Source organism: Scophthalmus maximus, chromosome 11 (genome assembly GCF_022379125.1).
Source record: "Scophthalmus maximus strain ysfricsl-2021 chromosome 11, ASM2237912v1, whole genome shotgun sequence".
NCBI classification, from domain to species: domain Eukaryota; kingdom Metazoa; phylum Chordata; class Actinopteri; order Pleuronectiformes; family Scophthalmidae; genus Scophthalmus; species Scophthalmus maximus.
The window spans coordinates 17,212,901-17,356,753 of NC_061525.1; the positions used below are offsets into that span (position 1 = coordinate 17,212,901).

At 44.4% G+C, this 143,853-nt stretch overlaps 6 protein-coding genes across 14 annotated transcripts; 4 read left to right on the forward strand and 2 right to left on the reverse strand.

The window, feature by feature from the left end:
* The first annotated feature begins 3,817 nt into the window (after positions 1-3,817).
* Positions 3,818-16,490, forward strand: LOC118299031. The gene is made up of 3 exons (XM_035622391.2): positions 3,818-3,835; positions 8,578-8,684; positions 13,622-16,490. The coding sequence occupies exon 3, from the start codon at positions 13,630-13,632 to the stop codon at positions 15,679-15,681; it is 2,052 nt and encodes a 683-aa protein (XP_035478284.1). The 5' UTR covers positions 3,818-3,835; positions 8,578-8,684; positions 13,622-13,629; the 3' UTR covers positions 15,682-16,490.
* Positions 16,491-20,659: 4,169 nt separating this feature from the next.
* Positions 20,660-32,853, forward strand: ypel2b (yippee-like 2b). Of its 2 annotated transcripts, none has more exons than XM_035622394.2 (5): positions 20,660-20,877; positions 26,936-27,167; positions 27,700-27,743; positions 28,234-28,342; positions 30,206-32,853. In XM_035622394.2, the coding sequence occupies exons 2-5, from the start codon at positions 27,051-27,053 to the stop codon at positions 30,293-30,295; spliced, it is 360 nt and encodes a 119-aa protein (XP_035478287.1). In that variant the 5' UTR covers positions 20,660-20,877; positions 26,936-27,050; the 3' UTR covers positions 30,296-32,853. The 2 variants fall into 2 exon arrangements, with proteins under 2 accessions (XP_035478287.1, XP_035478286.1); XM_035622393.2 differs by lacking the exon at positions 20,660-20,877 and adding an exon at positions 26,088-26,453.
* Positions 32,854-40,458: 7,605 nt separating this feature from the next.
* On the reverse strand, positions 40,459-83,694 carry hip1 (huntingtin interacting protein 1). 6 transcript variants are annotated; one of them, XM_035622303.2, is made up of 34 exons: positions 83,567-83,694; positions 82,518-82,640; positions 63,770-63,833; positions 62,733-62,875; positions 62,392-62,448; positions 61,076-61,156; positions 60,112-60,188; positions 59,087-59,148; positions 57,745-57,885; positions 57,186-57,243; positions 56,914-56,989; positions 56,027-56,170; positions 55,315-55,412; positions 54,810-54,882; positions 54,441-54,624; positions 53,824-53,912; positions 53,605-53,721; positions 53,336-53,437; positions 52,057-52,059; positions 51,502-51,696; positions 51,188-51,335; positions 50,963-51,049; positions 49,621-49,683; positions 48,812-48,919; positions 47,702-47,838; positions 47,467-47,577; positions 47,230-47,288; positions 45,978-46,071; positions 44,980-45,080; positions 44,674-44,779; positions 44,321-44,444; positions 44,088-44,149; positions 43,261-43,378; positions 40,459-43,165 (listed from the first exon to the last, which is right to left on the reverse strand). In XM_035622303.2, exons 1-34 carry the CDS (start codon positions 83,582-83,584, stop codon positions 43,155-43,157), a joined length of 3,234 nt encoding a protein of 1,077 aa, XP_035478196.1. In that variant the 5' UTR covers positions 83,585-83,694; the 3' UTR covers positions 40,459-43,154. The 6 variants fall into 6 exon arrangements, with proteins under 6 accessions (XP_035478196.1, XP_035478197.1, XP_035478198.1 ...); XM_035622304.2 differs by lacking the exon at positions 52,057-52,059; XM_035622305.2 differs by lacking the exon at positions 49,621-49,683.
* Positions 83,695-86,525: 2,831 nt separating this feature from the next.
* bcl7bb (BAF chromatin remodeling complex subunit BCL7B b) lies at positions 86,526-88,831 on the forward strand. The gene is made up of 6 exons (XM_035623772.1): positions 86,526-86,694; positions 87,207-87,282; positions 87,404-87,488; positions 87,611-87,769; positions 87,974-88,077; positions 88,159-88,831. The coding sequence occupies exons 1-6, from the start codon at positions 86,582-86,584 to the stop codon at positions 88,228-88,230; spliced, it is 609 nt and encodes a 202-aa protein (XP_035479665.1). The 5' UTR covers positions 86,526-86,581; the 3' UTR covers positions 88,231-88,831.
* Positions 88,832-90,618: 1,787 nt separating this feature from the next.
* Positions 90,619-105,520, forward strand: baz1b (bromodomain adjacent to zinc finger domain, 1B). 3 transcript variants are annotated; one of them, XM_047335555.1, is made up of 22 exons: positions 90,619-91,411; positions 92,694-92,810; positions 93,696-93,840; positions 94,289-94,481; positions 94,606-94,727; positions 94,830-95,027; positions 95,105-95,290; positions 95,407-96,718; positions 96,935-97,090; positions 97,330-97,468; positions 97,586-97,749; positions 97,957-98,077; positions 98,199-98,297; positions 98,610-98,787; positions 98,975-99,160; positions 99,304-99,451; positions 99,693-99,830; positions 100,050-100,197; positions 100,406-100,521; positions 101,819-101,958; positions 102,071-102,177; positions 102,748-105,520. In XM_047335555.1, exons 1-22 carry the CDS (start codon positions 91,293-91,295, stop codon positions 103,418-103,420), a joined length of 4,905 nt encoding a protein of 1,634 aa, XP_047191511.1. In that variant the 5' UTR covers positions 90,619-91,292; the 3' UTR covers positions 103,421-105,520. The 3 variants fall into 3 exon arrangements, with proteins under 3 accessions (XP_047191511.1, XP_035478531.2, XP_035478532.2); XM_035622638.2 differs by having other exon boundaries at positions 97,963-98,077; XM_035622639.2 differs by lacking the exon at positions 99,693-99,830 and having other exon boundaries at positions 90,620-91,411.
* An 18,504-nt stretch (positions 105,521-124,024) lies between these two features.
* fzd9b (frizzled class receptor 9b) lies at positions 124,025-126,822 on the reverse strand. Its single transcript, XM_035623579.2, has one exon. It carries the CDS (start codon positions 126,322-126,324, stop codon positions 124,552-124,554), a length of 1,773 nt encoding a protein of 590 aa, XP_035479472.2. The 5' UTR covers positions 126,325-126,822; the 3' UTR covers positions 124,025-124,551.
* Positions 126,823-143,853: the final 17,031 nt, after the last annotated feature.

The following is a 143,853-nucleotide window of genomic DNA, read 5'->3' on the forward strand; positions in this document are numbered from 1 at the left end:
GCAGCTCCTTCCATTGGTTTTGGATAGATTTAGAATCATCAATGGTTGCTGATATTCCGCCTAAAGAACTGCTCGCTCTTCCTTCTGATCTACATTCTACCGCATTTTGAGTTGTATCCCATTGTTGTTGCATGCATTCTCTGGGGCAACCTACGGTCTGGGAAACAAATCTGTGTTTTCTGTGATAACGAGGCTACTGTTAATATCATTAAAAAGGGTTGCACCAATCCCATTTATTAATAACATTTGTTAGACGACTAACATGGTTATATGTCCTAGGCAATTTCACACTCCGCGCAGCGCACCTGCCTAGCTTGGACAATAAAACTGCTTACTCCCTGTCCCGATTTTAAATTCCAGGAATTCAGAATATGCTGCGCCTCAGGGCCTGTGTGCCCAGCCTTTCCACAAACTCTGCTAGACTAGAAGATTCACTTCAGTCTTACGTGATCTCTGCATCTCATTACATGAGACTTGGACTTGCAAAGATTACAATAAAAGTATGACTCTGCATGGTCCCATTTCACTTCATTCTGCGCTGCTTTCTTCGTTCCTGCAATGCCCGTTAACATCCCTATGATTTGTACTTCATTGTTTACCGTTTTATTTAGCTGCTGGCTAAATACAGGGAGCATAATTGAGAATGGAGCCATCAGCGCCATTTATATGGTTGTTGCCCTGTGGGTCGATGACGTCATGTTCAATTCCTGTTCGTCCATTCAGATCTCCAGTTAGAAGCACGTTTCCCTGGGGCTGGAAATTTCTGAATGGATAGTGTCAAATACGTCTTCTTCAAAATAAGGAGAATCTACTGGGGGTAAATAGATTGCACAGAGATATAGATCTCTCTCAGTTATGGCTAGGGTTTGATCTAACCTCAGCCAAATATGGGATTTACCCTGTTTTACTGGTGAGATCTGATGACAAAGATCTCCTTTATACCACACCAAGATCCCCCCCGATGTTCTGCCCTTACGTATGTTTTTTGATTTTATAGAGGGCACCATGACTTCATTATATCCTTGGGGACAGTGAGTGAGCAAATCATTTTGACAGCATGTTTCTGTCAATACAATAATATCAACGTCTTTGATAAATTTCAGGAATTCAGAGTTTCCAGTCTTCAGCTCAAAGGTTGAAGAGTGGAGACCCTGAATATTCCAACAGCTTATATAAAATGAACGCATTTGAAAAAAATCAAAATGGACCTGTATAGTGGGACAAATATATATATATTTTTTATACATTTATAATACAAAATAATAATTTGATACAAATCTCATGGAAGTTTGTATTATTTTCACTAATAGTACCATTGTACTGACTACTACAATTACTCGTATTATTTTTACCAACTAACAGCAAAGTCCGTGGGTCCATGGCTACGCTGCCGTGGGTGGGGAGGGGGGCCAGGGGCAGGTGCTGGTGCATAGCTATGCTGCCGTGGATGGGGAGGGGGACCAGGTGGAGGTCCTGCTGGATAGCTCCGCATAGCTCTGCATAGTTCTGCTGTAAATGGGGTTTGTGGGCCGGTACTAAGGGGGGGTAAAGTAGCCTCCTCTGGTTGTGATTTATAGTGGTGGGTGGGCGGGGAGTGGGAGGTCGAGGCTGAGCTGTTGTGTCTCCTCACAGCAGGATGATCCTGGGGTGGTGATGGGAGGAGCAGGTCTGGGATGGTCTCTGATGCTCCTAGTGGAGGATCCTATGGCTGTGTCTTTGAGGGCCTTTGCAAAGATCTTCACCTTCTCTTTGTGAAGATAAGGTCCATCATAGAGGTCCCAGGTAAGGTGGAACATCCTCTTCTGATCTCCATGTTGATGTCATGAGGAGGGCTGTCTGTCCTAGGCAGTAGGGTGGAGATCACAATGCGAGTATCAGGGAATTCCTTACTGGCCTGGTCTGCCATTTTCCTCACTGCCTCAGCAGTGTTCTTTCGGAGGCTGTGCAGGTCTCTCTTCTCTCTGTCTCTCTCTCCCTCTCGCGGTCTCTCCCTCTCTCTCTCTCTATCTCTGTCTGTCTCTCTCTCTGTCTGTCTCAACGCAACAAATTTTGAATTGTGAAGTGTTTAACTAATGAACAGCTGTAAAATTATAATATATATTATATTTTTAATTTCAATTTTAATTTTTTTTAGTAATGAGTTCCTTGACATGTCCAGCGAAAACACAAAGGTGGGGTGGGGACTGTGTATCTCTGCAGTATTACTCATCTGCTCCTGTTTTTGCCCTAGTTTCACGAGAAGAGGAATATCGACACAACACAAACTCATTTCTTATAAATACATTTGGTATTTACATGATATAAATCTATTTTAAATAGATTTATGAATCCAACAAAACCTGTGAGACCCGGTTAAACTAAAAGAAGGTGACAACAAGGTAAATATATTTTGTCTTTCAATGCTGTCGACAGACGAGCAGAATATTTGGTGTGTGTGTGTGTGTGTGTGTGTGTGTGTGTGTGTGTGTGTGTGTGTGTGTGTGTGTGTGTGTGTCTTTCATTCGTGTCCCTCAGGTTGTGGCATGTTAAAACTTATTGTGCAGCAACATTTTATTCTCTCATGAGTGTCTTGAGTTTCGAGACGTTCTCTCCCTCTCTCTCTGTCCCTCCCTCTCTTTCTCCCTCCTATTCTCCCCCTCTCTCTCTCTGTGGGGGTGGGTGTATCATTCACTGTCCCTCGGGTTGTGGCATGTTAAAACTTATTGTGCAGCAACATATAATTTTTTTTAATAATGACTGTGAGAAAAATGAAACCAACAAGCAAGGACAGTGATTCTCAGGCCAAAAAAGTGGCGGGGTGTGAGCAGCAGTAATGAGAAAACAATTCAGTGTCAAGATGAGGAGCACCAGAATAGCACTGTGCAACCCGAGCAAAACAAAATCTGCATCGACCCGCTACCCTTGACCGATGCACTCTCTTTCCGAGCGGCAACGCATTCGAAATGTTGCTTGCAAAACAAAGGCGCGATTGTGACGTAGGTGCGGTTTGTACACAAGCATAGAGCCACGACAGTTTGTGTCGGGAATGTAAAAGGCTCGTGGCTATGCTCAGGAGAAGTACTTGTTTCCGGGGCCACAGTAGTTTGATGACATTGTGATTCAGATATGACAGAAAAAATCCCTAATCACTGGGACTAATGGCACTAACCCAGCCCCATTTGCTTCCTAGCCAGGCAAGGGCACACCATCACACAACAGACACACATTAATGAGCAGGCGCTTATCACAACGTATACGCATACGTTATATGCACACATCTACATTATACACGTACAAATATACAGCTACCTGTGTGTGTGTGTGTGTGTGTGTGTGTGTGTGTGTGTGTGTGTGTGTGTGTGTGTGTGTGTGTGTGTGTGTGTGTGTGTGTGTGTGTGTGTGTGTGTGTGTGTGTGTTTCTCTTTGTCTTTCATTCACTGTCCCTCAGGTTGTGGCATGTTAAAACTTATTGCGCAGCAACATTTCATTCTCTCATGAGTGTCTTGAGTTTCGAGATGTTCTCTCCCTCTCTCTCTGTCCCTCCCTCTCTTTCTCCCTCCTGTTCTCCCCCTCTCTCTCTGTGGGTGGGGGTGGCAGGGCGGGCGTAGATCATTTACTGTCCCTCAGGTTGTGGCATGTTAAAACTTATTGCGCAGCAACATTTCATTCTCCCATGAGTGTCTTGAGTTTTGAGACGTTCTCTCTCTCTCTCCCTGAAGCCTTGGCAGTGGGGAGATGGGCTGGAGGTCTCCCTCTCTTCCAGGTTGGTTGACCTGGAAGAGAGGGGGGTTAAAGTACCTGGGGGATCAAAGAACCACAGCCATGAACTGCGAAGGAGTAGTTGGAAAAGTGGAGGGTAAGTTAAGTGAATGGAGGTGACTGATTCCCCACATGTCCTTCAGAGGCAGGGTGCTTATCATTAATAACTTGGTAGCATACAGCCTCTGGCACATACTAAAATGTATGAAGCCCCCTGCTGGTCTTTTAAAAGAACATACAATCAACCATCTTAAAGTTTTTTTGGGACGATTTACACTGGTCTCCTCAATGTGTTTTATACTTGCCAAAGGAGGAGGGAGGGCAGGGATTCGTGGACTTAGAGACCTGGACAGCTGCTTTTAGACTACAGTTCATACAGAGGTTTTTATTTTGGAATGATGATGTCGTCTGGGCACCATTTTAAGCAGGTCTGAGTCTCGATGCTTCATTGTTTTTAGTGGACTGTGGTTTTATCCCTTTGTGTAAAATGCCTCATTTTTATCAAGGACTTTTTAAAGCATGGAAACGTTTAAAATGGTCCAGACTGGAACCTGCAGCATCTGTGTTCTGGCTCCTGGAGGAGCCTCTGGTGTGGGGGGCCCGGCTGGGTCTCCACGATGGCAGCAGACCCGGACTCACCGAGAGACTAACGAGAGCTGGAGTGACAAAACTGAGGGGGGTCGTGGAGGCTGCTGGTCCTGGTCTCCAGAACACAGAGGCAGTGGCCTCCCTGCCGGGCCTGAGGTCGGCCCGCCACACCAGGACCATTCTGAACGAGTGGAACAACAGACTGGACAGTGAAGACAAAGGGATGCTGCGGGACTATTTCAATGGGACATTGTTTTTTTAATAAATCATACTGACTCACCGGCACAAAATAAACCACGCACTGCTGCGGATTTTCAAATGCGAACTGGAAAAGGTTTGTACAGAAACTGTGTTCTGGCCACACACAGGAAGAAGCTGAGTGAGAGGAAGGACATGGTGTGGAAGGAAAGACTGCCACAAGACAGCGAGCCGGTGTGGAGACTCTTGTACAGGCCTCCACTGAACAAGAGGTCTGGAGACCTGCAGTGGAGGATCCTCCACGGGGCTCTGGCAGTGAATCTCTTTCTGTCCAAGATAAATCCCACCGTGTCCTCCACATGTCCATTCTGTCCACACACGGAGACCATTGTTCACTGTTATCTGGACTGTCACAGAATGAAACCTCTTTTTGACATTTTAAAAACCGTGTTTTTGGACTGTGGGGAGGTTTTTACAGAGACTGCTTCTATTTTTGGTGCTGGCTACAGAAAACAAGATGCAAAGAAGTGGCAATTGTTGAATTTAGTTGTTGGTCAGGCCAAACTGTCGATCTATAAAAGCAGAAAAAACAAGATAGAAAATGTGTCCAGACAAGAGCTGAAAAAAATGTACGTGTCTCTGGTGGGAGTGAGAGTGGATTTCAGATTCCTCTCTCTGATGAAGGACATACAGGAGTGTTTAAACCAGTGGTGTTTCACCACGGCTGTGTGTTCAGCTCATCTTTCACTCAGTGTTTTTATGACTATTTATTTAATACATTCATTTATCCGTGTGTGTGTGTGTGTGTGTGTGTGTGTGTGTGTGTGTGTGTGTGTGTGTGTGTGTGTGTGTGTGTGTGTGTGTGTGTGTGTGTGTGTGTGTGTGTGTGTGTGTGTGTGTGTGTGTGTGTGTGTGTGTGCTTTTTTCATTGCCCCTTAGGTGTTGGCATGTTAAAACTTATTGCGAAGCAACATTTAATTTTCCCATGATTGTCTTGAGTTTCGAGACGTTCTGTCCCTCTCTCTCTGTCCCTCCCTCTCTTTCTCCCCCTCTATCTGGCTCTCTCTGTGTGTGTGTGTGTGTGTGTCTTTGATTTACTGTCCCTCAGGTTGTGGCATGTTAAAACTTATTGTGCAGCAACATTTCATTCTCTCACGAGAGTCTTGAGTTTCGAGACGTTCTCTCTCTCTCCCTGAAGCCTTGGCAGTGGGGAGATGGGCTGGAGGTCTCCCTCTCTTCCAGGTGGGTTAAAGTACCTGGGGGATCAAAGAACCACAGCCATGAACTGGGAAGGAAGAGTTTGAAAAGTGGAGGGTAAGTAAAGTAAATGGAGGTGACTGATTCCCCACATGTCCTTCAGAGGCAGGGTGCTTATCATTAATAACTTGGTAACATCCAGCCTCTGGCACAAACTAGAATGTATGGAGCCCCCTGCTGGTCTTTTAAAAAACATACAGTCAACCATCTTAAAGTTTTTTTGGGACGATTTACAAGGAAGGACATGGTGTGGAAGGAAAGACTGCCACAAGACAGCGAGCCGGTGTGGAGACTCTTGTACAGGCCTCCGCTGAACAAGAGGTCTGGAGACCTGCAGTGGAGGATCCTCCACGGGGCTCTGGCAGTGAATCTCTTTCTGTCCAAGATAAATCCCACCGTGTCCTCCACATGTCCATTCTGTCCACACACGGAGACCATTGTTCACTGTTATCTGGACTGTCACAGAATGAAACCTCTTTTTGACATTTTAAAAACCGTGTTTTTGGACTGTGGGGAGGTTTTTACAGAGACTGCTTCTATTTTTGGTGCTGGCTACAGAAAACAAGATGCAAAGAAGTGGCAATTGTTGAATTTTGTTGTTGGTCAGGCCAAACTGTCGATCTATAAAAGCAGAAAAAACAAGATAGAAAATGTGTCCGGACAAGAGCTGAAAAAAATGTACATGTCTCTGGTGGGAGTGAGAGTGGATTTCAGATTCCTCTCTCTGATGAAGGACATACAGGAGTGTTTAAACCAGTGGTGTTTCACCACGGCTGTGTGTTCAGCTCATCTTTCACTCAGTGTTTTTATGACTATTTATTTAATACATTCATTTATCCATTTTTATGTATTTATTTTTTGTGCGTGTGTGTTTTTCATTGCCCCTCAGGTTGTGGCATGTTAAAACTTATTGCGAAGCAACATTCAACTTTCCCATTAGTGTCTTGAGTTTCGAGACGTTCTGTCCCTCCCTCTCTGGCTCTCTCTGTGTGTGTGTGTGTGTGTGTGTGTGTGTGTGTGTGTGTGTGTGTGTGTGTGTGTGTGTGTGTGTGTGTGTGTGTGTGTGTGTGTGTGTGTGTGTGTGTGTGTGTGTGTGTGTGTGTGTGTGTGTGTGTGTGTGTGTGTGTGTGTGTGTGTGTTTCACTGTCTCTCAGGTTGTGGCATGTAAAACTTATTGTGCAGCAACATATAATTTTTTCTAACAGTCTTCTCATAATGACTGTGAGAAAAATAAAACAAACAAGCAAGGACAGTGATTCTCAGGCCAAAAAAAATTGGCGGGGTGTGAGCAGCTTTCTATACAAGATAAATCCCACCGTGTCCTCCACATGTCCATTCTGTCCACACACGGAGACCATTGTTCACTGTTATCTGGACTGTCACAGAATGAAACCTCTTTTTGACATTTTAAAAACCGTGTTTTTGGACTGTGGGGAGGTTTTTACAGAGACTGGTTTTATTTTTGGTGCTGGCTACAGAAAACAAGATGCAAAGAAGTGGCAATTGTTGAATTTTGTTGTTGGTCAGGCCAAACTGTCGATCTATAAAAGCAGAAAAAAACAGATAGAAAATGTGTCCGGACAAGAGCTGACAAAAATGTACGTGTCTCTGGTGGGAGTGAGAGTGGATTTCAGATTCCTCTCTCTGATGAAGGACATACAGGAGTGTTTAAACCAGTGGTGTTTCACCACGGCTGTGTGTTCAGCTCATCTTTCACTCAGTGTTTTTATGACTATTTATTTAATACATTCATTTATTTAATTAAATTTGTTTAAATGTTTGTGCATTTGTAAAAAAAAAACAAACGTGATGTTCTGATGAATTTTTAATAATCATTAAAATCATTTTCAAAATCAAATAAATCTCTGTCCCTCTCTGTCTGTCTGTGTGTCTGTCTCATTCTTTCACTGTCCCTCAGGTTGTCGCATGTTAAAACTTATTGCGCAGCAACATTTGCTCGGTCTCCTTCTCCCTTGAGTTTCTTGAGTTTTGAGACGTCGCTGAGCTCTTTGAAATCTGAAGTCACAGAGTTGAATTTTTTGAAATAAGTATTCCTTGTTTCACTGAATGTTTTACAGTGTAGGAGAAAGAAGACGTAGGGGACTCTTTTCTGGGCTCAGCTCTTGAGTGTGTAGGGCTTTGGAGTGGAGGGTGTCTCGGGGGCTTGTTAAAAAAGTTGAGCGTTCTCTTTTGAATGTTTATGTTCAGTGGGTATCTGCCTAATTCTTCTATACATGCGTTTGTTGCTGTGAACATGTAAAATGTATCTGCAGAATTCTGCATGTAAGCATTCTGTTGGATGATTGTCCCAACGGGTGAAACTCTGATGACTGAGTGGGCCCCACACACCACTACCGTACAGTGCAATGGGCTGGATGGATTATCTAAATTGCATTTAGGGCTTGTCCAGCTTTTTCTTTCAGTGCGTTCACTGCCATGTTGAAACTCCCTGATGCAGTGATGGTTATACCAAGGTAGGTATAACTCATAGTACGTTCAGATGATATGGTTGTTTATGGTGAATTGGTGTTTGTTCTCTTGGCATCTGGGGCGTTTTTGAAAGATCATTTAATTAGTTTTCTTCATATTTACAGCCAGGGCCCAGTTCTGACAGTACTTTTCTTCTATGTCCAGCTGTTGCTGTAGTCCTTATTCAGTACGACAGTCGAACAGCTGTAAAATGATAACCATTTCAAACAGGTGCACTCCAAATTTAGGGATGGCTGGTTTGACCAAAGAGATATAAATGATGTGTGTTTGTGTGTGTTTGTGTGTGTGTGTGTCACGTGCTTTCAGAGAGGGACCCGCCCCCCAATCAAAGTGCTATAAATCTTCAGTCTCCATCCGACTGAGTTCCACTTGTTCCTGATCCTCCGCATCCCGAACCAAGACGAACCACACGGGTAAGAACATTTAACGATTTTCATACTAAATACATTTGCAGATTGTTTTGCAATCGAATATATACCTGCTGCTGTAACACCGGGATCGATATACCTATCTATCTCTATATATCATGAATATGCAAACCTATCCATTCATTCTATTTCTACTACTGAGTCAAATCAGACCATCGGTTGTGTTGTTACATTCCCGACACGTTCTTTTTACTTTGCTATTCATGAGCTGCCCTATTCTCATCTGTCCTAATCCACCGTCAGCCACATGTTGTCGAGGTTCAGGGCAGAACACCCTTTCACTTCAAGTTTCCCTCTTTGCGAGAGAGAGAGAGAGAGGGAGAGGGAAAGAGAGAGATTTGATTTTTGAAAACAACTTTTATTAAAAAATTCACCAGAAACATCAGGGTTGTTTTACAAATGCCCCAAAAATAAAAACCCAAAATAAGTCAAAGAATGCATTAAATAAAATAAAGTCATAAAAACACAGAGTGAAAGATGAGCTCAATGTCCGGAGAAGGGTCTCCCAAAATCGGGGGTTTCGGTCCCATTGAAATAGTCCCGCAGCATCCCTTTGTTTTCACTGTCCAGTCTGTTGTTCCACTCGTTCAGAATGGTCCTGGTGTGGCGGGCCGACCTCAGGCCCGGCAGAGACAGACAGACAGAGAGACAGACAGAGAGACAGACACAGAGAGAGAGAGAGAGAGGGAGAAAGAGAAGGCAGAGGGAGGGAGAGAGAGCAGGAGGGACAGAGAGATTGATTTTTAAAGAAACCTTTTTTTAATTAATTTTTCAAACAAACTGAATTAAAACATTTCAAACAAACAAACAAACAAATAAACAAACAAACAACATTCATCAGATTGAAGTCAGTCAATAAATAGATAAATAAGATAAACATCATATGATCACAGTAGAGTTAAGGAAAAAGCAGCTTGTTGTTGACGTCAGATTTCAAAGAGCTCAACGACGTCTCAAAACTCAAGAAACTCATGGGAGAAGGAGACAGAGCAAATGTTGCTGCGCAATAAGTTTTAACATGCCACAACCTGAGGGACAGTGAATGAAACACACACACACACACACACACACACACACACACACACACACACACACACACACACACACACACACACACACACACACACACACACACACACACACACACACACACACACACACACACACACACACACACACACACACACACACACACACACACAGTTTATACTGTGTGTATATATAATGAATATAATCAATCTTACTGTTGTGTTCCTGTTTGTGTTACTGTTTGTGTTACTGTTTGTGTTACTGTTTGTTGTGTTCCGTCTGAATGTTTGTACAATTGTATGTTTATGCTTTGGCAACATCGTTGTTTGAAACTTTCATGCCAATAAAGCTTTTTGAATTGAATTGAGAGACAGAGAGAGAGGGAGGGTGAGAGACAGACAGACAGAGAAGAGGACGTCTCAAAACTCAAGAAACTCATGGAAGAATGAAATGTTGCTGCGCAATAAGTTTTAACATGCCACAACCTGATGGACAGTGAATGAACGACACACACACACACACACACACACACACACACACACACACGTTGGGACAATCATCCAACAGAATGCTTACATGCAGAATTCTGCAGATACATTTTACATGTTCACAGAAACACACCAACAAACGCATGTATAGCAGAAGTAGGCAGATACCCACTGAACATAAACATTCAAAAGAGAACGCTCAACTTTTTTAACCACCTGAAATCCAGCCCCCGAGACACCCTCCACTCCAAAGCCCTACACACTCAAGAGCTGAGCCCAGAAAAGAGTCCCCTATGTCAGTTGGTCCTGAGGCTAACAGCCCCCTCTCAGACCCAGTCTGACCTGCCTCACAACAACACTGCTCTCCAAACACCAGTCAGACTCAATCAAATCATAACACAATGTAAAGAAACCTATCTGGAACATTGGAAAGAAGAAACTAAAAGCCAGAGTACATTAGAATGTTGTCCGGCCCTAAAAAGAGATTATACATTAGCAGAATATCTCTCTACTGTCAGAGATAGAAAGCAGAGACAGATCCTGAGCAGGTTCAGGCTCAGTGACCACAAAGTGACCATCGAAACAGGAAGACACAAAAAAACATGGCAACCAAAAGAAAACAGGACATGTGGTCACTGTTCCACTGGTGAGGTTGTGACGGAGATGCACTTTCTCCTACACTGTAAAACATTCAGTGAAACAAGGAATACTTATTTCAAAAAATTCAACTCTGTGACGTCAGATTTCAAAGAGCTCAGCGACGACTCAAAACTCAAGAAACTCAAGGGAGAAGGAGACAGAGCAAATGTTGCTGCGCAATAAGTTTTAACATGCGACAACATGAGGGACAGTGAAAGAAACACACACACACACACACACACACACACACACACACACACACACACACACACACACACACACACACACACACACACACATTCACCAGAACATCACGTTTTTTTTTTACAAATGCACTAAAAATAAAAAAATAAAATAAATGAATGTATTGAATAAATTAAGTCATAAAAACACAGAGTGAACGATGAGCTCTTCCTCCTTCACTTAACACACAGCCAACATGTGGTCACTGTTCCACAGGTGAGGTTGAGACGGAGATGCACTTTCTCCTACACTGTAAAACATTCAGTGAAACAAGGAATACTTATTTCAAAAAATTCAACTCTGTGATGTCAGATTTCAAAGAGCTCAACGACGTCTCAAAACTCAAGAAACTCAAGGGAGAAGGAGACAGAGCAAATGTTGCTGCACAATAAGTTTTAACATGCGACAACATGAGGGACAGTGAAAGAATGACACACACACACACACACACACACACACTTTATACTGAATATATAATAAATATAATCAATCTTAATGTTGTTAATGTTTGTGTTACTGTTTGTTGTGTTCCGTCCGAATGTTCGTACAATTGTATGTTTATGCTTTGGCAACATCGTTGTTTATAACTTCCATGCCAATAAATATTTTTGAATTGAATTGAATTGAGAGACAGACAGAGATTTTTTAAAATTTGAAATCAACTTTTATTAGGCTTTTTTTTCTCAACTGTACACAGTGTACCAAGTCATTTCCTAGTAAATAATTTTCAAAAATAAATTTCAAAAAAATATATAATTCACATCAGGTAATTTGCATAAGTGAGTTTCCCAGCTGTGACAGAACACAAACTGTTATTAAAGCACCGCAGATCTTTAAAAGAGTCAAGGTCACCTGCTGTTCTGTAGAAACTAAAATCAACCAACAGTCTGGCTTTGATCAGGTTAACACAGACAGGGGCCGACTCAACATGGAGGTTTCCCTCCACCTTCCTCTTTCTGCGGACGTACACCTCCATCTTGACTTGCCCTAAAACGAAGTGGAGTATCCTCCACTGTAAGTCCCCATGCCTCTTAGTGAAGGTTTGTATAAAGACCTCCGCTGGGGTCTGGATCCCGGGTCCAGCCCTAGGTATCCCCTCCACGCAGTGTCAGTCCGTCCGTTCAGTTTTTGTCTGTTCAAAACTTTTACCAAAATTTTATAAAAGCTTTTCCCCGATCCTCCCTCCAGGGAGACCGGGTTGACTGGATTTAAAAGAGGACCAGAGTAATCCTTAAAATCCTCAGCCAGAAAACTGTTAGGAAAAGGGTCCTCTGTGTTTGGCGACGATCCATCAGTGAACGTTTTTAACGGCAGGAAGTTTTGATCGGTCAGTATTTCCTTCCAGTAATCCAGCAGTTTTTTTAATAATCCTGATGGATCTAACTCCCAGCCAACTCCACCACCTGGCCCAGCATGGAAACCCTCACAGTCTGCAGCAGTCTGGACAATGTGGCCCCTGCCCAGCTGGGATGGTTCAGTACAGTCCCGTACAGGGCGGGCACCTTATTGTCATCCAATAAAAACAGGCTCAAATCAAGTCCCAAGCTGTTAAAGTGCCTCAGGGAGAGAGAGGGAGAGAGAGAGGTAGAAAGAGAGGGAGGGACAGAGAGAGAGAGAGAGGGAGGGGGGGAGAAAGACAGAGAGAGGTAGAGGGAGAGAGAGAGAGAGAGTCACTACTTAAAAAAGCTTTGCTTAAAATTATATCCACAGTTCTATCTCGTGTCAGAGCTTGTTTGGCTAAAGAATCCATCGTTTCATTCCCCTCGATGCCCTTGTGAGCTGAGACCCACTTAATCCTGACTTCTTCTAACATTCTATTAATTTCATATGTAGTATATCTGGCCTGCAATGAGAACAATACCAATAATGAATCTGAGCAAACAATGGCCCTTTTAAGATTGTTCGGTTCTGTCCACTGCAGTGTGATAACAATGGCTAACATCTCAACTGTATAGACAGCCAAATTATTTTATTTTCCTTTAGGTTACTATTTTAATCTGGGACAACAAAAGCAAATCCAATTCTTCCATCCTCCAGCTTCTTTGAACCATCTGTATACATTTGAACAAACAGGTCTTAGTCTTTCATCAACTAAATTTCTTTTTTTCCATATCTTATTTTCTCTATAATATATAAATCAGGGGGAATTACCATGTGGGAGTTACTGGTCAAGTAACTGTGGCACTGTATCTTTTCTCACCTTGTGCCAATTTAATCACTGCCCTAGCATAAAATTGTCCCTTAACTTTTTCACTTTGGTGGCACAGTCCAAGGGCCTTCACACTTGGACTGCTAATCCTAGAGATGTGCTAATAGCCCCCATGAAATATCTAAGACCTCCTATTAAACATCTTTTAATAGAAGTCACAGCTGGTATAGTTTAGTTTAATGTTACAGCACCAGGTGTCAGTCACACAACAAAATAATAAGAAATACAAATGTAAAAATATATATATATATATATATATATATATATATATATATATATATGCGTGACATCTTATGTCTGTGCTTTTTTAACAGCATAAAACATGGACAATCAAATCGCAAAGACCACGCAGAGTCTTACCACTGCATCAGAGATGAGGGAAACCACCAAGATGCTGATGCAGCCCAATGCAAACTGGGAGGAGTATCTGACTCCTGCTCCGCTCTCTATCGCCATCTTGGGGGAGCTCGTCTTCATCTCCTCATGTGAAGACTTCTCCATCAACAAGAACCCCCCACCAAAGGGCTTCCAGTACATTAAGTATCCAGACTCCTTCAGGGCATGTCTTATGCAAATCTGTAACTCAGGCTGGCAAGCATTCAATGAGGCTCACAAGAATATGGATCAGATCCGTATTCACACAGACACCGTCCCTGCATACATGAAGGCAGCAGTCAACACTCTTTTCAATGGCACTGATGAGGTTATTCAAGCTCTCCTGCCAAACCAACTGGAGAGCATCCGCACCATTGCAGATGAATGTGTGACACTAGCAAACAGTGTTGAAAATAAGTATTCTGATGTCATCAAGTTAATTCAGGAGTTGTTGGAGGCCTGTGTCAATGCATCAAACTTTTACGGCGAAGAGCTAGAAAACATTAAGCAGAAAATGGAGGAAAACAAATTGAAGGAGCAGACTTCCAAAAAGCTAAATGAACAGTCCAAGAAAGCAATGGATGAAATGGCAAAGCAGATGGGAGAGGCACAAGAGAAATACAATCAATCCATGGATTCCCTTCCCTCCGGGTGGGATATCATTGGCATGGATTTCGTCGAAGGAATCACATCATCCCTGACAGCAGTAATGCATGGATGCGCTTCTGTTATAACTGGTGATGGAAAGGGAGCAGGTGGATCAGTCACTCAGCAATCAGGCGATAACATTGAAGATAAGAAAGGTGACAAGGTCACAAATATGAATGTCTACAGCAAGTCCGAAGAGATTTTGAAGCTTGCATCGCAACTCAATGGGTTTGTCGAAGGAAGTGAAATAGACTGGACGAACCTGTATGATCAGAAACACAAAAAAACAAGGAGTTCATGGCACAAGAGCCAATTCAGTAGGATCTCTGAGGATTTGAAGAAGAATCCAAAGGGCAACCTATGCACAAGTGTTCTGTCTCTCTGTAAAAAAAGCATCGGCATTTGTGATAAGCTGGCACAGTATACCCCAGGTCAAAAGTGGGATAAGAACCAAACTAAACAGCTGATAGAGGAAATTCAGGGGTTGACTGATGATGCACGCAAATTTGACTCTGAGAGCAAAAGCAAATTAGGCTCCCCAGCTCTTGGCCCTAAACCACCGATGATGTACAAAGCAGATAACGGCCCACAATCCAAATCTGCCGGTCAGACAGCATCTGACAATGCCCGTTTCGCTATCGAGCAGAGCAAAGAACAACTCAAACAAACACGGGAGTCATATGAGAAGTCATTGGAGAACATGGAGAAGAACCAGAAGGAGCTGACTGATATTCTGATTGAAATGCAGAACTGCAAAATCAAAGAGATTGACTTCAACACCACCATCAAAATGCTAGTCAAGGGTCTCGATGCCATGGGCAGAGTCAAAGAGCAGTGGGAGAAGATGGTGCGCTTCTTCCAGATGGTTTCCACCATCATCAGAACCAGCCTCAGCAAGACACTGCACAATTTTGTCACTACATCGAATGATACTAAGAAACTAAGTTACGATGGCAAGCTCTTCGCAAAAGATCTCCTGTACACACAGGCCTTCCAAGCCTCAAACATTGCCAGCCTGGTGCACATGATCGCGGGGACCTACACTCAAGTGTCCAGCAAGTACCTGATGGACAGAGTGAGCAGCCTGGGCAAACTCATGGCCATGGATAAGGAGAATCCAGAGTTCCTTGTAGAGCGTCAGAAGCTGCAGGACGACTGCCAGGCAGCCCAGCTAGGAATTCTGCAGCTGGTAGTGAAGAACAAGAAAGATTTTGAGATCAAGGTCGATGACAGGATGAAAAAAATAGAGGACGGCCTGAAAGCCGTTCTTCCAACTTGTCGACCTCAAGAGACTGAGCGAATCAAAGAAATCGTCAAATCTGGGTTTGCTGGACAAGAAGATTACTGCTGATTCAAGTTGGAATCAGTGGATGATACCATCTAGATAATCCTGCTATTGTTGGAAGTGTAACATGCATGTTATTCGCAAGTCACCTTTTTCAAACAGTGTGTAATCTGTGACACAGAGTTATAGATGTGCTATATATGTGTTCTTATGTTTAATCTTGCTTTTAGAAATGATGTGTCACACATGCTCAATTACACCTTATTATTTCTATCAATTATGACTATCAATTATGAGGTCTGTGTAACAGCTCCCGCTCCGACTTCTATCTCTTGCATTTTTCTTTGAGTTTCCTCCTCCCTGTTTGAGTGTGTTGTTTGTCAACACAGCTGTCAGGGGCAATTTAGGGTTATGTTTCTTGCCCGAAGGACAATTGTTTTGGACTGGAGGACCCGGGGTTTTAAATCATCAACCTTCTGGTTAGTGGATGACCCGCTATAACTCCTGGGCCACGGGAGGGCAATTAATTATCAGGCCAGATATTTTTTTTAATTCTTTATCCATTTGTATACAAGTAAATGTATAACTGGGAACATTCCACAATCACAAGAGAAGGACAGACTCCAAACCAAATTTTGTCCGACTAATCAAAAATTGACATTTTCTAAAAATGAATGATTTTGTCTTACATTGTGATGGTTCATCAATGTGCCCTGATGATAAAACTATTCTATCCGGTTATGCTATTGTTTTGTATTGAAAAAATAGAGGTTGTTGTATCATTAAAACAAACTGCTGAATCCATAGCCTTAAGCAGTGCTTGTGTTCTTGCTGAAAATAAAGGAATGACAATTAAAAAAAAGGCTCTTTTTCAACAGCGGATGATTTGTTAAATCGTGGGAGAACTGGGGATTTGTACCTGCTGCTGGTAAACCAATTCAACATGCCGACTTAGTTACTAAGTCATAGCAACAATAATGTTGCCATCTCATAAAGTCCTAGTAAAATGAGTAGGGTATTCAAGAGTAGAATCAGAAGAAGCAAGGGGAAACAATTGAGAAGATGAATATGCTAAAGATGCATCAATAAATGGTTCTTTACTACCTTGGATCAATATTGCTCTGACAAGATTTGGTACGACATTGTCTTACATGTGCGCAATATAATTAACATACACACCCTCCAAAGCATGACCTAAACAGGATGGTTCCGACAATTGCCAAAGGTCGGAGATTATTCTTATTATTCTTATCCTAAATTGTCTTGGGTCGTTTTTCAAAATTAATTCATAATTAATTCCTGCAAGGAAAGAAAATCCACAAACCATAGTAAAATGTTTTAATGGAACATGTGATTCCTAGATTTGAAATTCCAGCTGGTATTGACTCAGAAAATGGAAATCCATTGCCTTCTCGATTAATAAACAACTAGCTCTAGCTCTTGGAATTAAATGGACATTTCTAATTCCATATACCCTCCAAATTTCAGGTAGGACAAACAAACAGAACAATCAAGGACAAATTACTTAAGATACACACTAGTCAAATTCAATTCAATTTTATTTGCATAGAGCCAAATCACAACACACATTATCTCAAGGCACTTTACATAGTGAGGTCGAGACCTCACAATATTACAGAGAAACACAACAGTTCCCACAATGAGCAAACACTTTGGGACCATGGAGAAAAACAACAGGAAGACATTTCTGGCAGAGCCGGACTCAGTCGGACTCATCTGCCTCGACCAGTTGGGATGAGAGGAGAAAAATGTGGGGGAGGAGAGGTGGGCAGAAAGAGGGGGAGAAAGGAGGAGGGGAGATTACAATTGTATATGTACATGACTTATTCTTATAGTGACTGTAGTGACTCCGTTCATAGTGATGATGCAGAAACTACAGATGTAACACAATTACAGGGATTGAAACAGAAGTACGTACTTTCTGAGTATCATTGACAGGTTATACAGTCGTTGCTTTACCCTCACCAGGAAGGAATCGCCCACATGGTTTTCAACCAGGAGACTGTGCCCTGGGTCAAAGTCTGAAACCTAGCCTATATAGGACGAAAAAACACAGGGTGTGGTTGGTGACAAGGACCACTGTCAGGGTTAAAGGACAACCACAATGGAACCTCACGAGTCAGATCAAGGCGGTCCCAATGGCAATGCCCTCTTGAAAATGATATGACACACCTATTCTCTCAAATGACCTAACTATGAATATTATAGTATCAGTCTTTCTTGCTGCGTGTGTTATAATCACGCTTTTCCAATCGTTTGCTCTATTCAATCAGACTGTTATGACTTCTCAACCGATGACGACAGATTATCGGGTTACATAATTAGGTGTTATTAAATAATACTAACAGCTCAGACTGTGCATTTTAACCACCGCTTAGTTCCATTGCTTGTATTCACCTCTGCTGAAGTGGAACTGGAATCAAACCTTTTTATATTAACAACATCACTTTTCACACTAGTAGGAAATATATAGTGTTTGTTATAAGCTGTCAAAGAAACTTTCACTTGCCTTTGTATTACATGATATTAACGTACCTACTATAGAATTTTGTAATTCCCTATGGAGAAACATAACACCAATATAAACCTAAAATATGCAGCAACATTTATTGGTGCAAAACACGACTGTCCAAAATTTGTTCATATATTACAAGATATGCCAATCCCTGATTTAAATGATATCATTTGGCCTTGTGGAATACAGTATACTTGTACACTTATATTCCTTAAAAACGGAAATGGGAGTTGCGCACCATATTGGATAGCGAAAAACAAGTCCACTTTAAGCGCATTATCAAGTTTGCCTACTCAAAAGCCAGTTGACAAATCACGTTATGCCTTCTCATTACTTCCACAAACAACTGAGGAACTATTTTCTTGCATCACTACACACATAATCATCTATCTATGAAATGGGACAAAATGGGACACCAGGCATTGAAACACGCCGCTTGCAAGTCTCATGAGTCTTGAAAATGTATTTTGACTTGAGTGGGTAAGAACATCAGCAGATGCAGCTTGATGTTGAAATTTAATATTCATTTACTATTAATTGACCTACTGTGTTTTGCTCCACTGAGGTTTAGTATCAAATAAACAGTGAGAGAACTGACGTCAGAAGTGCCACTGCTCCACTTAATCGGTAAATGTGAGCACAGGCAAATTCAATTCTTAAAGTGTACTAGTGACACGGGTACATGTTGGCTGACTGCTGTATTTCAGTCATTTGAAATCAAAACATTCTAAAGACAGAGATTGACCAGCAATACCTCTCTGTGGGCGTCACATGTGGGTGACTGACATTCACTGCCCCCCCTCACCATACTCAACAGCACTGTCGGCTTTGGACTCCTTCAGGTTTCTAGGATCTACTATCTCCCTGAAGTGGGAGTCCAACATCAATACAGTCATCAAAAAGGCCCAGCAGAGGATGTACTTCCTGCGCCAGCTCAGGAAGTACAACCTGCCTCAGGAGCTGCTGATCCAGTTTTACACTGCAGTCGTCGAATCTGTTCTCTGCACTTCAATACCTGTCTGGTTTGGATCGGCCACCAAACAAGACAGGAACAGACTCCAACGGACAGTCAGGTCTGCGGAAAGGATAATCGGTGCCGACATGCCCACTATCCAGGACCTGTACTCCTCCAGAGTCAGGAAACGGGCAGGAAAAATCACTGCTGACCCCTCCCACCCTGGACATCACCTGTTCCAACTTCTCCCCTCTGGTAGACGATACAGAACACTGTTCACCAGAACCAGCAGACACGTGAACAGTTTCTTCCCTCAGGCTGTCACGATGATGAACAGTTGATATCATAGTGACATGAACAATCCTCTCATAACAATAAACCCATATTTATTACAGCACCCTCTTGCACAATGCACCATTGCACTACTCATGTTTACAATTTTTATTCTTATTCTTATTTGTTTAATATATACACTTTTTTTATCCTGTATATAATAAGTTAATGTTATATGTTTGTGTGTACCTGTAAATTGAGAGAGTGTAAAAAAGCCGGAGTCAAATTCCTTGTACGTGTCACTTGGCCAATAAAACCGATTCTGATCTTCTGATCTTTTGATTCTGTTTCAGACTTGAGACCATGCAGTGGGGGTCAGTGATGAATGTAGTATTGGTGCAATGTTCTGTATGTAATTTGGTATTTATACAGTCAAAACAGTATATCAATTACTCCCTCTTTGGACAAAAAATTAATATTGATTCATATTTTGCAACCACCTGCAGGCTGACAGGAGGTGGCAGAGCAGTGTCGACTTATTTAATGTTTTCCCAGCAGCAGAAGAGTTCATGAAGCTGAACCGGCGGGGTAAGTCATTCGCTGAGACTTTTTTTTCTGGTCACTTTTCCAGACCAGGTGAGGTCTGTTGTGCTCTTTACTTCACTGAAATGCTTTAATACGGCCACGCACACAAGCTCCTCTACTTTATATAGAGTTCATCAAAATTCATCTTATTATTGGTTGTTTGCTTCTACGTTTCGACCAATAGGCACAGTGTTGCTATGCCCTATCGATCTGCTGATTGGCTGTCGCGGCTGTCATTTATTCACCAAGCCAATTTATCTGTGAGTCGCATGTCAAGATAATTCACATCGTGCGGAATGTGGGCTTTGCTTCGACCTGTTATGATTTGTTCCCCCCTCAGCTATTTCCGCATGGGTGCGAGTGTCTCACAGAGAACAATATCGCAATAACTTCTGTGTGACCGTGCTACGAAAAAAGCAGCGTTGTGATGGTTACCGACCGTGTGAATTGTGTTTATTAAACGACGTCATAATGGTAAATCGTTTCACAGAGCCCTGCGTTATGTATATATTTTTTTTTTCATAACACATTTTAACAGACTGAGCGTCTACCAAAAAAAAACACAACCCAGACAACTCCACATACATCCAATGTCTTCTGCTCAGTGACACAGACTAACCTAACTTGTGCGACGGCGCTTTGTCTACGAACGCGGAAGTACGCAGCGGTGATTCATCTCGCTCCTGCTGGCTCGTTCGGCACGCTCTCGCGCTGCCTGTTCTGAACTCTGCGGGGCATCGCTGCGCGTCAAAACATTGCGTCTCTGCAGGACTTGCCTGGGCCGAAGAGTGGAGGGAATCTGCCGGGGAAGGAATGCACAGCGGGCTGTAGGATTGGCACCGCCGCGAGGGAACCGAGGAGGCGCGACGTCCCCTTGGCTACGTGGAGATCCTGCTGTTTCTTCCCTTCAAAGGTAAAAAGGATTTTCTCTGCGCTTTTTTTTCTCCCTCACCGCGCTGTATTTGTTGTTACGCACTGTTTTCATGTCGTTCAATGAAACGTTCTTGTGTATTCACATGCAGCCTCTATCCAATACTTGAAAAACTTTAACACAGACTCCAGTTACACATTTTGTATAATTACAACAAAAAGACAAATTCGTGCTTTTGTATCCTGTCAACACGCAGCAGCAGCAGCAACAACAACAACAACAACAACAACACTCCCATGTGTGGACATGTTCTCCCCGTGGATGGGATGCTGAGGTCCACTCTGTCTGGTGGTTGTTGTTATTAAGACGCGTGCTGCTGGTGACAGTCCTGCACGTATGCGCCATCATCCGCGTGCGCGCGCGCGCGCGCCTGGCCGTGATTGTGCGCATCAGCTGTGATCAATGCGGGTTATCGCGTAACAGTGTGATCATGAACTGTGACGGGGATCACCTGATTCTCATCGACCTGCGAACGCCATTGATGATGTTGAAGCTTTTCAAAGCGGCAGGTGTGTGTGTGTGTGTGTGTGTGAGATTTCAGCATTACTGAGCTGAGGCATCCCCGCCATCTGTGCTCCCTGTGGTGGCTGAAGTTCTGCCCCAGATAAAGACACACACACACACACACACTCTCACACACACACACACACACTGTAAAAACGTTGTTTTGTTTGTTGTTTTATTCCCCCCCAAAATCTCCAAAATAAAGTCATTGTAAGTGGAAGTAGCCAGTCGAAGAATGGACACGCATCTAGTCACAACCTTTCCTCTCTGTTTTCATTGCAGAGCGTCCACAAAGATAGTTATTGATCATGCGAGGCATCAATACAGTGATCGAAGATGGAGGTCAGACAGTTGCAGGCCTTGAAAGGTGATCCCTTATAGACAGGACTTGTATTCATAAACAAAATTTGCGTAGTAGTGTTGTGCCTATCGACTCTTTCATCGCATCACCCACTTTTTTATTTTGACACTGTTGTCACATGTCGACCTTTCAGGAGTGAAGTGAGTGAATGAGGTATGAATTATTTCCACAATGGACTGGCACTTTAATGAGCATCCTAAGTGTGTTTCTTTTGGGATTTTGGGGTGTGGAAATATATAGGCCCAATGTGTTTCAGAAGCACAATACCGCTGTCCTCTGTGTACAGGGCGAACAGAAGATTAGAAGATAAAACATAGCAACAGTAAACAGACACACACCTTGGATGCAGGAGCATCGCATCCTCAGTGAGATTTGATATGTGTGTGTGTGTGGGGGGGGGGGGGGGGGCTTCTCCCTCTAGTCAGTGATGTCATGCTGCTGCACGCTGTTGGTCTTGGTGCAACACTGAATGAAGAGCAGGATGAAAGTACATGTAGTACAAAAAAGAGCGTCCACGAGCTGTTGCCTGCGCAGGACACACTGAAGAGACGCACACTGCTTCTTCCCTCTGCCTTTTCACTGTAACACCCTGTCCCCGTCTGACTCTCATCCATCCACCCTCGTCTCTCGTCCTCCCCTCTGTCCTTCTCCTGCTCTCGATCATTGTCAGAAAACGGCATCAGCAGGGGCAGCATCAGTGCGTTACATAACAAAGGTTGTTTTGTTGGGATACAAGGGCCCTTTTGGCTGGTGAGACTCGCGGCACGTAACCTTTTGTGATGACACCCAGAAATGACTAGAATGGACAGCTCGGCGACCTCAAACGACCCCGTGGCAGGACTGATGAATAGCCAGATTGACAGCAGAAAAAAAATAAATACACAAACATGCTGAGGGATGAAGAGAGTACATGGGCAGGCAGACTAAAAGTTAAACTGGTAAAAGACGGACAAATACTATGGACTCGCACTGAGGTTATGCAGACGGTCTCTGTCCTGATGTGTCTCGTTCGATAACATTTTTCTGCTGCTGGACCTCATCTGGATCTCTGCGATTGGTTTCTCTAGTCATCTGATCATTTAAGCAATTTGTTAGTCTGTCTGAGGTTGTTGTTGTTGTTGTTGTTTTCTTTGTGCAAAGCAGCCTGGGTTGACTCTTTTGCGTCAGCAGCATCCTTGTTCCAACCAAACAAATGTTTCCTTGTAAAATGATTTTCAAGCGTGTCCACCCACCAAGATGAGTGTTGGAATCTGATGGAAAATTGTTATGAAATGTCAAACAGTGTCATAGTCCTGCCTTTGATCAGGTCCGGGACATTTTCGTCTATTTAATGTGGTGATAATATAAACTTATTGCTCACCTCATGTTTGGTGGATCCCTTGTCATTACAGCTGTGTATTTCATTTTGTTCTATGTTGTAATTCTGCCATTATGAAGTGAATGTGAGAGAAACCAAAATAATCTTTTTGATGATAGGCACTTAGGTTGCTGTTATAAGGTATTAAAAAGATATTATGGCGAAATCAGTAAAGCTTATGCCTGCTCAATCAAAATCATGACATCTCCAGGCCTGCAACTATTATTATTTTCCATCACTATTTTAACTGCCATTCTTATTCCTGGAATGTCAGAAAAGAATGTATTAATGGTTGTCACAAGTAACCAGTGTCTGGCTTGTTTGACCAATAGTCAAAACCTATATTACATTTAAAACGATAGAGACAGGGAGAAACATCAAATTCTCATTGCTAAATAACCAGAGGTTGATATTTATGCTTGATATTGGCCATTAATTGAGAATCTAAACTGAAATTTCTGTCGACAGACAAACAAACATTCCACTTGTACAAATATGTCACTTTGCAAAGCTTCGCTTATAAAAGCAACATAGAACTGAACCCTTAATGCAGACACAAATCCGACCGGCGACAAAGCTGAGTATGCTGAGTCTGTGACTTTAAACAAAGTCACAGGTTCAAATGGCAAAGGTACTGGTGGGATCCGAGGAGAGGGGAAATCCGGTGGGCAGAAGACGGAGGGTTCCAGGGCATATGAGCCAGAGGGGTCCGAGTGTGGGTGGAATCAGAGCGGAGGAAGCGGTGGCCGGCAGTGAGGCTGGAGGTGATCACATGAGGTTATGGAACGAACTGGCAAAGACTGAAGAGGAGGACCGTGTATTTAAACAGGGGCAGGTGGAAGAAGTGGAATTGGCGGGAACAGAAAGTAGGTCAGAGAAACACAGGGACACTTTCAAGACAAGTTCATTTGTGTAGCACATTTTAAGTATAGCGCTTTATAAAGTATAAAAAAAGGCATCATGACAAGTTGCAAAGGCAACGTGACACAACACAAAAATAAACTTTAGTTAAATAGAGAAGAATGATAATAAAAAAATGATAAAAACGATAAGAAATAAAAAAGTAAAAGTATCAGTGTAAGAAAATGGGTAATTATTTGATTCCATAAAAGCCTGTGGCAACCAAGCCTTTAGCCCTCCACTTCCCGCCCAGCGACAGCATTAAAATATCACATTAGTGAGAAGCGTGTGTCTTCATCCAAGGCCGTTGACATACGCCGGCTCTGTCGTCTGGGCTGTAATGAAGCGATACCTCAGAGAGCCACTGCAGACCCTTGAGAAGTTGTGTGACAGACAGACAGACTGAAACGCTGCACTGCTGTTGAATATCACTCTGTTAAAGGCCCGTTAGCACATTGTAAGATGCACTACGTTAACATGCTGACAGCTCACGGTAACCGCATCCCACCGAGTAAACTTCTTGTCGTGTCCATCTCCTCAGATGCATATCACATTCACATTTTAGTGCTAACGCAGCAGTGGAGGCTCAAAGAGAAGCTTACATTTAATGTAATTAAAGTTGGAGCTCAAGTCTGATGCTTGTGTTCCTACATTACTTACGGTACGGAAGACTAATTACTCAACTGTAATCACATTTCATCTTTCGTCAACTGATTAATCAAGTATCTGTTACCTATCAAATGCAAGAAAATAGTGAAAAATGTCCTTAAGCTCGAGCTGATGTCTTCAAATGTTCTGTTTAGTTCCACCGACAGTATAAAAACCCAAATATGTCCAGTCCACACTGATATAAAATGGAAAAAAAACAAAACAGCAAATCATCTTCAATGATGAGAAGCTGAAAGAAAAAATGTTAGGTTTTTAAATGTGTTTACTGAAAATATGACCTGAAAAAGCAACAGATTATGAAAATAATTTCATGTGTTTCAGCTGAGCAGTGGATCGAGTAATCGTTTCAGCTATAATTACGTTCTTGCAACAATACAGCCTTCAAATATAATTTTATGAAGTGGGTTTCCTCCATAGATAAACACCTTGTATTACAGTAATAGTATTGACGCCTTATGACAGGACTCAATAGTTTTGAACAGAATCTTTGAGGACCGGAAGCTTCATAAACTTCTCGCTCCTTCTCCTCACTCCTGAAATGTCCGAGAGGATTAAACATGCTTTGGGTTAAACATCAGTGTGTGTGTGTGTGTGTGTGTGTGTGTGTGTGTGTGTGTGTGTGTGTGTGTGTGTGTGTGTGTGTGTGTGTGTGTGTGTGTGTGTGTGTGTGTGTGTGTGTGTGTGTGTGTGTGTGTGTGTGTGTGTGTGTGTGTGTGTGTGTGTGTGTGTGTGTCAGGGGTCAGCTCTGACAACTGTGCTGAGCTTGTCTTTGTGCCTCGATCCCACGCCGCTGGCACCGCGTCAGAGGAGAGAAAACAAGGGCATGTCTCACTGCCTTATGTATTTATATCCTCCCGCTCCTTCCCTTTAGCACTGGAGCCTTTATCAGCCTCCATCCTGTAACACTAAAAACAATCGTGCTGAAGAGCAGTAACGTAATGAGGACACTCTCCCACTCTTCTCTCTGTGTTGTTCGTCACAGAGGCCTCCTGCTCCCATTCAGTATTTTACGAGTTCTTCCAGATGGCTCAGTAGAGACAGACAGGAGGGAGAGGAGACAGAACGGGACAACATATTGTGAAGGTGACGAAACGTCTCGTAAAAATTCACAACAGTCGTCTTGTGTAAGACTCAAATAAATACTTTGATTTGATTAGAAAGGTCATGTTTTCTGAATTGATTTGAATGATGAAGAATAGTGGTTGAGACAGGTAGACAATAAAACTGTCTCCTCCATGACTTCATGAGAAGTGCCACTGGGGGGGGCAAATTAGAACGAATCCTGCTTTTGATGTGTTCATCAATCATCAGTCGACAACACTTCAAAGACGATGACTGCGCCACAAGGTTGGGATCAAAGGCCTCCAACTGGTTTGTAGATTTCTCCTGTACAGTAGTGAGTCACAGCAGAGCGCCGTCCTCCCGTCCTCAGGCCTCTGGGATGAGTCCATGAGTCCACAGGCCACTTTGCTGATCTTCTAAGTCACCAGGGCATACCAGCACAAGTATTTTAAGGGCTCGGTCTATTTGGATATCATGGATGGAGCATAGCATGATCCTGACAGTTGTGCTAGGCTGAGCAGATTATCTCCGCGGCCTCAAAGACTTAAACACAGAACGTGAGCAGGCACAGCGGCCCGTGAGCGCCGAACAGGTCTGCATTCGACTGGAGCCAGTGCCGAGCGGAGACCACCGGCAGAAGAATCCGTATCTGCGACTAATGGTTTATTTGTGATATTCTGCCGATACTTACCGATTGGCTGCTTGGTGAGAGATGCTCCTCATATACAGTCCTGAAAACCAAACGTTGTGCTGTAGTGATGATACAAAAGTGGAGGGAAGCGGCAAACCCGCACAGCGGAGGACATTTGGTCTTTTAGCTTTAAACGAGATTAAGTCTACAGCCGTGCCTGCAGCTCTGTGACGCTGTTCTTAGAGTAATGCCAAGTGGACCATCTTCGTTTCGCTCTTAGAACCTGTGGGCCACTGTGTTTGAACGAATCATCTGGAGCAGACCTCCTTCTGTGTTTGCAGCCTAATGCACCATGTCTCATCTCATCATAGCTTTTTGAGTTTTTAAGAGTTTGACGGATGCAAGCACGCTGGAGAATTCTCTTAACCTGCAGAGCAGACTGTAATCCCATCAGCGATTATTCACCGGTGGCTCTGTGTGCAACATCATCGTACGGAGGCAGCTGAAACACAACCATGTGACCATTAGCTGCTGTTGTCATCCTCCCTGTGCTCAGGTGTTCGCCTCCCAACCCACCGCCCACCACGGCCCTCACCTGTGTGTTGCGGTGCTTCCCCTGTGAGCCGACCTGGGCTGGCAGTCCGTTCTTGCACCGCCCGCCAACCCCGCCCATGGTCCGAATGACGCGCTCCAAGACCTTCCAGGCGTACCTGCCCAGCTGCCACCGGACCTACAGCTGCATCCACTGCCGAGCTCACCTGGCCAACCACGACGAGCTCATCTCCAAGGTAACCGGCGGCAACAGCAGTACTCTGCTCCAGTGACTTGACTCATTTTAACAACAGTGGTTGCCCGTGGAAACAGTTAGGACAGTACACACCGAAAAAGAAAGGACCCCTTCACAGACACATGTACGTTACTTCGTGCTATGTTTTATCATGGGTAACCTTGTTTTACTTTAGAAACAATTTACTTTATAGTGTCTCTTTCAATTTATACCACAGATAATATTACAGAATATAATTTACAAGGATTAACAGCGATTAAATGGACAGACATTAAAGATTTAAAATGAACAGCAGGCTGAACACCTGTATGTTTGTGTCAACTGCTGCCACACTATTGCCTGTGCATGGATTATGTTATAAGCTGGTTAGTGATTTGGATTATGAATGCACTATCACTTTTTCCATGTGCAATGTGTATAGATCGCCCTGTCTCAAATCAACATGGAGGCTTTTTTTTTATAGAGAATACACTGTCTGGAAGAGTAGTTTCTTGTTGCAAACATTTCATCTTTGTCTCATCTTGTCTCTGCAGTCATTCCAGGGCAGCCAGGGCAGAGCCTACCTGTTCAACTCTGTGTGAGTATCTGTCCAAAAGGGCAAAATCCCTGTTGTTGCATTTGAACCCACCTGTTTAGAAATGAGTTTGCAGGTGACTTCATGTGTTAAGAACAACATTGCTGAACACAGGAGACAAGTGACCTAACAAGCTCAGGTGTAATAAAATTGCTTTGTAAAGCATGTTGTTCCACATAGTGGTTGTACTGTTTTCGAAGCTACAAAGCAAATGGAGCCAGTCTGTGTCTCGCAGCGCTGTCATTATCAAGCAGAATTGATTGGGAAAATTAGACTGTTTGAATCTATGCTCGGTGGCCCGGTGCCCTATCTGTATGCGCTGAGTGAGTGGGTGTGGGGTAGTGACTCACTCTGAACACATTATAAAGCGCAAGTAACTTGAGCAACTTTCCCAAGGCTCATTCATTTATTTTTTTTTTTACTTTTCTCACTGAATGCTTGTGTCTCCTTCCTCTCTACTTCCCTCCCCACACTCTGATTTTCCCTCTCCTAGGGTGAACGTTGGGTGTGGCCCAGCAGAGGAGAGAGTATTGCTCACAGGCCTGCATGCTGTAGCAGATATCTACTGCGAGAACTGCAAGACGACCCTGGGCTGGAAATACGTAAGTGTCCTCGGCAGATTTGATGCACAGCACAGCAAACTGCATCCAAGGTTAGAGGACGATAAACTGGGAGGTTGCTATTATGGCACAACCTAATTTTATTTGCACCCTTATTATTTTTGGAGCTCAATAACCCCCTCAGGGTCAGTGCAATGGTACGGCTGTGGGCTGAATTATGAATTAGATAGACTTTTCGGAGCAGTTGGAGACATGACGGAGAAGTCTCATGTGACTTGTTATGAAATAAAAACACTAATTGGTGCTTGAATCATCATATGTCTCTCAAACTCAGACGCGGATTTTATACTAGATATTGTTGTGGTGTTGTTAAAGTAGACGTCCATTTCATGTGGCTAATTTTCATCACGGCTTTGATGGTCATTGAGTGTTAATAATTGTTGAATTAGACTTCAGGAGGACTACTGCAATAACACTGACAGCTAGGCTTAAAATTAGAGCCATGTACACCGCAAAAGCATAGCATATCAAAATACACCTGCACTATGTATTTAGTACAGACGATATTTTAGGTCCCATGTTAGGGTGAACAAAATAGGATCTAGCTGTCTTCATGAATCAACAGAGCTGAGCATGTGCAGCTGTCATCCGTGAGCCCTGTCAGCATGGAGGTGAGGGTTTACATTATTGGGCACGTGACTGTATCCTAAAAGTGTTAACTCACATACACATGTACATACACCTTGTATCCTTGTTTTTTTTTTTTACTTCTGAGAAGGCTCCTTTGACAAACTCTCCTTGCCCGACCTCGGACCATTATGTTCACTGCTTCGTGTCTGACCTTAAACCTGATTCTTTAACCTCTAAAGCTTAAAAATAGCTATTTTCCTTATGGTGCGACCATGCACAAGCTTAGAAACACCGGATGGGAACTTATGGTGGACTTCCTTTAATATCAGCCAGAGCAGTGTTGATTTTTTTTGCACTTGTCAAAGTTCTATTGAGAGGCTTGACCCACTGCACTTCTGCAACGAGAAATCTGATAATGTGCGTCTGCAGCTCTGAACCAAAATAGACAAACAAAGCAAAGCACAGATGGTCCAAAGAGAAAGTACGTCTTATATCAGCCATGCTGCCGCCGTTTTCCAGCCAGGATTTTGAGAATGAGTGGGCTTTAAGAAAGAACACAAGGTGGTTAATGGACTTGGACAGTAAGCAGAGATGATCATTTTGGGCCATTTTTATGGCATTGATTTGAAACCATATACTGTACACTATTTGCTTATAGGGGTTTAAAGCATATTTTCATTTACATCGTTTCACTGCTCGCTGCCGTCATGGACAATTCAAATAAAACAAATAGGGTTAGGGTTAGTGGTGATATCCACAGAACTACATATTACGGTGTAAAATATTGTTAAGCTAGCAACGCTCATTTGGGAACAATTGTCTGTTCGTTGTTTGTTTTTTTACAATGAGATTATGTAATCAAATTTACAATATTCATTGACTTTAAAAAAAAAAAAATTAGCTACGAAGACATTCAATTTCTTGTGGAAAGAGTCTACAGCCATGATTCTCGCTCCACAAGCAATGGCCTACTGATTTTAGCATGCTAAAGTCTTAGGGTGTTAGCATGCTAAAGTCTTAGGGTGTTAGCATGCTAAAGTCTTAGGGTGTTAGCATGCTAAAGTCTTAGGGTGTTAGCATGCTAAAGTCTTAGGGTGTTAGCATGCCAAAATCTTAGTGTGTTAGCATGCTAAAGTTTTAGTGTGTTAGCATGGTGTTACCCTCAACTGTCCTTCACTCTGTCAGAGATATGAACCTGTTGATGTCCTCCATCCACCTGTCATTTGAATTAACTGCCGTCTCTCTTTCTCTCCTGCCCTCCGCCACGCCCTCCAGGAACATGCCTTTGAGAGCAGTCAGAAGTATAAAGAGGGCAAGTTCATCATTGAGCTGGCCCACATGATCAAGGACAACGGCTGGGACTGAGGGACGAAGCATCCGGGACACGATCGCAGCGGTGGAAAAGAGGGAGGGGGACCTGGGTGACTGGATGGATGGACAAATGAATAGAGGAGGGGGAGCGATGTGTGGTGGGTGAGTGTGTGACTTTGGTTTGGCTGATTTACCATAAACCTTTGTAACTCTCTGCCCGTCCCTCCCTACAATGCCCCTTGATGTATACATACACATACACACAAAAATGAGATTCCAGACATCCCAGCTTGACAGAGAGACAGACTAGGCAGGCTTGTATGCAGCTAGCAGGACTAGGTGACTGGCCAGCAATTATAGACATGCCATCTTATTTACTTGTTTTATTTTGGTACTGAAACACAAATTGATAGCTCTTAAAAAGGTGTTAACACCCCCCTTTACCTTTTAGGAAACATCATCATTGTGTGATGTATGTCTAAGAACAATGTTAAAACCAGTAGTGACCAGGTAATTCTGTGGAAATTAAGACAGAAGGACCCGGGCACGGCCTGATGGGGGTTCACTGGCCTTGGTGGAAATGCTGACGGACATTCACTCTGTCTGCAGCATGAATGAGATGATCTAAAATCCAGCTGATAGGGGCCATGCCAGCTGGGCTAGTCATGAGGCCTGGCACTGAGGCTTGGCACGGAGGCCTGAGCACATGGATGTGTTAGGTTGGGGATGGGGGGCTCACACAACTCAATATGGTGGGAAGGAGAAGATCCTGATCCAGTTATGTCATTGCTTTGATGGCTGCTGGCTGGGATCCACTCCATGTCTTGCTGGTGATGTAGTTGAGAATGAGCAGCAGCGTGAGCTGACCGTGAACAGACAAACAGCCACCAGCTTGTCCCAAAACCCCGCAGGAATTTGCCCTCGCAGCAGGAGAGCAGCTCCCCTGGGTTTTATTCATCTTTCGATTCGAAAGGTGTTTGGCGAACACATTGCTGTGTCCACCTTTGTTTCTTTGCCAGGTAGAAATTTGTTTCTTTGCCAGGTAGAAAAAGACAACATGAGCGTGTCTCAGGTGAGCGATTTTCAATGGGATTCCCTAAGGTTTGCAAGCAGCGTGAGCATCTCCCTGCTGTCGTGGGCCGATCAGCATAGATGACACGGCTCGGTAGGCTTTGGAGGGGGGCAGCTAGTGATCAGTCAGACAAATACGACCTCTGTTATCATGCAAGTAACAGGCCCTTCCACATAGTTTGATTTGAAGAAGCAAATGGCTAATGCATGGGGTAAGGGAAATTTAAGTTTTACTAAAGATACAAGTTACATGACCACTGAGGTGTGTACTGTAGATTCATGTGTATAAAAGGTAATACCTATCACCTCTAGGCTCTCTTTCAGTCTGGGATGAAGACTGATAAACTGCTGTTACACCTTCACCAACTGTCACGAAACTTTATGATGAACCTATTGGGCAACATTATGAAGCACTGGACTAGATAGACCTATTTTTATTATTCTTCATCATCTTTTCAGGTTTTGCATCAGTTTTAGAGCATTTTTCGTATTTTCTCTCACTAAAAATTTCTCATGCATCATGGGCCATTGAGTTATGATATATGAGGAAACATTTATGGGAAGCTTGTTCAGGTACCTTGATGCTAACTTTTCTTTGCAATGGCCTGGGTCCTACAATTGATCCCGTGGAAATGCAGCGTAAATGCATGCATGATGGAAAACTAAGGTTTTCTGAGTTTTGTGCTCAGTCCGCATCACATTTTTGTGGGGGTGGGGGGACTTTATGTAAAAGAGTTGTACTGACACCTTGTGCTGTAAAACAACGTCTTATCGGTTGCATCAGTACATTTGAGCTATGAGATCCCTTTGCAATGGCACAAAAGCATTAGAGATTAAATGTGATCCTGGTTAATTTAGAAAAACTCAAATTAGTCGACCTGTCACATATAGTTTCTTATGATGTGAAAATGACTCATGAAGTTGCTCTGTGAATGGTGAGCCCTGTTAACTCAAACCTAAAGACTAAACTCTCTTCAGTAATACTCAGCAGCTGACTTCTCAGTCGGAGGCGATGAAATGAAACCCAGCACAACCAAAGAAGCCACCCATCAACAATAATTTGACCCAACAAAAGATCTCATTTTGCTTGGGCAAAGTGTTGCAGAACAAAGGGGTGTGTGTATAGCTGAAAGCCAAGGTTGCGGATACCCTTTCTCTGTGATATATATATATATATATATATATATATATATATATATATATATATATATATTGCAACATGAGTTTGTAAACAAAAGATCTTAATATATATATTCTATTTACTGTATTCACCATGAGGATTACCATTAATGTCAACCTCCGTGTTACAGACTGTAAATAGTGTCAATGTATTGTGTTTTATCTATGATCCATATGATGAATGATTGAATGAATATGATTTCAGTCATGTCATGCTTTCTCTCTGGTACCCCACATTGGCTGTACAATACTACTTTTTTTTACTGAAAATGTTTAAATTTTAATGTATTTTGTAAAGGAGGATGCTGATGTTGACTATATATCATTGGATCTTCATCTAATAAATAGCACCTTGATCAGTATGGAATATAGTTTGTATCTTTATGTGCAAACTTAAATCATGATAAGTTTGAAAACATTAGAAACCCCAAGCTACTGGTTATATCAGACAACTGAAAGACAGGGTTGTTGGTTTATTTTTAAATTGAGCAAAGGTCTTTTATTGCTAATGGCTTCAACTTTGCAACTTAATTTAAAAAGGTCCCTTGATCAGCATTGTGTACAGTTCGAGAGCCCTTTTTATGACACTTATCTGAAACCTTCGTAATACTTAGGGCCCCAGTGGATAATTTTTGTACTTTTCTGGCAGCATCTGGAGGTGAAGGTGCAAACCGCAACCAACTGAGCAACCAACAGGGACACTTTATGGTGGCGCACCGCTGATTCCATTTCCGGCAGCACTGTAAATTCTACGCAAATGCAACGTATTCTGAACCGTTTTGTGCAACCGTATTCAACACGACGTAGCAAACATGCTGTCTTACACGGCGGTGGAGTCCACCTCATGTAACTATATTAACTCATGACAAAGTTGACGAAAAAGACATTGTTATACATATATGAACACGTAGTTATGGAAAATATATTAAATTTCTTGAATAAGTTCTTAATCATTACACACTGTAGCTTTAAGGTTATGTGCAAATACAGCTTCTACATATTAGTGACATTCTTGCTAAACTAAAAAAAACAAAAGATAAATAACGGCGATAGAAATGTGTCATTTGCTCATATTACGAGGTGGATGTGTTTTCGTTAATTGAACAGGAATCATCAGAGGACGTGGGCACAAATCCTGCTGCAACTGAGTAGGGATATCAGACGGTGACATTTTATTATCCCCATGGTAACAAGTTCATCATGTGTTTCTCTAGGGGCACAGTGGGGGAAAAAAATACGTCCATCAACAGCAGCGGCTCCCCCACAACTGTTCATCACGTCGCACTTAAACACAGAAAATATTGAGAGGGTGATTTAAAAAAAATAATGGATTTGAAAATGTGCGTGTTCATGTGAGCGAGCGGAGGACAGTTATGGGTGGGTGGTGCAGTCACACCTGTTAGTCATACATTAATCAGGCTCTTCATCATGCTTACATTCCTCCCTTTCCTTCCTGTTCTCACTTCTACCCCCCCCCCCCCCCCCCACGCTATTTTCTTCTTCTGTTATAATCCTTCCTCCCTCTGTCCTCTGTCCTCCCCTGTGTCTCCCTGAAGTGTTGTTTTCAATGATCCTCCTGAACTGATTTCTTTCTGTCTCTCCCTCTCTGTCCGACTTGGCAAACCCACTCCAAATCTCACTTCAGCAGATGGTGCTGTGTTTGCATTGGGCCAGGTCTCCTAGCAACCCTCTCTCTCCTTATCTAACTCTCTTTCCTAAGGCAGGGCAGCGGAGGAGTTGGTGTCATGCACTGTCTGGGTTTTGCCGTGCCCACCCTTCCTCTGTCTCTTTGTTGATGTCTGTGCCTCTGTCTCTTTCGTTCTCTCAGATGCAAGTAGGGCAGGGGGCTGACTGTCTGGATTACTATACATGTGTAATGATTACATTTCACGTGCAAAATGGGCAAAGCAGGACACAGCCACCGATGTGATGTGTAACCCCATGTGACCTAGATTTGTTCACGTATGTTGTGATGGAAGGGAGCGATCGCATCTGGGTCATGCTGGTTTTAAAGACAATTTTAACCCTAACCCACATTCACGCCACCACTGTCTGCTAAAACCCACAGATGTGTATTTGTGCAGGTATTTTCTCCAGCATTTGAAAAGCTTGTTACAATCCAAAGCTACTCTGATGAAAACACACCATCAGGTCTGCATGAAGTGACATGTAATGCTGAAGATGCGGTCAGACTGCTCTGCGCAGACACACTCACTCTCTTTCACACAAACCCCCCCCCCCCCCCCCCCCCCCCCCCCCCCCCCCCCCCACACACACACACACACACACACACACACCCACACACAAACACTGCACTCTGCACAGAGACAGGAGGGCAACTAAGGACTGACATGGCATTGGCTCTCACTTTCATCCTGCTATATGAAGATTATGCAAAGGAAACAAGATCTAAATATGGAAATAAATTAAGTGCTTCATAAACAAAACAATTTAAAAAACCAACAGGACCGAACTCTTAAAGTCTTAAACAAATACCTCTGTACATTTTCTAATGTATACTTCTCCTGCAAAACTAAAGACCTAGTTCTCTTTCTCGAATGAATTCTTGTGTTTTATCCCTCATTTGAAATTGAAGCATTAACAATAAGATGCTGCAGTGTGTCACCCTGTTTGTTTTATTGAACCTAACCTATTCGGTTTTTTTTTAAAGTTATTCACCATCTTCTTGTCCTTCTTCATCCACTGTTTTGCCTCAATCAAAACTAATCCTGAAGCCGGCCCAGCTTGAAAATTTGACCTGTATGGAAATGTTCTCATTCACTTTCCTGCCAAGAGTCAGATGTGGAGACTGACACCACCATGTTTTTATTGTTCTGGAAAGATTTGATCCTCACAAACAGAAGTTAAGAACAGCCACACAGACGCCTCGAAGAGTCCCTAATGGCTCAGAGTAATCATCCATCACGCACAGACAAACGCTTACAAAAACCCCACCACCTTTCACTTTAGTGCTGCTGAGGGAAAAACGCAATATCAATGGCAGCCACAAGCCATATGATAATGCTTCTGTCCGTGATTAATTGCTTTCATTTGCTTTCCCAGCTGCATCATACAGACAACACAAATGCTTCATCGTTCTCCTCGAAGTCTAACCCCCCCCCAACCTACTGCTTCATGAGGGCGCTAAATAACCTTTTTTTGTGCGTTTTCATGAAATAAAGGTGCTTTTTTTTCCTCAAAGGTTCTGTTATACACTGAAGTGGCACCAGATATTGACGATCAATAGGAAACCATGGAACTTCCCCAGGGGATAGTCTGCAGCAGCATCTGAAAGCTGCCTCTGTGGCCCCTTTATTTATTTTTTTTGCGGGGAATCATTGGCCCCTGTGGGAAGCAAAGTGCCGCCTGTTTGTTTGTTTACCCGGGTAGCAGTGCCCACAGGCACTGGGAGGGGAGGGCTCCCCCACCCCTCAGCCCGTGACCTCATATCTGTGTCAGGCACTCAAAGGCAGGCCGAGGCCAGCCGAGCGGGAGTGCAATGTGCAAGGCAGGCACAAAGCACTGCATTCAAAGGCCCTCAGTGAGGGCGGCCCGAGTGAGGACACCTTCCTGTTCAGAAGGCTCGTATTCAGATAAACCCTTCCATACACAGTGCAAGCATTCAGGTGGTGCTCCTTTCAGGTATCGTTCACTGTCGGTCATCTCGTGGTGGGGGTACTGCTCCAAAGGGGGGAGACGCACGGTATGCTCTTACAGCAGGGCCTGCCCCGCCAGCAGCCGCGTGCTCGTGGTGTGAATGCGCACGGCGAGCTCGGCATCGACTGAGTTCTCGCTGAATCCGGCCGGCCTCCCGAGGACGGTAAAAACTTTATGTATGACTTGATTTGGACGTAGCCGAGTGATTTGTGTGCGGAGAGAAAGCAGTTCTCAATATCATCTAATGAAAGTGGAGAGTTTCTGCGTGCTCACCTTGAATCTGAGTTTAACAAGACGGCGTGCTGGCAGGAGTTTGTGACATTGCAACAGTTTGTCCCTGTCCGCTGAATGGGACAAGGAATTCCGAGGCTCATATGCAAATTTGCTCTCCAGTGAAGTCGGTGGCATCTTGTGCTCAGTAGTAAGAGTTTGAGATGAACAATCTTTTTTGGATCAATCATGTATATTTTTAAACCTGTAATATAGAGGATATGGAGGCGAGGTCAACGGATGCACTGAGCTGGATTTGGGCCCACAGCATTCCCCACCGTGCCCTTTGGCTTTATTCAGTTAGGGAGATCGAGCCATTGTGCTCATCTAACATTAGGAAACACATCTGGGATACATTGGGCGTTTAAATATAGAATTATGTGAATCTTCACAAGGAAAAATGAAAGAGGAAAGACTTTGGAAAAAACAAATGTTGGTACAGGTTTTGGGATAAAAGCACGCGCAGCTGTACAGTCCACCTTAGTCCTAGACAGATACAGAAAACTGTCAATTTGCAACCAAACTACAAAGAACAGGTCAAATGTTGTTCTGCCACAGGTTCATAATCAAACCTTTATTCACTCCTTTGCAGCCTTACAGTAGGTGCATTACTTTCCACAAGTGTCTGACTAATGAGCCTGTCAGTGTACCTGCCGATCTGAAGCATGTGTGGTGCATATGTGAGGCTGGTTAGTCTCCGTCTGATCCTGCTTGTGTCGGAGAGCAGAGGGGAGACAAACAGAGACGCTGCTGATGCCAGGAGACCTGCTGTAAAGTAGCCCAGCTCAGGACTGCAGAGACTATAAATAGCTCAGCCTGCCTTTCTCAAGTGCACCACCCTCCACATTACCCATGTGACACAACAGCAGCACGGGACTAAACAACCCAGCACCACTGCATACTGAAGCACGTTGTAGATCAGATCGGGGGTAACCGCCCCGCTGCTGAACGAGGACATCGAGCGACACCGAGTCATCGAGGGAGAAGAGGACGAGTGGCGCTGACGGGGAGACTCTGGGTCTGAAGATCAGAGGCAGATTATGCAGAAATCTGAGTTAGATTACAACATTGCTAGACTAATAAGTCAGCGACCATACAGCCACAGCTGTGTTTCCATTGAAACAATTGATATATTTATCAAATTAAAACAATTAGCATAATATGATTCGTGAGTATGATTTGAAACATCCAATGACAGGACCCAATTTATTTAGAGACTCAATTTTCTCAGTAAAATGTCATGGCGACTTCAATAAAATTTGTCCAGGAAGTCAATTTCATGGAAATCTTCTGCCTGAGCCCAGTATGGAGCACCGAAATATAATATATAGTGAAATCAGACTGATAAAGATAGTATAATGACATAGTTAGTTAAACTTGACTAAAAAGTTCAAAAAGAATAAATAGAATAAAGCTTTATACTTTTCATTTTCCTCCAACCAGCTGATAAACCCCATTAAAGCTTTAATAAGACAGTTTTAATGCTTTAGCTCCCAGTTGTGTGATGAGTTTCCATTTTCCAGCTTGATGTTCAACTAGACTTTTGTGAATCTGGCGAAATCTGATGTCCAGTTGCAGTTTGACTAATCGTTATATGTTTAGGGCAGATGTCACTGACGCAGAATACTACTTCGTCCCATACCTACCAGCCTCTGCTCCAACAGTTCCTCAGCCTGTTGTTGTTGTTGTCGTTGTTGTTGTTGCTCAGGCTGGATTTTAACGAACCACACAACAGAGGTAGACCGGAGTCCTGCAGGTTTATGGGCTGAGGTCAAATTGTCAAATTGTCTTTGATCGGCAGCCATGATAAGAGCTGTTCTGATTCTCTAAATGCACAGGAAAGGAGCTTCAGTGCTTCCTTTCATATCTCCTTTGGCATAGGGTACACTGGAGCTTCCTTTGTGAGAGTAAGGAGATACACACGCCCCACAGTTCATTGCGTCAGCGATATTTAACGTGACGGGCCATGCACGGACGTCAACGATTCAATCTGAAGTAGAAGTAGAAGAAGTAGAAGTAGAAGAGTACGAGTATGACCCAGAAGAGACGCACGTCATCATGTCAGTTACTGTTACATATGGATCATTTACATCTGATGTCACACGGTGGTAGAACACTCTGAAACATGCTGATGGAGCCGCTGAGGTTATACATCCGCCGTTGCGTGATGACGTAGTATAGTGAGAGTGGAGTCGGATTCACTGAGCAGCGCTGTCGGCTTTTTTTCCCAAGTCCTATCAGTCCTCCTTTACACCTTTCCTTGACCTCACAACGTTTTCCACTGAGGTCAAGGAATAGTAGATAGGAAGGACAACTAGGAGGCACACCTGTCCAGGGCGGAGGTGATTCTGCCAGCAACCAACGGCGCCTTCACATTTCTTCTCTACTGTTTTTCTCTAGCTTTCAGTATGTGCAGGCCTCACGTAAAAAAAGAAAAATCCAGAGTCGGCTGAATTTGACAAGGAAATCCAAGGCCCCCGTGGACACCCCCCCCCCCCCCCCCCGTATGCAAATTTGCTTTCCATTGAAGTAGGAGGCATTTTGTGCTTAATATTGTTTTTGTTTTTTTAAACATCAGTCATATTCTTTTTATTCGATAGCAGTTATTTATTGTACTAGTAGAGGTCAAGGTGATGCACTGAGCCGGATTTGGGAGGCATCAGCATTCCACACCGTGCCCTTTGGCTTTATTCGGTTAGGAGATGGGGCCATTGGGCTCATCTAACATTAGGAAACACATCTGGGATACATTGGGCCTTTAAATAAAGACTTGTGTGGATCTTCACCGGGAAAATGAAAGAGGAAAGACTTTGGAAAACCAAGTGGCGGTACAGGTTTTGGGATATTACGTCCACGTAGAGGAGAATACTGACATGCACAGCTACAGTATACAGCCCAAAGGGAAACTACAGGCCTTAAAGTCTTAATCATCATGTCATAAGTTCATTTGACATTTTAATACGCTGACCCGTCATATGGTACGTATGTTGTTCCACCAGCAAAGAACAGGTCAAATGTTGTTCTGTCACAGCTGCATCATTTAAACCTTTATTCCCCTACTGTGCAGCCTACAGTAACGTCTCATCCAAATGGATGGAAATTCTATACGCAATTAAAAGTACGCACATCTTACATCCAGAGAATCTTCTTTTAAATGATGGCTTCACCCCAGTGAGTGATAAATAAAGCTGAACAGAGGGAATAAACAAGAAGCCGCTGACATTGGCCTGATGCGGTTCGTAGTAGCGTCTATCTCTCTGTGCCACTGTCTCAGTAGGCCTCTGGTGAATTGCAGCTGCGAGGAAATAAGACTCTTATCAGATGCGGGTGATCCTGGAGCACACTTTAGCCCAGATTATGGATTCCTGTAATCTCAGCACAGTGGTTTCAGATTACGTTGATTCATTTACTCGCAAGTCCTGCAGTGCCTAACCAAGCTTTGTGTTTGTGGGCGGGTGGGGGGGGGGTGGGGGGGGGTTGTGTGCAGCAATAGACTTATAACTTTTTTTTTGCATCCAATTTGACAGTGATTCATTTTCAGTTCAATGCCAACAAAGCACTTTAAATTGCACGAGGCACTGTTTTTACTGGAAATGAATCCATCCACCCACCCCCCCCCAAAAAAAAAATCAATTAGGTGCATTAGGATTTTAGCTTCTCTCTTGATGTAGATCTGAGGTAACTGCCCCTGTAAAAAAACAATTACTGTTTTTCCGGTCGCTCTCGCACAACAGTGCATGCATTGAAAACGCTGTCATTGCAACATTATTCTACAGATGATCTCCTCAAATAAAGGTGAAGTGATGCAATTATGTATTTAACTTCTTGAAAAGGATTTTTTTCCCCACTGCATGTTGCATCAGCAGGTAAGAGGATTAATTCTTCAAACTTTTCCACTGATACTACGCAGAGGAAGAAGAAAACATCGCTGAATTATCTGAAAAGAGGTTTTCGTCATCTCCCGCTTGACTCTTTTCACCATCGCTGAACGCTGAGCTGCTTTGTCTCGACATGAAATAAAAACCACAGTCCCACATTGGTCCGTATTAACGAGTTGAAATATTTATTTTAAAAACTGAAAAAATAAAAACAAACCCACCAACAAAGTTTTAGTATATCATACAAAGACATATTTCACTGTTGCTATGGGAGTATTTGTTTCTCTTTGACTACAGTGTGAGGCAGTTTGAAAGGCTGGCTGAGCTGGTAGCACTACAGACACAGACCCGAGAGAGAGAAGACACAAAGAGCGAGGGAGGTTAATAAAGAATATCTGGGGGGGAAGAAAAAAACACAGCTTAACATCACTCAAGGTGCTTTCATCATTCAAGACACTTGGGATAACATCAAAAGTGTATGAATCCTCCTTCTATGGTTTATTTTTGTTTTTATATTCCAATTTTTCCTAATGAAATCAGCGATTGTTTAGCTCATGTGTGGGAGAAGTAACAGAACTCTGCTAAATGAATTGTTAAGTACAAAGACTTGTAGCCAACAGTACCGCAACCAATACTTGCCCTTTGCTTTAACCTAGTTGGTGCAGCAGATGGGTGCTGTCGAATGGGAACAAATATTTGTGTTCCATAATCATTTTTTGGTGATTTAACCATCTGCTGTTCCAAGTGTGTTAAACCTTTTTCCTTTTTGGTTTTTAAGAATTATTGGCAAATACTATTTGACCAGTGTCTGTTAAATACCCAGTGTCACAACTTTCCAGAGCTACACGGCTGAGGCGGAGCGTCAAAACTAAGTATGTTAAGACAGGGAAAGACAAACTCCAAGAAAATCATCACCATCATCATCAAACAGAAAGGAGGAGATCAGGTGTTGGGTTCAAAATGGACGCCTTCTCATCTTGTGGTTTTTATACACAAAGGCATACAAGTCAGTCTTCTCATAGTCCACTGGAAACAACACGAAAGTCAGTTCATCAGTCTCAGCAGGAAATTCTGTTAGATAACAACCTCGTACAGAAGAAATAAAGACTTATATTAGTCATGTGTGGCAATGGTGGGCACCATTTTGTATCCCTAATTCAATTAAACTGAATCCTTAACTCGGAGCGATGCAAAAATTGATGCCATGACACGAAAAACAAAATGTTATTTCCAACAGTTAAAGGCTTTGAGTTCATACACACAGCTACTTGGTCTTGAGGAAGCTATTGGAAACACTGCAGTCTGTGCACTGCATACGTCGGGCTCCACTGTGGTGCTGGCAGTGCCCACCGTTAGTGAAGGATTTATAAAACTGCAGTCGACCATCAATCCTGCAGGGTATTTGAGGAGGCATGTAAATGTTTAACATTTCATGAACAAAGGTTTGTGCAGTGGGATGGCCTCGAACGCTTATAATCGAACATTCAACCTTGATTCGAAGATGTCAAACAATTTAAGGATTTGTAATTGCCCCCGGCAGTCGTGTCTCCTGCGGTACCCTAACTGGATTACCATCCTCACCAGGAGCACAGTCGTCCTGCTGGCAGGGTCATTACGTCTCCAGGAGGAACGGATACGTGCCATCTGTCAGAAGACGACAATGTTACCAGTTCACTGTGTGCCAGGGTCCCAGTTATGCCTCCGAAGCTGCTGCTGCTGCTTCCGTGAAAGGCTTGTCGCGGTGCTGCTCGACTGAAAATATGCACCAAGAAGGGGTTGCCAACTTATTTGATCAACTCTGGGGTTTGTTGGCAGATTTGAACTGTTGTTGCGAACAACCGGGAAAAGTCGCAGACCTCAAAGTGTTGTGACTTTTTTTCCCTGTATTTTAAAAGAGAGAGTTTCCTCCCACTACCCTCCTTTACTAACTTTAAAAGAGGAAACGACAAAAATGACCCCATGTCATTAGGGTTTTAGCAACACTGCCCTGTTCCTGTTTCCAGGCGAGCATCTGTTAAAATCATATGGTGAAAAAGAAAAAAGGAGGTTCGCTTCATGTTAACAGTCATGGTCGTCACAACGGTGAAGAGGTGAAAGGCAGAAAGTCCAGTGAACCATCTCGTGAAGCGGTACGGACTTGACGCGGTGATAACTCACAGTGAGAAACGAACGGGCAGAAACTAGGGAGGAGGAGAACGTCAAACTGCACCGACGGATGGAGAGGGCAGCGCAGGCTCCCACAGCGCCACGAGCTCGCAACGTAGACCAAGAACACCAGTTTCAGCAGCGGAGCATGCACGCCACCTGCGTCACACAGAGACATGACTTCGGAGGGCTGGGCTCGGCCCTCTTTCTGCTGAGAGCTCGCCCCTTTGTGCAGTGTATCCTTGTGCTCGTATCCTCTCTGCTGCGACTCCTCGTTTATCAGAAACCAAGGAGGAAGACGAAAGAGAAGCAGAAGAAGAAGACAATAAATACTCGGCCGAACGGATCAACTTCACCGCCGCTTTTCACCGACACAGTCCTGGGCGATAGGCAGGGGGAACATGAGGCTGTGAAGTCGGGCTGCACTGTACCCCCCCCCCCGCCCACCCACTCCTTACTACATCCGACAACCCCCCCTCTGTTGAGCCCCTGGTGCTGTCCTTCAAGGAAGCTTAATGGACATGGGTGGACAAGCAGGTTTAGAAAAGAAGCACCCTTTCATTTGGCTTAGATAACAAACAAATAAAAAAGAGAAAAGAGGAAGAAAACAAGGGACAACGCGACTGAAAAGTGTGTGTATAAATAAAAAGAGGCAGACAGAAGCCGGTCTTATGGTGGCGAAAGGGGGCGAGAGTGGGTAGAGGGGACCGGTCTCAACCTGTGCCTGTGGAAAGGACCGAAAAGACAGATGTTAGTCCTTTTCACTTCAGTATCTTCGAAGAGATATTCATTGTGCAGTGGCTCCCCCTTTATCCTCACCCTCCTCATTGTCGCCCCAGCCCTCTGCTACCCCGGCCAGCAAGTAATGCTTCTTCCTCAGTTCGCCGAGACGCTCGCGCTCCTTCTGCAGGCGAGTCTCCAGCTCCAGAACCAGGACCTGAGGAAACACGCACTCTTCATTTCCCTCGTAAACCACATAAATCCCACAATTATAAACACGGATTTAGTTACACAGAACATAATTGGATGGAGACTTTTACTATTAAAAAAAAAACTTGTTTGGAAAAAAATTGCAACCTTTGCATCGTTAGATTCTCTTTTTCACTAAGATATAACAGGCAAATTTTGATTTTCAATCAAGTATTCTTTTTTTATACACAGAAATGTAGTCCAGGCTAAATGTGGTTACACTGGGGAGCAGTAAAGAAATTCTTGCCTGTACATTTATTAAATTTCCCTTGCATTTGAGTGTGTGTGTGTGTGTGTGTGTGTGTGTGTGTGTGCATTAATTGTCATTACTTACACAGGCTTGAGTTAAGGCTTGTGAAATACACATTTTTTTAAATAGGAGTCGTTTGTCATTTACAATGGGCCGTCTGTATTTGTGAGCATTTAGAAGGTGAGTGGAGCAGAGCTTCAACACAGACATATATTCAGCTCCTCAATAGTTAAAATACAAAGTAACTTCAGATGTGGAAATTTGATTTCCAAACTCACATATCAACTTCCCGATCAATAAGAATAAGAGTTTTTCTCTCGTTTCCAATGAAAGTCACAAAAAAGAGTAGAGTTACTTTTCCTTCTCTGCGTACAGAATATTTTAAGACTTTTATTTTTTTGCATGTATGTTGTATCCTGTTGTTTACCTGTGCATCCATCTCTTGTCGTTTGATCTGTGTGAGAGTCATGCTGGAGAAGTCCATTGTGTCTGGAAACACAAAACCAAAGGAGAAAACTTGTTTTGACAGTCAACTTCAAGGGTCAAACAGAAACGTGCTATCTGACTTTTAGTGAGAAATTAAGTTTTTTGTGAAATCAAAATCTGGACATATCAATGACTGTCAAGCTAATTTAACTTTAGTGAAGGCGTTCATCTCACCTTTCTCTTCAATCTGGGACTTCCCAGACTTGGTGGAGGCCACGACAGCGGCGGTGGCCTGTGTGACGCCGCGGGACGCCTGCTGCAGACGGTGCAGGTTGCCGCTGTCTTTGTCTGCTTTGACCTGATGAGAGGGGAGAACAGAACACAGGGCAAGAGACATGACATCTACAACATGGGAATGCTGCTTACACCCGCGCTCCGCCAGCTGTATTAGTTCCGCAAATACCAATCAATTTAAATCATCCAGTCACAGTTATTCTTGCCAATACAGTTGTGAAATTAAAAAGGGCTATTGCCCCAGTTTTCTTCACAGGGAGAGTGGAGACTACAGTTTTGAGTAGTTTGCTCACCTTAGAGGCAGCTACTAGCTGTGCAGTGCTGGCAGCTATTTCATGTGAACACACCATCAACTCCTCAAACTTCCCTTTGCCCTGCACCACCAGATCAGCAGCATCCCTGGAACGACGCAGTGCAAAATAAACTCAAAGGTAACTTTGTCCTTCCTCATTTCTCTCATCCTTTATGGAAGTTTAAGATTCATAAGAGTGATCACAGCTTCTTGCAAAACACTTTTTTCCACATCCAACTCCACGACCCATGAGCACTTTCACACTTTGCTGTGAGTGAGAGATACTCAGCTGAGGACTGGTACTCACACCATGACCGTGGCGCCCCATCCCACTGCTTTGGAGGCAGAGATCAGCCCCTCGGTCCAGCGGGAGTTCTTGGCATAAAATTCCTTCATGGAGGCTGCCCCCTGGTGGACAAAAGAGGATACATTACACCAAACTGTGGCACACTTTAAAAAAACAACAACACAGAGGCTGTATCTCACAACTCCTTTGATCAAATATTAGTTTGTTTATCATTATTTGAATATGAAACAAGATAATAGGTATTCAATTTGTCCAAAACCAAAAGTTTAAGTTTACTCTAGTTTACTTTTAAATCAATGAAAGGGATTAATATACAACTGACATGCTCACTGACTACGCACCAGGCGCTTAGGTCTCTCTTTCACTTTCCTATATAATAACTATACATTATATTTATTGAATTAAAAAAAAAAGTTTGTTTTTCATTTATTTTTTTATCAGTAATTTTCTTATTTCATTTATTTTACTTTTTCACTTATTTATTTTTGCTTTGTGTTTTTATATCGGTAATATTCTCTTATTTTATATGCTCTCATCTCGTGTTAAACAAGTCATGTTTGTGTCGTGTATCTTTGCTTTTTTACCTCAAAGCACATCCAGTCTATGCTTGTCGTCATATTAAATGTGCTACATAAATAAAGTTGACTGGTTTGAGGAAAAACTGGAAAATTCTCACATCGGAGAAGCTGGAACAATCAAATAATCACCAAAGCTCCATAGTCAGTATTTCAATTTGAAATAAAGCAAACAGTACAATTCTCTTGGACCGTGCAACTTAATCTAAATAGAACAGACCAAAAATTAGGCTTTGTCGACCTGCGAATTAAAATTTGTGAATTTGAAATGCAGCAATTAAAAGATTAATTATAATATGACTGGTTTGCAGAGGTCACATCTTATATTCAAAGAAATGATGCTGCTAATTCAAACTGTCAACAGTCACACAAAGCTCTTCCTTGCTGTTTACTTCAGGAAGAAACAGCGGCAGCGTAACTCACCCTGCCGCTCTCCACGATGTCCCTCTGCAGGTGTTTGGAAGACAGAACCAGCTCCTTGATCGCCCGCATCAGCTCCGTGCACGAGGCCAAGATCCTGCGGGGGGCGACAGAGCAGAGGTGCCTCAGGTATCCTGGATGAAACTCGTTTGTTCCACTTTGCTCAGCGATTGAGGTTTGTAGTCCAAAAGAAATAACACCATCAAACCAGACATGCAGCAGCTTCGCATTGGCTGGTTGAGTCAAGATTTATGTGCACGCAACAAATTCCTGTGGAGTTTGGAGCAGAGAGCCAAGCGTCTGTCCGATAATGTAATCAGGAGATTCCTGAACGTCTGGAGCTGTTTGCAGCACATAAGCCCATCTTGTGCAAGACATCAATAACCTGATAACAGTTTAGAGAAAGAAAAAGTTAAAAACTACAGAAAAGATACTGGAGAAACAAATGTAAGGTTCGCCGGCTTCAGACAGATGCACTGAAATATCATATAACCGATGTAAAAAACATCTCCGCTTCTTTGCTACCGTTTACATCTGTGACACTGTGTGGTCATCTCTCAAACAAACAAAGAGCGAGAGGCTTGGCTTGCTGTAATGTTTGCTTTTTAATCAGATGAACCACTTCCTAAATCTTCAGATTTTTAAGCCACAAGTCATTTCTCTTTCACCACAGAGAGAGTCATTGCTCTCCTGGCTTTTAGCCGCTGAGAGAAACTTTTTTGTTTTTGGGTCAGCTGTATTTCTTTTTGGGCAAAGTGTGATATCTTTTACACCTCTGTAATTGAGGTGATCTTTTAGGGTGGATCCTCTTGCGATCTCTTCAAACTAATTTAAACTGTTTTCAGACACGAGCTGCGGATATTGTCCAGAAACTTGTTTGCCGTTCAAACATGAAGAAAACAGAAAACGCAGCAGGAGATTGTTCGAGTCAGATGCATTCACGGCAGCAGGAAAACCTCTGGAACATTCAGGCGAGGGATCGGGCGCCCACTCGCTTGCCATGAATCTTCCGCAGATTTTATCTGAGAGCAGCTTTAGATTCAAGACGCTTCAGGTATTCACTTCAAGGGGCAGTAGGCGATGTTCAACCAATACACTTTTTTGTAAAAAAAAATCTGTGAATACTTCCTCACGGTCCGCTAGCTGTCGGTACTGTGTGTCCGGCCTCTGTTGATTGAAAACCCCCCAAAAATTGGTGCGGGCCGCACGTTGTTACAGACAGCGCTCAATCCCAGCCCTAATCTGTGTGTTTTACCTCTCGTTGACCTCCATCTTGATTCCTGTATCAACTGCTCGAGACTTGTTGAGCATTTCCTGTTGGAAAACACACAGAGGCACAAAGGAGAGAAAAAGTTTAAACTGAATTAGGGGGCAATGTTTTTTTTCACACAGCAAGCAAAGAACAACATGCACACACACGCACATACACGTCTGCCATCAGATGGTCACATCTATTGTAAACACACACGCACACACACACACTCTTCAGCACCTCTATCCTGGCGGCAGCTGACTCCACCGCAGCAGAAGTGGCAGCCATTTCCTGCTCCACAAGATCTCCCAGCTCCCCCTGCTGTAGCTCCAAACCCCGAGGACGCAGCTTCTGAAAAAGTTAAAACCCACAAGAGAGACTCGAGTCAAACGTTACAGCGGGAAGGGCGGCACCCGTCACAAAAATCATCACACAGCAACTCTGGCAACAGTGTGACCCGTTCTGTGTCTCAAACCTCGGCAGTGGCCAGAATGGCCTCCAGCACTGCCTTCAGTTTGCCGTCGTCGGCCGCAGCCAGTCCGTCCTGCTGCTTCATCCGTCCCAGCAGAGCCAGAGCCTCGGCCCCACACGTCTTCACGCTCTCCGACAGGGCTGACGAGGACAGGGAGGATGCATGTGTTATCACCCAAACAACTGACATTTAAAATATAGAAACCCACACTGAAAAGAACACATTTCTGTTGTAATTTACACTCAGTTTGATATGAAAATACCATATCGTTTCCTCCAATCTCTGATGTGTTGGAGTGCCATTAGTGGCTGCAGCTGTAGTGTTCATTTTACTGACGTCCCCTCAGGCCGAGCGTCTAATAACAGCCACTCTGACATGAGGTCGGGAGAAACTAAAACTCCACAGCAGCTGTCGGCCCGCCATTTTTAGGTGCAGGGCGGCCAGCTGATGTGCTTTAAACTGTACACAGGATTTTAAAAGCTCAATTAAGCTCAATTAAATGTTTTTGCAATGTATGGACACACGGGCTCATTGCAAAGCACTCGCCATCGATTTCCAGAGCTGCAGCTACAGACGTAGCATCAGTCCGACCCAGTTTCAATTCTCCATGTTTGTTTTTTTGTAATAAGACCTGAGCTGACCAGAGCCTCATTATATTTGGGCATGTTTAGGCTGCTTACGTCTCCCAAGAGAACAAATTCAAGGGCAGACATTACTTCTGTCTGAAGTCAGCATATGTTCTGATTATGCAAGTTTTTGCTGAGCTTGAGGAGATGATTATTATAAAAGGGGCATTTCTTATCACAATGCAAATGCTGCTGCAGGACGTTCAGATACATGAGACACTTTAGGTGCTCACAGACCTGTCAGAACGTGTACATTTATGGGCAGACAGACTCGCCCAAAGATTAACATCAGGAGACCTGGAGACTACACTCTGTTCACACACACACACACACACACACACACACACACACACACACACACACACACACACACACACACACACACACACACACACACACACACACACACACACACACACACACACACACACACACACACACACACACACACACACACACACACACACACACACTCATAAACATTTACCGTCAGCTTGCTCCACAGGCACCATGTGGGAGGTGGCACTACCCTGAACGATGGTGTCTCCCACCAGGTGACCACACTGGGTCACCACTCGTAGCAGCTCAGACACACCTGCAAAAAGACAAAGACAAATTGGTATGAAAAATATACACACTCTCACACACACCGGATATCAGAATAATTGGAAAACTTAGTTCCGCACCCCAAATCGGAGGTGTCAGCTATTAAAAATGTTTTGCTCCTATTATGACAACAAGCGCCTAACACACAAGTGTATGCGTTTTCAATTTTTTACATGCCCATCACAGCTGGCGCTTTGTCTTGGCTCCTTGTTAATATGCCAATATTGGAAAGAGGTGTCACACTTTCATTGGCAGTGTCCAGGAGCACATGAATGACGAAATTCACGTTTTAAAGCCCCGGCCTGCACACAAAATCTTGCATCATTGTCATAAATGTTATTGCAGAGTTTCTTGACCTCCCATCTTCAACTTGAGCAGACAGGCCCAGGTACAGTACAGGGGTTTCAGTTTTTCGGATACCCCAACCCGAGGTAGAACATCCCCTTCATGAAATGGATGGTTGTAACAAAGTATTTTATTGAGCAAAATACAGCAAAAAGTGATGAAATGGATCAATATATAGAATCACACTATAGGCAAAAAAAGTGCAGAGTAAAACCACTCTGGAGATGGTACCATGCCTTCAGAACTACACATACACACTCGTCACTGATTGGACAAAAGCCGTAGCACAATGGTGACACATCACAGCCTCTCGTGTCCTATTGCTTCACTCTACAATTCACTCACCTCTCCTCTTTCTACATGCATCCCCTGCTCCCTGCCTATCGCCTGATGGGCCAGCTGTCCCTGCTGAGTTACAGACAATGGATTATTTCAAAATGAATGTGTTGAGTCAGTGGTGGAACGTTTGAAATAACATATAAAAATAACACGGCAATTCAACAGTGCCACTCATCTTATATACATCTGGGAGGGGGGGGTTCTCAGAACAAACTGGGCTCTCAGAATAACGTATTGCTAAAATGGTGTCACCTGAATGTATAAATAGTTGTATGACAATGGAAATTGAATTTCACAGATATTTATTCAAATCTTTTGCTTTTGAAATTTGATTTCAGGGGGGGGGGGGAATTGTCGCCAACAGATTAAAAAAAATCAAAATTCTTTCAGTCATGATCCTTTGTTGCCTAAAAAGTTAAATGTGCCATTCTTGAAAGCAGTTTCTGTCTGCAATGACACAGAGGCCCCTTCACCACCTGCTGGTCTGCCCACAGTGCACACTAAATATCACTTCCTGCCCATTTAGCTGAATGAGCCAAAATAAAATGTGTAAAAACAGAACAACAACTATATATCAATGGATTGCTCAACACCTTCCAATACTACCTTAATGCGCAAAGGATAATCTACACATTATCATCACACTTGATATTATCCGCTCATTATTTCGGTCGCTGCCCAAACAGAACAATCCGTATCAGTCCTTCCTCCTGTCCTCTGTTGTCAATCACTTCATTGACTTGCATATTAATTAGCCATGTGCTGGTTCCGCTGTTAGAGGGAGGAGGGGCTTGTCTTGTATCAGCCAGCGGCGACACATTTTAAGATACGTGGCAAGAAAACAGTTAGACTACAGTACACACAGCCAGCTATCGTTTCAGATCGTTTCTAGCGGTGGCTTTTTACTCGCAAAGGTTTTATTGCACTAATCAGCGTAGTTGGAGGAGCACAGCCCAGACACAACAGAGGAGGTTGTGCAGAGAAACGTCAGAGCTTATCAATACCGCCTTCAATAATTAGTCCTAAGTTTAGGCGATAGTATCGCTGGGGCAGCTGTCGCTGCTGAGGAGGGCTGCAGACCGTGGATTTATTTCCAATGCGTTGAGTCTTTGGTGGATTGACTGTGTTAAAAAATAACACAGCAATTCAACAATGCCAGCTTCTATGGGGAGCGACATTAACAAAGAGATATTGATATTCCAACATGATCTTACTTTGAGTATTCGTAACGTAACATTAGCTATCTTAATATAGACGGTGTCTGAGGACATCACTCACACTCTTTAAAAACAAACAAAAAATTAAATTACACCCTTGTGTGGCCCTCAAAAAGGTAAACTCCTCTCACCTGTGTTGTCAGCTATGAAGGCATCGCCGGCCGAATGGAGTCGGTCAATACAGTCTAAAGAGGCCTGACATCTGGATGCTAGGTAATCTGCCGAGATAGACAAAGAGACGAGACAAACATGAGCGTGTGCACACAAACCTTACACAGCACAGTGCTAATTGGTTTTCCCTCAGCGAGTCGGAGCTCATTTTTGTTCTGCGTTGTTGTAGAATTAAAGCTCCCGACCTGCGGAGCTGGTGCAGCTGATGTGTGCCGGGTCATCTATCCGAGCCAGCGAATCCTGGATGATCTTCTCTGCCTCCTCCACAGCTCCCTGCAGACTGGACCAGCGAGCCGCCACCAGCTGACTCTCCAACGCCTGCTCCCTGCTCTCCTGTGGACGCAAACACACAGGGACAAGGCTGAACTTGCCGCACCATTTAAAGAGAGAATGAAACTATTAAATGGTCACAGCAGATCTTGGCGTTTCTGTCACCTCATGCTGCTCGATTTCTTACAGCTTATTAAAATAGTTAATTAGGAAAATGACAAGTCTTCACCTTCTCGTTGAGCTGATTCTGCAGGGCCTCCGCCGTCTTCACCCCGCTCTCCCTCTCAGTCGCCAGTGAGCTTTGGACTCGCTCTAGCTCCTCTCCCTGGGCGGCCAGCTCCGCATCCACCTTCGACAAGGACTGCACCAGCTCTGCCTTCTCAGACTGCAGGGCGGCCAGCTGAGTGCTGAGCACCTCGCTCGACTGCACGGGGGAAATAAAAGACGGAGGGATGAAGGAATGCAGACGAGACGGACGAGGGACAATGAGCAGACGGGAGGACGTGGTTGGGATGATACGCAGCTGTCAGGACATGTCAGGATGTGGTATAATACAGGTGCTCCAACCTCACAATAAAAAAAACATCTGCAGCCAGTAATTATAACAATATTGTCTGGTTGCACAACTTGGCTGTAATGCAACAATCAATCACAAACAACAGAGTGAAGTTAGATCACATCCTGTGCACTCTAGGTTTGTGAAATCAAATATTCAGACATTCATCATTTTGGAAGTGGACTCAAATGACGAGGCGTGTGCATATAGAACGGGTGAAAGACTTACAGCCTGTGGTGCCAAGCAGGTCCGACACAGGAGGAGAAAATGTTGAGAGACGGACGAGAAAACAGAATCGTTAAGAATGTGATTTTTATGTCAGGAGCAAGCGAGAGCTGGACACTGGAGGCATGATACAGAAGCGATGGATTGTGGGGCTGCTGTGTGTGAAAAGGGCTATATGAGATTTAGAGAGATGGAGGAGGACAGAGTTGATGAAGTAGTAGCTTTTAGACAACAGGAGTGGGAGGCTGAGTGACAGATGAGAGCTACGAGGAGCAGTCACAATCCATCAGCGAGGGAGTGCAAGGGATTGTGAGGGTTAAAAGTGTCAATTAATGACCTTTTAAATTTCAATCATTCAATTTGTCGCCCCCCAAAAATGAGACAAGAACACAGTACGGAACTACAGTACAGGTCAAAACGTCACTGCGGCAATGAAATCCTTTAATGGGAGCTCTCTTTTTTATATCATTCAATCTTCCTTTTAGGAATATTTCAGATTTTTTTTTTCACTTTCTCACAGATACACAGAATACGAAATCCTCGGCCACTGACAGAATGTAAGGAACCAAACAACTCCCATTTACACAAGCAGCTGTTTGGATGACATTTCACTGTGCTTCTGTGTTTTTATGAAGGTTATAAACATCAGCTTGGCATTTGCCCGTTGCACTTGGCTCAGCTGTGCAGAGATGACAAACACAGGCCGTGAGAGGATCAAGAAGAAAAGGACGGGTGGTCGGAGACTCTGAAATGGTTTCTGCAAAAGAAGAGTCGGTGACTAAGGGGGGAAACTGAGATGGAGGCAGTGTGGATGACAGACGGGGCATTTGAAGAGGAAAAACAAGCACAAAAACAGCTTTGTGATTGTTCTTAAAGAGCGAGCGAGGCAGAAGATGGAAATGTTATTTGACTACGGTGGAACATTTCACTTTGGAGCATGCACTCACTGACAGATGTTCAGGTGTGGTCAACTTTAAAAACAAAAATCACAGGTCAAGAACCGGGGATCGGTTGTAACCATGAAAAGTCAGGACGGTTTCAAACAAATTGAAAAGTCTGATGCAGATATTATCATATTACCTGCATATAATATTAATTCATAAAATGGGTTAGATGGAAGACTCAAATTTATCCTGAAAATGGATCCCGGGTTCTGCTGATTCTGGTGACCAAAGAGTGAACAGCAAATAACCGATGACTCGGTTCATTGGGACTGTTGATGAATTTGTTTAGTAACTTTTCACAGGGGTCTGGATAGCAGACCGAGAGAAGAGCCTCTGACCTGTTGTGACGAGGCCACGCTGGTCTTCAGGGAGTCCAGCTCCGCCCGGCTGGACACCAGCTCTCTCTGGAGCTGCTGGAACTGCTCCATCTGTTCCCTCTCCTGAGCGAGAAAAGTCATAATCTCACTTCTCACACAGCTCGCGTCACCTCAGTCAACAAGAAATTTGCAGTGGTTCAAAAAAGTCCAAGTCCAATCTTTTCCTCACCATCAAACCTCTCTGTATGTAATGCACCCTGCGGTGATTGCAACATTAACGTCACCCTCACCTGTCTGTCCGCAGCCTCATGGGCTGCTTTCACCTTCTCTTGCATCTCTCGCCTCACGTCCTCCACTTCATCCTGGGCTGCCTGGGCCACCGTCACCTGACGGGTCACCTCTGCATTCTTGAGGCAAATAAAAAGAGAGAGAGAGAGAGAGAGAGCACTTCATCTAACCTGGAGGCTCCAGATTCGGGTGTAAGGACAGAAAGGAACACTCTTTCTTACCTTCCTCAACAGGTCTGCGTGACTCTGAACCAACTCTGTGTACTTCTCCTTCAGCTTGGTGTAGCGCTGCTCGTTGGCCTGAGCTTTTTCTGGTGGGACAAGCGGAGGCAGAGAGAAACGAACACAGTGATACGGTAAATTACCTCAGCGCGTTGACGACTCCTACAATAAACCCGGGGATCAATGAGTTACTGGTTTTGTTTTGCGTGACAACTATTTGTTTTCTCCTTCTCCTTTCACTCAGACTCAGGTTGAGAAATTAAAAGTGTATTTTAAACAGTTTTAAGCAAAGTGCTTCACAAAAAGGATAAAGGAAAATACTGGACTGGACAACCCTCTTTGCTTGGTCCTCAACACAGTGACCAGAATCAAATGTAACCCACAGATTTTTTGCAACTGCCTTAAGGGGCCAAACATAAAACACTGCATGTTAAATGTGCTGGTTTGTACTGGAATATTCAAATAATGCTGCTTCTCTTTAGAAGCTTCTATTGTGAAACACACTCCTCTGTCAGATGATATTTGTTTGAGCTTATTTAACAGTAAAATGGTTGGATTTTGACACAAAAGGCGACAAAGCGAAGGGAAGAACAATTCATAAGTTTAAAACTCTTTACTCTCGATCTCGGTCAGGCTCCGCTGCTCCTTTTCCGTGTCCTCCCTGACCCTCCTCAGGTCGTCCAGCTCCGCCTTGAGGAACTCACTCTCCCCCAGAGCCTGCAGCCTCAGGTGGCTCTGCTCGGCGAGCTCCGCCTCCAGCTCACTGACACGCCCCCTCAGCACCTGACACAACCGACCGCTCTGGTGACGGACGGAGAGACAGGAGGAAGGGTAAAAAGAAAAGAGGGGCAGAGATGAAGATGGAGAGAAGATGATTCAGACTTCACGTTGCGTGTTGGTTCTGATTGTTTGTCTTTTAAGTTCAATGTGTGATTTAAAAGATGCAGCAGCAAGTACAAAGGAAACATGGTTCTCCGATTCCTCACCTCTAGTCTGAACGACTCAAGCTCTTCTTTGAGGGCCTGGATCTCCCTCGTCAACTGTTCAATCAGACGGTCTCTGATGGATACAGAAACAATATATCTCATTGCTCACGTAAATCAATAGACAGCTGAATAAATAAACTGTATCATCAATGGTGACTGTCATCCTTCACGATCGTATGTCTGTTTTATTCAGGCCCAAATTCTTTCCTAACTTTGCATTTACAACTAATGTAATGAATTCAAATTCAAAGATCCGCACGTGTGCTTAAAATTTCAACTGGTAGTAGACAGATAATATTTTCTAAGTGCAGGAGGGAAATATGTTTTGAGAGCCGGCACATAACAAGCCGTCTCAGATTAACTGGATTGACTTGCATTTGTTTTTGTTATCAGGGCACAGAGTGAAGAATGAATCAGGTGTTTAAAAGTCTTGGTGCAAATGTAACACATTTATTTAAAACAGATCAAAATATATATCTCAGTATGATCTCGTGGTGAACTTTACTTGTCCTCTTTGCGCATGCCGTTCTGACTGTTGAAGTTGAACGGGTCTATCGCAGCCGAGGTGCCGAACAAGTCGTCAAACTTGGTCTCCACAGCAGCCTGGAGGGTTTGAAAATCAGAATATTACAGGAGAATATAGATAAATCAAATGAAATATGTAGATCAAGCTTACACTGGTACCATTTCATCCTTGGTTGGGCTTTAATTAGTAACTAACCAGGGTTACTATTTTTTGAGTTCATTGTTTTTCTGTAATTATTCAGTTTTTTAGGTAACATGGTCATTAACTTCTACCGTCCACCATAGTGCTATAAAGAGGGTCATGCACAGTCTATGATCCAGGTGTTAAAGTAATGGATAACCTCATTATATTTAATGTCACAAAAAGACAAATATATTTGTTTATCCCCCATGTTTACCTCACCAGGAAGCTATTTTATAGTAAATATAATAAACACAATGACATGTAGTTTCATATGGAAATCTACTAGTGAAGCAGGTTATTTCCTGTTTCATCTCATCCACGTTTCCCTCTTTGAATCTATTCCCTCCTGAACCCCCCCCCCAAAAAAAATATACAAATAAATTTACAATTTTGGATTTGCTGATCACAGAGACACACATTCTGAGACAAGGAAGCTGAGATCGTTACAAAACAGATGCGATTGCATTTAAGACGGTACCATTCAGGGACACTTGTATTGTGTAGTTACCGGCAGCGAGGGAATGTCTGTGTCCACCAGGTCATCGGTCTCCACCATGTGCTCTGACTCTGGAGATGACGACTCGGCGGGGATCACGACCACGGGGCTGATGTGCTCCGACAGAGCTGACGCACGCAGGAAGTTAGGAGGGTTCTGCAAGAATGAGGCACAAGCTTCATCAGTATATATATATATATATGTGTATATAGATTTATGTTTTTTAAATTTCTATTGAATTCGATGAGACTTTCGCAGCATACAGTAGAAGTAAAACATTTCCTTTTTTTTTAAATCATGTGATCAGTGCATGCAAACTTTCCTGACATTTTCCAGAAGGGCTGTATGTAAGTATGCATGGGTCTGCAAATGTTGCTTGGGACATTTTGATCGAGTGAAAATTTCGCATGTGAAAAAAGAGCAGGAAACTATCTGGAAAAATTCACAGAGAGCGAGTGGGCGTGAATTATCCTCATGGCCTGCCTCCTGCATGCTCTACCAAGACGCATGTTTTCCTGTTGGTGTGAAGGCGTCTGACTCTGGCAATCTCCTGCTGCGATGGTCATGTGTGAAAGGCAAACTTATTTCACATATTTCATGTCTGAAAAACAGCTAAGTTAACAACACGTTGGTAAAAAGCTAAGGAGTTGGAATAAAAAGAAAGACACACAATAAGATGTTGTCAGATGTGAATGGAGACGGAGAGTAAAGGACATCTGAGCTCATATGACGAACTGGTTTAGAGTCTATAAACAACTAGTATCAGGAGGCAGAACTTTTATAAGTGGGAATTGAATTAAATTGTGAAACAGAAACCTGACACAACCGTCATGGGTCGACTCGGACTTAGGGTGTGGTAACTGTGCAAAATGTGAGAATTAGTGATGGGCAGTCCTCACCTCGGGCAACTGTGGGATCTGAATCAGCCTCTTGAAATACTGCAAGTTACTGGAGCGATAGAACAGACTCTTTAACCTGGAACAGAGGGGGAGAGAGAGAGATGGAGGGAAAAGAGGAATGGTAAGAGAATTAGAGTGAGGGAAGACGGAGCAAGATACAATTTGACATTGGAAATTCATTCAACATGGTACTAAGAGCTCAGACCTCTGGGTCACAGAGAGTACAGTACTGTGACCCACTGTGTATGTGCGCCTGTCAGTGAAAGTCATACTTTTTGAACTGTTCCTGGAAGCGATCTCTGTGGCCCTGGAGAGTGTCTGCTGGAAGGCCTGCACACAAAACACAAACACGTCAGTGCTCGGCCAAGAAAACTGTTCAGATACATAATGTGATTTGTAAATAATGTGTCACAATGAAAGCATTCAGATCTCTGAAACTACTACTTTATATTGTCTGAGAAACGGTTCACACACACACACACACACACACACACACACACACACACACACACACACACACACACACACACACACACACACACACACACACACACACACACACACACACACACACACACACACACACCTGTGATTTATTAAAATACAAACGACTCTGAAATCAGGCTGTCAGAGTCTGTGTCATCTTTCAAGTGTCTTCTTCAAACTAATTTCTCCAAAAAATGAATTTGACCTGTGCTGTTTGTTTTATTTTAATTGTTTTAATTAGTTAGCTGTTCATTCTTCATAAATAAAGTTGTGGAATCCATCTTTCTTACTGAGCGAGCCTGTATTGAGCACTTTGACCAGCAGAGTCGAGTGTGTGTGACTCACAGGAGTGCAGCTTGAACAGCAGCTTTACGGTGTAGTCGTACAGGTGGCTGCTGTCCAGGATGACTTGGATGAGGGGAGCCAGACGACACTGACCCGCTGCCGTCACAGACACCGACCGAGACATGTCTAGGGAGCTGAATACTAGGAGAGAGAGACACACACACACGCGGCAGATCAATAGATCTATTCACAAAATCAATATCTACGCACACAGACTCATGCAAGCTCGTCTGGCGTCAGTAAAAACACAGCATGAGCCACCGTACACCTCACACGCACATATTCAGTGACTCCTTTTTAAAGTTTCAAGTTTGTTAAGCACTTCAGAGACTTTGAAAGGTGCTATACAATGTTAGTTTATGACTATTATTATGATCATATTGGTGATTATTAATGCAAATTATTGCGCGCACACGCACACACACACAGGCACTTCTAGTTTTACGAAAAGCAGGTTTAAGTTTTAAAGTGGAGCGGAAAAGGAGCGGCAACCCGAAAACACTAACAGGATTGTTAGTGACTCCGTCTCTGCCTCCATCGTTACACCCCTCTTTCATTTCCCTGCTGAGCGGCTCACAGCATCTCCAGAGCCAGAGCGCGAGAGCCTCTGTGCACTGCAGAGGCGTGGTTTCCTGCACAGCTTGAACGGACACACACACACACACACACACACACACACACACACACACCCCCCCCCCCCCCAGGCCTGGCCTCTTTACCCTGAGATGACGTGATGCTTTTAAAATACACCAGACCGGGGGAGGAAGCTGACAAGAGCCTTAAGATTTGGGTTGAATTTAACAGACTGAAGTGAAGCGGTTTTAAAAAAAATGTTTTTTATATAAAAGTACAAATTCAGTCCTAGAAAGCACCAAACTCGGAAAACTAATGCAGAGGTACGGTTTTGCCAGATATCTCCATTTTTCTTGAAAGAAAAAAGAGGAGGAAGAGACGTTATTGTCACGTAGGACGCATAAAGGGCGTGATATATAGAATCCAGAATGCAATTTCCTCCCCTTCATTCATGAATGGGGGCGTGCAGCTTTACAGCATTTCTTCTAAAATCCTGGTCACATCCCGGCCGTCTATTTTGAGCCCTGGTCGGGCACTTTAAAAACATTAACCCAGGATGACTCACCCAGACAACAACAGGGACAGAGTACAGTATGCAACCACGAACTTGCCTCGTAGCAGACAGATAACATTGGATCACGTCTGTATGTTTCTGCACAGTACATCTATCAGTCAGACGCCGTCTTCCTGTCGGTCTAAGTTTGAACTTGTGTGCGCGCGCGCGTGTATGTACATCGTCACTGATCCGCCGCAGACTGGAAAAACTTACCACCGAGGAAGAGGTTGAGCTCACACTCCAGGTAGTCAAACATTTCTACGGTCAACTGGAAGCTGGGGGGAGGAGAGAGACGGAGAGAGAGAGTTTAGAGTTAACCACTTCCAAATGAGTTTATTCCCTTTTTCCTGTTTGTGAAATCAAGGAAACTAAACTAAACTCTTCCAAAATCAACTTTTTGGGGAAAATCAAATCTTTCTAGTGAATTCTCTTCATGACAACAGAGAGTTGCCTTCCTGCTTTTCTAACCGTCTGAGTCGTGTTCAAATCTGTAAATTTGATTTCACACACGAACTCCAGAAAAAATATCCAGGTCAGATGCAAGAAAATTTCCGGAGCATTCAGGTGAGGAGTGGCACCTGGAGAGAGCGCCGTCACGCTCGCCGTGAAACACCCGGGGATTTTACTGAAGTATTCTCACAGGGGCTCTCTGTCCGGAAGTTATCCAAGGGGTCTGGCAGGAAAAGTTGCAGAAAAAGGCCGGGGCAACATTTGGGGACATTTGCGTTCTTACGTACTGCCATCAGGAAAAGTTAAGGGAAGATGTCCGGACATCAGTGCACGTGTGCTCAAGTCAATTATACCTAGTACAAATCGCACCGAATAAATCTGAGGATTCGGAAATTGATTAAAGTGGAAGGAAAAAAAGTCATATTTCTATTAAACCAAACTAAACCAAACCCTAACCCTTTTCTCATTTTTTGCCTTTATCTCGTAAAAATCTGAATATATGTTCTTCTTCGGGGCTCTGAAGATCTAAATAACTTTTTACCAGATCTTGTTGCTGAACAAAAACCTTTAGGGCTTATCCGAGAGATCCCAAAGAGCAGCTTCATTTGGCTTACGTGTATGAGCGGCAGCTCCGGTGCGTCGTGATTAAAGTATTCATGCCGTTTCATTTCATTTCACATTTCAGTTGAGAAATAACACTGAAGCTCATTAACATGGAGGACCAGCACAGCGGTCCTGCTCAACAATAACAACAACAGCAGCAGCGACAGCACGCCAGAAACACTCACAAGTTGTTCACGTCGTTCTCTCCCGCCTCGTCGAGCTGTCTGTTTGACATCTGCAGGTTGCCAGGGAAACGAGGGTTCTGACGGAGAGGAGAAACAGGAGGAGGCTTTAAACTCAAATCACACAGTTCGGCTGCCGAGCTAGTTTCCCGAGCAGGTGGCGCACAGGGGATTGCTACAAAACGGTGAAGCTGCGAACCCCACAGTCCAAAACGATGAGCTGTGCAGCTCCGCTAATCTGAGGGGGCCACAGAGTCGGGTGATAATTATCTGCGTTGTGATCCCTTGTTGACAATAAAAATATTGATTCGAGCGGCTCTAAAGAGAAGGACCTGAAAGCTTCTTCCATCGCTGGCAGCAGTTTTTGAGATGAAACTCTTTGAATCCCGCAGGTTAATGTTCCGACTGTTCTGGTCAGTTAGTATGAAACTTGCTCATTGTTGATTAACTGACCTTTATCAAGCGTGCGATGAGAACAAAGGGTTTGAATTGTTTCTGCCCCCCGGAGTTACTTTAGATAACGCACAGTGCTTTTAGATCAACCTCACGGTGATGTAAATGTATATATCACAACAAATTTAGCAAATAATGGCAAATGAAATGTGAAATTAAAGCAGATGAAAGGGTTTTTAAGCCAGAGCGGCACATTACACATTCGATTCTCCAGCTCCCTCTTGCAAAACTGCCCCTCACCCTTGGGTAAGAATTAACTTCCGGCCTTTCAACTAACCACATCTTCCTGTGATAGCATCAACGCCGCCTGTGGGTCCCTGCACTGCCCCACTCAGCTGTCTCATAAAAAAAGGCCACATTACAGATTCTTGAGAGGCCATTAGTGTAAAAGCCAGAATTTCCTATGAGCCCGCCCCCCCGCAGAGATACGCTGGCACTAAAAGGAGAGTCTGAGACAAAGGTAATGAGTGATCAGGGAGACTGGCGCTGGGTTTTATAGGCCAGGCCGACTCACTTTGATGTGAAACTCCATTTTGGTGATGAGCAGTTTGAGGTAGATGCTGCACAGCTTCCCATAGCCTTCACTCAGGTGACCCTGCGGGGGAGAGACATTAAGAGAAAGGAGGAGAGACATGATCAAAGGTAGAAACTTCCCTGTCCTCCTCTCGGAAGACTCACAGCTTTGCTGGTTAAAGAACAAAGGGGAGGGAAGTCATTTGCTATTTTGAGGAAAATTTGCTTCGGCACTTTGTCCGAACGCAACATACAAAAGAGTCTCTACTGAAAAACACTCGTTCAGGTGGCGGCAGGGACAGTTCGTTTTTGGTCGGCGTAAAAAAAAAAAAAAATGGTGAACAAAGTTGAATATCCCCAACTACTTCTCACTTCCTTTTTCCTCCAGCCTGGGAGCGCGAGCGGCGATGACACAACAGGAAAGAGAGGCCACAACCTCGATCACAGGGACCAAACTTCCTGTTTCCTCTGGACATCAGCAAAAAAATGAGTGATAACAAAACAAAAAATCTATGGGGGCCTCCGTTTGAGTCGCTGCTGCTTAAAACACAACCTTGGAGTGATTTGTTCAGATTTCAATAGAGTGCAGTCTGTACAAGTTTACACAATAAACCTGAGCATCATTACTGTGAAGAGACTTGTGCTGACTTAGATCAATGCACACATTAACACTAACACAACTTTTAACCTATAGGGACAGAATTTCTCTAATAATGTTAAATTCTCATTTGTGGCACCTTGAAAAACCTAAATAGGTGAGAGCATGAATTTACCCAAGCCGACACGAGTTTGCCCCAACATGAGGCATTCAGACATTCACTGAGGTCCAGACATTTTCCAACTTATGGCTCAGGCCTCCACAAAATACAGGCTTAAATTCTCCTTATTTCTATATATTGTATGAGCTAACTGATGTGAATGAGTGATCTCTCAATTTGGAGTAATTCTCCTCTATTCATAGAGGCATAACAATAAAAGTGGCTTAGTTTATTTAAAAAAATATATATCAGATGTTTAAAAAACTTAAATGCGTCTCTCATGGACTGGATTTAAATTACAGGAGAACAAACACTGAAGAACAGAAGGTGATTTTAGCTTTGATTATCACTGTGGAAGACAGTTGAAAAAAGGAAAGAAATTAAAAACACAGTTGCTTGGGATAGGATTAATATCACTGAACAGGACAAGGGGATATTAAAACACCACACTTGATTAAATGTTTCACCCGTAGAGACGTTATGAGGCCGTATTCCTTAGACTCCTACCACCGCATGTCGTGACGTCACCAGATTAATATAATAACCTCTGTGTCCTTACCCACATCCTGCTCATATCAGTTAAATCTGCCTTGTTCCTCATGGAGTCCTTTATCACCTGGAGGGACGACAGCAGAGACAGAGAGCAGCGGGACACCGAGCAGAGAATTAGACATTTCAAAAAAAGGTCTGATGAAGGATATGTGACTACATGTATATTGTTTGTGTGTGTGTGTGTGTGTTTGTGAGTGTGTGTGGCGGTGTCGTGTGGATGACAGTGTAGGACACATAACATTTCATCAACAGAGCTACAGTGGAACAGGTAAGAGATCAGATTGTGTTTTTTCCCCGATGTGTGAGAGGAGGACGTTTTTTTGTTGCAGTTGTGTCGTCGCCACGTACGTTTGGATGTCCGTCTCGCAGCAGCTTGTGGAAGACGTGGCAGAACTTCCAGCAGAGCACCGCATTGCTGGAGAGAGGAAGCCGGTTGACCGCCGCCCAGAAAGTGTGGGCGCCTTTCTCATGATGGGTCCCCAGGATGCAGGGTGAGGGGGGCGGTCAAGGATCACAGGGTTAAAGTGCATCGGGACGTTATTCTGCTGATTCACTATTTGTGGTTCATTTTTCAAGCTCTCTGTCTGGACTTCTACTCTTACGCCATTCTTTCTCCCCTTTTCACCGGGATGTGACTCTGATACACTAAAGAATAATCATAAAAATAACTAAATAAAACAATCTTCATCCTTCAATGTGAGTTTCATAAGCTTTGTTACAAGAGTTTCACGTCCCCACGTTGCCAAAAACTGTTCCTGTTGTGCAAAAGGTCAATGCTTTTGGTTATTGAAACTAAAGACTGTGCCGCAGATGTTAAGTTAAAATGTAATGTTTTTTTTAGTTTGCAAAATATCAATAAATGATCTTCCACTGTATTAACGTTTAGTGCTCTCTTAAGCTGCTTTCAGACGTGCACTCAAGTCCCGACATTTCGTGACATGTTTCTGAGGGGCTGGATGTGAAATCACTAATGTCGGCAAATGTTGCTCTGGACATTTGCTGGACCTTTTCCAGAAAAAGTCGGGACCCAATTTTCCAGACATTTCCAGGGTTCACGGGTCTGAAAGCAGCTTTAGTGATTTTGATGAAACAGAGACGGTCTGTTTCACTTCCACACGTGGATAAATCAGGGAAACGTGAAGATGATGTGGTTACACCAAGTTTGTTGTTCTGATCTTGCACTGACAACCCTGCAGCCACAGAGGAATATGCGCGCACACACACACACACACACACACACACACACACACACACACACACACACACACACACACACACACACACACACACACACACACACACACACACACACACACACACACACACACACACACACACACACACACACACACACACACACACACACACACACAATATGAGGATATTCCTGGCATGCTTCTCTTTGACAGCGACCTCCTGTGTGTTGATGGCCTTATTGATGCTGACAGCCTGCGAAGAGGAGGAAAGGAAGGGAAGGGGAGAACAAATGAACAAATGAGAAGAATGGAGAACACAAATCAGCCCCTAGGTTTTTTGTTCCCTTACCGAAAGAAAGAAAAAGAAAAAACCTTCAATTGTCAAGTGTTCCGTTTTAAAACTTGTCACCCGGCCACACACTTTTCCTTTTTAGAACCACCCAGGGAACGGGGAGCAGCAACGCTTTTAGTAAAAAAAGTTAATTGACCCATTTTTCTGCGGAGTTGATATTCAAGGCTGCAGCCAAGAGGCCTGAGCTGTTCCTTGCTTTTTAGGAGCTCGGCCGCCTCAGAGGCAAACATCTGTCTCAGCAAATGACACGTGTGCCATTACATCTCTCACCTCCACGTGTCCCACCTGCAGAACACACTGCCCATTTCAAATTAGAGCGAAGCAGAGGAGGAAATATGGGAGTATACAGGGGCGAGGACAACAATACATGACTGAAACAAACAGACCTGAGCCATTTCAAAGGCAGAAGCCTGCATTCACATTTACAAGAAAATCAATCATTGGTAAAAAAACAAAAAAACAAAAACAGACCGTAGTCATAAATAACCCATTTACACCTGCATTAAAATGTGTTTCCGATGATCAGATTGCAGTTGGGACAGAGCTTGACAACATTAAGGTACAGGTACGAATGCAACCAAGACGCACTATAGGAGAGATTATGATTCAATTGGCCAAACTAACTCAGGAGAGTACAACGTTGTCAGTCCTCAAAACAAAAACTATGTGGGCGGGAAAGTTATCGCATGCAACCGTACCAACCCAGCAAGGTAGCAGCAGCTACGCAGATGTTAGTCATTAAACACACCGTTCTCTCCTCAGTCCTAAAGTTATTCAAGACACCAGTGGAAGGAGTGAAGACAAGACCAAGTGAAAAGCAAGCAAACACAATAACACAGCTCCCTGGATCTATCTACCATCTTCCATTTTCTCCCTCCATCTTTTCTTGTTGTTTTCATGGACCTGGGCAAACGAGCATCTTTCAAACTTGACACGCAAATCAAACTATTTCAATCCACGCAAAAGCTGCCAAGACATTTTTACTAAAAATCAAAACTCTCAATGTCTGATTGGGAAAAGTCACCAGTCAGTAGGGTTTACCCTCTGGGAACCATGAATGCATGCACAAAATGTTCTGGCAAAATGTTGGGATCAAACCAAGATTATATTGATTCTCACATCCTCAACAAGAAAAACCTGGGCCTGAAATGGAAAAGATATATTAAAAAAAGACAAGACAAAACATGAATGTTGTCACTTGTGGGATCATGAACTGGGAGTGCGGTTGCTGGGGTCAACAGAGGACGGGAGGCCTGTTTCATAATCTCACTTCCCACAGATGTCCGGAGTCGGCTCCGCCTCTTCCAGTATGTGATCTGTCAGGACTGGAAGTTCACCATGAGGAATCATTGGTGGAGGAGGAGGAGGAGGAGGAGGAGTGTGGAGGCAAACCTAACGCAGGCTGCTACAATGATTGGTAAAAACAACATCTGCAGTGTCTTTAGAGCAAACAAACAAATATGTTACTGGGCGTCACAGACGACTTTGGATCTAAAATGTATGAAAACTCATTCCAGGGAATATTCCTTGTCTTCTCTGAACCACTGTGGAAAACAGACCTTCACACAGCCGCACTGTGTGATTCCCTTGACGTTTCGTCACCAGCTCAAACAAAAATCGTACAAAAATCTGAATTACGAGTGAAATTCAGATTCAGATGTTCACTCAAGGAAACGAGGAGGAGGAGGAATGTAGCGCTGGCTGCTGTTTCAACATCTCCCCAGTCTAAATTCCACATTGTCCACCCATCTGTGTTCAGATATGTAATCCTGCTGGAGACAAGGAGACCCCACTGCGGGTCGTTAAGACGCTGGCTTTTTTTCCACCTACAGCTCGGGGATGCGGTTTTAAAACTAGAAAAATAATATCTTTTTCCTCCCAGCACTGAAGTTGTATTTCCAAAAATCAAAATCAGTGAGCATTTCGTTGACAGTTTGGCCAAATCTGCCTTGCCTCAGCAAAGAGGGGAGTGACTTGTGTGTAATGGTTGTTAATGTGTCAAAACAACAAAGTGCAACATTATCTCGTGTTGTCATCGGTACAAAGGTCACTGCAGTAAAAAAACAACAACAACAACAACAACAGGCTTTAACTGAAATGTTTTCATTGGTGATATCAGCTGGTTTTGGGCGATAATGCCCCATTTAGAAGAAATATCAATTTCATCATCTTGCGTGAAATCAACTCTCTTTGATTCCCCCTTTTTTCTCTGAGTCACTCGCGCACCGACACACACGCACGCGCGGAGATTTGGTTGAGAAACTCCCGGTGCAACTGGTTCCCACATGAGGATGACCCAATTAGCCCACAGTGAGACTTTGTACTTTGTGTTGAATAAGAGTGCCAGCTGCCGAGGACTGGCATTAACCGGGGTGGCTTGCAGGCATCAATGGCAAATTAGCTTCTTGTGGTGTGGCCACCACGCACACCAGCTGACCCAAGTGAAATGAGAGAGAAAAATCAAATCACAGGTGACAATCGAGAGATTATAAAGATTGAAAATCAAAGATTAGAGCAGAGGAACTCTTCCTCGGGGTCAATGTGTTGACAGAAACCTGTGTCACCGTGTCCTGTGCACTTCCCTCCTTCGTGTTTTCCTTTCACTCTTCTTTAATGTTAAACATTATACTTTGCAATCATGAACACGGATTCAATCAATGCTCCTGTTTGCACGTTGGTATCTACAGAAACATCTATTCCCCGCCCCCCCACTGATTTGCTTTTCGCACACAAAGCGTTATTGATACAGCGTTGAAAGCATGTTAAGTTCGGCCTGGCAAGCCCCAATCGGCCGTCCTGTAGAAAGCAGGGCATTGATATGCTGATCGCAGCCCGGCTGTGTCCACTGAAGGGCCAGCGCCGAGCCCGGGGAGAGAGGAAGCATCTTCTGCCTGCTAAGTGAAACAGCCTTCGCTCATTGACTCACTTCTCCATCCTCTGCCTCGCTTCTCAAAGCTGCTTTTACCAGACTGAAGTCCGGACATTTTCCTGAAATGTTTTCGGAAGGGGCCGTATGACAGATTGCAAATGTCCGCAAATGTCGCTGGATGTTTTCCTGCCAGCCCTTCAGCAAAAGTCCCGGAGTTATTTTTTTCTCCGCGGTCGCCAAGTGTCGGCTCATTGTGGGAACTGTTGGGTTCTTCTCTGTAATATTGTGAGGTCTCGACCCCTACCTATGTAAAGTGCCTTGAGATAATGTTTGTTGGGATTTGGCGCGAATACACAAATTCGATTGAATTGAATACAGCCGGAAAAACATCCAGAAAACTCACAGAAAAGGCGAGTGTTGATGACTGTAAACAAAGACACTGCTTTCTACAGCAGAATTATCCTTGTCTCCTGCCCCCCGCATGCTCTGCCCAGACGCCACAGAATGCTCCTGTCCGACTCCGACAATCTCCCGCTGCGTTCCTCATATGTGATAGGGCAAACGTCAGAAAACACTCGGTTGCAATTTTTCTGCACTTTTATCAAGAGTTCACATCTGAAAACTACTTCAGTGACTCCTCTGACCGATTTTTAAAAAAATGACAAATGCACGCCTCCCTCGGCTATTTAAAATCGCATGCGGATCCAAAAGGAATGCACGTCATCGCGTCATGGACCCTTCAGAAAAGACAGCCCTCTTGGATGTTTTTGTCTCAAATGCGCAGCTAAGTATCATTCGAAAAAAAAAATGACTAGAGCCAAATGAAAGGTGGCGAGAGTGGATTCAGAAACACTTGTTCTCACTGGATTTGAATTCTCCTGGTTGAAGAGGAGGTATCCTTGTGTGACCCTGATGATTGAGTGTGGGAGTGAAGTGATTAATCTTAGTTTCTCAGTCATTTAGGCCTAGAAAGAGCGAGGCACATGACAGACTGAGCCGCCTCGCACATTTATCACATCATCTTTGTTTGTCTCAATCTTTTTCTCGAGAAAGAACAAAGACTGAAAGAAAGAAAGTATTTGGTCTCACATCTATTTGGAATATAGGGCTGAAACGATTAACACATCATACTATAGTTCTAGGAATCTCTGTGTATTTAGCCGTTTCTGATTGGCTGAAATGCAGTGACGTCACACACACACGCACACAGACACACACACAGACACACACACACAGACCTTTGCCAATGGTGTTTACCATCTTTACAATATAAGGCAAGATGCAGCGAAGACAGGGATCTTTCGCAGTCCTTGTGTGTGTGTGTGTGTGTGTGTGTGTGTGTGTGTGTGTGTGTGTGTGTGTAGAGAGAGAGATCACTTAAAAATGGCTGAATTTTCATCAAATAAGTGAGATTAATAAATAAGTAAAATTTATTGAGAAAATCAAGTGCTAATAATAGGCTGTTTCCAGACATTTCCGGAGTTTGCCGATCACAAAAGAAGAACACAGCAGGAGACTGTGACGGGTCAGACGTGTTCACAACCATTAACAGAACGTTGGACACATGAACTCTTTTCCCCAAGTGCAACAAACATCACAGCACACACAGAAATATGGCAAAAAGTTCCAGGTTCCAGTAACGGGATGTAGAGAGGCTGGCATGTGTCTCCAGTTCGCCAACTAATCATCATTTGATGTTTCTGTACTTCTGGCGCCTTAGGACTGTGGAATTAACTGTCAATTGTACTACACAGTCCAATCTGACTCCCATCTGTCGATAAATAATTCCAATATCAGAAAAACATTTTTCACAGTTTCCCCATCTAGATTTTTGGTTGCGTTTCAGATGCCAGATAACGGAGGCGCGTGGCAACACCGCCGCTGCTGAGACATGTCCAGCTCCAGAGCTTGTCAGAGGGGAAGGTAAACAGCCGGAGGATGGAGGGAGGAATGGAAACAGGAAACATGCCTGTTTGTGAATGCAGCAGCACTGTAAATGCTGAGGTGCAGCGGCGGAGGCTTGGTCATTGTGGCTGACGCACTGGGGGTGGAGGTAGTGTTGGTGTTACAGACGCTCAGTCAGGATTCCTCCCTTGGCACACCCTGCGCTGGTCATTTCCTGCCTGTTGCAAAATGTCAGTGTGAGCCCATGTGATAATACAGCCGGAAAACGGGCGCTTAGCCCCTCCGTCGCCTGAATGTTCCGGAAATGTTCCTGTTGGTGTGAACGGGTCTGACCCGAACAACCTGCTGGGTCTTTCATATGTGAACGTCAAACTCTGGAAAGTGTCCTGACCCAGTAGAACAGTCATTCAGGTCTGACAACCTACATTTACCTGAACTAGCAGGCTAAATCTAAATAAATAACACGTGGACGTGCCCAAATCCCTGTAGTGTGAACCGAGCTGTGCCCGGCAGTGAGTGCGTCGGCTGCTGCGTCAATGGTGCCGACGCACGACAGCCAATGACGGCTTGGTGAAAGTTGTGGTGAAACCCAGGTTATTAAACCTCTGCGAAGTGTGTTAGCAACTGGCCTAGTGGGCAAATTGTTGTGACACCACCATTCCTGAGAACTAAAAATACGTTTAATGAAAATAATACAACTCAAGCATACGAGTATGCACGGCCAAAAATAAACCTTTGAAACCAAAAGCTACACCGCAGTGCATTTCACACAAACACACGCCTTCCCTCACGTTACAACTGCATGAAATGGGACTTTCTGCAAATGCTTTGAGAAAAACAAAAATCAGACAATTAATGGAAAAGCATTTCTGAACCATTTAGCGTTTCCGAGTTTGTGTAACATTTTTACAAAAGTAACTCCACCCAAATCAAAAGGTCACCCCTCTGAACTGAGGCCTTTTTACGCGTTGCATCTGACACGAAACATCCGCTCTCACAGAACAGTCACTCCACACCTCCTGAGAACGAGCCGGGCCCGAGAGGAAGGTGGTGGAAAAGATGGTCTTTTATACAACGGCTATTTTTCCTGTGTAATTCAATGCGCAACACAAACGGGGAAAGGCCGAGCCGCGGGAAGGAAAATAACAAACTTGTAATGGGGATTCACTGGAGGGAACTGAGGCAGTCTCCGTATTGATCTGAACCATTGTCAACACAGCAGTGAACAGAATCTGCATTTGCAATAGAGAATTCTGCTCACAAGCGATGGTCAAACCGTCGCCTCGGCCCTAATCGTCATCAGAACAGCCTGAAAACTGATGGGCTGAGAATGATTCGTCAGTGTCATTCAAGCCTCTCAGTCGGTAACCGAGGAGCTTGTTTTCCACAGAAAGCACCGAGCATCTTCTATCCCGTCAATGACAAGAGCATTCGGCGATACGGATGAGCCCAGTGGGAGGACGCTGCTGTCTCTTAAGAGTCCATTAAAAGGCATAGGAGTGTGTGATTCCAAAGCACTGGGCTTCTGCTCCTGTAGGCAGAGGCAGAGGGCGACAGCTGGTCAAAGTCCCTCACACACAAACACACACAAACTTTTATACTAATGGCCGGGCTCCAGCATACTCACACGCTCAGGCCTACACCCCCATGGCAGGTCTATGAGCCTCTCCTGATAAGTTGGCTTTCTGCAGCCTCATATGCGAAGGAGCATCAGCTTGTAACCTCAGCTTCCCGTACGACCGGTGATGTCATGGAGACACGTCATGAAAACCTCGGCAACGCTCTTCAAGCCCACTTGCTCATTACTCCCAAACACTGAACATCACACAACTTGTCTGTCTGTGTGGCTGTGTGTGTGTGTGTGTGGGTGGGTGGGTGTGTTTTCCTGCAGGACATGATGATGATGGATTATGTAGTGATTTGACACCAATTAATCCAACCCACAACTGTTAAAACAGCTCCAAACGGACTGTTCACTACTAAACACCACAGAGGCAACCAGAGCAAAGGCAGAGCAAGCCGCTGCCTGTCTGCTGTTTCACCCAAAACTGACCTACAAATTCTGAAAATGTTGTGCAGCACTTGTGAAGTTAGGACTCAAAATGTCATGTTTTGCACAGTTCTGAGACCTATCTTTGATTAAATATTTCATGCAAATCTGTCCGTAACTTCTTGAGTAATCCATCTTAAAAAACAAACAGACAGACAAACCAAACCAAACCAATCACATAATCTCAATAAAAAATACTCAAGACATTAAGAGACACAAGCTGAGAAACAAACTTGGTTCTTCATTCGAACCATACCAAAAAATACAAGTAAGAGAGCAGAATATAAAAGTATATGATGACTTACTTTAGCCAAAGCAGCAACTAATGTTTATTTTCAGTTTCTTTTTCTATCTAAAACCAGCCCATGGTGACCTCTTAAAACCATTTGTTTTGTTCAACGTACAATCCAAAACTTAAAAAAATATATTCGATTCACTGTCATATAACAAAAACCAGCAAATATTAATTTAACAAACTGGAAACATTGTTTAGCATTTTTACTTAAAAAAAGTAATAATTAAAAACGGAGAAGTTAACCATTAGAAATGTTGCTGCTTAGTTTTGACAAACAGTTACAAACTCTCGCATCCAAAACTTTTCTGCTGATGAAACATTTCCCATTTTCTGATATTAACAAAAGCTGAATTTTTTTATTCAGGCCGTAAAGCCGTAGAGACTTGCACTTACACCTACAGTCTCACAGGTAAACTATTCCTTGGCCCCAATATAGTCTATTGGTAGAAATAGACACACAAGGCAAATGCAGTTAAAATATCAGTATCAGAAAAATGATTTTCTGCTAACAGTAAAAATACGAACATCATTAAAGCATATCAAATGCACAATGTCACAATGAAATTCCACACAATCAAGATCCTCTGTCATCTTGGGTTCATTGGTTTCCACTGTGCGTCACCAAACTTAATGCAGTGTGTGGGAACGTTGGGTCTCCTTGCTGGGAGTCTTGGATCTATGCGGACTTTGTTTTCATACCACCGTGCCTCACACTACGTGCCAAAGAGCCAAAACAGGGCTGGCAGAAAGAGGAGGCACTCGACCGCGGAGAACGGCCTTTGAGGAGTTGTGCGTCACGAGCTACAAAACTGAACAGTTCCCCCCCGTAACGCGACGAGAGGTAAGTCTGAAATAATATGTTGAAGGCAAATCCATCCATTTCCATCACTACTACACCTACGCCATGTCTTCACGTACATGCCCCGACTGACTTCACGTGGGCAGCTGGCATCCGTCTGACAGACAATAGAGTGATTTCTCTGTTTCACCATCTGCAGCGTGCATCTGGTGCATCTTTACACCAAACTTCTCAGACTATCCTTTGCCATAGGGATCTTTGGTGGGGGGGGGGCTATGGGTGTGTGCTTTCATGTCACCCACCCTCCCCCACACCTATACAAGGGCTAAAAGTACAGCCATCCATCCATGTTGGAAGTGAAAGGCCGGTCTTGTTGCTTTGGCTCGTGTGCACCTGCTCCACTACTCTGTCTGCCTGTTGATGCCTCTAAAGCACCATTCAACGCCCTCTGAGTCAAAAGGAGGATAAAACCTTTAGCCTTTAAATGCATAAAACACATTGTTCAGTGTTTTTTTTCCCCTTCAAAAATCATAAGAAACCACCTTTCTTGACTTTAAATTCACAACTGTGTCTCTTTCATACGTGTTACACAGCGTTGATCACACATCGAAAAAACACTGTGCGCCTTTTGGTTTGCCGCCGCACTGACATCAAACACAACGTGGAAATTGACATTCATGGCATATTTGAGCTGCTGAACTTTTCCTTTTCCCCGCCACCAGCCTGCAGCAGGAGACTGAGCCGCCGTGTGAAATATTGGAAAGCAGTGGCCGACAGAGGAGAACATCTCAGTCACGTTCATGTCCTGGACATCCAAAATAGACCCCAACTAAATCTGCAAAACCCCCATTTGTAAAAGCCCGTGCCTCCGATAGATAAAAGATGGGTCTCGGTTGCAGCTGGTTTGAAAGAGTTGTCTCCTTCAGTCAACGGAGAGAAACCTGCGGTCCCAGTCGTCCAAAGTGGACACAGCCAGTCAGTGCAGCTATATGGGATCCAGTGGGAAACCCCACCAAGGGCCCTGTGTGCAAAATCACCAGAATTTTTAAAAAAGCACAAAAGGCGGTTTTGCTCAGACCTTCATGTCTTCTTCTCTCGGACACAACAGAACACCAAAGTTCCCAGGAGGGACCACACTTCAGCTGCAACACCGGTGGACAACAAGTCGCTGCTTGCATTGAGCACAACTGGCAAGAGCAGACCCGGTGTGTGTGTGTGTGTGTGTGTGTGTGTGTGTGTGTGTGTGCCGGTGTATGTGTGTGTGTGTGTGTGTGTGTGTGTGTGTGCCGGTGTATGTGTGTGTATGTGTGTGTGTGCCTGTGCCTGTGTGTGTGTGTGTGTGTGTGTGTGTGTGTGTGCCTGTGTGTGTGTGTGTGTGTGTGTGTGCCTGTGTGTGTGTGCGTGCAACAGGACTTGTGGCACACCACCCCCCACCTCCATACAAAAACACGCAGACCCTCCATGTATGTGTTCCTGCTGGGTTTGTGTTTAATCTAAAAAAAAACAAAAAACTAAAACAATCGGTTGTTCGCCACTTACAATTTTACTGAGATCCATTGTCGGTTCGTGCGGATCCTCGGGGGCCGGAGGGAGCAGATCCGCGGGGCTGAATCCAAAACGCGGAGTGATCAGTAACGGGAGAGCGACCGAGGCGACGAACAGCGCATGTCGGGAGGAGAAGTGGCGGAGGAGCGGGGGAGAGGAGGTGGAGGAGCGGCGGAGAGGAGGTGGAGGAGAGGCGGAGAGGAGGTGGAGGAGCGGGGGAGAGGAGGTGGTGGAGAGGCGGAGAGGAGGTGGAGGAGAGGCGGAGAGGAGGTGGAGGAGCAGCGGGGGAGAGGAGGTGGAGGAGCGGGGCCGTTAGCGCAACATGTGCGTCCCGATTTGGTATGAAAGCGCTGCCCCTGTCCTCCCTTCCGCGTCCCGTCCCCTGTCTCTGCGAGCCCTGCGTGCGCGCGGATCGGCGAGGACTTCCAGCATCCGACCGCCGAGGAGCCGAGTCTGTCTGGGGGAGGAGGCGAGGAGCGGAGCGGAGAGGACTACCGCTGACAATCCACCTCGTCGCGTCAGAATCCCCCTGCCTGCTGCTCACATGTACATGTACCAGCCCACACAGGGGAGGCCGGGGCCGCGGCTGGAGGCTGCCTTTATTTTGCAAATAGCCCGCTCTCTCGGGGGACAATGGTCGCATGGAGCCCGCAGAGTGGGACGGTTCCAAAGCCGGGGTCCGGGGACCGCCAGGGGGTCCTGCCAGGGATGGGTGGGGATCCAGGAAATAAGAAAAACAGCTGAACTTCCACAGAAGCTCAATTCATTAGGAGTTAGCACACAAAGTGTGACCTAGTACTTTCATCATCGATTATTATTCTTTTTTTTTGCTAAATCAATCAATCGCTTAAAATGTCAACAATGGACAATGACTGATCTTACACGTCACATACAATGAATTTCCAACTGATAAAGCCTGGTGTTAATATGTCTATATTATTATGATCGTTAACTTAATTCATATATTTATTTATTTATTTCAAAAAATGCTTGCTCGTTTTGCTTCTTTTCTTTTTTCTGTCTATATATATATATTTTCCCTCTGGTCACCTTTTGATTCATCATATGCGTAAATATACTGACACAGTCAAGTTTTGACTGTACAATTGCATATTGTTATTTATTATTATGGTAGCTGTGGAGATATGGGGTGGGATAGAAGGGTGGGGGGTATGCACAATCTCAAAAAGCTCTGAGAAATGTCTTATACAGTACATGTTGTAACACAAAAATAAATAATAAAAATAATAAAAAAATAAAATGTCAACAATGGTGACATCTTCAAATGTATTGTTCAGTCCGGATGACAGTCTAAACCCCAGAGATATTTAGTTTACTTTGACTTTATTCAACGGTAGCTTTAAAAAATAGAAAACGGTGTCCACACAAGCATTTTAGCTACATATCAGTAATAATCCCTGTACACGTAGGCCTGTCACGATAATTATGTTATCGACATATCGTACAATGCATGAACATGAACTCAATCATTTCTATTGACCTCAATAACAGCCATTGTTTCTGCATGCGTGTCGACATGATGAATGAATGTCGACAACAGTCCAGCAAAGTCTCACTGGTTCTGTCCTCTCATCTGCTCTCATTGTATGATCAATAATCACTGGTTTGGTCTACAAAAGTCAGAAAATATGGATTTCTTAGTATTTTTCTTAAAAGGCACCAAGACTTCAAATTGCTTGTCTCGTCTGAGGCCTACACAAAAGTGTAAACTTTGTAAAACATTTCTCTCAGCAGCAACACAAATCGTGCAGGACCAATATACTGCAAGCTCACATGATTCAGTATCAAAAAATGGTCTTATAATGGCGATAATATCGTTTATCGCAATTATTTATGGGACAATATATCGTGCAACAAAAAGTAGTTATCGTGACAGGCCTAATTACTTACACACCAAAAAAAAGAATATCACGTGAGCCTTCACGTACTCTGGGAAGCAGATTGTCAACTCTGCAGTTGGTTGCTTGATTATAGAAAATACTGCGAACAAAGCAACAATAATGGCGAAAAGTAAGACGAGGGAATACTTTTATACAAGGTCCAACTGATACTGACAGTAAGTGTAAACAATGTTTTGCCTTCACCGCTGGCAGTCGAGTCACGACTAATAAGAACCAACCAGGAAGTCAAAACAGGTGACCGCGTCATCGTTTCCAAACGTCTCCGATTTTGGCCCGTCCATTCTCAAATGCTTCAAACTAAAATGGGATCAGCAGCGTTTCCAAACTTCTCAGTTTTAGGCTTTGGAAAACTCCACGTGCAGTTGAGTGGGCGACAGGGGTAAAAGTATCAGCAGCGATGTATTTGACACCAAAAACTAGTAGTTTGGGGGGAAAAAGCTGTGAATCCATCAACCTCCTCTGAATCCCACTCAGGTTGTTCCCCCCCAAATTACCAGAAACAACACAACAAAAACACCACATGCACACAAAATGTGGCTGCAGCATGGTTAAAGTGCCCAAGACAAATTTACCACCTTGGGACAATAAAGTTAATCTCATCAATCATTATGTGGCCTTAACCACAAGTGGCAGTTTTCAAAAACACCACACACACACACGCGTGCACGCACGCACGCACACACACACACACACACACACACACACACACACACACACACACACACACACACACACACACACACACACACACACACACACACACACACACACACACACACTCCTTTAAAAGAGCAAGTTTGAAAGGTGAAAATGGGGGAGAAAAGCTCAGTGTCCACTATGAGAGCAAAATCTAGGTATGTGATGCCCCCATCTGGTTTCTCTGAGACTGTCAACCAAAGTGTTCTGTCCATAAGTCTATACAGCTGTGTGTGTGCGTATAAAATAAATAAATGTTATGATATTGTCATGATGTTATTTATGAAGTTTTAGAGAAACTGTGACGTTCACTGTGAGCCATCATCAGTTATTAATTAGTGACATTGTGAATACATGAATAATTAAACCAACCACAGATGTTAAAAGATAAGAACTCAATTATTCTCTTGGTAACAAAAATCCCTCCTGTTTAGCATTAATAAGCAACAGAAGAACATTTAAAATAGTGACCACTTTGTTAGGTATTACTTACAGTATGGGATTGATCGTAAAACCAAAACAACAGCTAAGCCACAAATTCTACTCTCATAGAAAAAATTATCATCAGTTTTCACTGACATTATATGTATTAGTTTATCTGTATTTTTAATACTGAGGTTATAGTTTATAACCATCAGGGAGGGAAATACAAAAAAACATTCAAACAAGAAAAAAGTACAACAACGCCTCTATGTACAGCCTCAGTAAAAGAAATATTGTTTTTCATGAAGTTTTTAAATAAATAGTATAGGTGAACATGGAGCACGGGAGTTCCAGTCAGTTATAACTAAACAGATGTGTAGTTTATTGTATTTGTTGCAGCAACAAATTAGAAAATTCTGTGTAAAATGTCAGGAGATAGGTCAGTATTCAGTGAATTATCCAAATTAATATAATAAGATAATAAGATGACAGAAAAAAAATGTCATCCTTTTTATAATGTTTAAGTATTTTTCAGTAGATAATGAAGCTACTTTTGTCATGTGGAACTAATAACACAAAAAGATATATTTTGAAATCCAGACCACCGTTTTAAAAAAGGCCTTAATTTACACAATGGCAGGACATCAGCTGACCCAGTGAGGCCAGGCCAGCCGCCACGATCAATACGCTACTCATTACACCATCGGGGATGCACGTTATACCTCCGGGCTGCTCAGCATGAACAGTCTGTCTCCAGACAATGCCGGCTCTTTTCCAACAAGTCTCTTCACTTCCTGGTACGGCGTGGGCCCCCTTTGCCGAGAGCAGCCTCACAGAGCATTTCTCACATACAGACGTCCCACTCTGTCACTGCCTGGGGCTTTCATTATTAACCTCTCAAAAACTGTCCACCCTTTGTCTCAACTCATTGTACGAGAAAACAGACAGGTGAAAACGAATGCTGATAGGTGATTACTCTCGCCCTGTACCCGGTGCAATTACACGGTGTAAGCAGGTTGTTGGTTTTATGGTCTCATTGTCCATCTGTGTCATCTCCTCTAGACCATAATGAAGGGGAAAGATGAGGGGTGAAAAATGATGCAACAGGTTAGTGTGACTTGCGTGGATGAAATCAACTAACCTGCACATTTAGTGTCTGAGACAAAAGTGAATTGATTGTCGAAAGCTCCTTGTGATGGTGACCTCACATACTAGAAATGCCTTTTTCATGTTGCAACATTTTATGCTTTGATTAAAAGCAATTGAGAAATGTAAAGTTAAGGCCATCAATACCTAAAAAAAATTTTAAAAACAAAAAGAATAGCATACAGGCTACTATATTTTTCCTGCCACAGTTTGATAACGATACTAAAATGTTTACACAACACATTAAAGTTCTCTAAATGCTTTATTCTTGAGCTGTGTGCAGCACTCTTTGTCCCACGGTTGCTCTCTCTCTCTTTCTCGCTCTCACACAAACACACTGAACATCAGCAGCACCGTACGAAATCCCACCCGGTTCGGTGGCCCGCTGAAGTTTTTACCTTCCTCAGCGTGCAGACAGTCCTTGGCTTAACACCGACCCTGCTCAGTATGCTCTGTAACATGTTAACAACAAGGCATGAGAGATGGCACAGTCAGCACCAGGGCTGGCCAGTAACTCAACATTAGTGTTTATCATCCTTTAGAGGAAATTATATCCTGGCCGCAGTCAGTGCATAATTCATTTATCACATTGCTGAGGACCATAATGTATTTATCATTGTAGACGCCTATAATGGGATCGCTTATGTTGAATCAGGCTGATGTCAGTACCACATGCTTACACCGACGATGTTGGTTGCAGACTGACTTTTGACCTCTGCTGCATGAGAAAGAAAAAAACAACACTCCATCTCTGTCTCTCTCTCTCTCTCTCTCTTTCCGCTTTACTGTGCTGTAAAACATAGACGAGAACTCCAAAACAATCTGTAAATCAAAGCTATTGTTAATGCCGCCGGGAACTCATCGGCGCACTTTGTTCCACTTACTGACCTGTCACTCAGGTCCAGCTCTATTATTCTCTGGCCAGTCAGTGCAATGAGGCCACAAACTGCCGCCTGCTGTTTCTGCTGCCTCAGTGCTTTTAATGGTCTCGCTTTCATGCCTGCATGCTTGTCTGTCTGTGTGTCTGTGTGTGTGTGTGTGTTTGTGTGTGTGTTGCATGTATGCGGATATCCCTCCATTGCTTCCCTGCATTTTAAATTGCAGGATGTAAAGGAAGGTGAGGAAAAGTCAAGAGAATAAGTGTTGGAGGGGGCGAAGATAAAGACAAAGGAGAAAGAGAGGCAGGGGGACAGGGTGATTAAAAAAGGCTTGTCTACGTCGGCACTGCTGAGTCTCCTCCCCTGAATTCCACAGCTGCCAGGGCACCAAACTGCACTAAAACTGGGTGCAGGGGGGCGAGGGGCATCCATCAGAGCAGGTCCACGCATACTATACACCAGTCACTCATAACCAGGGGGTTAAATGGGCAAGGGGGAGGATTTGGAGCACACCTCAAATAATTTCTTGAACAGAAATTAAGATTGGATTTTATATGAGAGACTAAAATTGAGTGTGCAAAAACTAGTTAGTGGGCAACAGAGCAATTGAAACATAAATGTGAAAGAGACAGCAATGCCGTTATAGGGGAGTAAAGATTCTGAAAAACCGAGACCGACTGTGATAAATAAGTCTACAATCCAAAATGGATAAACTGTTGAAATAGTTAGCTGACAGTAATGCCTGCATTGTTTAATATAACTAAAAGTAATGCAGAAATGGTTGAAATTAAAAACCTGACAAAACCAGGGTGTAACTGGATGTGAGGGTATTTTTGAAACGGTTGAGAAACACTGCTATATATCGTAGGTTTGCCATTGTAGTCGGTGGCAAAACCCCCCAAGTCCTTGTGTATAAATCTCTTTTAGTTAGGGTCTGAATTTTTATCTTCCTGCGCCCTGGACCTACGGTCACTTAGGATGCAGATCCAAGAAAATATCCAGGGTTGTGTCAATAAGTTTGCTGACCCAAAAATAGTCAGCAAACCCCAACACCAAGTTTTTTTAAAAACCCGCAAAATTAGACTATGGCGGGCCGCGACAATATACACAATTAATGTAACTCCTGATTAATATATCAAGAAAATAATCACTCCGATATCTATCTTTTCATGTAAAATTTCCGGTGTAATCTGCAACACTGGTGTTGTCAACAGTTTGTTATCTGGTGGAAAAAAATCTCCCAGTCACAACAAGGGTCAGAAAAGGGCACACACACACACACACACACACACACACATCGTCACACACACACATCAATACAGATACAAACGTGAGAGACCTCCATGTACACGAAGAGAGAGGACAGAGGGAGGAGGAGAAGGAGTCTGGCTATAGGCAGTCTAATTTTAAGGCCTTAATTATGTAACATACAGTGTGGTGTCACTCAGTGACTTGGTTGCCCGAGCTGAGGAACTGGTGCCACAGAAGTTTTCTACAAGCACCAATTATGGTTCCTATTGGTCCAGAGATTACAGCTTTCAAATGAAGAACCTCTTCTGGCGGCTGACAGCTCAGAGACACTTTTGCAATCGAGGAGCGAGACTTTGGAGCCTAAGGTTAAAGATTATAACACATGCAGAGTTCAGCAATAACTTGTTATTTACTTGGTTGGTTTTCTCATTGAACACAATAGAACACCAACACAAGGAATGGCGATCCCCCCCTCCCCCTAAACTCTAAATTAAAGAGTCAGCTGCTATTATGAGGCTGAACCTGTCATTAAAAGAAGGCTCTGTGTGCTATGCGGCTGCCCTGGTTCATTCTTTTTTTAAACCAGTGTGGACACTTTGTCAGCGAGGGTTTTGAACACACCCTGGTTGTTTACCCGACTCGACAGAGAGATAGGCGAGCACTTCTCAGAAACAGTGTTTCACACAACTATGCCTCAAAAGCTAAAGTAGAATATAGGATACAACATCGTGTTGAGTGTATGAAGGGTGACACACACTTTGTCACCCTTCAATCCTCACACTAATTTCCCAAAATCCATTGCAAACAATAATAAAATAGTTCTCTAGCTGAAAAATTCAACGGTTTTGGCATCTGAACAGGTTTTCTTTACAGTTCCTTTCAGCAAGTGAATTTTAGAGACTTTTTTTCTTCCAGTTTTCTGTCAGATGAAAATGTGCTCATAAATATAAACACCAGAGGTTTCACCACGTGTGCCCTGAACTGACGGACAGGCAGACAGACAGATGGGACGAAAGGCGAGATATAGCTGGTTTTCTGTAGGGTAGGTGAAAGCCAGCAACCCAGCAGATTTAGGCAGCTTTACAGCACAACAGATCAGATGAGATTATCTCTCACTGATCCCTGTAAAGTAGACAGCAGATTCAGTGATTCCTGCACCGCCTGCCACAACTCTGGACCCATAGTCAAAAATCAACCACGGGAAGAAAAGAAATCTTCCTAATCAGTGATTTTTTTAAAACCCCCGGAGGAAACCTACCATTACAGCTTTACAGATTGGCACCATTAGAGTCAAGCACAAAACAGCTGAATGTGTCATGCTGCGGTCTGGAGTCCTGCTGAAACACTGATATCTAATAGCAAATCAAACTGGGCGCTTGTTCTGTCTTGCATAAATATGTTCCCCCCTCCTTAATGGCAGCGGTGATCTGATTGACTGCACAGCTGTTTGCTTTGTTGACATGATCTAAGATGATTGTGCTTTAATAAGGCAGATGCATGTAAAAAAAAAAAATATATATATATATATATATATGTCAGAGGGAGCTGGGCCAAATTCCCCACTGTTTTTAACCTCGGATTGCCGCGACACACGGTGTGAGGATTGCATGCAGAGACAAGTCATGGGAAGAGTCTGTGTTGGTGTAATATGTCGAGGTGCTGGGGACCTTTTCAACTTGACACACTTCCAGGTGAGTTCCCAGTATGACTGACAGTGACCTAGTGACCAGGCACAGCTCGGGACTCATGAAGCCACGCATGCGTCTCTCCCCGCCTCTAATCCATGCTGCTACTGTCCCGGATGGTAGAGGCATGCAGGGGTGGGGGCTGTATGAGACCATGTAGATGCAGAATTGCCAAATACCTGCTGTGCGCATTCAGGCTGCGTTGACTGCGCTGTCCGATTTAGAAGCCGCTGTAAATGGGAGAGGCATGTTGAAGCACTATCATGGCAGTTTGACTGCCTTGATTCATCTGACCTACTTTCCCTGCCTCCCCTGTGCCTAGTCTGCGGAGAGGGGAAGGGGAGGGGAGACCACCAGGCAGGAAGCAGCGGTCTCCACAGCCTAACTCCAGCCTACATACATATGTTCTCTGTGAGAGCCACTTGGTGCTCGTGAAGTCACACAGATTTCATTATTCAGCAGCAGCCGTCACATCACAACTAAACGTGGACAAACACAAACAGCACCCTGTCCTTCTCACCTCTGCCTTAAAAACAAGGCAGGACTCACTCCCCAGATCTCATAAAACCATCATCATCATCATCATCATCACCATCACTGACCCTGCTGAGACTTCAGAGCCTGCTGAAGACACAGACATCCTGTCACAGGGAGCTCCAGCGCGCTCCCATTGCCTGTGGTCTGGGTTATCCTGCAGATATACCGTAGTAGGCGAACAACACCGTTATCTGAACTCAAAGGGCCACTGACCTACATTTCAACAGCTCTTTTGTTGTGCAGTGGACTCGCTCGGTGTCTGCTGATCACAGACAGACATGGGGGGGAGAAGTAAAACACCCAAAATAACCTCATAATCTGGACCAAGCACAGTCAGGCACCGTGTGATTAGAGCATCAGCACTGGAAGAAGAAGAAGAAAGAAAAAAAAAGACAATCAAAAAAACTTTAAAATTTAGAGACTGTGCGTCATTGTGGATGTACAGAAATGTCCCGGTGCAGAGTTTGGTTCTGACATGACAACCAGCGGCTCTCAGCCGTGGACCTTCATCCCTCACTTCTTTCTCCCGAGCGCAGTGTTACTGTGAATGCGCCCCCGCCGCCTGCTGCTCCACACAAACATACCTGCCCTCTCTCGAAGTTCTCCTTCTCCAGCTCCAGGCTGTTGGCCCCTCCGGTCCGTCGGATCACTTTGGGGATAGCGTTGGGTACTTGCTGCATGGAGCTTTTCACCCGATCCATTGTCGCCTGTGCAGAAAAACACAGAAGCGAAGGAGGGGGGGGGGGGGGGGGGGGGTGTTGTGGTAGAAGAAGAAAAAACTTCCAGCCGATAACCAGGCTGTAAATTCTAATAGTAATAAAAAAGCTGGAGTGACTACGGCGAGCAGCGGTCCATGCTGAGCTGGACTCGTCGCTCTCTTCGCGGGATCATTTAGCCTTTTCCGTCCAACACCCAGTCAATGACAGGGGCAGCCTGAACGGCACCAGTGTCAAGTCAGCCAGGCTTACCGGAAACAAAGATTCCGCTTTCAAAATAAGATGCTTGCGCTGATACTTTGACACAAATTTCTCTAGTTTTTGAGTACGGAAGAGTATGAGGGGGAAGATTTTTCTTTTTTGTTAATGGGGGGGTATTTATTTAACGACAATAAAGTCGAAATGTCGACATTAAAGTCGAAATAGCCATAAACGACCGTGTTGTGGTACCAGTTCAGCTAGCTGTCACGCGCCTACGTTAACTAACGTTAAGCAAAGCTAAGCTAGCTTCGGTAACTGCGCGCCTCTCAAAATTATCAACGTTTTTTGCAATTTAACGTTATCGTGTCAGGACACACGTCGACGTTCGTGTGCAAAAACCCGTTGTCCCGCATCGTTTCCTCAACATTCAGCCTGTCAATAATAATATCGCACCTTGCAACTTGGTTAGTAGCTAGCGTTAGCGAGCAAACTGGCTAGCAAAACATCAACATCCGGTCGTTTGGTGCTGCTGAAAAGTGCTTCCGGGTCACAAATTTCGTATATATTTCAACTTTATTCTCCACATTTTAACTTTATTCTCAATATAGTATTTCGACTTTATTCTCGAAATGTAAAAAAAAAAATTTTTTTCTTATGACTGGCCCTAATACTCTTCCGACTTTTTAAATTTGATGGAAATTAAAATGTATGTATACCATTAGTAGTTTGAACATAGCAGAGGTCTGTACCACGAATTAGGATTTGTGGTTATCGAGGTAACTTCAGGTTTAACTCTTGGTGTAAAGCTGGTTCTCTTTTTAATGCGGTAAATCACCATGGTAACGTATGCTGAACGGCTAACCTGCTTCGGAGCAGGTTAATTTGACGTAAGAGATTAAAGCCAGTCACTATTGACCAATCAGATCACTGGAAAACTAGAGACATCATCATTCTACAGGATCCTGACTGGGACAAAAGAGTTTGGAGTAACGTGACAATTAATAAAGCGCACCAAATATTAAGCTCAACAGTGACCGCCCACTTGTAGAACGGCTCCCGTTCCGAAAGTGAATTCGAATTTCCCATTCAATCACTCCATTGAAGTTTCATGAAGTCCTTATACGTAGAAAGAGTTTTAAGCCTGGAACCAAATCAATAAGCCACAAAATGAATCATTACGATGAAAAATTTTATTCAGAACACAAGAAAATTGGAAAACACAAAAAAAGTACAAACAGGGCCAGATCATGGTCCCCTGATGCCCCCAGGGCACACGTCTTTTGGTCAAGTTAGACAACGAAAACGTACAGGCCCCCCAGGTCAGCTGCTAGATAAAAAATCTAAGATATTTCTTTACAGTCCCAACTTTTTATTTATGAGTTGTTCTTCCAAAAGACCCTTTAGCCCCCTTTTATCATGACATTGGCAATTTGTCTGCTTTTGTTACTGATGTCAGTTCTTGGTGTTTAAATTGATTAAACTGTTTAAATTATCTCCCTCAAGCAAAATGGATGTTGACACTCTTTCTTCTGGTGGTTTGTTTTACCACCTTTGGAGCTATGACTTTTTTTCCTGTTTTAAGCTGTTCAGTAGCTGTAGAAACTGTGTTTTTAAATTGTCAGTTCATAGTATCAGTATAGGAAGAAAAAAAACTATTTGATGTGTGAAGACAGAAATAGGGAAGTTAAAACTGAAATACTTTCCAATATAGGTATGTCTTAAGAAGGGAATTAAATGATATCCTTGATTCAGCTGACCGGATCTCCTCGGGCAGGTCATTCCAGAGCCTTGTGCCCTGACTGCAAAAGCCCCATCAACTTTGTTTTTTTAGCCGGGCCGTTTGAACGGACAAAAGATCTCTGCCCGAGGTTGTGCCGGTGCATACTGTACTAAAATGTCATCAAGACATCTCACATCTAGATATTGCTTGGACAGAGACCATGGAGAGCCTCAAAAGTAATCAGTGAAATCTTATAATCTAAAATAAAAAACAGAACAGGGATGATGTCATAGTTAAAAGCCTGGCAGCTGAGGTCTGCACAGTCTGTAATGGGTCAATAGAGTTTTGATTCAGGCAAGTAAAATATAACGCTGTTGCAGTAATCCAGGCGGGGTGAGATGAAGGTATGTAAAATGGTCTCTGTGTCTTTAGAGGTTAAGAAAGATTTAATTGTACAAGCTTTGCGGTGAGCTGCTAAAAATCATAAATTGCCATCAGACACCAAGATTCCTTGAAGCAGGCCTGACATGTTTCAACAGGGAGCCAGCAGATGGCAGAATTTGTTTCCCCATAGTCTTTTAACTGGTTGGCACTTGGTGACATTGGCACAGCGTAAATATACATTCCTGTTGTCCTATGTTGCGATGTGCTTTCACTAATCAATATTTCTCATATTAACAATGGATAAAAAGACGATGTGAATTGTGAAAGGAGTTCTGCAGTTCAGAACTGCACAGATAATTGTCTCCCAACTTTGCTGCTCCTCTCAGCTCTATGAAACATTTGTATCATCTTTCAGCTGATCGGTTTGGTTTTACAGCCTTTACGTTTGGGTTCAGTCTCAATCAGTCCTCAGTATTTTATCAACAACCACCAAACGCTCTAATAAACTGACTGTACAGTACCCACATTCCAATTTATCAACACAAAAGTAGTTTATGGCATGAACTCTGCAGACGAAGGATGGGCAGGCTCCCAGGCCCTTGCTCTCAGCCACGACTCTGCATATCTCAAGTCTACCCCCTGCTGTTCAAACGTGGGAACCAGAAATCATGAATGTGCATTCCAACAAAAATGTACACTAGATATATTAGCAGAGAAGGTACATAAACCAGTTGGATGTTAACATTCTGGTGCATATACAATAAAATAGAAAAATCTATGTTTTGCAGTTCATATCTTTATTAATCAATTTGGAATATTCCCTTATCATTGCCATCTTGTGAAATATTTGATAGTGACAACTCTTTGGTCTTCAACGTTATTTAATGGAAACCCTCTTAGAAGTTTAGAGGAGAAATCTTAATTTGGTGGATATTCAAATAACTCATTGACATTCAGGCCCCCCCTGCATGGGTCCAAAGGCCAAAAAGATGGTTTTATCTTTTATTATTATGAGATAGCTAAATATATAATGAAAAAATAAATAAATCATCATAAATCACACTTAATGTGTACACCGTTTTATTATTATTACAGTACATAAGGTACCACCTACGAAATATTAAGGCCAAATTGAAGATTTATGTATTTTAATTGTTTATAAAATTTACATCCATTTGGATGACATAGATTTAACATAAAAAAAACCAATCAATTAATTTGAGTTCAAACAAATCGCCAATTACGATTTTGAAATCAATTGGATTGAATGATTATAAATACAAATCTGATTATTGTGTCTTTAAAACACATTGGATTAAATTATAGCTGTTACAGAAATTTCAGTCTTATTTCATTTGTTTGATTGTCAAAGATTGGTGCATTACGTTCAGTTTATTTTTGAATCGGTGTAATCCAAACGGATGGAAATTGTGTATACAATTCAAATACATCAATCATAAATTGGAGCCATACGTATTTTTTTGAGTGTACGAGCCGTATAGGAATGAGCATAACGAGGACGATGAAAAAAAGAAAAGGGGGGGGGGGAGATTATGAAACCTCGCGAGATTACCACTGCAACGAGGGACTGGGGCTTGGTCTTGAAGTTTTTCAGATGCATCTGTAGATGAATCATAACAGCATCAAGATGTCGGGACGATCAGGCCGCGCCGAGACCCGGAGTCGGGCTAAAGATGACATTAAAAAGGTCCTGGCGGCCATCGAGAAAGTGCGCAAATGGTACGTGAGCGGTGCGGGGGGGCAACATGGAGGGAAATGTGTCAGTTCACCGCGGGCTGTTATCTGCTGCGTCGCTCAACAAACTTCAGTCGGAAAAGTTCGATGATTGACGGGACTGTTGGACCAATCGATGCCCGCGTTTGACGGAGGAGGCGGGGCCTAGCTGAGTTTTTTTTTTTTTTTCCCCCTCTTCGCCGAGAGCTGTCAATATGGCCACAGCCGCACATGCTGCGCGCTGTGATGCGGGCTGTGGTCGCTTCCCCAGTGAAAATGGGGAATGGAAGACAAACACCCCGGCGGCCTCCTCTCGTGATTTTGAACACGCTTCGTGTAACGTGAACGAGAGCTGTCGAGACTGTGAGACGCGATTAGCTGTCATCGGTGCTGTGTGCAGGCGCGCACGTGAGCCCTGTGTGTCATGTTAGAGATTAACGCTATTAAAGCAGATAATGTGATGTCAAGAGCTGAACTGGGCTCCTCTCTAAAATTAGACAAACTGATGTTAATTCCAGGGAGAAGAAATGGGTGACAGTTGGAGACACATCCTTACGCATATTCAAGTGGGTGCCAGTAACAGAAACAAAGCAGGTGGGGGTCTCAAATAAGAAATAAATAAACATCTTGCTGTTCATGAATTTAGACTTGCAATCAATATCCCTGTCTTATGAGTAAACAGTCTTATTTGGGGTATTTGACTGTCTGTTTTCAGATATATCGCACCAAATCCACAGGTGGAGAGGTTAGACTGAAAGACGTGGTGCTGGAAAACACAAACTCTTTACTGGATTTCACTGGTGAGTTGTGTGTCTGCTGTTCATAGAAATGCCGGAGCCACTGAATGTGTTTTGAAGGTTAATATGTTAAAAGGGCCAACAACGAAAAAAACAAACAACAACCCCTGTGCTCCTCGCTTCAGATGAAAACAGCAACCAGAGCTTTTTGTCGGACGTCTACCAGCCTAAAATGGACAACAGCAGTAGCACCTCTAGCTCGCAGCAGGTCAGCCCTCCACACACGTCCGGCCTCCGAGCTGAAGACTCCCAACCACCAATGCTGGGCCAGGAGAGTGTGGACGGTATGTGGGAAGCCTCTGTTCTTAAACTTGGGTGTTTACCCTTCATTTTTTTGTATTTCATTATCGGTAACAGCAATTAACATTAACGACGAATAACGTTAAAAACTCCTTGAAATCACGTCGTGTACAGTACTGTCTCTGTGTTCGTTCACTGTCAAAGCTGCATTAATGAGGATATCACTCCACCGTTCCTTGTGAATGCAGAGCCAGTTCATTCAGGACAAGAGGGGGCTGATGAGCCTCCGACTCTCATCAAGGAGGACCTTCTTTCATCAGGAACAGTCAGACGGAGCACCCTGGACACACAGGTTCACTTTCATAAACATTTTCCTTGATTAAATAGAAACTCAATTCATATCTCTGTAACATGCCTCATTTTTAATCGACAGGAGGAACTGGATGAATCAGGGGCACCCCCTTTAAAGAAGATCTGCACAGGAGAAAATGCTGTACTGAGATAGCTTATTTATAAATTGTTTTGTCAAAATGCACCCAAAGTCTTTGAGCATACCTGTCATCAGCTGTTGTCACATCAGCTAAGCTTTCAAAAATGATTTGAAGGTTCTCATGACATATTTACACAAATATTACTCATTACATTTCAGCAAATGAAAAGGTATCTACCGCAGAATCTTTGTTCACTTTTAAAGGTCTTTTAAAAGGCTCAGATTTCTGAAAGGTATGGAAATGATCAAGTCACTGGTATAGCAGGCGGATTGTATTTCCTTTCATATGCCATAAATGTCTGGCAACTGTTTCTCATTTACTCTTCATGCAGTTGAACTTCTGTTTGCATGTTTCCATATCCTATTGCTTTCTGTTTTTATTTTGGAGATTTACATGCCATTTTGGAAATATGTTAAATGTGTAGCTTTATGCAGGTTGATGTTTAGATGTGCCATTATTGTATAAAAATGATGCCCTTTCTAAAACAGATCCTCTTTTGGCTCATCACATGCAAGAATAAATCCCTTTATAAAATATTTATATCATAATTTGCCCATGTTTATAACAGATTGTGTTTTGTAAACCATAATAAATGCTACTCTTCATGTCAATTAATTGATGCTGCATGGTTCGATTTTATTCACCATAATATCTTGAGGATATCAATCTACATATATACTGAAGGCAACCCAATTTTTAATTACACCTGTTCAAAATGGAGCCCTGACAGCACGTTTAGAAATTAATTTGATGATTCAAAGATTAGTGCAACATCAGTTTTCAACATTATCCAAGACAAAACACGGAAATGTGTTTCATTATTAATTAATTTAAATGATCATATAGTGTGTGGTAAAGACTGAGGAGACTCTCAAGGGCAAAGTTGAAAATACAGGCCTGCTTTAACTGCACTGACTGGAGAGGTTTTTATTTAAAGGCTGCAACTACAGACCTGGATGAACACTGGGACACATTACACCAGTTTTTCAGAGGATGTGTGTATCCACTAAGACTATCTCCACCTCCGGCAACAACAGGCGCTGTTTTACAGCTAAACTCAGGCAGCATTAGACCAACGGAAATGCCTACAGAAGCAGGGGACAGGATCCTGTATTACAAAGCCAGAAATACATAGACCAAGGGGGTCAGAGTATAAGCAAAGAGGGGTAACAACCATTCATCAATGTAGGTGGGTCTCCAGGACATCACCAGATACAGGAAACCATCCCCCAGCACTGTGAGGAACCATCAGCTAGCCCACATCCTTAAAGTGTTTTAGTGCAGGTTAAATAAGCCCCCATTCACCACAACATCCAGGACATGTGCACTTCCAGAGTTAGGAAGTGGGCATGAAACATCACTGTAGACCCCTGGACATGACCTGTTCCAACTGACACAGATAATCAGTTAATCAGTCATGTAATGTCAGGAACAATACCTGTACAACCTTCTGTAACACTACAACTTGCACTGTACTTGCAAATTATATTAGTTAAAAACTCATAATGCAATAGCAATAGCATGAACATATTCATCAGTTGTCAAATAGAAATACAAGCAGTGTGTACATACTGTACATAGATATGTAATCACGTGTACATATTGTAGGTGTATGTACACATACACCTACTTTATGTACTGTATATAAAGAAACCTATGACGCTACCCGCATAACATTTACCTGTTTCTAACTGGTTTGACATTCTTCCCAACTGGCTTTTTATTTAAGTACCTCAGCTTTTTTGTTCTTCAGGTTCATTACCTGTTATATGCAAATAGATAGATAGATAGATAGATAGATAGATGAACATTATTGATCCCCAAAAAATATAAGAATCGCAAAATTTTGCATTATAAGGAATACAACTATAAAGAATGTACATTAATAGTACAGTATGTAATGTGCAACCAGGAACATGGTAACATGAATGTGAAACGTGCCGGGATTTGTGTTAAACAGAGTCCAGCGTCTCTCGTGTTGTACAGTCTTGTGGCAGGAGAGATTTCCTGTAACGGTCCTTGTGAAATAGAATCACTTGAAGTGTGCATAGAGGCATGGCCTTTCTTGTTTAGTTTTTTTTTACATCTACATGTCTAACCATTGTTGCTGGTGCTGTGTCTAAATACAATGAGAGACGGTGGAAAATTCAAATTCCTTGTGTGCACAAACATACTTGACCAATAGAGCTAACTGTGATGATCTACATTGTCATCAGCTGACCCCCAGGCTCTTCTATGTCGTGTGTGGGCGTGGTTTGTGTGAGATGGGGCTGTCCTAGATTGACAATAGACAGGCAACGTCAGCCAATCATAGATCGCATCACAACAACTCGATTACGGCGCTTCGCCGGGGGAACCAATGAACATCGAGCGAAGGCGGGGCTTGCGTGCGTCGCCGCTTGCTGCCGGGGAAACGGAGTACTGAGGGTGTAGGGGATTGTGCCGGTGCACTAGAAACTCCCGCCATTTCGAAAGGGAATTAACCTCTTGATTGATCCAGGTTATTTTTTTCGTAACGCTCGCTAACGCTGTTATCCAACGGGGAGACGCGCCGACAGTGCGAAAATGCCGGGTAGATCAAACGACAGCGGGCCTAGTTTGCACTGACTTTCGGGACTGTACAAAAACGCGCGCCAGACTCGCCTGCCGAGCTGCGACCGATGCCGCGAGTTTGATTTCGGTGCGGTTTCGCGTCCTTTCAAGTCAAACCGGAGCTAAAAGTTTCCGAACTTCTCTCCAGAGACACGTCCAGGAGCCCGTTTTACCCACCCGACTCAGCGTGAGACCACCATGACGCCGCTACCGGAGGAGAGAAGAGGGATGCAATGAGGCGGCTGACACGAAGCGCACTGTTATTGTTTTGCAACGAGATAGCGATCCAGCCTGCTAGCTAGCTAGCCAGCTAGCTGCTACACGTTGGGTGCCGGGCCTGCCGGCGGTAACGTGAGCCTCGCTAACACATTCCGGGGACATTTGGATACATGCTGAGGACATACTGTTGTATATTGTTGTGCTGAGTTGCTGATAGAAATATCCGAGTTCGACTTTGGCACCCGTGCCAATCTGTGCGTTTGAAATGGCACCGCTTTTGGGCCGGAAACCTTACCCACTGGCTAAGCCGCTAGCCGAGCCACCAGGCCCGAGAGACGAGGTCTACATCATCGAGCACACCAAGGAGGCCTTCAGGAACAAAGAGTATCCTTCAACACGGTGGTGATGCTCTGTCTCGTCTCGGCCAGGGGCAGTCGGCCCGCAACTGCAGCCGGCTTCCCCTGCCTGGGTACGCCGATGTCAACGCAGTTACACGTACACGACTCTAACCCAGGCTAACGGAGCTCTTTTTTTATTCCCAGATATCTGTAACGTTTCCCCGCGTGTGCTCACTTTACACTGGCTGACCAGCTCCGCTCGCTAACACACCTCTTTGCTAACCCTCCCGCGGCGGCTGTGTGCTCCACATTGCTGGGAAACTATGAGATGTTGAGCGGCAACTTTGGCGCAGTTGTCGCGCTCACGAGTTGCTATTAAGGGGCCCGTCCTTTCCCTTTCGGCTTTTACGGCCCCGCTGTCAGTGGCCGCTAATGCTAGCGGAGTTAGCTAGCATTAGCTGCTAACACCAGGCGTCCAATTATGTCACAATAGCGCGTCGTCCGCTCTCACGGACCGGAGCTAGCTGCTAACGTTAGCTCACCGATCCTCCGCAGCCGTGCTACATTTTGTGGGTTGTTGTTTTTTGGTTTTTTTTAAGTTTGCCAAGTGAGGACATCAGCTGACTTTACACGCAGTCACTCGTTTAAAACAGGTTTCTGACAGGGTTGTTCTTGTGTAACAGCGAGGAGACTTTGTTCTCTCGTGTGTATGAGATGCTTTTTTTTTTTTTAAAGGAAACTTCGCAACTGTCATGAGCCGCGATTGCTCAAAGTGTCACGCGTTGTCGTAGTGTTTTTTTTTTAAATAGATCTTTTAATGGCAACACAAACGTTAGCATCGCTTTGAAACATGCTTGGATTCATGCTTCGTTTAATTCCCCTAACTTCTGGTGTGTGGCTGTGACATCAGCACTTGGGGAACAGCTCTGGGAACCACAGGCCTCCTGTGATCTTTCCCTTCTTTATTGTTGTGAGATTTTTTTTGAGTTTTGTTTTTACAGTCAAACATTTTTCCTCCCGTCAACAACTCAAAGAAGTGTGTTTAATGTTGTTTCAGCCACATTTCATCTTCATTTTGAAGTAGTCTGGGACATTTTCCATCATCCACCTGCCCGTTTTCCTGGCCTTGCATTGTTTGTTGAGAGTGTAACCATGATACGTTTTGTGATGCACTCATATGCCAGGTGCCCCTCTGCAGCAGCCTTGTTTTAACTGTTGACATCCTTGTCACTACTATTGCCACTTGCTTCTCATTGAGTATGCACATAACAGTGCAATCAGCTGTCCACCTGTGAATGTTGTGGTTTACCTTGACAAAATGACTACAGGGAGTATGAGGCACGCTTGGAGAGGTATAGTGAGCGTATCTGGACTTGCAAGAGCACTGGAAGCAGCCAGCTGACGCACAACGAGGCCTGGGAAGAGGAACAAGAAGTCACTGAACTGTGAGTTTCACACACGGGGCATGCATGTTTTCAATTCCACCCAAATATCGAAAATAAGAGCCTTGTCAAGAGCCAGTCATTACTCTCAGCTGATTGTCGTCCACAGCCCATGCACACAACATACACATACACATTCAGAAGTTCAACAAAGCTCTTGGTTTTATCAAATATATAATCATCTACTTGTTCGGGTGCTTTTGCCAAAAATATAAATGATCCTCTTTACAAACACTTGTGTCATGAAAGCGACATTATCACCAAGTGAAGGTCACACGGCTTGCTGCTTTGCTATGATTGGATAAATCTGGTGCTCCTCCTCTCATTCTATTTAGAGGGTGTGTGCGATTGAGTCATCCTTGAATCTGCAATGGCCTGGTGAGACTTTCCTTATCCTGATCTGCAAAAGGGAAGGACATAGACAAGAAAATTAAACAAATCCAGTTGAGATCTTCAAACCACTTGTAACCAGCCAAATGTACATATACAGTGTGGTCTATGTGTCGTCGGGAAGAGGAAGGTGACATAAACTATATATGCGACTCAGGGAGATATCACAGCAACGGCAGAGCAGTGCTCAGCTGCCCAGAGCTCTAGTCGCTCAGGATCACAAGCTTCATTTAAGCTCCGTCTAATAATATCAGCTAAGAGAATTTACTCCCCCTACTGGCCACTCTCTGCTTTTTGTTGTCCTGTTATGTAATGTTGTGGACCTTGTGATGGTTGCGGGCCAGATATCCTGGACGTGTGAAAGAAATCTTGCCATGATTACAGCACATCCTCTCACTTTGTGTGAGCGATACAAAGTGATGGGAATGTAAAAGTTATATTAGATTTTGTTTGTCGTGCAATGTTTTGTACTAATTGCTGCTCACGCTCTGTTTGTAGGCTTCAGGAAGAGTATCCCCAGTGGTTTGAGAAGCCGGTGCTGGAGATGGTCCACCACAACACAGTGTCTTTGGACAAACTGGTTGAAATGGCCTGGGTGGAGATCCTTACCAAGTATGCCGTGGATGAAGAGTGTGACTTCCTGGTCAGTCTTGTCAATCTCAATTTTCTAAACTTGTGTGTTACGTGGCTGTTGCATAACTTTGTGTTTTGATTCTACAATGTTGCATTCCCTATACTACTTCAAGTATTATCTTGAGAAAAAAAAATGTAACCTTTTTTTTTACCATTCATCATTAACAACAAACAATGTATAATTAATTATTGCTGAACATGTACCACGGCATGTCATACATTTTTTTAATTAATATTCTGTCACCATCCTGGAAGCCATTTGTTTCAGTTGCTTTCAGCCAGGTATAAATACATGGCAGTCACTATCATTCCATTAATGGAATTGAGAAAGTATTTATAAAATGATAAAACTGTTTAAAGTCTAAATGTAAACAATCCTAGTAATAGGACAGAAGTAAGCACGTTTTTAATTGAAGACTTCCTGACGGTGTAATCTGAATCTTTTTGTTCTTCTTAAGGTGGGAAAGGACAAAAGTTTGCAAGTGAAAGTGGTAAAGATCCACCCCCTAGAAAACCCAGAGAGCGAGACAGGGGAGAAGAAGCTTGAAGGTGCCTGCGACTCGCCGTCCAGCGACAAGGAGAACGCAAGTCAAGAGAACCAGAGGAAGGAGCCTCCCCCCAGAGAGGAGGAGAACCGGAGGGAGAGTCTCAGTGAGTACAAATTAGTACAGTTGCAATCACAAAAGGAACACGTAGGGACTATGTGTATACTCATGTACTATTTGCTAAGTCTTTCTTAATATTTTTTCTTTGATAATGTTTTGCTCCCTGTCAGGTGACAGAGCGCGACGTTCCCCAAGGAAACTTGCTACTGCTACGAAGGAGGAGAAGAGGAAGTGGGTAATGCCCAAATTCCTTCCTCATAAGTACGACGTAAAGCTCATCAGCGAGGATAAGGTGTGTATCATGTAATCAGCACTCTACAAGTGTTTGGATGCATTTTCCTTTTATGTCCCAAATAAGAATCAGTCTTATCTTGTATCTTGACTTCTGCTGTAGGTCATCAGTGATGTCCCTGCAGACAGTCTTTTCAGAACGGAGCGCCCTCCGACAAAGGAGATCATTCGCTATTTCATCAGGCACTATGCCCTGAGGCTGGGCATGGGAGAGAGCGCTCCCTGGGTGGTCGAGGACGAACTGGTGAAGAAGTTTAACCTGCCCAGCAAATTCAGTGACTTTCTTCTTGATCCGCATAAGGTAAGTTACCTTATCTGCCTGTCATTTCTTAAAAAATGTTGCTCCTTCTTGGCTCACGATCTTTTCTTTTGCTAAAGTTTTTAGCAGAGAATCCTTCGGCGAAGCGTAGGAGCTTGACATCTCCAGAGGGTAAACCTAGCAAGAAGCTTAAGACCTCTGATACACCAGGAGAGGATTCGGGAAATGAGAAGGGGGAGAAGAAAAGGAAAAAGAAGGACGCTTTGGGCATGCCCCTCAGTCCCACCATCTGGGGCCACATGCAGGTTAGCTGGCATCTATGCACACAATGAAGTCTTGTATTGACATTACTTATTGATTATGGGGGATCCCTTAAAAGTCAAAGCTTTAATTAATGGCGCCATGTTGTTTTTTATTTCAGAAAATCAAAATGAATGGGTCTCCACTCAATGTTAAAAACTCAGGCACTCCTAAGAAAGGAGAAGGCAAAGGCTCCGCACCCTCCACTCCGAAATCGAGCAGAAAGTCTGGAGACAAAAAAGAAGGAAAGAAAACCGGAAAGAATGGTGATAAGAAGCTTAATGTGCTCAAAGCTAAAAAGGATGGCAAAGGTGGTGCTAAGACACCGAAGATGAAGCAGATGACTCTGTTGCATCTGGCTAAGAGCAGCCCTGCTGGGAGCCCTAAGAAGAGAGTCCGAAGTACTGGCATGGGTACACCTAAACTAGGGAAGCCACTGCACCCTATGGCTCTCCACCTCCTTCGTTACTATAAGGAGCACAAGGGAAAAGATGACAAAAAGAATTCCCTCTCCTCTCTCATCTCCAAGGCTGCAAAGACCTTATCCCCAGACGATCGCAGTCGTCTGCCGGAGGAGCTCAGGGAGCTGGTGCAGAAACGCTGGGAGCTTCTGGAGCAAAAGAAACGATGGGCAGCCATGAGCGAAGAGGAACGACAGGAAGAGATGAAGAAGCGGCGCGAGGAAGTCAAAGAGAAACTACGAGAAAAGGCCAAGGAGAGACGCGAGAAGGAGATGTTGGTCCGCCGCGAACAATCCCGTAGATACGAGGACCAGGAAATCGAAGATGGCAAGACCCTGCCGGCATTCAAGCTTGTAGACATGCCAGAGGGCTTGCCCAACACCCTGTTTGGTGATGTGGCCATGGTCGTGGACTTCCTTCACTGCTATGCCGGGCTGCTCATGCCGGATGACCAGTATCCCATCACAGCAGTTGCCCTGATGGAAGCATTGGCTGGGGAACGGTCCGGCTTCCACTACCTGAACCGAGTGCTGGTGGTGCTTCTCCAAACGATGCTGCAGGACGAGCTCGCAGAAGGCTACAGTGAGCTCGATATGCCCTTATCTGAGATCCCCCTCACCATGCACTCTGTGTCAGAGCTTGCGCGGTTGTGTCTTCGTCCGTGTGACGCTCACGGCGAGGAGAGTGGCCAGGGCTCAGTGGACTCTGGGCCCATGGGGGGTTTTGACGACGTGGTGACCAGCGAGTTCCTGGAGAAGCTCGAGACAATCGAGGTGTTTGAGCTTGGCCCCGAAGAGAAGGTCAACCTGCTGCTGGCTCTGTGCCACCGCATCCTCATGACCTACTCGGTGGAAGACCACGTCGATGCAATGCACCAGCGATCGGCTGAGCTGTGGAAGGAGCGCCTGGCAATGCTGAAAGAGGTCAACGACCGCAAGAAGGCTGAGAAGAAGAAGCGGAAGGAGATGGAAGGTGGGCGAGGATCATCAAATAGCTTCACTTGTAGTTGTAATACAGCAGTGGAAAAGCGTATTTGCCAGTAATTTCTCTGCTCTTTTCACTCAACTGGAAAGCTTGTAAATACATTTTGCATTTACTGTGAAAATACTGTGTTTGTTAATCTTGTCAGATGTCCGAGATGAGAAATACCGATACCTATATATTGATTTAATTTTTTTGGTCTCAAAGGTGAAAAGAAAAAGGACGGGGGTACTAAGAAGGAAGTCAAAAAGGAAGTTAAGGTGGAGCCGGAGCCGGAGGACATGATCAGCTCAGTGAAGAGCCGGCGGCTGATGTCCATGCAGGCCAAGAAGGAGAAAGAGGAGATGGACAGGCAGAACAAAGGTAAACGCCATAGCACAACATGTTCCTTTTTAAATGTGTGTTTTAAATTTTTTGTTCCATTGTGAGACTAATCAATTCTAATTTAGTTCCACTTGGCTCATAGCTTTTCCACCACTGAGATCTTTTGATAATTTCAATCATTGAGAGAAACTCCAAACGGATTATGATTAAATGGATTAGAATTTTTATGCAAGTATACCTCACTCTTTATTTGTAATTGTATCCCCCCCCCACCCCAGAGCGTATGGAGAAAGAGGCGGAAGAGGAACGGATGCGTAAACAGAGGGCCACTGCAGAAAGAGCCTTCCAGGATGGAATAACTAAATCCAGACTTGTCATGCGCAGGACCCCACTGGGTACAGACAGGAATCATAACAGGTGAGTGATGCGCATAAACAGTTATAGATTATATACACAGATAAAAACAAACAGCCTCTGTCTTAAAAAAATAACTTTCATCATTTCTAACCATGTTTGATTTGTGTCTTTCTTCAGATACTGGCTCTTCTCGGACGTGGTTCCTGGTCTGTACGTGGAGAAAGGCTGGGTGCATGAAAGCATTGACTACAGCTTCACCCCTCCACCCGAAGACAAACCAGCCGACCCCGAGGTGGAAGAGGAGGAGGACGGGGAGTCTTCCACTGCTAATGACTCTCAAGGTTCAGTTGTGAAAAGTTTTGTTATTCTCCTCAAAGTATTTAATTTTTTGTTAAAAATGGCTATTTGCTGATACCACCAACATTTTTGGGGGGTCTTAACATCAAGAAGCTAACTTTCTAAAACCAATTAACTTTTTGAAGTTTTGCTTTGTCTGCAGTTTAATGTATGTATATGATTAAATGTATGAATGTATTCTTTTTCCACAGTCACAGTAGCAGAGAAGGATGATGGAAGCATAGATGGTGCCATTAGTGAAGGAGCCCAGCAGGGGGCAGCACCTGACGTCTGTATAGAAACAACTGCTCCCAACCAGGGACAGAACCTCTGGTAAGAGCTCTGCTGCTTTCTTCTTTCTGTCTGTTTTCTCTTTCATTTGATTGATTAAACAATTTAAAAAAAATAAATCTTTTCTTCATTTTGTAATTTTTTTATGCCTTTTTACAACCAGGTTCATATGTGACAACCCAGCTGAGCTGGAGGAGTTGGTGGAAGGTCTTCATTCTCAGGGGGTCAGAGAGAGTGAACTGAAGGCAAAAATACAAAGCAGGTACATGCTCTTTCACTACAGGAGATAATTTGATTGTAGTCCCGCTGCACTTCTCATCTGCTCTTTCGGGGAGGATTTTTGACCAAAAAATAAGCTAATTATTTTTAACTGAACGTTTTGTTTGTAGGAACTATTATTGGCAGCAAAGTTGAAGATGGAGAAGTGTAGGGAGGAAATATATTGAATACACAGAATTGGTTCCCAGTGAAGCAAAAGAGTACGTGCAATATTGGGTTTTGAAAACAAAGCAACAGAGCACACAACTAACTAACCCCCCCCCCCCCCCCCCCCCCCCCCAAAAACCCTTATTAGGTATCAGGACATCCTCCACTCCATCCATTTGACCCGTAAGGGCAAATTGGGCCTCAGGACCTGTGATGGCTATGAAGAGCTGCTCAAATACCTGCGCAGTGACATACAGGAGGTAGCCTCACGGCTTCAGAAGGGCGGCCTGGGTTACCTGGATGACAACATAGACATCGAACAGCAGGTGACTGGTTTGTCTGATGTAGTGATGGATACAGTTAGGATTTCAGTGGTACTACAACTCAAAGTTTAACTAACTTAGTATTTTTTTTTTTTAAACTACAGAATTAACATTGTTTTACTTTTTCTCGTTGCAAACTTGCACCCGTAATTCCTAACTCTTCTTCTTCTTCTTCTTCTTCTGTACACAGTTGAAAGAAACAGAGAGCTTGAAAGACTTTGGCGAGTGCATCATCACCATTCAGGCTTGTGTAATCAAAAAGTTCCTGCAGGGATTCATGGCCCCCAAGCAGAAAAAGAAGAAGAGGCAAGGGGGCGAAGAAAGCAGCAAGGCTGAAGAGGTGGATGAGGAGAAGAGACTGGCAGAGGAGGCCAGGGTAAGCAAAAAGGGTTCAAGTGTTCGTATTTGGTTTTAATTTTGTCTCACGGGTGACGTGGTCACTTAAGGAATTTAGCCGTTAACCACTTGCATAAATTTTGTCTAGTAAATCCAGGGTTCTGTTGAACTTTTTCCTTTTAGGTAGCTACGGCGGTAGAGAAGTGGAAGACGGCTATCAGAGAGGCCCAGACCTTTTCCCGCATGCACGTGCTGCTGGGAATGTTGGACGCTTGCATAAAGTGGGACATGTCTGCTGAGAACGCTCGCTGCAAAGTCTGTCGCAGGAAAGGTGAGGACTCGTCTCTTGCAGTCAAGACACTTGCACCACAGGTTATTTGTAGCCAATGATAACAGGGTACCTTTTTATATACATAGGAATATATCTGTAGGATGAAGTGAAGCCCATAGCCAGGACAAAATATTCAGTCTTTTCTAACCTTCTGGATTCCTGTTTTCTACCCTGCACGTGGCCAATCTGTCCTGCTTGAGTGAAACAGTGCTTCCCAACCAGTCCTCTGCTTCTTGTCCAGTGCTCAGGCAGGGCCCATCTATTCTGAAGCTGATGGAGTCTAGGCCCAGATCCAGAAAGTGCAGCATGCTCAGAGCAGAACAGTCAAGTAGTGTCAGGCAGGTCTACATACAGAGCTGGCCGTCCCGCAGACCAACAGGTGAACCTGTAGTGATAAGATGACAATAGGTACTTGCCCAGCAACACAGACACACAAGAAAAATGGCCTTTTTCAGGGAGTGAAGACCAGGAGAAGTAAGACTGAAACAACAGAAAGTGGGAATGCCGAGTAAATTCTAGTTCAAAATAAGAAAATGGATTTTTTTTTTAAACTACTTTTGATTTATACTTATCTCTTTGGTCTATGTATCATCCCCAGGTGATGATGAGAAACTCATCCTCTGTGATGAGTGTAACAAGGCTTTCCACCTGTTCTGCCTGCGACCGGCCCTGTACCGCATCCCGGCCGGAGAGTGGCTGTGTCCTGCCTGCCAGCCCACCGTGGCCCGACGTGGCTCTAGGTCGAGGTAAATGTCTCATTTCAACTTTATTTGTTTTGTCCCGTATTCGCTCTACACAGAGAGTTAGTGTCTCCAAAAATCATTCTGATAATTCCACTTTCTTCTTTTAAATTAGATTTAAAAAACCAGAATGTAATAAATTAATGATGCTGGTTTCTGTTGAGCAAATTAAAAACATTTCTTCTGTGGTTTCTTCTTCGTCTCTCTGTTGCAGGAACTATAACCAAGACACAGAGGAAGAAGAGGATGAGGAGGAGTCTGAAGAGGAGGACTCTGATGAAGATGAAGAGGACGAGGAGGAAAATGACTACAAAGCCATGGGTCACAGCTGTGAGTGTCAAAGAGAGAAATTTAAGTCACTCAACTTTCAGACTATTTGAGACAAATTCATTGTGAAACCAGTTTCTAATCACACATTTCCCCGAACACGTCAATGAATCCCACTTTTCTATGAAACACCATGGCACAAAAGAAAAAAACAACAACAAATAAATGTAAGATATTTTAAACCTGCGAGGGTTTTGTAAAATGGTCGTCCTCGGGGGTTTAACGGTTGGGAATGAGAGGAATGCTGATGGGGAATTTTTCGCCCCTGTCTCTATAGTCTGTGTGTTGTCATGTAGCACCGCTCAGGTCTGGACCGTTGCTTTGAAGCCACGTCTCACTCTGACTTCACTCGGAGTATGTGGCAGGATGATCCCCTTTGTTTGGCTCAGGCCTGCGTGTCAAGGTCAATGATTAAAAAAAGTCTAGTGCATCGAGGATGATTAGTTACAGAGAAGGTGGCACTGCCGCCCGAGAACAGATTTATTTTTATACTTTATAGTGTAAATATTTTTCACACCTGAAAGTTCCATCCACGGCTGATGTCTTTGTGACATTGTTTACATTAAATCCAGTTAGTTTTTGTTCTACGTTACAATTTTGTGAGCACAAGTAAGATGTTGTCGTCATCTTTGTGGGCTACTGCAGGCAAAAACTGCAATTCAACATTTCGTCTCCTCCGGCCCGATGTGGCACTAAAGCTCTTTTTGCTTCTCTTCTGCTTCGTTTTCTTCTTCCAATTGGTCCAAAGGCCCAAACAATTCAAATAAGTGTTTTCACACTACAAACAAACCGAACAATGGTTCACTCTGATCCGGTTCCACCTCTAAGACTAAGGTCCAGAATGGCCTGGGATTTGATTTTGGTCCACTTTAAAATATCAATGACACAACTGAGGACTTAAACACTAATTTCAGATAGAGCTGCAACAGTTAATTGTTTAGTAATCTATGACTTAATCATTTGCCAACTATTTTGATAATCCATTAATCGGTTAAAGTAGTTTTTATTGGGTAAAAAAATCTCTGATTTCAGCTTCTTAAATATGAATATTTTCTGGTTTCTTTGCTCCTCTGTGACAGTGAACTGAATATCTTTGGTGTTTGGACAAAACAAAACATCATTTTTATAACATTTTATGGACCAAACAACTAATCGAGTAATCGAAAAATAATCAACAGATTAATCGTTAGTTGCAGCCCTAATTTTAGATTCCGTAAGCGGAGCTGCGGCCTATCCATGATGTCAATTCATAGTTGTTGATTTCCCGGTGTCATGACCACCCCTTGTTGGTTTTCAACAGTGAGGCCAAGGAAGAAGAATAAGCAGTCTTCATCCCGGCAGAAAACCTCAAAAAGTAAATCCAAGACGCAGTCCTCTTCAGGTAGTCAGAGCAGTAAACAGAGAACTGGCCCCAACAGCCCTGCAGACATTGACGAACTGGTAAGAAGCCACGAGGACACTCAACAGACTTTTCTTGTCAAAAATGTGCTCTGACGGGATATAATAATAGTTTTTCATACCATCCTATGTGCTATTTGTGTGGTTTCCACAGGTGCGACAGAGTTCACAGTCAGGAGTGCGCAGGCAGGCGTTGGTACTGGAGAGGTGCGAGGAAATCCTCAAGAAGCTGATGAAATTCCGCTACAGCTGGCCGTTCAGGTGAGCAACAAATCCAGTCTGTATGCTCTGTGTACAGTGAGACATTTGAGTGTAAGTTGTTTACCTCAGCTGCAAGCTAACTGTGACTTGTTCTAGCAACATGAGTGATAGTTTTTTTTTCTTACTTGGTATCTTCGAGCTTGCTGTGCACGGACCAGCAGGGACTCTAACAAGGAAATCCTTCAGTTTGTACACAGTTAATATTTGGGTGAGGGTCATGGTTGAGTTTATGAACTACCAATCTTAGTGGAGTTGGAGGAGTTCGTGCACAACCTGAGAAACTCACCCTGAAAGTCTGAATGGAGGCTTTACTTGCATATGTTAGCGAATTGTTTTCATTCAGAGGATTTATATTGTCAGAATTTTTCATTTTCCAATAAAACAATATCATGTCACCACTTCATTAAAATTGTGTTTATTAAGATACATTTTTAAACAAATTTGCTCAAACAAATGCCAATAATCCTTTTGTGTTTTGTAGGAAACACATGTGCTGTCAAGCTGAGATATGGAGTTATTATGATCCTCTGTGTTTAGTCTAACTCGCCTCTTCCTCTGCTCCTCTTCCAGGGAGCCAGTGTCCATAGAGGAGGCAGAGGACTACTTGGACATCATCTCCCAGCCCATGGATTTCCAGACGATCCTGGGAAAGTTCAGCCAGGGTGCGTATCGTCACGCCCAGGACTTCCTGGAAGACTTGAAGCTGGTCTTCTCCAACGCAGAGGAGTACAACCAGCAGGGCAGCACCGTGCTCTCCTGTATGGTCAAGACGGAGCAGACCTTCACCGAGCTGCTACAGAAGCTACTGCCTGGCCTCAGCTACCTCCGTCGGCGCTCACGCAAACGCATCAGCCAAGTACCTGCAACATCCGAGGAAGATGAGGAAGAGGAAAATGACGAGGAGGAAGAGGAGGAGGATGAAGAAGAGCAGGAAGAGGAGCCAAAGAAGAAGATGCAGAATGGCAAATCAAGCAGGAAGAAACTCAGAAGCGGTCGTGGACAGAGGGACGAGGAAAGCGAGAGTGAGGAGGAGGAAGAAGATGAGGATGATGACAGCAGGAGGAGAAGCAAGCGGACCTCGGCCACCTCCAGCAGGAAGGATTACAGGGAGCAGGATAGCGATGGCGAGCGTGACACACGGAGAACTCGTCAGCGGGGGGGGCGGGGCGACACTGGGGGGGCGAGCAGCGACGAGGACCGGTCCAGCCAGCAGCGACATTCCAAGAGACAGAAACGCTCATGAAGTCTCTCTGCTTTAACAGATTATGTCCTGCTCCTCTTGAAAACAAAATTTTAAAAAAATCAAGACCCCTCCCATCTCCTCCCACATCCAGCGAGGCTCAATCCTCAGAAGGACATTTTTTGTGTTTTTGAATTTTTGTTCATATTTTGAACAACCAACAAGAAAACTGATTTATATTTGTAATGTTGAATATTGGTGATGTTTTTGTTCAACCAAGAAAAGAGATGATGGAGAGGTCCTTATAGCTCTTAAGACTATTTGATTTGAAGTTCAGTTCCAAGGTGACAACCCCACACACTTTGTTATTTCTTTTTTTCACATTTTCTCTCCCAACACAGCGGCCCAGTGTAATCAGATGTCTGCCTTCATTCATAGTTCAGCCATCACTTTACTGGGGCGTTTCGGAGTAGTCCAGCTGTAAGATGTCAATCCCGCTCACTGTCAACAGCCCCGATGGCTGATTTATGAAATATTGTCCTCTGTAAACCGCCCTCACTACTAATCATCTTGCAACCAAGATTATCTTGGGTCAAATGCAGGTGTATTATAGATAAACACAATAGTATTTTACTAGTCCTAGTAGTTGTTTTCCAGCCCAGGCTGTGGGTCGTGACTACAGGATCACACATGTAGTCACATCACTTTTAATGCAAAGGGAAAAACCAAACTTTTCATCCCAGCTCCTAGTGCCAAGATGTTTTTTTTGTTGTTTTTTTTCTATTCAAAAAAAAGAGGGACCCTACTTGGGGTCTCTTTCTTGGTGTGCAGAGCTGACCAGCCTTTCCTCCTCGGTAGTGCCCTGTCACAAAAAAAAGAACCGGTACCTCAGTGCTCCGTCAGTTTGCACTCCTTCTGTGTCAAGTGCACCTTCTATGCCAGCAGCTGCAGGACCACACTTTGTTGAGATCGTGTGCATAAACATTTGTAAACAGTGTTTAAAAAAAATGACAAATGTGATGTTTGTTAGGAAAAAACGGGCATTTTTTAAATATTTGATATTTTTTGCACATTTTATTTGGTATTGTAATAATGACGACTTGTTGATCTTAATCACATCCAAGTAAATCGCAGGGTGTAACCAGGGCTCTCTCCGTCGACGCAGAGAACACGGTGGGAGTTGTTGTCCTTTGCGTTCTCGCAGCAGAAACTCACTTGCATGTACATTTTGTAACAAAACACCCAAATGACCACCGTCATTGCTTTTATGTGGAATTAGTGACACAAACACTCGTAGGTTTAAAATCAACTCCTCAGAGGTGAATGAAGGCTTTCCGCAATGTCATGGTTCGATCACCAGGTGGCGCTCTCCTCCTGCTCTTTTGTCCCCAGTGTCGTCCCGCTATGACACCTGACTGCCACTGTTATGCGCCCTCGCTGTGTATTACGAGCAGGGGAACTCCGTACTGCTGGTTTTGTAGTGACTGGTGGAGACCCGCTGCGGCAGATTGATTTTATTTTTGAATCCGTCACTAAACGGTCACTAAAAGGTTTCTCTCTGTGGCGAGGTTGCCATCACACTGATGAGGCAGTGGTTGGTTTTCCCTCTTCTGTCTTGTTCTGTACTGTTCTAGTTTTCTAGTGCTGTTATCATTGAGACTTCACTGATTTCCTGATTTTTTTTTTTCTTATTTGCCCACTAATTTGCCCCCTCTCGCCTATTTGTTTGAGTTTGGCTTTGCTCCTGACATGATTGACAGTAGTTTCAATCACTGTTACGAGTGTTTGACATATCCACCAACAAGCAAAAGACAACTGTCCCTCTCCAAATGAGACCAGACTGTAAATGCTTTTCTTAATTCTTTGAGGAGCCGCAAAAGTCTTTTACACTTCCTTTTTTTATATATATTTATAGTCTCTAAAGCTGTGTTTGGGCAGACTCGGAGGATTTACATGTAAAGAATTTCCAATAAAGGCTAAGGACGAAGACCGTCGTTCTCCGTTTTGTTTGTGTTGAGCTGATGAGCGTCCCCAGGTCCGACGAGACCGACATCCCTGCCATCTGTAAACCTTGTGAAAGACGATGAACAGGGAGGAAAGCGGTGCTATCCGTGACCACCGACCAATGTCTAATTTTACTTTTTAATAAAATATCCAATTGTGTTTTTCTCTTTGGTGTTGAATCTTTTCCCAGAAAACATCTGCATCTTCACACACAGGCCAGATTTATCAGCAAATGTGGCGCGTCGAAGCCAGAGCTGACGTGACATGTCAGAGAGATGAGAAACTTGGACTGGAACTGTTCCATGAAAACATCTTGTGGAAAAAGTGAAACTGTTGGTCGCTGAGTGCGGATGCGATGACACAACCTGGACTCTAAACTGATCCAGCGCTTCTTTTTTGGTCAACTGGTCATTGACTTTTTCCAAGTCTGTGCACAAGACAACGGCCTCATTTCATTCGCCGGGACAGAAATGAAGCCCGATTCCAGTTTGGCCAGTAGACACCACTGGACACAAGGCACCAGATATTTACACAAGGTCATTAAAGTGTCTAGACAGCCACCGAGTGTGGTTGCTGTAGTTGTTTATGGACCAAAATAATGATTTCACTGCACTCCGTAGTTCCAGGCAGTTTCACGCGGAGCTCTCTCCACAAAAATGTGCCTGAACAGATATTAAGCGGCGGCAAAGATCCCCACGGACCGAAGAACACACGAGATGGAGTTGCCAGGTTGTGTATGTAGGGTGCAGGGGAGAGCGTGCAAGGAGGACAGCGGGATCTTATGAAATATCTGGCGGTGAGGCGCTGACAGCCCGAGAGCCATCTGTAATTTGGCAACAGGTGTAGGAGCTAAGAAGGATCAGAGTAAAGGTCAGAGATGAGAAGAGTCAGTGGAAACGCGGCACCTCATTAGTGACCGTTCAAACATGGCAGCTGCTGAATTCAGCTTCAACAAACCATAAATGATGTTTCACTCTCCATTGTCATCCACTACGTTTTGACTCGGCCCCTGGCTCAGTGTAATAGATGTGCCAGATTTAGCCACGGAGGCGACTTCTCATCTGCGATCCCCGGCAGGTTGTTGATTTAAAAAAAACACAAACGTACAAGTTACAGGAAAACACAGAAGTCAATCAATTCAAATAATCCACTGGTGTTGTTTTTTTAACCGGTCTATCATTGGAAAAAGTTGCAGGTCTGCGATCTTCACCCACAAGAAGAGAAGCATAAATGGCAGATTGAGGAGGTTTTGAACTACAAGCCCTGAGCTTTATTTGGGTCGGTCATGCTGATGTTGAGGCTTCACGCTGACCGGGTCGCGGTGACGCACCGTATTGGCGGCCTGGCTGTTTTGGGAAATGGAGCCAAAATGACCTCTGCACGAACTTCCAACGAACTAGTAGTAGCAGTAGTGTCTTCAGCCCCCAAAATAATCTGTTGTTAACTTGAAGGAAATACAGTACATTCATGAGAAGCTCCTTTCTTTCTTTTCTTTTTTCTTTTTTTTTTTTTGAAGCTTGGTGGGTCTATCGGGTTCTTTCCAAACTCATGAAAACACGAAGTCTGGTTCATTCCGCACTCGGTGCATCCTACGCCAGCTGGGACGTGCATTAATCACCAAACCTTGACTCCCTGCTGAGGTCAAAGGCCTCCGTGACTGTACACGCCGCTGCCTCGCATCAAAGAGCCCTCGCAGGCAGCAGGGCCGAGAGTTACAGCAACTCTCCGTCTGCAGCGAGCTCTCATATTGTCTTGCGTCTTATTGATGGCCTTTAGCCACGCTGGAGGCACGCGGTTGGCTCCTGGGGCGGCAACATCAGTCGGTCCACACCTTTGCGCCCGACTGAAATGATCTCAACAGCTTCAAGCTGGATTGTCACCAAATCTGGTGAATAGTTCACGACCCCTCTCAGACTGAACTGCCGTATTCTTTACGGTGAAACCCTGTACTTTCCTCAATCGATCTAAATCTTCCCACAGAATCTATTCCCGTGAGCCCAATCTGTGCTTTGCCCTGTAACGACATTTTTTTAAGTTGACAACCTGAATTTCCCCCAGGATCAATAATATGCAAATCAACCTCGTGAACTTATCAGCAAACAACGAGTTTGTTTTTCTGTCCGCACAAACTCCTCTGGGGAAATATCTGGCTCTTCAGCTGCTCAATGCTCCACTTTGTTCAACAACTAGTCGCTAACTCTGTCTGTCCGTCGATCTTAACTTATCTTATCTTAAGATTTCTCTCTTGCTTTCCTCTTTTCTCTGAGAGCAGAGAATCAAAACAGTGGGGCCACAGGTCAGATCATATCAACCGTAGCCACTTTAATACGTAAAGGTTATGTGCGCTCGCGTGAGGTCGGATTCACCACTTTAAATGTTGTTGATCATTTGGTGCTTGTTTCATCGCCAGATATGTGGTGTGGAATGCGGATTAACTTCATTTGGACTGTTAGTCTGTATGCATTTAATAGCCATGCGCAACACCACGTGTGTCTGTGGCCTGTTGTTCTCGTCCTGGCTGGTGATTTTGAGCGAGTTCACTGTGAGCGCCGGGTCACAGGTTGAACCCGAGCAGCAGCCCAGTGTGTCCGCCTCCTGTCAGACAGTCAAACTCTGACATGCCCTTTAATACCACCAAGTTTGACCTTCAGATGCTCTTCCTTCCTTTTATTCTAATTTCTACAATACGTTTTTTCTTTCATGGAGCCCAGACCAAAAGTTTGCCCCTGCATATTCCAGTGGATCGCACACGGTCCAGCTAATACGTGTGAATACTTCGCGGCGGCGATCAGGCGTTGGATTGACAAGACAACATATGCAGAGGGTCAGCTCGGCACACCTTCATTGAACATGTCTGGATGCGTCTCTGTATTTCGCACCGCTTTTAGATGTTTCTTGGCTTGTAAATCTGATTCAACAGGTTAAACCAGCAGCAGCAGCAGCAGCAGCAGGAGGTCCAAACCCTGGCCATGTGCAGACTGATCTTTGAACCCTGCGCAACCCGACAGCAGCAGCAGCAGCGTGTGACCGAGCCGTCCGCCCAGTGTGTGTGTGTGTGTGTGTGTGTGTGTGTGTGTGTACAACAGCAGAGCGGAGCAACCCACCCTGCAAATATTTACCTCGGGTCCAAGTCAGCACAGAGGGCATTTGGCAAGGAGGGAACAAGTGCGTTTCCCACTCTTACTCCACCAGACACGATGAGCTGCAAGTGAGTCTAACATCACTGGACACACATACTGCGAAACCACACTGAGGCAGATCTGTGTCGTTTGATATCTGTAGAGTACACAAATACATATAGTGCACACATGCCGTCTCAAATACTTTCTTAATCAAAGCGACCAGTATGCATATTATTATGTATAATAATGCTATGTGACTATTATATTATTGTTATAATATGCAACTGTCATTATATAGAATTCATTTTGTTCCATGCCATTTGTTTATTTGTAAACTGCATGAGAGGAAGGTAATGGCAACACGATTAATAATGATATGAGATTAAAGGAGACCGCATTTCACCCAAATATCCTGCATCCCGCTCTCTTCTTAAAACTAATTTGCCTGGTGAAAAAAAAGTTTGACTCCTCACAAGAATTTTTGAAGGTAAACCATTCTGAATATTAGCTACAAATGATGTCCTTAGCGTTTCCGTAGTTTTTGCTGTAGATGAAAGACAGCATATTGTCCTGAATAAGGGCAGCTTAACACAATCCGAAAATCGACTAGCTCAGGAAAATTGCAGATGTATTCTTCCGGAGTTTGCCTTTCACATGTAGGTGATTGAAGACAATGAAGTTGGGACGTTTTTCCGGAAAATGTTCCTGCCAGCTCCCCTAGTCACATGTCCAGAAGATGGCCAAGTGAACCCACGTAGAGAATAGAGCAGGACAATCTCCAGAAAATTCCGGGTGGGCCACGGCTTGCTCCAGAAATGTTCTTGCTCTTGCGAAACACGTCCGACTCAGAGCAATCTCCTGCCGGGTCCGCACGGCATGAGACACGTCGATTTGTATCTTTCATATCCATCGTCGACATTTTGGATAATCTAGAGATCGGAGCTTTAAGAACGTCTCACATTTTGGAACAGCTTGTACGACCTACTTGCTGCATTTCTGACACCTGTCCCGCTCCTTGTGCCACTCCACTTGACACAGCGAGTCAAGCTCTCCCGCTGGAGTCGGCGTTGCGGTGCACGAAGGGAGTTTTGAGCTGCGAGCGCAAACCCGATTTGTGGCCTGTCGTGGCCCACTTCAGAACGAGCTCAGTCAGTCGTCTTTAATGCCGGCAGCTGCGGGAAGGCACACGGAGAAAAATTTGGACAGGGGGGAAAAGAGACGGAGAGATCCCGACAGGCTGCCAGAAGAGAGAGACAGGTGAAGCAACAGAATGATTCGCAGAGCAATAAAGGCGACCTGAAAAGTCAGCGCCAGAGCCGACTTGTATGACCGTGGCGGCGACATGCCCCACATTTCCCCGTCTCCCTTCCGCTTTAAGTGCAAGTACAAGTGATTGTTCATGCATTATTCACAAAACAGAGCCTTCTACCCCAATTTTTCTCCACTGATGCGCGTCCTCTGCCTTTGATGACAGAACCACAGATAAGGGGCAGAAAAGTGAGGGAGCGCCGAAACGGAGGAGTACAGAGGAATGCCTTCCTCTCTCGGGAATACAGAGCTCTCATCCCAAAGGGGATCCTGTACTCTTCTGAAACAGACTGAATCTTCCCGTCGGCCGCGCTCCAAACAGCAGCACTTTAAAACATCGGTCACCTCCTCTCTGCCGTGGCGGCAACGAGACGCATGAGCGCCAAAAACGCACCCTTGGCCCGCATACAGCGTACCTCATGGCTGACCTTTCATCGCACAGGTCAATGCAGGGCATTCCTGTAGGGTATTCGTCTACCGCTTAATCCGCTCCTTCCATCCTTATCAATACAATTTAAATTTAACATTTACGTGAAGGCACAGACATTTTCTTTTATCGGCGACCACGGAGAATAACCTCAGAACCACCCGGCCACGTCTTTGAACTCGGGGGTCCAGTTATGGCCGCAGCAACAATTGGATGAGCGTGTTTCGGCGAAGATGAAAGGCAGTCGAACTTGTAGACGTAATAATTGGGCCGCAGCCTTTCATGATTCACACTGACGCTTCATCTTACTGTTCAGTCAAGCTTGTGATCCCAAACAGTGAATAGGCTCGTACAGTATGTCTCTGGATTCTTTGTGAAGCTTAGAAGTGGATGATAATAATGAAAAAAAAAAGCCAATTAACTTGCTCCTGCTGTTTTGAGCGGGCGTAAAGGGTGACTTTCCCTCAAAATATGATAAAAACTGGGTCTTTCTCAACACTCGCACCTGGCACTGAGCTGCATTTTTCTCTCATTTACACTAATAGAAAACATGTCTTTATTTTTTTTTTTTAAGTTACGGGAAACAAGAGAGAAGCTCGTAATGTCTGCTCATTAAATGCGAAGCAACCGCCGGGGATAAGGTGAGCTTAGCTCAGGGAGTGGGGAACCACTAGCGTGGCTACATGGGGCGGAGCATCTGCCCAGCACATTCTGTCCACAGATATAATGCGCTAAACTATTTAGCTTTCTCTGTGCCATTTGGGGGACTTTGCTCTCTGCTGGACCGGTGCACGATGCCAGGCTGGCGCCTATTTCCAATTGGCTTAAAGGGATAGTTCAGGGATTTTGAAGTGGGGTTGCATGAGTTACTTATGCATAGTAAATATGTCACCTTGTGGAGATGGTGATCAGCGATGTCATTTACATGCAACGGAGTTTGGAGGAGAAGTGGAAGTAGCGAAAGTCTCAGTCCCACTGTTGCAGAGGGGACCACCGGAAAACGTCTTTTCATTTTTCACTGCTTCAGTTTTCCGCTTCAGTGAAAAAAATACATCCTTTAGCGTACAATTGAACAGATATATTTTGACGTTTTGCGGTGGTCCCCTCTGCAACAGTGGGACTCAGACTTACGCTACTTCCACTTCTCCTCCAAACTCTGTTAAATGACATCGCTGATCACCATCTCCACGAGGTAACATATTAACTGTGCACAAGTAACTCATACAACCCCACTTCAACATCACTGAACTATCCCTTTAAGGAAATAGTTTGACGTTCTAATATCAACTCCCATTGGTCCGTTAAGGCTAGTGATAGCAGTTAGTAGGGTCAGCAGACAGGAAACATGAAGTTACCACTATAGATGACAACCTTGAGACGTTGGTTTTTACGCGTATTTGTTCCAAATGACGTATCACTACAGTGAGTGTTATCGTTCTTTAAACTAACTCTTGGCTCGGAAGCAAATTCGCTTTCAATACATCGCACAATTGCTTTCAAATTATATTTCAATTTAGTGCAGTGTTAAAAAAAGAAAAAGGAAAAAGTAGAGCTGCAAGACGTTAAAATCGTAATCTGAAATAGAAGGGGTGGGATTTATAATTATTTCCAGCAGACCTGTTTCTTTTAAAAAGCTTTTTAATTTTTTTTCTTCTTCAGAAATGAAGTTGATCACTGCGCACTGATCCGGCTGCGGTCACGGCTCATGTTTCTGTGGAGTGTGCATATGCCTAGTGAGAGGCTAAATACATTAAAGTGTGTAATGGCCCAATAACTTCCCATGCACCACTCCTCAATGCACGGGTGATTCACTTAAGACAAGAAAAAGGCTGCATGCAGCTGTTTGGGTTGACCAAAGTTCAGATTTCTGGTGTCTATGTAAATGTATTTATGTGTTGTATATGGGAAAAAGACAGCATGGGCTCCTGTATAACATTGCATATTCAAATGTAGGCATATAGTGTAAATGTGTGCATGAATACAAACTATGTGTGTGTGTGTGTGTGTGTGTGTGTGTCTGTGTGCCAAGGTGTGCGTGTGTCTTAATAGCAAGCAGTCACAGGGCTCCTGACGGCTCCATAAAGGAGCCTTTGAATGGCTGGACTCTGGTAAATTCATAGCAGATGTGAGGGAAAGAATATCCACCCGGTTGAGTGGCCCTTCACTGCGAAGGCGACAGGAGCCCAATCCAGGGGAGGCAGGCGGACGGCAGACAGGAGCCAGGAGAGAGAAACACACACACACACACACACACACACACACACACACACACACACGCACGCATGTTGGGCAAACTCCAATCAGCCATGAGGGAACTCCGCACGGCACCAGGCAGGAGACAGGAGGTTTTCCTTGAGCCACTCTCATGGCTTTTGAAATTGAAAATAATTCTCCCTTCTATTCCCCTTCTATTCCCTTCTCTCCGGGCAGGTTTTCCATTCAAGTGTACAAGTTCAGGCCAGGTGTATGCCTCTGTGAGGAATGGCCTCCGCACCGTGCCTTCTGGTTCCCCCCGGACCCGGGGAGTCTGCAGCGCTCAGAGGCCAGGCTTTGTGCCACCTCTCCTGGCTCTGACTGACGCCAGTGGAGGGCAGGGGGAGAGACTGGCGCCTCACTGCCAATTAACATCCGCTCATACTGAGAGCACGGCCAGGTAACACATGATAGGCCACACTGGTGCTGGCAGAGAGCCCCGCAGACAGTCAGGTGGGGTGAGACTCATTAACTTATCCATGCGCAGGACATCTGTCAGTGACACCCGAGGAGAGGGTTTGTTCAAAGGGTGAGAGCCGACGGTGAGTCACGAGATCATCCTACCAAAGGGGGTGTAATAAAACTTTAATGAAAATGCAAAAAAAAAAAAACAACCTCTAAAGTAAGATGAATAAAAGATGGCTTGTTAGGAGAAGAAGAGAAATTGGATGTCCGCGATAAAAAGCCCCAAAGGAGCTCGGCCTTTTTAACTTGTTCTCATCATAGATTCCGTGGACAGTTCATTAACTAAAGCCATAAAAGAATGCAGCCCAATGCAACAGGCCCGCGATGAATCTGACCTTCACGAAGTTCTGTTGAAAACCCTAACAGGAAGGTGTTGATTGAGCTCCATGGAGGCTGTAATTTGTGGTGCTGTTGACCTGCTTTGCGTTGCACGAACATCTAACTCTCAGCAAGCAAGCGGGGGGAAAAAAGGACATCTCCTACAAATGTTGAACTATCCCTTTATGCGCTGTACGGTCAGCCCTCAGCCAAGAGGCAAGTGTGATGTCTAATTATCACAATATCTAAAGAGTAAATACACTTACTAGATACAGTTTTCATCTGGGCTACATTTAGAATTCTACATTCGGTGTTTTTCAAACTGGACCAAAGTTCCCTGTTCAGTTTCAGTTCAGACTTTAATTAAAAGTAACCGGGAACATTTATCAAGTCGGGGGACACTGAAGCTCAATCACACACTTTTTTCCCCCTGTCTCCCAAAGTTAATTAAAACCGATAGATGTCAAGCTACAGCTTTACTACCTGTGTTGTTATTAATAAGGTGTGCGTACAATTAGCTTTAAAAAAAAAATGAAAAAATTGAAGTAATGCGTGAATCCATGTGGCAGCTCATAAATGAGGCCCTTTGTATCCGGAGGCGATGGGTAAACCCAGCGTGGTCTCCCCAGTCTGGCTTGTAAACCGCTGCTCTGAATGGGACCGCATTGTCAGGACTTACTTAGCTAAAGACAATTCAAAAAAAAAAAAAAAGGAAAATCGTTAAAACCACCAAACAGGATGGACGAATGTTAGAAACTGCCCTCTGGCTTGCCTGATTCCTTCCTGTCTGTCCCGAGCCAGACGGAGATGGTTTTGCATGCAAGGGTGCTCCTGGAAAACCAGAACCTGGAGAGTAAGCAGATTTTTCCTGTAAGCAATACGCCCTCCTCTGTATGTGGGGGGCAACCGGCACTTTGTCTGTAACTCAGGCTGTTCCATTCGACTGCAACTGAAAACAAACAGTGAGAAGGATAATTTCACACCCAAGCACCTCCTGGGTGGATGAATTACTCAATAGCTCCTGTCTGCATCTCGTCTTCTTCTTCTTCTTCTCCTTCTTCTTCTCCTTCTGTCTCTGCATTGGTTTGTCTACTTCCTTCGTCTGATCTCCTCTAGTAACGCTTTTCTCTCTTCATTCCACGCTCAGATGAAGCTCTGGGGATAGACAAAAGCTGAGGGGGGGCGGGGGGGGGGGGGGGGGGGGTTGGCCGGCAGGCATCGCTTTCACTTTTAATTAAAACTTCACACCCAAATAAATGTAGCCCAGTATCACACCCACTCATATCACCCTATGAAAAGAGCCCACTGGGGCCAGATGTTGCCTTAGTGAGGATAAATATCTAAGTGGCAGCTTTCTCTGTAAGGGAATCTGCTCCCTCTGTCGTTTTGTCGGATTAGCTGGGGTAAGGAAAACATGGGGATCGTGTTCCATTGCGTTTCCCACTCTCTGGCTGTTCAGCATAAACACCGCGAGTTCTTGGCCTCCCTCACATCCGCCTCCTCAGCTCCTCCGCCAGCCTCCCCGGCCCCGGGGGTTCCAGCGCGGCGTTTGTTTTAGTAGCACAGCCCCAGAAGAGTGTTTGGTTGTGTTGTGTGTCACACTGGGTGAGTGTTTGATTATGTTGAGTGTTGCACGGCGCGGGTGTGCATGAGCAGCAAGGCGGGGGACGCTAATCCCCCTCCGCTTTGTCCTCCGCTGCACAGCTTTGGTCTTTGCAGGACACTCCACAGCGGAGCTGTGGAGGAATTCGTGAAGCTGCCGTAGCCGCCGCTGCTGCTGAGAGAGGGACCTTTGGGCTGCGAGGGTCTCACAGTTGTGTGAACGGGGAAATGAATAGCGAACAGCTCATTGAACGGGAGCGGTGAATCGAGGCCACGCCGGGGTTCTCTAACTATTTTCAACGGTATCTCTTGTTTGTAGTGGCCGTGCACATGCAAAGAATTTCATTTCTAGGAGGATACAGCTGGTGATATTTTCCTTATCATCTAAATAGAAAACCAAGTAGTATCTGTGTTCACAAACTCTGATATGTAACTTGGCACCATCAAAAATAATTTTGACAATGACACTCTTTTTTTGGTCTCGGGCCTGAGTAGGGATTATTGCTCACGTTTATGTTCCATCAACTCCCATTTTTAGTCTAGACTGGTTGTATCTGTATTCATCCCTCATTCGTAACCCTAATCAGGGACTGGTCCTCATCCAAGAGTTACTATTTTGGGTGTAGCTCCAAGCCTAATTAAAGCTAAGATGACATCCACAAAAAAACTAACAAGGACACTAGAGTATGCGGCAGCTTTCGATCCAACAAAGAGAACGCGCTTTGAGCTATGTGATGGCGTGCTTCGGACCTGGGGATATTCAAGCCACGTGTGAGGGCGAGCGAGAGTCAACGGACCTGTCGCTGATCGGCCACGACTGGGGAACAGCCGGTGAACAGGCGGTGGCGGCGGTTCAGGAGTGCGACAGGATCCCACAGGTACTGTTAGAATTTCCCCGCCTTGTGTCGTCTATGCGACGATGCTGTGTTGCTCGCCGCGGTGCACATGGGTGTCACCCGCGACGTTCGTAATTACCGTTGCCGACTCATCAGACGAGGTCAGTGGACGACCGCCTCGACCTCCTGAGCCACAGCCACCCGTGCAATGGCAGCCAGTATGTGTTGTTCCACTGTGACAGAGATCGTTTTGTATAAATCTTTAAAAAACAACCCATGAGCTCCACCGCTGCACTGGGTCTGTCCTGCTGCCGTCCATATTCATCGCAGAAAATAGTCCCCCGGCGAAGGCATCATGTTCTCTTGCCACAGATATGGTAGAGAAGTTGTGCAGTGCTATGGGGCTGCGCTAAAAGATTGGTTTCGGTCTCTTCGTGGGGTTTTTTATTGTTGAAATAAGTAAATGACAGAATATTTCCAGCATTGCTCTTTAGATTCAACGTTCAAATCATCAAGGGTGATACAGCATGTGGTGTTTGCGAGGGGGGGCGTTGTTGTTGTAAATTGACAATGCATGATTTCCCTAAGGAGTAAGCCATGTTTTGCCCCGTTTGGCTGTGTGGAGGAAACCAGGCTGGAGCATGGAACACCTGGCCCAGTTGGGTTCTGGTTTGGGGCTACAGACCGGCCCCACTAATAGGCACTTGAGGCCCCCCCCCCCCCATTTGCCTAGAACCACGTTCCACTTAATGAGGCTCAACCCTGGCCCGTAAACAAGCCCAGATGCAACCCCAAAACACGCACAGGAAATGTCTCATGACCAGAACAACACAACGATCCCGCCAGCTCATGCATGATGGGGTGTGAACAGGAAGGCTGATCCTTGCAGGTTTTTCTCTCCCTCTCTGCTCCACAAGCACTTATTATCCCGAGGCAAAGGGCTGCATGTGGTACTGCTGCTCTAGCTCTTGCGCTGCATGCCAAATCCTCACCGGCCCGCCAAGATCATCACAGACCGCTGCCTTGCTCCTTTTCCACAGCCTACAGTTACAGTATGTACACAAACCACAGTTTATTCAGCACCGTGCTGGACCTGGCATGTCAGCTTTGACACGCCACAATAGGAACAATGTCTGCTTCTGCACAAAGAGTATCTCTCATGCAACAAGGTTTTTTATTTTACTCGTAGGGGGGCTGAGACCTTGACAAAAGGTCCAGTGTTAGAATGAGTGTGGCCCCAGCTGGTTTCCTTTACTACACAGACTGGCTAATGTACAGTGATCAGCTTGAGTCAACAGTCCTGGCCAGAAAAAGGGGCTTAATTGATGATAGGAATTTTTTTGTTTTTTTTTGTTTTTTTTGGTGAAATGTGTTTGAACTGGCCTGAAATGCTCCATTTAATTTTCTGTTAAAATGCAAACCACCCTGGACAACCTCCCCGGCCACTTGCATAATGTGCAAATAGTGAGTTAATTAAAAAGTTCATTTGGAGAAACCAATAAAAGAAGCAAGGACTAAAGACGAGATTCCATGGGTTATTCGTGGGGTACCCCCCCCTCCCATACACACAGTCTATACACACACACACACCCTAAACTCACAGGCCCCAAACACACACACAGCCTCTCCTTGATTAGCCAATTACACCCCCCCATACGAACTCCTGAGCTGCTTCACAAAGGACTTTTATACCTTTAAACATTCTGGTTGAGTAAAATCACACTTCTGTTTGAGACCAAATGGGTCCCACCCACTCACTCACTCACTCACTCACTCACTCGCGTATATCTGCTGCATGCACATGATTAACGATATTACTTTTAAAGGGATATTTAACATCTTGGGACGTACACCGTGAAGATTAGAATACCCTTCTCGTGTCGTTAGAGTAAGAATGAAGTTACAGCGGATTAGTTCACAGTAACTCTCAGTGAGAAAGCGAGACATTTTCCCAGAACGTCCCAGAATAAGACTTTTCTTTCCTGACATACAGTCATTTTCTTTCTCTGTCTTATGTTAAATGATTAAAAGCAGGTATACTAGTGACTACAGGCCGCTCCGGAGCCAGCAGTGCTGCAGTGCCAAGTTTGCAGCGCAGCACATTATCTGGAAACTTCATGAATCAAGACACAGTCAATATGAAACACAAGAACAAACTTCAAAAGTCCAAATCAAAGAGTGTGAAATGCAGTGGAGAATAGCGGATCCTTACCCTGTACCCGGGGTGGGAGGGAGGGGGATCAGTGCGTCGGCTCTGCGCTCTCAGAGCACAGAGCCGAGGGGTGAGCCTTTGATGGCGGAGCGTGACATGAGCACATTTAGGATGGGGTTGCAGCGACAGGAGTGTGACAGCAGACACACTTGCCAGACAACTCAGGCTCGGATCTCTGTGGTTCTGATCCTCTTCGGTACCTGCTTGAAAGTCAATTTGTGCCAAAATCGTGACTCGCGTCAAACCCCTCCCGCTTTTAACTGTCCCACTGGGGGCATTTCCTCTTGTTTCAAAAAAAAGAAAGAAAAAAGAGGCTAGACTCAGGAGTTCTCAAGATACTAAGCTCTCAAAATCCTTACGCCAAAATCATGTTTCCCAGCATTTTCAAAGGGCCACGTCTTCTCAATGTGCAATCTCCCCGGCTGCTGGAGCAGCGCGATTGGTCGATCGTCCTTTTAGTCATTCAGTCAATGACACAAACAAAACCACAGCGGTTTAAAGATGTTCAGGAGGGTCAGAGCAGGTTTCAGGGCCGAATTTAGACTCCCACATCCTGTCCCTCAACACTCCCTCCCTTTAAAGTGTTTCTAAAAGCAGTCCTCGCCAGGGTTTGTGTCCTTTGTTGATGCTGTTCTCACCCCCCCCCCCCCCCCGTCCTTTGTAAACTCCTGCTCCCTCTCTTTTTTCTCTGGGGAGAGACTCTTTGGTACAAGAGATTAGAGCGGGTGCTGCCTAGCAACTGAATAAAAATGGCAGCTACAAAAGGGGCGCTCTCACTCTCCAACGTCTGACCTACATAATCCCAAGCCTCTGATCGTGCAACACAACAAAATGATGAAAGGCCTGCTGTGATTTAACCCTCAAACGAATCCTTGCCGCCGCTGACCCCCGGGCTCAAAGAGTGATCTGGCCTCCTGCGAAAAACACACCAAAGGGTGACTCCTGAAATCTCGACGGTGCCTAATTGGAAAGGAAGGAGAGGCCGCGAGACGCCATTGGTAAACGAGATGAACGCATTTGGGGAGATGGCAGCAGAGTGGCAAAGGAGATTAGCGGTGATCACAGCGACGCTGCCGGCTTCAGAGAGCAAGAGCGAGCGGCGGAACCTCCCTCCGTTCACCGATTCATCCCCCCTTCAGCCACAGGCAGACGGAGCGCAGGAACGAGCACAGAGGGATGAGAAAGCTTTACTTCTCTGTCTTCTGCTTGTTGATCAAAGGACATGAAAAGCCACATGGAACGAAACGATACAGCAAAAAAAAAAAAAAAGAAAAGAAGAAAGAAACTTTTTCTCGAAACTTTCTCCTCCCGCAGTTGTTTCATAATATGACCTGATCAGCCTTCGGTGCTCGTTACCGCTTTGCGTCGCGCCACCGCTCCTATTCTTGCCCATTCTGTGGCCTCTGCACTTCTTACATCACGCACTGTAATGTGAAGCCTTTGCCCGAACAAGATCTTGACGCGATCTACACTGTGTGCGTGTACTGGAACGAAGCTAAGACAGCGGGAGTCACCCTACTGTTCTGACAGAAAGCTTTTTTTTTTAACGCCATTGGGTGAAATGCATAACATGCGTCGTGTGTCATGACTCGACCACCAGCAGTGAGGGCAAAACATTGTTTTTCATTGTTGCTGTTTCTCCCACGGATATTTTCTTTGGCTCGGCAAAGGACAGCGGGGCCGTCGACAGTCTGCTCGGTGCACGTGAACGCTCATGTGATGGGCATTTTCAGGTGCATGTTAGCATGGATGGAGATTACTTCTGCTAAATTGCTCGTCTGGACAGAGATTGTTTTCATCTGAGGAAACAATATTTTCATTATGAATTATTGGAGTTATTTACAAGATAATTGTGGCGGGACATAAACCTGTCATAATGGGATCTTCAGGTGTTTTTGTTAATTCAAGTTTATATCTTGATCTGATGTTTAATTCATACTTCATTCTGATTTCATTTCAAAGGCTTCCAGTTCACGTCTCTTGCCTCTTTGGATGAAGATGAAACGAGGACATCTGGACGTCTCACAATTCATATCCTTCAGCTCGCATCAAGTACAATTTCTGCTCACAGTATATCCACGGCAATACAACGATCAGCCTGTCAGTTGCTGGGGCTTCACGTCTTTTTATATTTTTTTAAGCAAACAAAATATGTAAGTGGGGCTGTGTTTCACACAAATGAGCTTCTTGTTTGTCATTTTCTTTAATCTTGTGCAGCAATTTGCCTTATTTGCCAGCCCTGATTTGTTACAGTGACTCAGTTTTTTAAAAGAGAGCGAGAGAGAAATATTAGAAATCATACCAGTAACAGTTGGCATTGTGCTATAGCCCAAGATGAAAAAGGAATTCTGACAGATGGATCTCAGACCAAAAGGGGGAGGGGATATGAAGAAGCATTTTGGTTGATCTAAAAGTACATAAACTCTCTATGTTTGTGTTTTCTGTTGACAAGATAAATGTGATTTTTGAATGGAATAGAAATCTTGAAAGTATTTTCCTCTGCACGACTGCTGGAATTCCCAAACACTGAACAATCCCCTGTGCTCCGGAGCGAGTCCCCCAGCCTGCGTGCTTTCATTTTCCTGACGTGATGAATGCTGCAGAAAAATTTCAGCTGCTCCATTTCTTCAGCCACTTCAGCCACTTGACACTGAATCCTCATTTCCACACTGAGTCAATGTAAAGGCAACCCCCCCGCCTCCCCCCGTGCTTTAACCTCAGATCAAAGCGGATTCTCGTCGGAGGTCACCGGGTAAATGTTAATGTCTGCACAGTCATTTTGGCTCGGCGTGTTCTCTTGTGCCTGTGTGTGACTTTACGTGTGTTTGTGTCCTGTTTCGTCGGGCGGGAGAGCAGCGGCGCACTACTGGGTGTCTGATCGGAGTCCGGTTGCACCGAGTGCAGGGCCGTCTGAACTCTTGTGCTCTGTGACTGCTGCATTTTCATGGAAAGCATCTCTTTGGGGGCCTGCGGGTTTTCAATACGCTCATTTGCACATCAAAACAGCACAGGAAAGGGATAGTGCTCAAGGGGGGCGAGGGACTACAGAGGGAGGGAGGGCAGGGTAATGAAGGGTGCTTTATTTTCTCTTCTTCCCCCCTCAGGGGTGGGCAGGGGCTGAAGTCTACGACGGAGGCACACTGATGCCATAACGATCGGCTTTTATCAGGCCCATGACCAGATGGAGGGATTTCTCCTCAGCAGACGAAAACATGGCGTCAGCATCCAAAGCGGGATAACCGCTGAGGTGAGGAAAAACTAATTCTGCAGATCCTGGGTAAGTAGACCTGTTCTGTGTTGCCCCCGAATCCACAAACACACTCGTCTCGGCTCACAGTCGACACAATGAAACATTCCCCGAGAAAACCTGCGGGTAGAAAGTTTCGCCTTCTCTGTGAGTGCAGTCTCGCTCTTGGCCCAGACGAACTCGCTGCACAGTGCGACCGACGCTGACACCGTCTAACCTCCTGAGCCAGAGGGGAAGAAAAACAGTGCAGAGACGCGCGGCCAAACTGAACCTTTTGAACCAGAGCGAGCTCACTCGCTCCTGAAATTGGAAGTTACTGGAAGATGGGGAGGGGTCTTCTTCAAAACAAGCTTGGTGTTGATTGGCTGGCTCCAGCACTGCAGCCCTCAGGTGTCTGTGGGGGGGCAATAAGAAAATAACATGAGAGGGACTTGTCTTCCCTGTGAGGACAAAAAGCCACACAATGTAATTAATGAGGTTTTAAGAATGACATGTTTAAGGTTATCAGGGTAAAGGTTAGAGTGAGGAGTTGAGATTAGGGTTGTAGTGAAATCTCTAGGAAATGACTGCAAATCAAAGTAAAGTCAGGAGTCAGGGATACAAAGCTGTGTGTGTGTGTGTGTGTGTGTGTGTGTGTGTGTGTGTGTGTGTGTGTGTGTGTGTGAGCGAGGGGAAGGTGTTCCCGGCAGCCACATCTCCGGCGCCAAAGGAACCACAGCTCAAACAAACTCTGTTTTTGGAATGAACCCGTCCTTCTTGCCTCTATCTGAAGCCCTGTGCCTTGTGATTCCTTTCCTCTGCGAGAGGAAGCTAAAAATAGCCGCCAGTGACCTGGAAATGTCGCCATAGTATTCATATTTGGGGGGGGGGGGTACCACCAGAGCAAAAGAAATCCTATTGCAGGTCATTTTTGTTGACCTTTGTAATTTAGTCTTAGTCATATTCAGCAATACATGGAGGGGGGGAAGGGGGGGGGGGGGGGGGGACTATGCTAGGCTAGAAAATGAAGAACAGAATGCTAAGAAGGTTCAAATGAAGGCGTTGCTGCAGAAGACAAACTTGCCCTCTGCACCACCCTGGTGTCCTGAACCCTCCGCAGCTCCCGTATCTTATCAGTGCAGCTCAGTGCAGGTGGAACAAGCTGGTTTGTGTCTCACGCGGCAAGTGTTTGGCCTCTCTGCGGGTCATGTCACTGGAGTGTAAACCGGGGGGGGGGGGGGGGGGAGCACGTGCCCCCCCTTCAGGCACCCATGAACTGGAACATGTGGCTGAAAACACCACCAGCCGAGTCTCTGGCCGCGAGCGCTCTCCAACTAAAACAGCCCCTCTTTTAATAGTTAAATGTGATCCGTGCGGTGTCAGAGTCCAGGACTGGCAGCGGCGTTCGCCTGCCAAGCCATGGACAGCGTCTACAATGGTTGAGTAATGAACCCCCCCCCACCCCCCCACCCCCCGCCAAAAAAAAAGGGGGAGGATGTTGGTAGTTAACCCACATCTTGTTCTGCAGAAGGAAGGAATACGTAATTTGAGTTAACTCAGGCGTTGCACAGATCCACACAACACACGGCACGGAGTGGAAATGTGGTTAATTCACCACGGCGACGCAGTGCATCTTGGATTCAGACTGGTGTGTGTTTAGTAAAATGAATACCAACGTGGAACAAGCTGTAGTACATGAATCATATTTTAACTGCTGGAATGCAAAAATTGGTGGAGAAAAAAAAAAATAATTTCAAAACAAAACGAGCCTCTTTAACCCCCGGAGGTGTCAGCGAGCACGCGCCTGCTTCACACTGCTGAGGCTCCAGTCACGTAATGAAAACAAGCTCCTGGTCACCACAGTTTCTTTTTCTTTCCATGCTCTCACTCCCATGTGCTGCTGCTCGTGACACAGCACACAATCACACACAGACATAGCAAACAATCAATTACGCCACTGTCAAACAGTGTAATTTCGAGCGTTTGCTGTGAAACGACTTCAATCTGCGTCGGCACCTACGATGTTAAAACGTCCCGGGATGTGAAGGGAGATTTATTTTTTCACTTTGTGATGGATCCATCTGAGGAACACGGTGACTCTTGTGCACAGTGAAATACACTTTATTACCGTCAAGACGGCTGCAAGACCCAATTTAGGCTATTTGCTTAATGACAATAACGTTATCATTAATCAGTTTGTGATTATTTTCCCCTTTCAGGATTTATGGATGCATCGTTTCTTTGGCCCCAGAAGATAACTTGACGTAGATGAAATTCAAACATCTAAAAATTGGCATTTGGATCTTTTTCGTGTCCTGGAATTCCCTTAATCAAAAAAAAACAAAAATGCAGCTTCCACAAGCCACATAGAAACTCTAATATTAGGTTCATAATCCATCTGCTCAATGAACGAGTGCTCAACTTGAATCTGTCAGTGAAACCACGCAACGAGGCTGAAATCCACTTCAGATCTGTCGCCTCGGATCAAAGTGACGAGTGTTTGCTCGAGGATCAAATGGAGCAGCGAGAGGGCAACAACAGTGATTCTGTGGAAGGATTAGAAACAGCCATTAATTAAATATGCTCCCTTTCGCGAGCTGCCTCTGCCATTTTTTTTTAAGACCATGATGCAAACATGAGTCCTCGCCACGGCTTGTCCCTCTATTCATCAGCGATTCTCTTTGAGGATTACTGTCGCCTCTGGGATGTGTCGCATGCACATTTGGCACAGACTTTTTTGGGGGGGGAGAATCCCGGGAGAATGAAATGAGCAATGATTTGTTGACTATTATATCTCTGTTTAAGACTGTGGAAGTGGTTAAATATTCATTACGAGACACTGTGAGAGAGACGGTTAACCGACACGACAACAATAACACCAGGCGGCGAGAAAGTTGAACAAGAATTCCACAAATTTATTTTTTTCCTCCAACAGGCCAGAGCCAGTTCTCATAAAAAGGCACTTCATTTCCCCTTGACCTTTAATAAACGTATCTAAACAACAAATCTGATAAAGAGTCAAGGTGAACTTTAAATTAAATATATTTACAATAAATAAAACATTTATACAGATTTATACAGTTAATCATGCCACTTTGAGGGAGGATTTCCCAAGATGCCTCCCCATTAAAAGTCTCTCTCTTGTTTTGCTTTGCAACACAGGGCATGTCTACTGCACCGAACACTATGCACAGAAAAAAAATACGTGTAACAATACTGAACATTTCCCTTTATGCATTAAATACTGTTTATAGCTAGTGACTCGTAGTGATGCCTGTACCTTTGTGTCCCTTGGCAGCAGCAGCAGCAGCAGAGGAGTGAGTGACAGTTCAATTCAACCACTCTTCTTCTTGTAAAGTCTTTAGCAGCTCCTTGCACAGGGCATTATGTGTGTGTGTGTGCGTGTGTGTGTGTGTCGCTCTCAAACGTGTGTGGGGTTGTCTGAGTGCAGGTCAGTCTTGGCCATGTGCAGAACCACGGCGGGAGATTTGTAGTGGCAGTGTGTGCTGCCGCAGCTCACGCCGCTGCACGGTTTCCGGCTACTAGTCCTGTCTGTCAGCTTCCTGCTGCACAGGCCCTGCCAGGTCTGCAGGGTCTTGGAGCTCCACACCCACACGCCGCTGGTGATGCCGACCACCAGCGACATGAAGATCTTCAGCATGAACACGGCCACGGTGGGCACGGACGTCTGCAGCGAGCAGTCGCCGCTGTGGCCGCCGAACGAGCCGCACTTCATCTGCAGCCCGCGCAGCTTCCAGTAGTCCATGTTGAGCCTCTCGTAGAAGTAGCAGACGATGACGCAGGTGGCCGGCACGGTGTAGAGGATGGAGTAGATGCCGATTTTCACCATGAGCTTCTCCAGCTTCTCCGTGTTGGTGCCCTCCGTCTTCATCACCTTGCGGATGTGGAAGAGGGCCACGAAGCCCGTGAGGATGAACGAGGTGCCGATGATCAGGTAGCAGGAGAGAGGGATGAGGACGAAGCCGGTGAGAGCAGCAGAGTCCATACTCCCCACGTAGCACAGCCCCGTTAGCTCATCCCCAGCCACCTTCCTCATAGTGAGGATGATGATGGTCTTAAGAGCAGGGATGCCCCAAGCAGCCATGTGGAAGTAGTTGCTGTGGGCTTCGATGGCCTCGTGGCCCCACTTCTTGCCCGCAGCGAGAAACCAGGTGAGGGTGAGGATGACCCACCAGATAGAGGAGGCCATGCCAAAGTAGTAGAGGATGAGGAAGACGATGGTGCAGCCGGTGGACTCCAGCCCCTCCTGGATGATGTACAGCTCGCCGTGCTCGCGGTCGCACGCGATGTTCTCGGACCCCGCCACCGAGCGGATGATGAAGGCCACGGAGTAGACGTTGTAGCACATGGAGAGGAAGATGATGGGCCGCTCCGGGTACTGGAAGCGGTGAGGCTCCAGGAGGAAGGTCAGGACGGTGAAGGCGGTGGAGACGAAGCAGAGGATGGACCACACCGTCATCCAAATGAAGGCAAAGTCCTTGTCCTGTCTGGACCAGAAGACGTCCACGGCAGGGGAGCAGCGCGGGGCACACGACTGGCTCTTCTCCACAAACTGGAACTTGTCCGGGTTCTCGCAGGAGCCCATGCTGCCCGGTGAGCGGCCGCCGCCGCCGCCGCCGGTGCTGGTGCCCGGCTGCCTGGGGCGAGGGGGCACCGGGAGCATGCCCTCGCCCTTCTTGACCTCCGCCCTGGTTTCGTTCTCGGGGGCCTCCATGCACAGGGCGTTGGGGTCGTTTCTGGTGGGCAGCTTGGAGCAGTCGAGCGAGTCGGGCCAGGTGTAGCTGAACTTCTTCATGATGGGCGCACACCTCTCCCGGGCCTGCTCGCACATGGGCCTGCAGGCGGGGATGGAGGTCGACACTTTGTCCGTGCACATGGGGGCGTACAGGGAGCAGAGGAAGAAGCGGAGGTGCACGTCGCAGCCGTAGGCCACCAGCGGGGCGAACTCGTTCAGCTTGATGGCAGCCTCCTTCTGGTCGTCGTGGTCCATGAAGTTGGGCATGCGGGTCAGGTTGTAGCCGATCCCCTCGCACATGGGGATCACGATGGGCTCGCACTTGGCCGGTCGGCCGCGCTCCAGGTCGTAGGATCCGATCTCGAAGCCGGAGCCAGAGATCACCAGCAGGCACCACAGAAGAATCGCCGCCTTCAGCGGACAACCATCCATGCTCATTCTTTTCTTTTCTTTTCTTTTCCTAGAGAGAAATATAGAGTCAAAATGCCGGGGGTGTGGGGGTCGGTCACACGGGAGAGATCCCCTGCTATTTCCCCATGGCGAGGCGCAGCTCCTTCGCCGTCACCGCTGCGTCGGAAGGACGCCGCCGCGCGCGGACGCGCACACTCGGCTCGACTGTCGTGCGTTGGTTCGGCTGAAGCGGTTAATCCCGCGGAGAGGCGAGGTGCGGGTCCGCGCAACTACGAAACGCGACGGGTCGGAAACTTCCGAGCAGCAATGGAGAGAGGAAACAACAACCCAAACACCGACGAGCTGAGAGTCAAAATCCTCCAACCGCGCGTCGGCGAGCGGAGAGGAGGAGGAGGAGGAGGAGAGCGCGGCTGGCGGCGGGGTCCAGAGAGCCGTGGAGCCGCCACTGGCGCGTCCGTGCGTCCGTGCGTCTGGTGGCTCTTCGTCCTCCGCGTACAGAGCTCGACACTGACGTTGGAGAGCCGCTCGCTCAGTGGGACTTCAGTCAGGGGGCAGACGAGGAGGAGGAGGAGGAGGAGGAGGAGGAGGAGGAGGTCGCTCCGTGACGCGCACATTTCAGCCGGAGCAGCGCACAAGGAAAAATATCAGACAGATGCTGGAGGATGGTCAAATACCTCTCTGACATTTCTGCCCCCGAAATACAACTCCCAGTCAGCACGCAAGAGTCAAAGTGGATACAAGCAGCACAAAGTAAAACACACACACACACACACACACACACACACAAAACACGACTCAATTACAAGCAAAAGTCCCGATTTAAGATTGAAGGTTTAATTTACCTGCAAACTACCTGCAAATATATATCTAAAGTATAGAAACTATACATCCAATCATGCACTGTACACATTTCATCCGTTATTGCACTTTCCATTTCACACAGGCCCACTGTAACTGCACTAACATATGAAAGTCTTTCACTATCTTTTTAGTAAGTGTTTGTTTTTTTGCATAAAATAATATTAATGAAACTGTACAAACAGAACAGAGAGCAGTTGGAATTTGCACTTCCTAAACCAACAACAAAAGTCAAAGTGCTATTTTGCACGATGAACACATACTTTTGGATACTATCTTTTGATATGTGGTGTGTTTCCTTACGACTAAAGCATGTGAAAAAACAACTCCCTCCACTGCCGCTCTTGTTGCAGATTGGCTTTATTGGATTGTCATTAAGCACAGTGGGGGAACAGGTGTCTCTTTTGCTTGGGTAAACTTAAAAAACCCCACGGCAGTAAAATAAAAGTGCTGCATTCAGGATTCTACTTAAGCGTATAAGCAGGTTTTCACCCCCTCACCATGTCTGCACAGATACAGTTCCTTTAACGTATACCTTTCTGTATAAAAGTACGTTTTGAATGTACTAAAACCAGATTTTGACAAAACATCACGACGGGGTAGTGTACAAATAGTGTACAATATTCATTTGGTCAGAAACCAGAATACGGCAAACTAAATGCTGCACAGTCAATTTGGGGCATTCGAGGTCATGGCCAAGTATTTATTGTAAAGTCCTCATCACGCAGCAGAACGGCCCCTGTCATTGTTGTATCCTTGATGTCAGTGGAGACTGATGCATGAACACAATTTTAACAAATGTATATAGTGTTGGGTATCGTGTCTTAGTCGCACATACATTCCAAATGTGTGAAGTGATTTGCAAGCACCAAAGTAGCATCAGATTGAAATACTGTAAGTAAGTAGACCTCTGAACTGTACATCCGGGGCTCGATTACATGTTCTCAGCTTCTCCTCACCACTGCACACATACTAACATTATTATTTTAACCTGTAGGTCACTGTGGGGCAATTCAATTTACAGTATAACAACGAATGGGAACAGGCTCATCATATTTTAGAATCTTAATGTGCAAAGATGAAGTAAACGTTTGTATTCACTCTGAAAACTGCAGTGGATGAGCAGTATTTAAATATGTAAGTAATATGAAATAGAAAATACTTCATTAATTATTTCATTAAAGGTGTTTTGGTCAACCTGGAGCACCGGTGTCACGTCAAGAATCATACTAACAACCACCAAAGGGAGCTGAAATGATTATTATCCAATATTAAGTCATTCGAAGGAGAATAGAAGAAAAGAGCAGATCCCTCTGGATCTATAACAAGAAATCTGCCTCCACTGCTCTGAGTCAAACACTGAGTCGTTTATTTTACTCCAGTATGATTGTAAAAAAAAAGATAAAAAACAACCCGCTGCTCTGGTAAAATGATAGTCCCAGTGGTGTTTTAACGTTGCTGACTCATTATTACTTACTGTTACCATTTCTGCTCATGTTTTCATGCGATACAATATGTGCCGTGCTGGTCAGTTCTCTTAAACAGCACAGCACTGTGTTGCTGATGGCACTTCAGCAGAGGCAGGTGCCTGCAGGGGTCGGCCGGTTGAAGAAACACCTTAAATGCTGGTTGGTTGATTTGCATTGGCAAGATGGAAATTGAAAAAAAAAAAAAAAAAAAGACAAAGCACTGCAAAGAATCAGGCATAGCATGTCAGAAATGAATGCAATAGTGATGGAGGACTATTGTTTCCATCTAGTGGCTGAATGGGGAGGGTCTGCGGCGCCACAGCTGTTGCGCTGCACATTCGACCTGGACTCAAACAGGGGTGGAACTCAAGGATTTTGGCCTCTCGCCCCGCAGGACTGAAGAGGCTGTCAACTGCATACTATCTCCATTAGCCCCCTGTGTCAAAACTTTGTCTGGTGAGGACAGTTTTGCACTTTGTCCGGCCTGAGAACAACCTGCTGTCTGTGACATTTAGATCCAGGCCGACGACACATTGACCACGTTGAGAGAAAACAGCGACGCTGTGGTCTCCTGGATGTGGCCTATAACGCCCAGAGAAGACACTGGAGACAGCCGCAATCAACAGCTATCCTACCATGGAAGATCATTAAGTCCTATGTTTCATCTAATTAGTTTAATCTGTAAAAACTATGAGTGACACAACAACTTTTGACTTATTCTGGGCAGTGAAAGCACAAAATTTGATTTTACATGTCATTTTTCATGTGGATTCAACTACTCCTTTAAAACTACTGCATCACACAATGTTTTGATCTTGCTCAATGAAGTGTGAATACGCTGCTGCTTAAATGCTACACTTTGTTGTATCAGCATGTGAATGTATACCCTGCCTTATGAAAGGAAATCTCCGCATCTATACGCTTTCTAGATGACAAATTGGGCTAGGCGAAGGCTGTGTGTGCAGCTTTATCAGATTTGGCTTCTCGGAGAAGAAAACAAGAAAAAAAAAAACTCACTCCAACTTCAAATTAAGCCCGATCGAGCGAGGGAGGAAATACATTCCAGACTCCGAGATGATATCTTATTGTACATCAGCGCCGGGGCCTTTGGTGAATCAAATAGAAATGCTTTGACTGAAGTTCCATTACCACTCTGCCCACTTTTACATTTCAAGTTCACACTTCAAAGACAAGGGGTCATTGGAGACGGCCTGGAGGAGCCCGAGTGTGCCATGGAGAAGGCCTCCGATTCTTATCAGAGCGATATCGCCCTCCAAGGTAAGAAGCACATATCATCATGTATTAGTGTCCAAGTCACAAAGCCTCTTACGGTGGGAGGACTTGGGGGAATCAAGGTTTGACCCACAAAGCAGGTTGGATTATAGTTAGTAGACCCTCAGTCTGTAAAGCAAAAGTTTAACTTTTTACATTTTGTGTAGTAAAAAAAAAAGTTGTTTGGCAACAATAAGATTGATGCATTTCTGTTATGGTAAATTTAAATATATCATCTTCTTCCTACAGTAGCTCAGCATAGAGATTGGAAATGGGGGAAAAGCGAGCCAGCCTCCAGAATTTTAGTCGCGTTATTTTTAAACGTTGGTTTTTGTAGGGATTTAAAAATATATATATTTGCCGAATTTTGTTATTGTTAGCTGGAAATGCATAACCTGCTGTTTCCTCCTGTTTCCAGACTCTACGGTGAAATAAGAGAAGCTAACCGGCTTTTGGTTCTAGCCTTATGCCCTATAAATGGCTAACTAGTTCTCTAAGAAATTTTGAATCAATAGTATTGCTAGCTAGCCCAGCTCGGTTTCTTTAAAGATCTAATAATCTCTGGAAATTACTTTACCAGGCCAAGGAAAGGTCAGACACACAACCCCTGTTTGCCCCTGTTTTCAGTTGGTGAGCTAACCAGCAACTCTGCAGGGATGAAAGTGGGGTGATAATCTATTAATTCAATCCATGTAAAAAATAAATGAACAAGTGAGTACATTGAGTTTTGATGTGTTTTGATTTTTTGATTTGTATAACTGAACCTCCCAGTCGGAATTTCGACTCGGAAGGTCGGAGGAACCTCACCAACCCCCACTTCGAAATCCAAGATGGCGTCTCCGTGTATGAACAGTAAGTGAAAGCTGTACTCTTTTTTTAAGCACTGTTTCATTTTTTTGTCTCATTAAATTCATTGTGCACAGAACTGTCCGCTCACTGTCTGCGGACGTGTTACTGCGGCGTTGTGAAATGCGGCGTAATGCCACCAGGCCGTCCATCTTGTTCTTCGACTTCCGACCAAATGCGCAACTGGACCGCAATCAACTCGGGTCATTCGGGTGTGACGCCATTCTGAGCTCCGAGTTCCCGAGGTATAACGGAACGCACGCAGCGTAAGGGGCACAGTGCGGCTGATTAGTTAGTTCAGGAGACGCGGGGTCTGACCGCACCGTCGCTCTGTGTCCTGGGCCCGACAATATAATACCATTGTGCTTTCTTTGTGTGTTTTTATTTAACCTAATTGTGTTATTCCTTCTTGACCTGACCAGAGAGTGGAGAAAGACTATACTGTATGTCCAAGTAGTTAGTATTTTGATTTGGACAATCGCTGGCATGCACCGGGGTTGTTTTAAGAAGGTCAGATTTACTTTGCCATTTGGTGGAGGAAATGGATATATGCTATTTATTCCCCCCCCCTGCCTGCATTTTCGCGCTCATAATGCTGCTGTATGTCAAGTTTCTGTATGTCTTTGTAATGACTACCCTCCACAAAGAACCCCCCATCTTTTATTTCACGCATTCATCAGGCGAGCTGTTGCAGTGTGGGCCTTGTAATTACTACCTCTCACTTATTGGTTATCATATATCAGGCACAAAGCTATAAACATCCCGTGGAGAACAATGGGAGAGCCTCGCCACAGCCCGGCATGACATTACTATCCCAGAGACACGGGCTGTCTGAGATTGTTATGGGTGAAATAAGAGACACCTCACACTTAAAGCATTACATCTGAACCAGTGTACTGCCTTTGACAGGGAGTATAATGGTGAATTGTTCAGGCTTGGACCGTGTGATTATGTCTTTGTTCACATTGTGTAGTAGTTTACTTCACGACGCGTCAGGTGAATGAGCAGGAACGGGAGACGAGCGAGAGTTTGCAGCCGCAGTTGCTGGAGTTTTCTTGTTTCCCAATGACAGCGTTATGATGTCTGAAGTGACATTGTTCACTTCTGTTCAACGCCGCAGTTTGATATTTGCTGTAATGGGAGGACGGCGTGCACAAAAAGGCTCAGTTTCAGTGTTATGCAATTTTACGCGGCGCTATTGGGTGACTGAAGTGAATGCGCCTCGTTCACCAGCTCAGTCCATCTGTGTTCCTCATCGTCCAGAGTTTTTGAAAATAGCCAGTGTCCTCCACGGCCTGTGGCAGGTAGCAAGAATGATGCGGATGTCGTGTCCTCAAAATATCCACATTAGTCCACTGGGTTTAAACAAAGGGGTGATATTGAAATTGGATCATTTCAAGTTTCAAAGTTCTTTTGAAATGCACTTGCATACAAATGAACGTATCTAATACAACCTGCAACTAGATACACAACAATTCTTTTCTTTTTTTTTTACTTAGGCTACAAAGTACAGAATGCCAGCTTGGATAGTAGAATCAGTTGGTATATGATTTTGCTCTTGGACAGAGGAAATGAAGGACATGTTAACAGCAGGAGAAAAAAAAAAAGGTGAAATAACAGTGAACGACGGTGTAATGGCTTCAACAGCTCCCAACACATGAATACAAGTCATAAATTACATATCAACTGATCCAGATATTTTCTTAATTGTAAAAACATCGGTTTAGAACTGTCATGTCAGACACACTAGCAAATCACAAACTACAGTGAGTACAATGTTCTAGTTTCCTGCAGCTGGTTGGAACCGAACCAACCCATCATGCTGTCATATTTGTAAACTGGTGTTCAACACTTCAGCGTGGATTTCGTGTAAACCAAACATTATAAAAATAAATATGTATATATCAATTTTTCTTACAGTTGCATTGCACTTAAGAGATCTGAAGCACATTGGAGTAGTGTGATCCCAACATGGTCATGGTAGTGTAGTATTGGACTGACTGACCAATGTGAAAGGCTTGGTTAAGACATAAAGTATGATTAAGAGTTCAGTTATATTTGGGAGTACGCCTTGAGGAGTTTAGGGATAAAGCACAAAGTGTCCAGGCCTTTGGTTGGAATCACAGTTAAGATGTGTGAAGAACTAAAGTTCATGACAAACGGCTTTTTTTTTTTTCATGTGCTAAGATTTCCTGTAATTCCAGAGCCTGTTATTCCCTCAATGCAATAATTGTACAGTTTGAGCCTCTCTGACTACCTGTCGCTGACTTTGTTTCTGAATCAAGACCAAAACAAGCTGCCTTTGCTGGCTCTGCCTCTACATCCAGCTTTTGGGCACGCGATTACACTTAGTATGTTTCACGGAGTCAATACGAAGATGCAAAAAAAAATGCGTATGTGATTTAACACTAATTGTTGAATATCAAACATTTTACACAGATTTTTACACCAATTTCTTTATGCAGTGAAATGAGTGGTGAAATTATTGCATTATGATACAATAATACATCTTGAAATAATGGTTAAAACAGGTGGTACGCAACAGCTGGCCCTGTTCTTTATTATCCCACCCCGACTTGGATATGAGTTCCAAAAGCTCAAGCATCAACTTAAAAAAACCAGACAAACACAATATTAGATTGTAAGTATCAACAGTGTCCTAAATGAATAGTGTGTATTAGCAGATAATAAACAGAATAATAAAAAAGGTCAGACTGAAGTCTTCAGCCCCTTAGCCCCTTGTCAGAAAAATGAAATAAACCAACGATGTATCGGTGTGTTTGTGTATGTCTGCATGCAACATGTGGACGTGTGTGTTTGCACTGGAAGGCCAATGCTGAATGGCTCAATTCACGACAGTTAGACATCTCGGCTTTGTTTTTAAAGGCTGAAGTTTCTGGGCACACTCAGGTCCACTCGGAGATGTCCTTGGGGAGCAATGCAGCTGAAAGCAATACGACTGCGTGGTTATAGTGGAGAGGGGTGGGGGTGTTTTGAATGGCTGAGGCTTTGCGCAGAGGGAAAGCGGGGTCAGAGGACTCGGACATATTTAAAGATAAAGTTTTTTAGGGAGGAAAGCCTAAACAATGATATTTTGTTGTTTAAATTGTTAGGATTTCTGCGGAGGGATACGAGGGGAAACGGCGGCCGTTGGCCAACTTATACTCTTCGTTCCCAGAATGTGAATAATCCACACTGGTAAAGGCTGGGATTGATTGTATTTCACTCTGGGTCGGAGAGCGGCTAGAGAACGACGTTCAGACTTTCAGCCAGGGCCGGTCTGGAGGGACTAAAAATGGACCGGGGGTGGGGGGGGGGTCGAGTGAGCAAGGTTAAAGGAACAAGAAGCGTGTCTGACTTGGAATAACACTTGCAGTTGCCATTTATTTTGTCAAGGCGAGTCAATCCTCTTTAGGAACTGTACTTACAGGGAACAACACGAAGGTTTTGCTAGAATTTCAAAAATGTGTTCAGTAAACTCTCGACTCTCTTGGCATTTGAGGTCCAACAGAGTGATGGAGCCGACTCATGACAATACGTGGACTTTCAAGATGCAGTCCGGAGGAAACGTTTTTCGCGAAAAAAACTTTTGTTCACTCTTCTGCCGAGAGTCAGGTGAGACGACTGGTGTCGCTTTTGGCAAACAAAAGCTCTAAGCACATTTTTTAATTTACATTTGGACACAGCCAGGCTAGCTGTTCCCCCTGTGTCCAGTCTTGATGCTAAGCTAAGCTAACGAGCTGCGGCCAGACATTTGTTGTATAGAGGTAAGAATGGTATTCATTTTCATTGTGAGCAATGTTTTAATAACTAACTAACTAGTGCACCGGTGTGGAAAACCCTCCATGGAGCATAGGTTCAAATCCCAGCTCCTGCCAGATCCTCACATTTCTCCTCCTCTCTTTCCCCTGTCCTCTTCTTCTCCTCTGCGCCGTTGGAAAAAACTAATAAAATACTGAAGGAGGGTGGACTGCTCACTCTTCCTTGACAAAAAAAGAAAGAAAGAAAGAAGGGAGAGGATTACTCCTCACAGCTGTGCAGTCTTGAGGCCGCATCGAAGGAGCCGCGACCAAAGAGGTCGGCACTGTCACAGTCTCGCGCCATCCTTTAAATCAACGCCGTCAAGGCTGTGAATAGCAGGCCAATAAGCTCAATTAACACCAAAATACTCTGAATCCGTGCCCTTCTGCTGCCCGTCACCACCTCGCGGCGGAGGCCTCTCAGATCTCGGGACATGAGACGCCGCCAACAGCGCCGACCCACCGTAGCTCGCCGCCCAGCTGCGGCCTCGCTGCCGCGCTCGGCCCCTATCGAGCTATAGTCACATAACTTAAGCCCGCACTCACACACAAGCAGCCTGGTGCCTATTTATACATCACATCCTGGCAACGCACATGGGAAAACAAGCTCCCTGCACTATCAGTGTATCCAGTGTTGTCTGCCTCTCGCTGTTCTGCGCCCCCGTCTGATGTCGGAGGGGGGGGGGGACATGAGATAGCGGCTCAGGATAGCTGAGCGATGGCTTCTTTAGATAGCTGGAGATACCAAAACAACTTGATTATGCATTTGGCAGCAGGGAGCAGTTGTTGATATTCCAGACGTTGCATTCCCTGCAGACATTCCTGCGAGTGTAATTGTCTGTAGTGCCGCGCTATCAAATCATTATCAACGCGAGTTGGCTACAATAAAAACAGCTGGACCACGTGATTCAACTCCCCCTGCACTTTGTGAAATAAAAAAAACAACCTAAATGATCCTTAAACCACCGGTTGTTTATTTGGAACCTGATACAAGTATAGCCTCGTGCACAAAAGGCCCCAAAAAGACTTCACAACACACACAGACAGTGCAAAGTTATGAACATGCGGCGAGCAAACTGTGAGGAACACAGTTAATCTGCACAACCGAAGGCAGTGTGACAAGTTCTTTTGGTCCTCCACATTAGTCATCAGAGTCAAGGGCCTGTCATCACGGCAAATGTGAGCTGAAAACCAACGCACCAAGATGCAACTGACCAAGAATTAATCACAAAACAAAATCAAAGAACACGACACCAACCACCTGCCGGGCAGCAATAACTCGAGACTCCCCATGAAAGCAGAAAAACTCTCAAGACACTATCAGGAAAAGAGAACCGGTCTGTTCCTGGAGGGATCTCCCACCAGGACGGTGTTGTGTTACAAACGGACATATGTGAAATTTTCTTTCTCACGTTTCATTTTCTCACTAATCACAAAATACCTCGAAACTAACAGCCGACCAAACAATATTCTGTGATTATTCTAATTTGTTGCACTTGATAAAAGAAAAGAGGATGTATGTATTTGCTATTTTGTTGGTTTCATGTCAGTCTCGGTGGCTAAAGGGTCAAAGGCCACATAACTACGGTACAATGACCCGGCTTTGAAAGTGTCTGAGGACCTTTGTTACCTTGGTAACCTCTTCTCTTTCCCACATTTCATGTCAAGTTGAGTGAAATGAGTGAAAAAAGCTCATAATGAGCGCGATTCTTCACCCTGAAAATGTGTCTTGTCAAAAACAATCTTAAAGGAACAGTCAGACATTTTCATCATCCACTGGGAACGGAAACAAAAAGTCCAGTTCAGTTCTTTATTGTCCCACTGGGGGAAATTTGTCTCGTGGCAGAGCACAGATAAAAACAAAAATATTGACAGTAAGCGAATACATTACAACAATAACACACAATAAAACAACCGTTCGTTTTTATAAAAAGATGAATGTGGATGATAAAAAAGCTGGCTGTGGATTGATGACTTCTCGTGGTATTTGCACCGAAAATTCGGTGTGGACCATAAGTTAAGAATAATGAGAAGTTTATATACAGAACAACACAATGTTTGTGTTTGCAATTCAAAAAAAAAAAAGAGTTAAGGAATAAAGAGAAGCTGTTTTTTATGGCAATAATTACGTACTGTACATCCAGATCGAGATTTACAGTGAAGGTTTTTGTATCATAATGAGAAATGGAAGAAAACAAGAATAAAGAGTTTTTAATGGCACTATTATTAATAATAATGATAACATTATTATTATTATTGCCATCACTTAAAACAGTAGTTCTGCCAAAGATTTTCTAAAACCTCACTTGTGTTTTACAGTACTGTGGCCAGTATTTATTCAGCTATTACATAACATTACATTACTCTTCTTTGACTTGTCCTACATACTGGAAACAGCAACAGTGCTATTGGTACCTGACGGGTTGTATCATAAAGTTACCTCATTTTCGAAAGTATTGGTTTTAGAAACTATGTTTTTTAACAACCTGTAATTTTCTATAAATACAGTAGATATGCTGATGATCGACACCAAGTGACCCAACCAGTTTTATCAGTGTGTGGTGTTGACCGGCAGGACTGACAGTTGGTGATCAATCCCAGGTCCGTGGCTCAGCATGGTCCCTCCTGTCTTATCTCTATCTCTGTTTTCTTACCAGAAAAAGAAGCCCCCCAACATGGCACCAGGAAGTTTCCTCCTGCAGGCTTGTTTGGTTTAGAGCTCTTCATAAGTGGATCTGCAGTGATCACACAGCGCGGGCCAAAAGTGATGTGTCCAGACGTAAGACGGGTTTAAAATCAATCTGTTGTTCCCCCGCTCACTCAGACACCACATTTGAATCACGCCGATCTGATCTTAATCCTGTTAATCTGCATATCCCGTTTCTCAGGGACCCTCTGATGGGAAAATACAACATGTGCAGGCCAAAGAGTCGCAATTCATATTTTAACACGTCGACTCAATCTGGGCTGCAGCCAAAGTGTGTAGATACATTCAAGGAGGAGGAGGAGGAAAGGTTTGGGGTCCATTATAATTATGATGATGAAGCACGAATGTCTCCTGCCATTTGCCATTTGTCCGAGCAGTTCGATTACAAGCTGTCAACCGAGGCTCCAGCTGAAGGGAGAGAGAGAGAGAGAGAGAGACTCTGCAATGATGATGACGATGAAGCACAAATACCTCTTACCATTTGTCATGTTTTCATGTGTTTGACCATTTCAATTACATGCTGTCAGCTGGAGAGAGAGAGAGAGAGAGAGAGAGATGGGGAAGGAGAGAGACGGAGAGAGCATGAGACATGGAGCGCATGCCGGGGAGAGTGCGAGTGACACATGTTACACCGAGTGAGTGAGAGAGGACACATGGTGGGGCGACACCGAGCCACAGAGTGAACGAGAGAGAGAGAGAGAGAGAGAGAGAGAGAGAGAGAGAGAGAGAGAGAGAGAGAGACAGCAAGGGCAGAGCTGCATGTGAGAGAGAAAGCTGGCAGCAGAGAGAAAGTGGGGGGTTATATAGAGAGTGAGAGCAGTTGGAGGACACACACAAGGATATCAACTATCTTTGACCCCTCCGTTGCCTTCCAACCCCCCCCCCCCCCCGGACTCCCCCGGCCCCGCCTCACCCTCCAACCAACCCCCATCTGCCCACCCTGTAAGCCTCGGCACTGGTGCGTCCAGAAAGAGATCCTAAATATAACCTGTGGATGGATGAGGGAATCAGGTGGACTCTCCTCTGGAAACACTCCACATCTGAAGGGTGCGTGTGTGTGTGTGTGTGTGTGTGTGTGTGTGTGTGTGTGTGTGTGTGTGTGTGTGTGCGTGTGTGTGTGTGTGTGTGTGTTATTTAGAAATGTATGTGCCCGTGTGGAGAGGCATGCTATCATTTGGTCATTTGTCCAATGTGCGCGTGAATTCGTCACATGACTTTCCGATCAGTTGCTGCTGCTACACTTGAGATCGGACTTTAAAAAGACTTTTCTAATCTGTTGTCTTCTCTCTGTTTTGATTGTTGGAAGATTTCTCCTCTGTTGCTCCTCCTGAGGGTTTTTTTCCCCCTGACTGTGCAGCACTCGATGAAGCCATTTAAGCCAAATTTTTTCATTTAATTTAAAGTGAAATATGACTTGAATTCTTCTTCTCCAAAAGAAAATCATTGGTGGTTTGCTGAGGTAATAATATTCACACCGGTGCTGTACTCTGACACTCACAAAGAGACATTAACCTTTAAACCTGGTACATTCCTCTACAATTAGTCGTCTCACACAACCGTCAGATTTATCCTGGGACCATTTAGAGGTTAGGAACCACTGGACTAAACTACCGGGCGACAATATTAAAATGCTGCTTACTCTTCAACAATAATAGTTGAATATACAGTATAGTAATATATCAATAGAGAGACAATTGTAAATGTAAAGAGTACTTTTACTTCCGATGCTTTACATACAGTGTGCAGGTTGTACTGTAACTTGAGTAGGATTTGGGATTCAGAACTTTTTATTGTAATGGAGTATTTTTTTTACTTTGAGGTAATATACTTTTACCTTATAGTAAAGGATTTGAGAACTTCTGTGGCCACTGTAGTACAGAGACCACCACCTACTACTGTCCAGATGTCCATTGATAGTGAGGTTTTAATCCAAATGGTCTTTGCCACTGGACAGATTTGTTCAGACTTGTTCCTTCTTGGCCCATGTCCCGTCCTTCCACCAAGTTTCGTGAAGATCTATTCAATCGTTTTTGTGTAATCCTGCTGCTAACAAACCGACCAACCAACGGACAGGGCTGAAAGCCTCCTTGACTCGTCATCTCATCCCCAGCAGTTCCTCCTCTCTCCACCTTTTGCTTGACACAGTCAGCCGTCTGTGGCGTGTGCCACTGTGGTGTCAGGCGTAACCTGTGCTAACACAGGACAGCTAATGGGCTCATCCATCATGGTGGAAATGAGGCTCTCCCCCACGCTCTCTCTCTCTCTCTCTCGGCTCTGTGTCGCTCAGCCAACTCTTGAGCCCAGACGCACTTACAGGCCGAATTACTGCAAAGTTCTCCACCAGGGTACCGTTTCTGTATTATTCTAACTGAACAAGGGGGCCCTTCATAGTCAACATAATTTATCCAGTGTCTCATTTCGGAGCAAAGAATGAAGTCCAACAAATGAAGCGAAAGGAGCGAGTCGTTTTTGGTTTGAAACCTCCAAACCTCAGGCCCTCCTGAGCGGCATGGACATGGAGCCGAGGCCAGAAGGTCACGAGGAGTTCTTTTGAGTCCGGGCTCTGTGTTGACACAGCACAGATCCATCCGTACGCCCATTTAGAAAACATATGCATTCCTACACTTTGCTCCCTTCTCAATAATTTGCTGGCAGAAACCTTTTTTCTTCAGCTTCATGGACAGAAATAAAAGGCCTTATTATTCTCTCAATGCAATATTAAAAAGGAAATGCCAGAAAGATATTTTGAAGATGGCATGTAGACGCTGCCTCATGCTCCTGCATCGCAATAGACGATACTGAAAGTTTTTGCTGGAGTTCGGCAACTTGTGGTCCCAGAGGATAGAGGGTGTGATGAAACAAAAAATGTACACAGCTATGGTGTGACCCTCGTGTGGTACACATGAAAGAAGAGAGCCTTGAGGTTGTTCAGCCACATTCAATCAAATGTGCTTATATGAATTCAAATCGAATTTGAAATTAATTTTAGCCTAGAAATGGCAGGGGGACGGTGTAATGGAGGGTTGAGATTGCTGCCACTACTACCTGTTGTTGTGAATTTTAATATTTGTTGTTGTGAATTTTTTTAATAAAAGGCTGTTTAAAGAAGAACCAAGAGAAGTTTGTAGAAGTTAGCATCGCACCACATATGTGGGTCTCCTAGCAACGCTGACTGTCCAATGTCAGTTAACTGTTGCCATGGGAAACGCCCTCTCCGAGGCTTACAGCTTGGGATCTGTTTACACCGAAATGTCCAAAATGATTTAATTTGTGTGGGAAAAGTGGGAAAATATGATAAAGCGGGAGCCTCCTTCGACAAAAAGTGATGAAAATGCCAATTATTGTTCGACTTTTTGGCTTTTTTGATTTGTTTGGAGATTGGTTTACTTACTGTACACACACGCACACATGCACACACACACACAAACACACACACACACACACACACACAGACACACACACACACACACGCACACACACCTTTAGATGGTAAAAGACGTCTTTGATTCGGTCCCAAGTGCTCTACCCAGAAGTCTGTATGTTTTCCCAAAAGCAGGAAAATCATAAAAAGTCAGAGTTCCTAAATTACTGTCACTCAAAGACTTTCTTTCTCCTCCTCTCTCTCGCTCCCTCCGTCTCCAGTCACCTTTCCTCCCACCAGTCCCGCAGTCTCCGACCCTTTCCTGCTTCCACCAGCAGCAATGGGGGCTTTCTCTTGTTTCCTGGTGCTGGCGCTGCTGGATAAACACACAACCTCCCCCTCATATAAAGGCTCAATTCTTCTCCATCATGTTTTAAATATGGATACAAAGAGAAACTTGTATGATAATTTTTGGCATATGGTGGTGGGGGTCAGCGGGTGGGGTGTGTGTGTATAAGAGGAGGGGGGGGGGGGGGTTATAGGCTAGACAGAGTTCTGCCTTGTTCTGATGCTTGTCTAAGATTTCGAGCTTTTTTGTTTTATGCAAGACCAGACCAGTGCCATTTGACAGAGTGACTGACTGAGCGGCAGTTTGTGTTCGAGCGTGCCGCATAATGTGAAGTTTAACTCACGTTGGCTCCCTTGTGCCGCATGCTGATATGATAAGTGTTGGCAGGGCAATGCCGCAGCATAAAGCAGCACTATTATGGGATTTGGGTGACATGTGGAAAACACGGCGAGCAGCCGGGGAGATTAAACAAAGACTTAATTGCAAAACTCAAACGACGGCGATCGTCTCTGCTCTCCGTTGGCCGGGCCGTCTAGTCCCTGGGCACGCGGCTATCTGTCATCTTTGATTTCGCAATGGTGTAATGGAAATGAAGACAGGGCCCTGGCTCCTGGGTTGGAACATGCCAGAGATGACACAGATACCCTGGATGATACTGATGGCCCACTGATGGCCCCGTAGATCACCTTACTGCCCCGGTGCCAACAGCACTACAGCGGGGTGGGTACAGGCCCCAGAGGAGGGCGACCCCCCGCAGATGCTTCAGAGGCTACAACAGCTCCCGGCCAAGAAGCGGCAACCCCTTTTTATAAGTCAATGGATATTTGGTATCGCTTTTCTATTACGACACACTTTATTTAGGGCTACTTTATTAATAAATATGAACAGATCATAGCCAGCCACGAAACCCTTAAATAACACCTGCCATCTAGATTCAGGATGTCATGTCTTTCTTTAGCGTCCTCTGATTCATCGGATTGACTGTTGGCTTATGAGAAAGTTAATTATTTATAAAGGGTCTCTCCCCTGTTTTTATAGTGTGATATAAACCGCCAGGCATTCAGTTAGTGATTCTACAAAACCCCTGGATCAGTGATTAAGTGATAAGTGAAAAACTCATGCACGAGACACAGCCACAATATTGTGTTGGTAATGAATACTGGCATTGGGCATAAATTAAGAAATTAAGTTGGAATCAGTCTGTCAAACTGCTCTCAAAGGTGAAGATGGATTTCTGTGCTCAACTTTTCAGCCGACATGGACGAAAAAAATACCACAGAGGAAATCCTAACAGCCACCGAGCTCACGTGTCATCAGATCGGTCTCCGTGACAACTGACAACTTCCCACCATTTTTACAATTTGACTGACAAACAACTCATTTTGCTGTGCAGGTATGAGGCGGATACAGTATTTTGATGCTTATCAGCAGTGGAAATGAAAGTTGGAGGAGGCTGCAACCGAAGCCATCAGATAGGAGCTCGGCTCCACGACTGGTTCTGGTGGGATTCTGTTGATAAAAACAGGATCCGGATCGGGAGAGTGACACTGGGAGGAGGCGGATAGTGGAGAGGGCTGAACTCCTGCTGGAGAGATGAAAAAGATTGGAGGCTGTGGATGTGATGAGAGATTAGGACAGCGGGGCACAAAACTCCTTTCTGTGTACAGGAACTTTTGCTTTTTCATTTCAGGATCACTGTACACCCGGCGGGTTACACTATTCCTATAGACATCTGCGCACATGGAACTGAATATCTTAATACAATATAGTCAAGCTGTTTTGCAGCGGTGAGAGGGACACCTCTGATGACTGGCAGCCCGGTGCAGAGGTAATAAAGCGGTTCATTCTTCTGTCAGTCAGAACACAGAGCAGACATTCACCAGTCGCCAGCGGACACAGCCTACTCTGGTTTGCCGAAGAGGGCACATTAAAAAAAAATCCTGTTTCTTTTGTGATCGTCCCAAAAGCCACATTTGATATTTTGATCCCATCTCACCTCAAGCCCTGTGCCTCAAAAATGAAAAATCTGGAAAAATAACACATTAAGTTTACGTTTGGCTAAAACCTCTTTCCATTTTGACTTATTCCAATGAGAATGTTTGCCTTTTTGAGGAGTAGGTAAAAAAAAAAAAAAAAGTCCACATCAAAAGTCTTATGATTCCTTACGCTTGGTCCAGAGGCAACTATTGACAATCAGAGCTACAGTCGGATCCTTGTACTCGATTTCCAACCAGATAAAAATACAGAGGAGCAGAGCAGGTGTTTCCATGCATGTACAGAGTCTGGACCTTTACACAGATTATAAAAACTAACCCTCGGCCGGTGACCTTATTCATTGATCTTTGAGGCTGGTGGAACAAATAACACTGAACTTCAACTCCAAACCCTACATTATTCATCAACGAAGAAGAAGAAGAAACTTCGGGTGTTTTTTTTTTCTGTAAACATCTTCCAATTGGTTGAAAAAAACAAAATGTCTTTCTCTGAGCAGTGACCTTGTATTTAATTCCCATTTAATCTGGTTGTAATTATATCAGTGTTAAGCAGAAAAAAAAGGAGGTTTATGCCTTTAAATTCTACCTGTGTGTGTGTGTGTGTGTGTGTGTGTGTGTGTGTGTGTGTGTGTTGTGTCAGCCCATGCCCTCATCTGACATTGACGCACGGAGGAGTTCAAGAGACGTACTGTACTGTACTGTAGGGAGGATGATGCGAGATAGTGCCCCTATGTGGAACTGCACACCAGATAACCGATCATAAAGATAATAAAGATCTAGGACACTGGATTCGAGCTGCTAACTCTGACTCATAACAACCTCCTCGGTGCAGCGGGCATGAAAGGAAAACCTTGAATGAATCTGACACGCGGAGGAGTGAGAGATAGGGTCCGTGAAAAA

Bases quoted from the DNA above. Each gene is read 5' to 3' on its own strand.
- bcl7bb (XM_035623772.1), top strand. From the start codon at position 86,582: ATGAATCATAACAGCATCAAGATGTCGGGACGATCAGGCCGCGCCGAG. The intron at 86,695-87,206 runs GTACGTGAGCGG...TGTTAATTCCAG, and splicing joins ATCGAGAAAGTGCGCAAATG to GGAGAAGAAATGGGTGACAG. The intron at 87,283-87,403 runs GTGGGGGTCTCA...GTCTGTTTTCAG, and splicing joins CAGTAACAGAAACAAAGCAG to ATATATCGCACCAAATCCAC.
- hip1 (XM_035622303.2), bottom strand. The intron at 61,157-62,391 runs GTAAGGACACAG...TCTCCCCCGCAG, and splicing joins CTGATATGAGCAGGATGTGG to GGTCACCTGAGTGAAGGCTA. The intron at 57,244-57,744 runs GTGAGTCACACA...TTTTGTGTGCAG, and splicing joins GCTGTTCAAGCTGCACTCCT to GCCTTCCAGCAGACACTCTC.
- baz1b (XM_047335555.1), top strand. From the start codon at position 91,293: ATGGCACCGCTTTTGGGCCGGAAACCTTACCCACTGGCTAAGCCGCTA. The intron at 93,841-94,288 runs GTCAGTCTTGTC...GTTCTTCTTAAG, and splicing joins ATGAAGAGTGTGACTTCCTG to GTGGGAAAGGACAAAAGTTT. The intron at 99,161-99,303 runs GTAAGCAAAAAG...TTTTCCTTTTAG, and splicing joins GACTGGCAGAGGAGGCCAGG to GTAGCTACGGCGGTAGAGAA.
- ypel2b (XM_035622394.2), top strand. From the start codon at position 27,051: ATGGTCCGAATGACGCGCTCCAAGACCTTCCAGGCGTACCTGCCCAGC. The intron at 27,168-27,699 runs GTAACCGGCGGC...TTGTCTCTGCAG, and splicing joins ACGACGAGCTCATCTCCAAG to TCATTCCAGGGCAGCCAGGG. The intron at 27,744-28,233 runs GTGAGTATCTGT...TCCCTCTCCTAG, and splicing joins GCCTACCTGTTCAACTCTGT to GGTGAACGTTGGGTGTGGCC.
- LOC118299031 (XM_035622391.2), top strand. From the start codon at position 13,630: ATGGACAATCAAATCGCAAAGACCACGCAGAGTCTTACCACTGCATCA.
- fzd9b (XM_035623579.2), bottom strand. From the start codon at position 126,324: ATGAGCATGGATGGTTGTCCGCTGAAGGCGGCGATTCTTCTGTGGTGC.